This window comes from Biomphalaria glabrata, chromosome 5 (assembly GCF_947242115.1).
Source record: "Biomphalaria glabrata chromosome 5, xgBioGlab47.1, whole genome shotgun sequence".
NCBI lineage: Eukaryota > Metazoa > Mollusca > Gastropoda > Planorbidae > Biomphalaria > Biomphalaria glabrata.
Window position 1 is genome coordinate 31,250,154 of NC_074715.1, and position 129,932 is coordinate 31,380,085.

A 129,932-nucleotide genomic window follows, 5' to 3' on the forward strand; every position below is an offset into this window, starting at 1 on the left:
TCAGCCCGCTTTCAATGTGGGATATAGATATCTTAGGAATGTATGTTCATTACCACACTGTTCAGCCCGCTTTCAATGTGGAATATAGATATCTTAGGAATGTATGTTCATTACCACACTGTTCACTGTTCAGCCCGCTTTCAATGTGGGATATAGATATCTTAGGAATGTATGTTCATTACCACACTGTTCAGCCCGCTTTCAATGTGGGATATAGATATCTTAGGAATGTATGTTCATTACCACACTGTTCAGCCCGCTTTCAATGTGGGATATAGATATCTTAGGAATGTATGTTCATTACCACACTGTTCAGCCCGCTTTCAATGTGGGATATAGATATCTTAGGAATGTATGTTCATTACCACACTGTTCAGCCCGCTTTCAATGTGGGATATAGATATCTTAGGAATGTATGTTCATTACCACACTGTTTAGCCCTCTTTCAATGTGGGATATAGATATCTTAGGAATGTATGTTCATTACCACACTGTTCACTGTTCAGCCCTCTTTCAATGTGGGATATAGATATCTTAGGAATGTATGTTCATTACCACACTGTTCACTGTTCAGCCCGCTTTCAATGTGGGATATAGATATCTTAGGAATGTATGTTCATTACCACACTGTTCAGCCCGCTTTCAATGTGGGATATAGATATCTTAGGAATGTATGTTCATTACCACACTGTTCAGCCCGCTTTCAATGTGGGATATAGATATCTTAGGAATGTATGTTCATTACCACACTGTTCACTGTTCAGCCCGCTTTCAATGTGGGATATAGATATCTTAGGAATGTATGTTCATTACCACACTGTTCAGCCCGCTTTCAATGTGGGATATAGATATCTTAGGAATGTATGTTCATTACCACACTGTTCAGCCCGCTTTCAATGTGGGATATAGATATCTTAGGAATGTATGTTCATTACCACACTGTTCAGCCCGCTTTCAATGTGGGATATAGATATCTTAGGAATGTATGTTCATTACCACACTGTTCACTGTTCAGCCCGCTTTCAATGTGGGATATAGATATCTTAGGAATGTATGTTCATTACCACACTGTTCAGCCCGCTTTCAATGTGGGATATAGATATCTTAGGAATGTATGTTCATTACCACACTGTTCACTGTTCAGCCCGCTTTCAATGTGGGATATAGATATCTTAGGAATGTATGTTCATTACCACACTGTTCACTGTTCAGCCCGCTTTCAATGTGGGATATAGATATCTTAGGAATGTATGTTCATTACCACACTGTTCAGCCCGCTTTCAATGTGGGATATAGATATCTTAGGAATGTATGTTCATTACCACACTGTTCACTGTTCAGCCCGCTTTCAATGTGGGATATAGATATCTTAGGAATGTATGTTCATTACCACACTGTTCAGCCCGCTTTCAATGTGGGATATAGATATCTTAGGAATGTATGTTCATTACCACACTGTTCACTGTTCAGCCCGCTTTCAATGTGGGATATAGATATCTTAGGAATGTATGTTCATTACCACACTGTTCACTGTTCAGCCCGCTTTCAATGTGGGATATAGATATCTTAGGAATGTATGTTCATTACCACACTGTTCACTGTTCAGCCCGCTTTCAATGTGGGATATAGATATCTTAGGAATGTATGTTCATTACCACACTGTTCAGCCCGCTTTCAATGTGGGATATAGATATCTTAGGAATGTATGTTCATTACCACACTGTTCACTGTTCAGCCCGCTTTCAATGTGGGATATAGATATCTTAGGAATGTATGTTCATTACCACACTGTTCAGCCCGCTTTCAATGTGGGATATAGATATCTTAGGAATGTATGTTCATTACCACACTGTTCAGCCCGCTTTCAATGTGGGATATAGATATCTTAGGAATGTATGTTCATTACCACACTGTTCAGCCCGCTTTCAATGTGGGATATAGATATCTTAGGAATGTATGTTCATTACCACACTGTTCAGCCCGCTTTCAATGTGGGATATAGATATCTTAGGAATGTATGTTCATTACCACACTGTTCAGCCCGCTTTCAATGTGGGATATAGATATCTTAGGAATGTATGTTCATTACCACACTGTTCACTGTTCAGCCCTCTTTCAATGTGGGATATAGATATCTTAGGAATGTATGTTCATTACCACACTGTTCACTGTTCAGCCCGCTTTCAATGTGGGATATAGATATCTTAGGAATGTATGTTCATTACCACACTGTTCAGCCCGCTTTCAATGTGGGATATAGATATCTTAGGAATGTATGTTCATTACCACACTGTTCAGCCCGCTTTCAATGTGGGATATAGATATCTTAGGAATGTATGTTCATTACCACACTGTTCACTGTTCAGCCCGCTTTCAATGTGGGATATAGATATCTTAGGAATGTATGTTCATTACCACACTGTTCAGCCCGCTTTCAATGTGGGATATAGATATCTTAGGAATGTATGTTCATTACCACACTGTTCAGCCCGCTTTCAATGTGGGATATAGATATCTTAGGAATGTATGTTCATTACCACACTGTTCAGCCCGCTTTCAATGTGGGATATAGATATCTTAGGAATGTATGTTCATTACCACACTGTTCACTGTTCAGCCCGCTTTCAATGTGGGATATAGATATCTTAGGAATGTATGTTCATTACCACACTGTTCAGCCCGCTTTCAATGTGGGATATAGATATCTTAGGAATGTATGTTCATTACCACACTGTTCACTGTTCAGCCCGCTTTCAATGTGGGATATAGATATCTTAGGAATGTATGTTCATTACCACACTGTTCACTGTTCAGCCCGCTTTCAATGTGGGATATAGATATCTTAGGAATGTATGTTCATTACCACACTGTTCAGCCCGCTTTCAATGTGGGATATAGATATCTTAGGAATGTATGTTCATTACCACACTGTTCACTGTTCAGCCCTCTTTCAATGTGGGATATAGATATCTTAGGAATGTATGTTCATTACCACACTGTTCACTGTTCAGCCCGCTTTCAATGTGGGATATAGATATCTTAGGAATGTATGTTCATTACCACACTGTTCACTGTTCAGCCCGCTTTCAATGTGGGATATAGATATCTTAGGAATGTATGTTCATTACCACACTGTTCAGCCCGCTTTCAATGTGGGATATAGATATCTTAGGAATGTATGTTCATTACCACACTGTTCACTGTTCAGCCCGCTTTCAATGTGGGATATAGATATCTTAGGAATGTATGTTCATTACCACACTGTTCAGCCCGCTTTCAATGTGGGATATAGATATCTTAGGAATGTATGTTCATTACCACACTGTTCACTGTTCAGCCCGCTTTCAATGTGGGATATAGATATCTTAGGAATGTATGTTCATTACCACACTGTTCACTGTTCAGCCCGCTTTCAATGTGGGATATAGATATCTTAGGAATGTATGTTCATTACCACACTGTTCACTGTTCAGCCCGCTTTCAATGTGGGATATAGATATCTTAGGAATGTATGTTCATTACCACACTGTTCAGCCCGCTTTCAATGTGGAATATAGATATCTTAGGAATGTATGTTCATTACCACACTGTTCACTGTTCAGCCCGCTTTCAATGTGGGATATAGATATCTTAGGAATGTATGTTCATTACCACACTGTTCAGCCCGCTTTCAATGTGGGATATAGATATCTTAGGAATGTATGTTCATTACCACACTGTTCAGCCCGCTTTCAATGTGGGATATAGATATCTTAGGAATGTATGTTCATTACCACACTGTTCAGCCCGCTTTCAATGTGGGATATAGATATCTTAGGAATGTATGTTCATTACCACACTGTTCAGCCCGCTTTCAATGTGGGATATAGATATCTTAGGAATGTATGTTCATTACCACACTGTTTAGCCCTCTTTCAATGTGGGATATAGATATCTTAGGAATGTATGTTCATTACCACACTGTTCACTGTTCAGCCCTCTTTCAATGTGGGATATAGATATCTTAGGAATGTATGTTCATTACCACACTGTTCACTGTTCAGCCCGCTTTCAATGTGGGATATAGATATCTTAGGAATGTATGTTCATTACCACACTGTTCAGCCCGCTTTCAATGTGGGATATAGATATCTTAGGAATGTATGTTCATTACCACACTGTTCAGCCCGCTTTCAATGTGGGATATAGATATCTTAGGAATGTATGTTCATTACCACACTGTTCACTGTTCAGCCCGCTTTCAATGTGGGATATAGATATCTTAGGAATGTATGTTCATTACCACACTGTTCAGCCCGCTTTCAATGTGGGATATAGATATCTTAGGAATGTATGTTCATTACCACACTGTTCAGCCCGCTTTCAATGTGGGATATAGATATCTTAGGAATGTATGTTCATTACCACACTGTTCAGCCCGCTTTCAATGTGGGATATAGATATCTTAGGAATGTATGTTCATTACCACACTGTTCACTGTTCAGCCCGCTTTCAATGTGGGATATAGATATCTTAGGAATGTATGTTCATTACCACACTGTTCAGCCCGCTTTCAATGTGGGATATAGATATCTTAGGAATGTATGTTCATTACCACACTGTTCACTGTTCAGCCCGCTTTCAATGTGGGATATAGATATCTTAGGAATGTATGTTCATTACCACACTGTTCACTGTTCAGCCCGCTTTCAATGTGGGATATAGATATCTTAGGAATGTATGTTCATTACCACACTGTTCAGCCCGCTTTCAATGTGGGATATAGATATCTTAGGAATGTATGTTCATTACCACACTGTTCACTGTTCAGCCCGCTTTCAATGTGGGATATAGATATCTTAGGAATGTATGTTCATTACCACACTGTTCAGCCCGCTTTCAATGTGGGATATAGATATCTTAGGAATGTATGTTCATTACCACACTGTTCACTGTTCAGCCCGCTTTCAATGTGGGATATAGATATCTTAGGAATGTATGTTCATTACCACACTGTTCACTGTTCAGCCCGCTTTCAATGTGGGATATAGATATCTTAGGAATGTATGTTCATTACCACACTGTTCACTGTTCAGCCCGCTTTCAATGTGGGATATAGATATCTTAGGAATGTATGTTCATTACCACACTGTTCAGCCCGCTTTCAATGTGGGATATAGATATCTTAGGAATGTATGTTCATTACCACACTGTTCACTGTTCAGCCCGCTTTCAATGTGGGATATAGATATCTTAGGAATGTATGTTCATTACCACACTGTTCAGCCCGCTTTCAATGTGGGATATAGATATCTTAGGAATGTATGTTCATTACCACACTGTTCAGCCCGCTTTCAATGTGGGATATAGATATCTTAGGAATGTATGTTCATTACCACACTGTTCAGCCCGCTTTCAATGTGGGATATAGATATCTTAGGAATGTATGTTCATTACCACACTGTTCAGCCCGCTTTCAATGTGGGATATAGATATCTTAGGAATGTATGTTCATTACCACACTGTTCAGCCCGCTTTCAATGTGGGATATAGATATCTTAGGAATGTATGTTCATTACCACACTGTTCACTTTTCAGCCCTCTTTCAATGTGGGATATAGATATCTTAGGAATGTATGTTCATTACCACACTGTTCACTGTTCAGCCCGCTTTCAATGTGGGATATAGATATCTTAGGAATGTATGTTCATTACCACACTGTTCAGCCCGCTTTCAATGTGGGATATAGATATCTTAGGAATGTATGTTCATTACCACACTGTTCAGCCCGCTTTCAATGTGGGATATAGATATCTTAGGAATGTATGTTCATTACCACACTGTTCACTGTTCAGCCCGCTTTCAATGTGGGATATAGATATCTTAGGAATGTATGTTCATTACCACACTGTTCAGCCCGCTTTCAATGTGGGATATAGATATCTTAGGAATGTATGTTCATTACCACACTGTTCAGCCCGCTTTCAATGTGGGATATAGATATCTTAGGAATGTATGTTCATTACCACACTGTTCAGCCCGCTTTCAATGTGGGATATAGATATCTTAGGAATGTATGTTCATTACCACACTGTTCACTGTTCAGCCCGCTTTCAATGTGGGATATAGATATCTTAGGAATGTATGTTCATTACCACACTGTTCAGCCCGCTTTCAATGTGGGATATAGATATCTTAGGAATGTATGTTCATTACCACACTGTTCACTGTTCAGCCCGCTTTCAATGTGGGATATAGATATCTTAGGAATGTATGTTCATTACCACACTGTTCACTGTTCAGCCCGCTTTCAATGTGGGATATAGATATCTTAGGAATGTATGTTCATTACCACACTGTTCAGCCCGCTTTCAATGTGGGATATAGATATCTTAGGAATGTATGTTCATTACCACACTGTTCACTGTTCAGCCCGCTTTCAATGTGGGATATAGATATCTTAGGAATGTATGTTCATTACCACACTGTTCAGCCCGCTTTCAATGTGGGATATAGATATCTTAGGAATGTATGTTCATTACCACACTGTTCACTGTTCAGCCCGCTTTCAATGTGGGCTTTCTTTTGTACGTTTCTGATTCAAAGTCACGGTCTCTTCAATAGGAATAGAAAGATATGAATCAAAAAATGAATCGGAGTAGGTGTGCCTCTATGAATAGGTACTTCTACATGTGGCAGATAATATCAGTGTATATACTACATAGTGGAGAGCCGATACAATATAATGTGAGAAATAATAGGCCACATAGACATTATGTAATCATAAGCATTAGTTTCTAGAACACAACTCATGACATAAGCGTCTGATCATCTAAGCCAAAGCTCTCAATTTATAGATTATTGCACTTGCATACACAGCACACGTTTAGCTCTCGCACACTCACCAACCCTCTGGTTGTTATGAAAAAAAAAAGAGTTGGTGGCTTATAAAAGCTGTCTAATTATGCAGTCACCTTGTTAGCTCTAAAGCAGTGGTTTCCAAACTTTTTTGTCCCGTAGACCCATTGCCATGTTTTCTGGTTTTCGGTAGACCCCCCTGCTCAACTTGCACATTTTTGCAAATTCATTAACATTTTTTTTTAAACAAATTTCTAACTGTAGGGAGTTGAAGAGTGAAATGGTAATTTAAAACTACACAACTACGGATATTATGTTTCATATACGAATTAGTCGTTCTATGAAGTAGTCTTTCCTAACATTAAATATTAATTAATTAATTAATTAATATGCCTAAAGTATCATTGTAAAAGGTTTCGCAAAGAGCAGTTGTTCGTGTAGGCCTATTTCTTGATCTTTCACGTGTGGCTCAAATAATGAATCTGCGGAACTGTTTTCATGAACAGGAGAAGGGTCGAAGGCGAGTAACTGGAGCCTAAACCAGTAAGCGTTGAGCAGGAAGGGCTCATTAACCTTGTCTTGCTACCCACCGAACAGAAGGAAAACTTAACTCAAACCTCTGCTGCCTTGCTACTATACCCAAACATGGGAAAGGTCTCGTTGGTTAACCCAAGAAAATATTAGGAGACGGTGACTATTAGCGCCATGTATTCCTGGGCCGTCCCCTCTTTCTCTTTCCTTGGGGGTTTCAGGTTAGGGCTTGCCTTGTTATCTTGGATGCAGACTATCGAAGTGTGTGACCTATCCATCTCCAGCGTCTCTGAAAGATATCTACTTCAATGGGCTGCTGCTTTGTTCTTTGCCACAATTCCTCATTCGAGATCTTGTCTGGCCATCGGATTATAAGAATCTTTCTCAGGCAGATATTGATGAATACTTGGATTTTTTTTCATGGTGGTGATGATGGTTCTCCAGGTCTCCGCGATTTGGAAGCAGATGCAAACCAGATGGGCAAGACGTGCGGACATTTGGAGAGATTCGCCCAGAACCGAGATGCCTGGAGGAAGCTGGTTGGTGGCCTATGCCCAGAAGGGACCACAGGCATAGATGAGATGGTGACTATTAGACAGTTTGTAGCACACAGCGCTACACCTTGTCAGACCAAACTGTATTTATGTCTTTTGCAATGATTTACATAAGAAGCTTTTAATTTTATAACTCATGCCACCGAAGCGACCTTGAACTGTATTGTATTCTTTTAATAATAACAGATGTAGGTTTATGTAAAACGGCTGGTAAAATCAATGTTGGACCTTTGCTGTTTTCCGTATTTTGCTTTAAGTAATGAAATCTTGTAAGACTCTCACAACCCATCATCTTCTCTACATGATGTCGAACAGAGATTTTGTGGGTCTATTTTGAACTTTGAGTGTTCAAAAGTTTTTCACATCTTAATTTTTGTCAGGGTGGCATTGTCTCAAATGATCCTCCAGCGTAACTGGTTCATATCGTCATAAAAAAGTCACTTAGGCAACTGCTTGTTTGACAAGGAAGGAAGGAATCCCAATTTTAAATAATTAATGCTGTACTGTTTACATTTCTTTTCTTTTTTTTTTCTAAATATTAGTTACATGTAGACAAAATTAAGCTATTTAAATAAGTATTGAAATTGATTACAACAATTTTTCGTTTGAATAGCAAGATAAATATTTAAAGGATTAACTCGGGTACACATCATATATTAGTGTATGCAATAATTACATTAATGGAATGTGAACATTAAGTAACTCGACCTGCTTAAATCTATTATCGTAGACCCCCATGGACATCTCATAGACCCCCAATTTATTTTTGTACTTTCGTAGACCCCTTGGAGGTCTTCGTAGACCCCTGGGGGTCTATATAGACCACTTTGGGAATCACTGCTCTAAAGGTAGGGGTGCCACACTGAGCATGTTCAACAATGCGTGAACCAACGGGAATCGACCAATGATAGCACAGAGAACATTCAGGGGAAAGAACTGTTGTATTTCACACCGGGGCAGACGACGTGCCAGACGACGAGGACATTTATTGAATATGAAAGGCGTAGAAAATTGATGTCCTGCCCGGTTTCAAGTGGTCTGCATAATGTATCGCTAGGTCAGAGGTGAAACTGGACATCATATTAACACCAAGACATTAAGGGGGATGATGTTTAAAAAAAATTGTTACAACGAGAGTTGTAAGACAAATTAGATACGCTAGCAGAGGACGTGTTTTAAACTCGTTACGTAGTTACGTTGCACTGTTGCCTGTCTAAAACACACAAATGCTTGAATGACTTTCTGTATTGTATCACTCTTTGTATGTCTGTGGTTTTCTTTCTATGTGTAACTCGCAGTTGCTTCCCTGTCTGAAAAGTGACACTCAAAAATTATTCTTTCTAAATCAATGTACTTCATAAAACTTATTGTCTTGTTAAATTATGCGGATCTTCAATAAAAACAAGAGTACAAAGAGTGTTTGTGTTTTCACATATACTCATAGGCTGCCACTATGGATCCAAATGTTTGATACATAAAAAAAGCAAGCTTCCATATTTTCATTCCTAACTTAAGCTACAAACAAGAAAATATTAAAATATCTGCAATTTTATCCTCTTCAAAATGTACAGGATTACCAGCAATCCCTCAGACACACGAGGTCCTGTTTGTCGCTTGTCTAAATACAACCAGTGCGAACATTGTAAGGTATTCTCCATGTAGACACAAAGATGAACAGATTGACGCCAATGTTTGGTGAATGTTATCTTTTCCTTGCACCCTCGTAGAAATGTTCATAGCCATAAATGGAAATGGACATACTTAGAGAAAAAAAAAAGGAATTGAACCACTCTTGAGCTTCCAAAATACCGAATACATTGCAGGAGCTAAGTGAGACAACCAGACTCGCTGATGGTGATGTGAAGGACAAAGGCGGTACATGAGGATATGACCACTGCTTTCATTATCGTTGGTAAGCTTCCAAAAGAGCAAGGTGAACATTATAGCGTAATTGTTCATTATTCCTGGTAATTTAGATTGCCCATTGTTCCAAAAAAATAGACTTTTTGACTAGTTCAATGTCATTAGACATTCCCAGAAAGCAACGCAAATCCAAGAATTGCCCATCGATACACCCAAGGAACGAAGTCATTCTGGATCAGTGAAAAGACAAAGTCACTGGGTACACAAGGAAGCTTCTAAAGGTTCTGCCTTACACTGCACGTACTTGTTTGAAGTTTTCTTTCAATACTGTATACAGGCCGAAAGGTCCAAAGGAACTTTATTATCATGACTGTTCTTTTACTTCATAGATCTAGGAACTTGTGTAAGTGGACTGACTGGACCACATGTTTATTATAGGAACTTGTGTAAGTGGACTGACTGGACCACATGTTTATTATAGGAACTTGTGTAAGTGGACTGACTGGACCACATGTTCATTATAGGAACTTGTGTAAGTGGACTGTCTGGACCACATGTTCATTATAGGCACTTGTGTAAGTGGACTGACTGGACCACATGTTCATTATAGAAACTGGTGTAAGTGGACTGACTGGACCACATGTTCATTATAGGAACTTGTGTAAGTGGACTGACTGGACCACATGTTTATTATAGGAACTTGTGTAAGTGGACTGACTGGACCACATGTTCATTATAGGAACTTGTGTAAGTGGATGTCTGGACCACATGTTCATTATAGGCACTTGTGTAAGTGGACTGACTGGACCACATGTTTATTATAGGAACTTGTGTAAGTGGACTGACTGGACCACATGTTCATTATAGGAACTTGTGTAAGTGGACTGACTGGACCACATGTTTATTATAGGAACTTGTGTAAGTGGACTGATGGACCACATGTTTATAATAGGAACTTGTGTAAGTGGACTGACTGGACCACATGTTTATAATAGGAACTTGTGTAAGTGGACTGACTGGACCACATGTTCATTACTGTCATCTTGTTCAACTGTGATTGAGGCTATCTAACGTTGTTGTTGAGCTCATTCGGATTAGTGATGAATGAATCAGTCAGTCATTCAGTCAGATTACTTTTAACACAAATTTTATTGATTGTAAAGAATACAAATAAGTTTTATTTTTTATTTTCAAGGAGGAACCTTGTTTAATACCAAAAGTGTGTTTTATTAACATTTCAAGCAGAATAAAGAAATAAATAGTTCACATATCGGGACAAACGGAGAATTTAAAACGCTTTATCGATCACACGGACAGAAAATTATACAGACAGACAAACTACACAAGACCAATATCGACGTTTCGTCTTTCGGGTGCTGAAAAAAGAATACGATTCACAATTTATAGCGAAAATTATTTTATCACGGAAAAAAGAAAGTTAGTTAATAACCAATATCTACATTCATGTAATGATTCCAAGAAAAGCGTAGAATGTGCAAGTTCGACAGTCCCCCACTAGCTGTTGATTTGGAGCACAAGCCACTTGCACAGACAGGAAGTGAAATGTTCCCATCGAGTGAAAGTGTCAGAGGAGTCCATAAAGACATTGAGCGTTCACTGATATAAGGTAACATTGAACTAGATCGATACCTTCAGCTGCTTTCAACAGCAGCCCCAAATCTGTTGTTGATTGGATTCGGTCTACACGCCCCACCCACCCACAAACACACACACAAACACACACACACACACACCACTCTCAACTCGCCTCTCGCACCGCCATATTTACGACTACTTGTTATGTTCTTCGCTATTCCCACCTCCTCCTCCAGATCATCAGCCTCAGCCTCATCATCAGCCTCAGGTCCAGTCCAACACCTCCCCTCCTTGTAAAGACTTCCAGCATCTGGTATGTTTACTTTTTACTTAAAGTTTCCCAACAAGACGTGATTGCAATCAAAAGTGGAGAATACGACCGAGGTCAAATTTAGATCGAAACGAATGACTGGACTAGCTGATTGAGATTCACATTTTCTTCTCTTGCAACTCATGACATGCTTGACATCTGATCAATGAAAATAGGTACAAATAATGCACTCGTAATTTCTACACATAGTTACTTCATTTAAATTGAGATATAGAACAGATTTTAAATTTACAAAAACCGCTCTTTAATTAATAAAGAACTACATTTAATTATATATTAAAAAAAGCTTTTTATTGTATAAATAGCTGCTGTTTAGTAAAGACACCGCTTCTCATTCTCAGAATAGAAGAACGGCTGAAATCTAAAAAAAGTTGTATTATTATCTTATTAAACTCTTAAATGTAATTAAAGTGTTGAATTATAACATTGTTTATATTTGGTTTCTACAAACTCAAACTTATTCTTTAAAATTATGTATATAATTGTTGCATCAGTTTATTACAGAGACAATATATATGTATATATACAAAATATCCTTTTGAATATGCTATCCCACCACCTCATGGGCAGAGCTAAATCGTCGGTTCTGGACTTCAATTAACTATGTGATCATATTACATCAAATATTTATGCGAGCTTTTGACCTAAAGAAATTCTTTATTCTTTATACAATCAAAACAATGAAAACAAAAAAAAGCGTTTCTACCTAGAACTCTTTAGAATTGTGATAAGCTTCATTTTGGCTACATCTGTAATAATAATAATAATAATAATAATGTTAATAATAATCTTTATTATCCATATGTAAATTTGTGAATTACATCAGGCTCACTCTGTATTAAATATGAAACAGAAAGCATTGAGATTTGCAGACATTGACAAGTGGACACCAAGTTGTCTCCACAGAGGACCACAACAAATACAAAACTGTCCCACAGAAACGCCTCACAGAAAACGGCCCAACAGAAAAGGGCCCAACAGAAAACGCCTCACAGAAAACGCCTCACAGAAAACGCCTCACAGAAAACGCCTCACAGAAAACGGCCCAACAGAAAAGGGCCCAACAGAAAACGCCTCACAGAAAACGCCTCACAGAAAACGGCCCAACAGAAAAGGGCCCAACAGAAAACGCCTCACAGAAAACGCCTCACAGAAACGCCTCACAGAAAACGCCTCACAGAAAACGCCTCACAGAAAACGGCCCAACAGAAAAGGGCCCAACAGAAAACGCCTCACAGAAAACGCCTCACAGAAAACGCCTCACAGAAAACGCCTCACAGAAAACGCCTCACAGAAAACGGCCCAACAGAAAACGGATTTACAAAAGCAGCTCTGACATAAAACTGAGTACTTATTAATGGTCACGGAACAATGTTGTGTGTAATTTGAACCAAACGTCCCAAACGTAGAGGAAGGTTCAAAGTTTAGTAAGACAGCGGGAAACAAAGAGTATGTAGGGTCCATTTCTTCTTAGACTTTCACTTTTGCCTGTTTCAAGACACTTTGACCTGATGCACATAATTCCTGGATTGAATATAACACCGAGTTCGATCGATAATCTAAGCATTTGTAGGGGCAGTTAAATTAGGCATAATAAACATTTCAATTTTATTGATCCGTCACAAGACGTGTCTATTATCTAGAATCTATATTTCCCGTGAGGCTGGGGATTTCGACTTTAACAGCTCTTCTCTCTCTCTCGGTGTATGTTCTCTGTGCATCCTGCTGCCCAGCCTTGCTGTTTGTGAGAGTTTGATCTCATTCTAGGGGGCTTCATCTTGAATCTAGTATTAGACTTCTAGCATATTTGTAACATGGAGTCTAACATTTTGTTCTCTGTGATGAAAACATCAAATACACAACACTTTTATTGCCCAAACACTGACCTGCATATTTGTGCAGTAAAGTCTGGAATGACATGTAATTCTTGACGAATGGTTACTGCTACTTAATGACATCCAATGTATTCCATTTAGGTACTAGCACTTCATAATCAGAATAAACAAAAAATTTATAATCCACATATTTAGAGATCACTTCATTTTCTACCTATGTTACCGTCAATTAGAAATTTTAGTAGCAGGCACCTGTAGGTAATTGTCAAGTGAAGCCTGGCATAAAGAACTCTGGTTTAGAGAAGCTTGGTCAACTTTGAAGTGACTTTCTGTAAACGTTTAACCCACATTACTGTAGACTTTTCTATGACTCAAACTTGAATACTTTGAAAGGACTAGACTGGCACTCCAATGTGAACCAGTTTTGTCAGTATTTAACTGATTAGCTAACACCCTTCAGATGGCCTGGGTATCTCAAGTGCCTTTTTTTTTCTACTGCTCAGTTTGGTCACTGTATTAGGTCATCGCATTTGGTCATTGTATCTCATAAATATTAACAATGACTTGTTGAGATGAGGTATTGGTTTTGCAATTTAAAAAAACTGATATAATTTTGTTCATCAATTGATATTTTAAGACTAAGACTAAGACTAAGACTGCTTTTTTGATCCTTACGGAAATTTGTTGTGATTACAAGGACTCGTTTCTCATATAAAGACAACACAACAGAAAAATACACATAAATACAACAGACAACATAAAGAGTTCATTCAGCGACTACACACAGGTATCTTGGTGCATTTCATGTTCCCTGATCAATGAGTGGCGGTGATAGACTCTGACCGAGTGAGGTACGAACGAGTTTTTGTACCGCTCCGTTCTTGTTTTGATTGACAGCAGTCGCCCACTTCTCTGTTGTATTTATTGTAACGAAAAACAAACCTATATGTGGATTCTACACACAAATAATTCCTTGAAACTCAAGTGAACAGTAAATAAATGTATCACTACAGAGAATGCTAGTCCCACTATCTATCTTAAGGTTTAGTATACAGGGCCATCAACTCCTTGGCTTAGTTTCATAAGGGTCTCACATCACATTCTGCAAACTCTGACCTATGGCTACAATCTAGTAATTTGAAGGGGAATTAGATCTAATTTAAAAAATCGTATGTATCTATACTTAAGTACTTTTACAAACAATGTGTCACTGACCTATTGCAAACTGATGATTGCTCCTCACATGTCACGTGGTGACTTCATGTAAACATCTCGCGGGCTAATATGGACATAATGTATGGTATCGTACTTCTAACACGCCAGCAAAGATGAAACCAAAAAAAAAACAAACTTCTGAGTTAATGAGACCGTTGTATTCAAGTCACGTGACTGATGTTTACACTGCGAGGTAGCACCGGACAACAATATTGTAAAGAAGTTCCAGAGGAACTAACAGAATAATGGAAGTTACCACGTGACATTCTCTCCAAAAGCTCTTCTGTCAGCCTGCCACTGTAATAAAAGGTCGTTTGTAGGTCTTGTGTGGACAGGGAGATAAGTCACGATGGTGTAGTCAATGTAGTCACTGGCACTAAATATTGTTACGTTCAATAACAAGTGAACTTACTTGGGGAAGGGGGGGGGGGGAGAGGATATGGCTGTGTATGATTGATTTGATCTGGAAGTATTGAAAGATATCCAGAGAGACAATATTCATTTTTCGAAGCATTAAATGTCTAGTTAACATTTTATTTCAGTGTTGTTGTTGTTTTTTCAAATGAATTGTTCATTGCTTTTAGAAATCAGATATACATTTAGCCTACTTATTTCATAGGTTGACCTGAGAGTTTCATTATATCCATAGATAGGATTATATCCAATATATCATTGTCATGCTCAAACTATTTATAACTTTTGTAGATAATAAAACTCATTGTTTTAAAAATAAATAGGGAATCCCTTGCACGCTATGTGACATTACATTGAACATGCTTCACGTACAAACGGACAGCGGAGTAGTTCTACCATTCTACTAGACAGAGTTACAATTTAGATGTAGACCTTTATATCTGGTTATAAACCCAACAGTTTTATTAACACTGTAGTCAGTGCTTTGATCAGAATCTATATAAATAACTGCATATAGATTCTATTCATTTTTGGCGTACTTTAAGGTAAATCTAATATAGAACTAGATAGATGTAGAGCTAGACTCTACTTAGTCTACTACTACTAGAGTAGAGTAGATCTATCTAGATCTAGATTTACTTTGACTAAGTCTAGTTTTAGATCTAGACTTACACATTAGAGCTACTCTAAATCCAGATGGATCTATAAATAGAATGTTAGATGTAAACACTTTAAATTGTTTGCATTGGATTTGTTTTTTTTTTTTTGGATAATCTCGAGACTCATCATAAGGTATGATAAAGACTAGATTTTATATTTTATATAGATTGGCGTTTAATTTGTTAAAAGATCTCTTGTAAGATTATTATAAACTGTGCATTTTTATTCCAAAAGTTTTTTTGCAAAATAAGTTATTATTATGGTATTTCTTTGTTATCATTTCCCCCCAGTACCTGTAAGCCCAGCACTAGAAAGCATTGCCAGTAGTAGTTACTGATTAGTTAGTCTATTTGGAACCGAGTTTTCATTCTACATTTGTGGGGAAAACAAGTGTATTATACCGAAAATTTGTTTTATGAATTTTAGCAAGAATATTCAATTAAGAAATAAAAATAAATATAAAAAAAACACAAACAACATGAAATACAAACACACGAAATACAAGCATTTGAAATAGAAAGTAAAACATTCAACAATCACATTGAAATGTTGAACCACAGTGGTATGTATCTACATGAACATTTTATTCAGCAAAGAAATGAAACCTAGTAGGCCTTTCTAGCTCTTACTTCGCTGGTCATTCTATTTGTTATAGTCCGTGATACCGATAAGTACCCAGTTGACTCTGCTGATTGAAAGATACGTTATTATGTATGTAGCACTGCATGACTGTCTTTCTTTAGCTGGTCAGTGAAGATTCTACCACAAAGAAATGACCACCTCGCAGACTGCCACTGTCACCAGTACACGTCGCACCAGTAAGAGCGTCCCGAACCTTTCGACAGATATCTCCAACTTGTTCGAGGCTATAGGCGAGGGCAAGATAGAGACAGTCAAAGTGATTCTCGAAATGGCCAAAGACCCGGCAGAACTATTGCGTATGAAGGACTTAGTGAGTTACATTCTTAATTATACCTTTCTCTTTCTCTTATTTAAATTCTTTCTCTCTCCCCTTCTTTCTCTTATTTAAATTCTCTCTCTCCTCTTCTCTCTCTTGTTGAGATATTTTCTAATTATGTCTCTTTTACTCTCTTATAGAGTGAAAGTCTAATTATAGATCTATTTCTCTTACCATTCCCACACACCTTGTGTCACAAATTAGTCTTATGTCTTAGTGTCACTAATTAGTCTTATGACCATGTGTCACAAATTAGTCTTATGACCTTGTGTCACAAATTAGTCTTATGACCATGTGTCACAAATTAGTCTTATGACCTTGTGTCACAAATTAGTCTTATGACCATGTATCACAAATTAGTCTTATGACCTTGTGTCACAAATTAGTCTTGTGTCATTGTGTCACAAATTAGTCTTATGACCTTGTGCAGGGCCGGTCTTAGGCCACAGCAACCTATGCGGCCGCAGTGGACCCAGCACTTTAATAGGCCCTGTGCGAATTCTAGGTGTAAATTATTAAAATAGACCATTTTAACTTATTATTAAAGGGTTTCTGAAATTCTCCTGAAATTGTAAAATATACTAAAAAGTAGTAAAAAGTCATGAAAATCTCTTGAAATTATTAAAATCTTCTGAAAACTGATGCAAATTGTCATTTCTGGGTGTCATTCAATATGGAAAACGCCAAAAAAAAAAAAAAAAAAAAACATCATTGTAAGCTTTCATTTAATAAAAATGTAATAGGCTAAGACGAATTTTAACCAAAACAGGAAGTTCAAATTCTTAATGTACTCATGTTCCTTGGTTTACTTTAATAATCACATGGTATACAAATATAGATCTAAATCTATCTCGACCTCTTAAAAAAAAAACAAAAGCAATATTTTGTTAGTCGATAGTATATTAAATCTAAAAGGCTGATCTGAATGTTTATCAGCTTTTTGTTGAAAAACTACTATCTACTGTAGATGGCTCGCAAAGCTAATTTGACAGTGATTTTGTACTTAGTAAAGTTTGAATAAAATGCAAAGACAAATTTATTTTCTAATACAAAATCATAATTTTCACTTATTATCCTTATCAAAACCCAGAACTGGCTCCGCGCAATCCGTTTCGCATAGTGCCCCGCCATCTGTAGGACCGGCCCTGACCTTGTGTCACAAATTAGTCTTGTGTCTTTGTGTCACAAATTAGTCTTATGTCCTTAGTACATCAGAAGCAATCATGGGCTAACATTTCCCACTTCATGGGTGCAAATTCCACATTTTTTGAAGGTGAACTTAAATCTTTGAATCTTTTGTGTTGACACATTTGAGAGCGTTTCCTATCCCACAGCTTCCCATGAAAATGGGAGTCGATCATCAGACATGCTGACTACATTTCTAGCAAGGCGGCAAATAGTCTATTCATAAGGAAGTAAATAAGAACAAGGAAGGCGAAACAACGTAAAGATTAAAGTAAATCAACCTAGAGATTAAAATAAAATCACATAGAGACTAAAGCAAAACAACGTAGAGATTAAGGTAAATCAACATAGAGCTTAAAGCAAAATAACGTAGAGATTAAGGTAAATCAACATAGAGCTTAAAGCAAAACAACGTAGAGATTAAAGTAAAATAAAAATTAGACACCAAAGCAAAATATTTAGAGAACAAAGCAAAACAATTTAGTTTGAATATTACTAGTTCCCAAGGCTAGGTTCTAGTTCCATGATATTAGGCATTACTTAAAATGTGTTTTTTGTTTGTGACTCCAGCAAGGACTCACTCCCTTGAGAAAGGCTGTAGCATTGAATAAAGCTGAAATAGCTCGTATCTTGGTGGCTTATGGAGCCGAGCCAAGTGTCAGAGATCCTGTAAGTAAGACTAGTTTAAAGAGAGTATGAATTTAATAGCATCAATGTGCCTTGTTGATTGCATTGCATTGGACATGTGTTCACATCTTTTACTTAGGACTAACGCTTTAAACGTAAGAAATCAATTGTGATCGTCTGCAATTATCAAATGGACTATTTTGAAGCCAAAAATTAAATACAAAGAGTTTATTAGAAAGCTTGCGATTATTCGCAGACAGCGGCATTGAGGCTGTGAATGTAAACCGTTTCTTTGCGAGCATCCAAAGAAAAAAAAAAAGAACGTGTGTACGAAATTATATGTAGATCCGTTTGGTAATGGCTGAGATCTCTTTAGACATAAATTAGCCATATATGACCCGCAGTCTGCGGGCCTTACTTTTTGTATTAGTAATCTACTGGATTGAATTTAGATCTATGTCAAACATGGAGAATGTTCTCTTCACATTTTAAAAAATGTTGCCACGAAAATCAAAGTCAAGTGTGAGAATGGGTTGACCCGTTCAGCCCGCATGTTTATATTTAATATATAAAGCACAAAGTAAGGCGTATGTTTGTATGTATGTATGTCATGGGCGTAGACATGATTTTTTTTCGGGGGGGGGGAATTTTTCTCCCGGCCAATATATATAATCGCCTTACCAAGCGACTTCTGTACGGGGAGTTGTGTGCAGGAAAGCGCTCACAGGGAGGCAAATACAAGCGCTATAAAGACACTCCCAAGAGCTTCAAGGAATGCGATATCGACATTCACGGCTGGGAAGCACTAGCTCTCGATCGCTCTTTATGGCGTGAGTCTCGGAGTCTCAAGATTTGAAGCACGAAGAGTGGCCAGGGCGCCGAACTAATAAAAAGTTGAAAGAAGAAGCAGGCCTATCTGCAACTGACCTAACCTACCCATGCCACGTAGGCGGCCGGCTTTTTAAAGCAAGGATTGGATTTACAGCCACTATTTCCGGTATTGAAAGCCAACAAAATGCATATTCTGAGGTATCTGCAGTGCATTATCCTGCTATTAAAAAGTTTTATTACAAATAAATAATGTGCTATTCTACTGACGTAGAGCCTCCCTCGCCCTTCCACGCATTGTCGGCAAGCTGCTTCCACAAAAATCTGTCACTTGTAATGTCTGAAGCCTCTTCCCACCTGCTCTGAGGACTTCCCTGAAAGTGTGAAGTCAAGTTGTACTAGGATGTTCCTGTGTGCGCTTTCCTCGTAATCCTTTTTTATATGCGTAATTCATTTTTTCGGAGACATGTCCTGCAAACCTCATTCGACGCTCTGTCACAGCCTTAGCTTTGGTGACTGTAGTTTGCTTTAGAATAATATTGAAGAGAGAGGTTTTCAACCTCAAAACTCTATGTAGGGGGATTTTAAACTCGAAACCATCTGGAGGGCTTTTAAACTTTAAGAAAAGCCCTCTGGAGGATCAAAACCCTCCTTGGCTACGCTCATAGAATTTTCAGTGTGTAATTTGCTTTTTTTTTTAGATTGAAGAGGTATTTTTTGGCTTCAAACCCCTCTAAAGGGGGTTTAAACTCAAAGCCCCATTGGCTACGCTCATAGAATTTTGAGTGTGTTATTTACCTTTTTTTTATATATTGAAGAGGTGGTTCTTAGCTGTAAACCCCTCTGGAGAGGGATTTTAACCACAAAACCCATCTTGACATAGAATCTGGTGACTGAAGAAAGGATAGTCATATATTGAAGAGGGGGTGTTATCGTTAATTTTGGAGGAGGTTTTAAAATCCAAATCTTCCTTAGCTATGCTCTTGGAATTTGGGGATTGTCGTTTGTTTTATAGAAGAAGGGGATTTAACTGCAAACCCCTTGGTATGGGGTTTTAAGCTCAAAACACCCTTGGTTGCGCTGGGGCAAGTGATGGTTTAGTATTAAAATCTCACTTGAAATAAACAAAATCAAAGCAAAAAATTAGTCACCCCCCGGCTACGCCCATGATGTATGTAAGTCCCGAATGAAAAATCAACGGGCGTAGCAGGTGTTTAAATGTTATTATAGAGGGAATAACTCAAGGAATACACTTCTTCAAATAACAATCATCAGTTAATGCCCTTGATTAGTCATTTTCGTACGTGGCCGTACAATATGTATGTATAAAAAGCTGAAAATATAATGATGTTATGACGTCATAGTTTACAGAAGGGGGGTAGTGGCTGCCTGGTACATGGCTTGGTCTCCGAACCGCGGGGTCCCGGATTTGAATCTCGTTGAAGACTGATGTCTGTATTCTTAGGACCTACTCTGATGGGTACCTGATATTAGTTTGTAAAATTAATTTAAAATCATGCTGGCGACATTATACCCTCTTTAACGGTCGGCGATAGAAACTGGTGTGGACTTTATTACCTCATTAGATCGCAAGGTCTGAATAGGCTCTACTTTTCTTGTATAATTGTGGTGAATAAATGAATGAATGAGCACAGAGAAAGTCCAGATGGACCAAAATTTGAATAATTAAAACTGTTTATTAATTTAATTGTAATAAGTAATGCGTGGATTGTTTCAACTAATACAAATTAGAGATAGGTCAACACACATTGGCAGGTGATTAGAAGGCACTTTGTTGTTGACAGGCAGGTCGAACTGTTCTTCACATAGCGGTGATGCAAGGCAGACGTGAACTCATTGCCCCCCTCTTGGTGTCTAAAGATAGCTGTGTTAATGTACAAGACTCGGTAGGATGTCTGTCAATCAACTGGTAGAAATGTCTATCATCCTGTGTAACTGTCTCTCTGTCATCCTGCAGAAAGTTATGTCAACCTGTAGAGGTTTATGTCAACCTGTAGAGGTTTATGTCAAGCTGTAGAGGTTTATATGTATATCAACCTGTACAAGTATCCGTCAATATTCATTAGTGTCAAATTGTATTCAATGTTATTCATTTACAGACAGCTTGAAACAAGAGAATCCAAGTCTAAGAGATTATGTGTTTTAATATAAGAAATAATTTAAGGAAAATGTGGTAATTTAGAAATCAATTTTAGGAATATGTGGTAATTGAGAAAACAATTTTAGGAATATGTGGTAATTTAGAAAACAATTTTAGGAATATGTGGTAATTTAGAAAACAATTTTAGGAATATTCGGTAATCTAGATAACAATTTTAGAAATATTCGGAAATTTAGAAAACAATTTTAGGACTATGTGGTAATTTAGAGAACAATTTCAGGAATATGTGGTAATTTAGAAAACAGTTGCAACTTGCAAGAATAAGTGAGATAATCTGTGATAATTTAACAGATACTTTGAGCAATACTATTGGGCAATCTCAGGCTATCAGTATCAAAAAAGTCTTCAAAATAAATCGTATCTTTTTATCTCTCGTTATCTTTCAATTTGTCTATCTATCTATCTATCTATCTATCTATCTATCTATCTATCTATCTATCTATCTATCTATCTATCTATCTATCTATCTATCTATCTATCTAATGTCATCATTGTTTGGTCTTGTCTGTCCCTCTCGTAGCATGGTTGGTCACCACTACACTTCGCTGTCCGAGGGAAACATATCCACGCAATCAACTGGTTACTCTACGCTGGGGCAGACATAAGCTTGAAGAACAAGGTAAAACAGATTCACTAGTTTATCGCGGACTTTTTACTTGGTCGCCTACAAATTAGGCTTTTGTTCGCTAAATATTATGTTATTAATTTACTCTAACTATATCTACTGTGTTTTCAACCTACAGGAAGACAAGACTGCTATGGACCTCTGTGACGAGGACAGTCCTATCAGAGCCATGTTGGCCAAGTATGAGCGAGCACTGGACGATGGCCCGTGAGTAGCAGAATGGAATTTCTATGTTAACTAGTTCCTTTAATTTAGATTTAGTTCCTTTGATCTAGTCTTAGTTCATCTGATCCTGACTTAGTTCTTTTGATCTAGTCTTAGTTCATCTGATCCTGACTTAGTTCTTTTGATCTAGTCTTAGTTCATTTGATCCTGACTTAGTTCATTTGTTCCTGACTTAGTATTTTTGATCTAGTCTTAGTTCATCTGATCCTGACTTAGTTCTTTTGATCTAGTCTTAGTTCATCTGATCCTGACTTAGTTCTTTTGATCTAGATTTAGTTCCTTTGATCTAGCTCTGCTGGGTCTAAATGAAGTATCAGGTTTCTAACAATCTCGTTGGAGGGACAGATAGGGCATCTTGTAAAAACAAAAAAAGGAAAGAAATATATCGGGAACTAGGGCCGTTCCTCCGACATTACAATGACACCCTATAAAACACTCCAGTCAGGCCGGTGCAATAAAATCGCCAATGGCGTCTTATAAGTCAGAAGATTCTAGATGACTGCTAAATCTTGTACTTTACAGAAGTCAGTTATTAAAAAAAATTATTCCAACAAATAACTTCTCTCAAAGAATCAATCCTTAAAATTGCGATTTTGAATCCTTTTGAAACAAGAAAAAACATGTATATGTCCTTCACTCTTCACATATTCTTCTATAATTAAGACTCCACAAACATGGTTTGATTGCGACGAATCATAAATTTTAACCATAGATTTGTAATCTTCCTTTACCTGTATTGGTCAGGTTAGACCTATGTAGTTCATTCATCGGACGTAAACAGCTGAACCAGATTGGGCCCGATGGACTTCTGATGTTTGTAACGTCCAGTATATGGTCAGAGAGAATGCAGTTTATTTTTTGTATACGGATACGACCGTACAGGGCAATGCCCCCGATTCCGTTGAGACTAGACGAACAGTATTACAGTGATGTCTGGCACTACAGGTAAGGATCTGGTTCCACACTTTGTGTTGTCAGATGATACATGCACACTGTCCAGCTATTAAGAGTAATCCTACATTTACACTGACACAATACAGACTGGTCATTTTAAATGATACTCATTTGTCACAGCAGCTTCTAGGGGACTAACCGAATGCTATATTTATGTTCTAAACAGTTTCCACACGCCCTGCAATGTTGTTTGCCCAAATCCTAAACTTTTTAAAATCTAGTGCCAGTTTTAACTTTGTGGCTAGCTAATGTCATTAAGAACTAGGTGATCCTATGAGACAAAAAAATCAAGTCAAATTAGAATGACAAGAAGAGAGTTTGTTTAAACAACAACACATTTTCTTTCATTGTACAGCATGAGCTGGAACATTAAAGTCCATTGATTGAACCGGTGTGGTATATATGGTTAGTAGATCTGTGTGGTAGACTTGTGTGGTATATATGTTTAGTAGATCTGTGTTGAAGACTTTTGTGGTATATGTTTAGTAGATCTGTGTGGTATATATGTTTAATAGATCTGTGTGGAAGACTTGTGTGGTATATATGTTTAGTAGATCTGTGTGGTAGACTTGTGTGGTATATATGTTTAGTAGATCTGTGTTGAAGACTTTTGTGGTATATGGTTAGTAGATCTGTGTGGTAGACTTGTGTGGTATATGGTTAGTAGATCTGTGTTGTAGATTTGTGTGGTATTTATGGTTAGTAGATCTGTTTCGTAGACTTGTGTGGTATATATATGGTTAGTATATCTGTGTGGAAGACTTGTGTGGTATATATGGTTAGTAGATCTGTGTGGAAGACTTGTGTGGTAATTATGGTTAGTAGATCTGTGTTGAAGACTTGTGTGATATATGGTTAGTAGATCTGTGTGGTAGACTTGTGTGGTATATGGTTAGTAGATCTGTGTGGAAGACTTGTGTGGTATTTATGGTTAGTAGATCTGTGTGGAAGACTTGTGTGGTATTTATGGTTAGTAGATCTGTGTGATAGAGTTGTGTGGTATTTATGGTTAGTAGATCTGTGTGGTAGACTTGTGTGGTATATATGGTTAGTAGATCTGTGTGGAAGACTTGTGTGGTATTTATGGTTAGTAGATCTGTGTGATAGAGTTGTGTGGTATTTATGGTTAGTAGATCTGTGTGGTAGTCTTGTGTGGTATATATGGTTAGTAGATCTGTGTGGAAGACTTGTGTGGTATTTATGGTTAGTAGATCTGTGTGGTAGACTTGTGTGGTATATATGGTTAGTAGATCTGTGTGGAAGACTTGTGTGGTATTTATGGTTAGTAGATCTGTGTGATAGAGTTGTGTGGTATTTATGGTTAGTAGATCTGTGTGGAAGACTTGTGTGGTATTTATGGTTAGTAGATCTGTGTGGAAGACTTGTGTGGTATTTATGGTTAGTAGATCTGTGTGGTAGACTTGTGTGGTATATTGTTAGTAGATCTGTGTGGTAGACTTGTGTGGTATATATGGTTAGTAGATCTGTGTGGAAGACTTGTGTGGTATATATGGTTAGTAGATCTGTGTGGTAGACTTGTGTGGTATATATGGTTAGTAGATCTGTGTGGTAGACTTGTGTGGTATTTATGGTTAGTAGATCTGTGTGGTAGAGTTGTGTGGCATCGACAATTCAAACAGTTGAATGCTAAATACTTTCTAATTGCTTTCTCCTAGAATGATGCGTCGTTTGTCGCCCAAAGAGACAAGAGTCAAGGCATATTTTAGACTTTTTGAAGAGTTGATTGACACGGAAATTGTTCTGAAGATTACATCCAAAAGAAAGTTTCTTGGAGAGATTCCATTTACATTGTCCAAATATACACAGTTTGTAAGAGACACATTCAGTAGAACGTTGAATAATTATGTTGGCCGTTATAACAACTTAATGGTTTCATGGTGTTGACGGTCGATGACTTATAACACCAGACTGCTGCTAGACAATTTGACCGCTATAGACGTATTATCTGTTCACTTATAAAAGTTGAAATAACTTGAGTAACTTCTTTGTGAACACTATTATACATAACTTTTATTACAGACAGATTTAACTTGAAATAAATGTAGTAGACTTTAGTCATAATATAAGATGGCATGTTGAACAAATTCTAACTCACTACAAATACACGTCTTTTTACTTTGGTATTCTGGAGTAGTCTGTGGCCTACCCGAAACAGCTGACGACAATGCCGCTGATCTTGCATCACTCACATTGCTTTGTCACCAACCAATCACCTCTTACCATCGTCACCATAGAATTTTAGAAACACACATACACTCCATAACATTCTTCTCATAGAGATAAACAGTCTGGGCATGAGGTATGGTTGGGATATTATCGCCCACACTGCAGTTTCCTTCACGCCTTATCTACACATCTTAACGCTCGAATTGATGACAAGAATTAATTGAACTGATAAAACTGTAGAACTGATTTAAACTGTGCTACGTCGCAATCATAGACTAGAGTTTAACAAAATGATTTCCTGCTTTTCGTTTTCAATTTTAAAAAATGTGTATACAGTTGTCGTTCTTGGACTCAGGAGCGGATTTAAAGGAGGGCAGGAGGGCCCAGGGGAGAGCACCCACAACAGATATACAAAATAAAATAAAAATTTCAAAGGGTCATAAACTATTACGGTATTGTTTTTACTTCTTCAAACCTCTAGATCATTATATACATTATATATATATATATATATACATATATATATATATATTATAGATAGATAGATAGATCATTGAACAGTGCAGTATTTAACGTGGCTACCCAATCCCAACTGCGACCCACATATTTTGCCACATACACCGAAGACATAATTGTTGTCTCACGGTTGTCGATTTAAGTTCTCTTTTCGCCAAAAACGTCTGTCATCACCAGTGGATTTTCTTTTTATCTTAAATGTGTAAGAAACCTCGAGATAACGTAATATAAACATATATATTGCCTGTCTGTCTGTTTGCTAAAAGAATAAACAATAAACTAATTTTTTTTGACCCACCAAAGAACTACACAAGCTTTCTTGCTGGGGCCGAGATGGACTTGAAGGACGAAGGTCAGTTTGTAATGGTGAAGCGACCGATTTCCTACATGCTGCTCAAAGACCAGGACGGCATCTATTCCAATCGCCATTGTGGCATGTTTAAATTCAATCTACCTGACGTAAGCCAACAAACAACTCTAAAGTTTCGAATTAAATTATATTCAGCCTTGAGCAACTTCAAGCAAGTAGCCATGTGTGTGTAGCCTAGTGTGTAGCCATGTGTATGTAGCCTGTGTGTAGGTGTATGTATAGGAATGCATATTTTAATTATTTTTTTTAGTCTACCGCTTCTTTTATGTCGCAACGTGCTTTGTGTGCACTTTTCCAATCACTTTTCTTGACTCGCGTTTGGTATCTAGGAGAAGGTTTCTGTACTGCCCTTAATCACTTCACTAACGCATCTCAGCTTAGTTCAGGATTCGAACTCAAACCTCCTTGATATGTAACCATGCGGCTTATAAACATTTTTTAAATATTTTTAAAGAGATTGCAGTCAAACAGTTTAAACCCTGTCCATGTATAAGCACCATGCCCATTCACTACAGCTACAGGAACACTTCCTGACATTCACTACAGCTACAGGAACACTTCCTGACATTCACTACAGCTACAGGAACACTTCCTGACATTCACTACAGCTACAGGAACACTTCCTGACATTCACTACAGCTACAGGAACACTTCCTGACATTCACTACAGCTGCAGGAACACTTCCTGACATTTCTTATGGCCTACAACAGAGGCAGCTCTAAAGTGCTCCTGGCCTGACATTGAACATTAAATGTTGGAGGGGTCTCTATTGCTAGTATTGTGTCTACAAAGGACAAGTTGATATCACTACATTTACCTCTATTGGATGCTATTCCTCATTTTAGCCGGTGTTCATATTATACATTTTGATATTTTTGGTTAACTACACTAAATGAAATGCATTGTCAAAGAGATTCCTTATATATCAGCGTTTCTAACTCTAAACTCAATCATTCTCTGAAACTCTTGAACAAGTGAATTTTATATTGAAGTCTTGGGTCGTGAGTTGTTCACTGTGTGTTACTTCTCCCAGGGCGTCCTGCCCAACCCTCCACCCGAATGGAACAATACAAGATATGACAGAGAGTGGGAAGAAGCCGAAGCCATGATGAAAAAACTTTTACCGGAAACTGAATCAGGTACTGAACTCAGACTTAGGCAGATGTTTTAACCGTTTCATACTTTTTTTGTTCAATATCTTAAGACCGGCAAAGATATTAAATATAAAATAAATAAATACCATTTCCAGTCGCTGATAACAGCCAATGTTTCCATTCAGGTAAAAAGATACGACCTAGTCTACGTTAAAATAAACAACAACAACAAGTAAAATAAATACACCTGCTAATTCTATCGTGTGCAATGTACTAATGACAGAAACTTGTCAATACTGTTGGTCTTAATAGAAGACTTTGAAGACAAAGACAGAAACTTGTCAATACTGTTGGTCTTAATAGAAGACTTTGAAGACAAAGACAGAAACTTGTCAATACTGTTGGTCTTAATAGAAGACTTTGAAGACAAGGACAGAAACTTGTCAGTACTGTTGGTCTTAATAGAAGACTTTGAAGACAAAGACAGAAACTTGTCAATACTGTTGGTCTTAATAGAAGACTTTGAAGACAAGGACAGAAACTTGTCAATACTGTTGGTCTTAATAGAAGACTTTGAAGACAAGGACAGAAACTTGTCAATACTGTTGGTCTTAATAGAAGACTTTGAAGACAAAGACAGAAACTTGTCAATACTGTTGGTCTTAATAGAAGACTTTGAAGACAAAGACAGAAACTTGTCAATACTGTTGGTCTTAATAGAAGACTTTGAAGACAAAGACAGAAATAGAATAACTTACTGGCAGCCTTGCAGCATTGCAGACAGTAATAATTACATTTTTTACCAAAAGATGGAGATCAGTCGTTGTTAGCACTAATTGAATGAATGATTAACTGACTTATATCTATATCTATAAATGTGGCTCTGCCGATAGTACACTGCAAATATCTACTTCACTATTGAAAGCCGTAGACCTACTATTTACATATTTCTTAATAAACACGTGACGAAGTTCAACGAACTAACGGACATTGTTTTCTAACCATATGACCATTGTCCACCCAGAGACCAACGAGGCAACGGTCACAGAGAAGCAAGTAGTGTGGGGAGACAGAAACATGAATGCCGATGCTGCCCCGGATGTAGAAGCGACGCCGGAAGGTGGCAAGGGTGCAGGTAGGGGTCTCAATCGTCTCCCGAACTGCCACAGATTTCATGTATAAAAAGACTATCAGTACTCATCGGCTACGCCCGTTGATTTGTTCCCTGGCTTTATATTGTTTATTACGTCTTTTTTATTTTTGAGCTGCCAATAATCGGGACACATTGTAAGTAACGATTCCTCTAACAGACTTAGTGGCGGCCCTTGAAGTCTTGTATCTGTTCGAATGAAATGAAACGGCCCGCTCTCATTACTTCACTGTCTGGACTCCCCCCCCCCCCTCAACAACCCCATTCCATATAAATAGAACAGACCCAACATACAGGGAAGTTCATGGAGTGACTACGCTAAGATGTCTTGATCTTTTTCACGTTCCCTACTTGACAAGACTGTTCTTATAGGATCTGTTTACAAAGCTTTAATCAACTCACTCTGATAAATTGTTTGTATACGTTATTTCTCCCACACCCAAACTCGGGTAAAGTTTTTTTTTTATTTGCAAAAATTATTTCTCTTACATAACAACATAAAAACCAATTAGTTAATTAACGTTTGGTAATAAACTATTATGTTTGGTATCTCGAACAATGGAAAGAGATTGTACTCGACTGAAGTGGTGATATCAACTGAATATTACCCTTTTTAAAGTCACTTCTCTAAATTGATACAAATGTACCAACTAGATTGACCAACTGAAAAGTAAAATTAGGCTCTAAACAATTAGCGCGAGCTGATACAAATGTACCAACTAGATTGACCAACTGAAAAGAAAACAAAAAAAAGGAACTATTATTAAATCGTTTTTCGTTCCATATGCTAGGACAAATTAGTACAAATGCTCTTTCTTCCCTAGCGCTATTAGAGCATGGAATGGGTTGCCTGAGCTAGCCAGGAAAACCAGTGACTTGGCAGAATTGAAGTCACTGGTTAATATGCATGACTAAATGCATGACGCGTAGGACGTAATCATCTTTTTTTTTGAAGTAACGTCTGTATCATATAAGATAAGATAAGATTTTGCTTGTTTTCCTTTGTCCCTACCAGAAGATGGGAAGGATGGAGCAGGGGGAGAAGAAAAAGAGCCAGGGGAGAATGAGGAAGAGGAAGAAGAGGAGGAGGACTGGCCAGGTGGCATACGCCCTGGCACAATCTTAGAAGGAGACGAGCCTGACGAGTGTGCAGATTTCTACTTTATCAGTAAAGGATGGGCTCTGTACCTTCAAGTAGGTAGAAATAAAATGTCTCTAAAGTCAATCGAAAATGTCATAGGGCAGCACATTATCTATCTTTTAAACTTGTACGTACGATCTTCTTTAAAGTTGTATGCAACTAGTCTTCCTCTCTTGGTTGTCCCATAAATGAACTGAGGCATTAAGATCTCTCAGCATTTGTTACAAGACTATACACTCTACTACATGTCCCACACAGCCCAGTTAGGTCTTTCAACAATCTACATGTTCCATCCACGTCTTTCAACATGTGTTAACCAACTCAACACTCTACATGCCCCATACAGGCTAGCCATGTCTTTCAACACTCTACATGGCCCATACAGGCTAGCCAGGTCTTTCAACACTCTACCTGGCCCATACAGGCTAGCCATGTCTTTCAACACTCTACATGCCCCATACAGGCTAGCCATGTCTTTCAACACTCTACATGCCCCATACAGGCTAGCCATGTCTTTCAACACTCTACATGCCCCATACAGGCTAGCCATGTCTTTCAACACTCTACATGGCCCATACAGGCTAGCCATGTCTTTCAACACTCTACATGTCTCCCATACAGGCTAGCCATGTCTTTCAACACTCTACATGTCTCCCATACAGGCTAGCCAGGTCTTTCAACACTCTACATGTCTCCCATACAGGCTAGCCAGGTCTTTCAACACTCTACCTGGCCCATACAGGCTAGCCATGTCTTTCAACACTCTACCTGGCCCATACAGGCTAGCCAGGTCTTTCAACACTCTACATATCTCCCATACAGGCTAGCCATGTCTTTCAACACTCTACCTGGCCCATACAGGCTAGCCATGTCTTTCAACACCACTCTACATGGCCCATACAGGCTAGCCAGGTCTTTCAACACTCTACATGGCCCATACAGGCTAGCCATGTCTTTCAACACTCTACCTGGCCCATACAGGCTAGCCAGGTCTTTCAACACTCTACCTGGCCCATACAGGCTAGCCAGGTCTTTCAACACTCTACATGGCCCATACAGGCTAGCCAGGTCTTTCAACACTCTACATGTCTCCCATACAGGCTAGCCATGTCTTTCAACACTACTCTACATGGCCCATACAGGCTAGCCAGGTCTTTCAACACTCTACATGGCCCATACAGGCTAGCCAGGTCTTTCAACACTCTACCTGGCCCATACAGGCTAGCCAGGTCTTTCAACACTCTACATGGACCATACAGGCTAGCCATGTCTTTCAACACTCTACCTGGCCCATACAGGCTAGCCATGTCTTTCAACACCACTCTACATGGCCCATACAGGCTAGCCATGTCTTTCAACACCACTCTACCTGGCCCATACAGGCTAGCCAGGTCTTTCAACACTCTACATGGACCATACAGGCTAGCCATGTCTTTCAACACTCTACATGGCCCATACAATCTAGCCAGGTCTTTCAACACTCTACATGGCCCATACAGGCTAGCCATGTCTTTCAACACTCTACATGGCCCATACAGGCTAGCCAGGTCTTTCAACACTCTACATGGACCATACAGGCTAGCCATGTCTTTCAACACTCTACATGGACCATACAGGCTAGCCATGTCTTTCAACACTCTACATGGCCCATACAGGCTAGCCAGGTCTTTCAACACTCTACATGGCCCATACAGGCTAGCCAGGTCTTTCAACACTCTACATGGCCCATACAGGCTAGCCAGGTCTTTCAACACTCTACATGGACCATACAGGCTAGCCATGTCTTTCAACACTCTACATGGCCCATACAGGCTAGCCAGGTCTTTCAACACTCTACATGGCCCATACAGTCTAGCCATGTCTTTCAACACTCTACATGGCCCATACAGGCTAGCCAGGTCTTTCAACACTCTACATGGCCCATACAGGCTAGCCAGGTCTTTCAACACTCTACATGGCCCATACAGGCTAGCCAGGTCTTTCAACACTCTACATGGCCCATACAGGCTAGCCATGTCTTTCAACACTCTACATGGCCCATACAGGCTAGCCATGTCTTTCAACACCACTCTACATGGCCCATACAGGCTAGCCATGTCTTTCAACACTCTACATGTCTCCCATACAGGCTAGCCATGTCTTTCAACACTCTACCTGGCCCATACAGGCTAGCCAGGTCTTTCAACACTCTACATGCCCCATACAGGCTAGCCATGTCTTTCAACACTCTACATGTCTCCCATACAGGCTAGCCATGTCTTTCAACACTCTACCTGGCCCATACAGGCTAGCCATGTCTTTCAACACTCTACCTGGCCCATACAGGCTAGCCATGTCTTTCAACACTCTACATGGCCCATACAGGCTAGCCATGTCTTTCAACACTCTACCTGGCCCATACAGGCTAGCCAGGTCTTTCAACACTCTACATGCCCCATACAGGCTAGCCATGTCTTTCAACACTCTACCTGGCCCATACAGGCTAGCCAGGTCTTTCAACACTCTACCTGGCCCATACAGGCTAGCCATGTCTTTCAACACTCTACATGCCCCATACAGGCTAGCCAGGTATTTCAACACTCTACCTGGCCCATACAGGCTAGCCAGGTCTTTAAACACTCTACATGCCCCATACAGGCTAGCCATGTCTTTCAACACTCTACATGGCCCATACAGGCTAGCCAGGTCTTTCAACACTCTACCTGGCCCATACAGGCTAGCCATGTCTTTCAACACTCTACCTGGCCCATACAGGCTAGACAGGTCTTTCAACACTCTACCTGGCCCATACAGGCTAGCCATGTCTTTCAACACTCTACATGGCCCATACAGGCTAGCCAGGTCTTTCAACACTCTACCTGGCCCATACAGGCTAGCCATGTCTTTCAACACTCTACATGGACCATACAGGCTAGCCAGGTCTTTCAACACTCTACATGGACCATACAGGCTAGCCATGTCTTTCAACACTCTACATGGCCCATACAGGCTAGCCATGTCTTTCAACACTCTACATGGCCCATACAGGCTAGCCATGTCTTTCAACACTCTACATTGCCCATACAGGCTAGCCAGGTCTTTCAACACTCTACCTGGACCATACAGGCTAGCCATGTCTTTCAACACTCTACATGGCCCATACAGGCTAGCCAGGTCTTTCAACACTCTACCTGGCCCATACAGGCTAGCCATGTCTTTCAACACTCTACCTGGCCCATACAGGCTAGACAGGTCTTTCAACACTCTACCTGGCCCATACAGGCTAGCCATGTCTTTCAACACTCTACATGGCCCATACAGGCTAGCCAGGTCTTTCAACACTCTACCTGGCCCATACAGGCTAGCCATGTCTTTCAACACTCTACATGGACCATACAGGCTAGCCAGGTCTTTCAACACTCTACATGGACCATACAGGCTAGCCATGTCTTTCAACACTCTACATGGCCCATACAGGCTAGCCATGTCTTTCAACACTCTACATGGCCCATACAGGCTAGCCATGTCTTTCAACACTCTACATTGCCCATACAGGCTAGCCAGGTCTTTCAACACTCTACCTGGACCATACAGGCTAGCCAGGTCTTTCAACACTCTACATGGACCATACAGGCTAGCCAGGTCTTTCAACACTCTACCTGGACCATACAGGCTAGCCAGGTCTTTCAACACTCTACATGGACCATACAGGCTAGCCAGGTCTTTCAACACTCTACCTGGACCATACAGGCTAGCCAGGTCTTTCAACACTCTACATGGACCATACAGGCTAGCCAGGTCTTTCAACACTCTACATGCCCCATACAGACTAGCCATGTCTTTCAACACTCTACATGGACCATACAGGCTAGCCAGGTCTTTCAACACTCTACATGGACCATACAGGCTAGCCATGTCTTTCAACACTCTACATGGCCCATACAGGCTAGCCATGTCTTTCAACACTCTACATGGCCCATACAGGCTAGCCATGTCTTTCAACACTCTACATGGCCCATACAGGCTAGCCAGGTCTTTCAACACTCTACATGGCCCATACAGGCTAGCCAGGTCTTTCAACACTCTACATGGCCCATACAGGCTAGCCAGGTCTTTCAACACTCTACATGTCTCCCATACAGGCTAGCCATGTCTTTCAACACTCTACATGGACCATACAGGCTAGCCAGGTCTTTCAACACTCTACATGGACCATACAGGCTAGCCATGTCTTTCAACACTCTACATGGCCCATACAGGCTAGCCATGTCTTTCAACACTCTACATGGCCCATACAGGCTAGCCATGTCTTTCAACACTCTACATGGCCCATACAGGCTAGCCAGGTCTTTCAACACTCTACATGGCCCATACAGGCTAGCCAGGTCTTTCAACACTCTACATGTCTCCCATACAGGCTAGCCATGTCTTTCAACACTCTACATGGACTATACAGGCTAGCCAGGTCTTTCAACACTCTACATGGACCATACAGGCTAGCCATGTCTTTCAACACTCTACATGGCCCATACAGGCTAGCCATGTCTTTCAACACTCTACATGGCCCATACAGGCTAGCCAGGTCTTTCAACACTCTACATGGACCATACAGGCTAGCCAGGTCTTTCAACACTCTACATGGACCATACAGGCTAGCCAGGTCTTTCAACACTCTGCTTGTCTCTCATACTGCCCAGCCAGGTCTTTCAACACTCTACATGGACCATACAGGCTAGCCAGGTCTTTCAACACTCTACATGGCCCATACAGGCTAGCCATGTCTTTCAACACTCTACATGGCCCATACAGGCTAGCCAGGTCTTTCAACACTCTACATGGCCCATACAGGCTAGCCAGGTCTTTCAACACTCTACCTGGCCCATACAGGCTAGCCAGGTCTTTCAACACTCTACATGGCCCATACAGGCTAGCCAGGTCTTTCAACACTCTACCTGTCCCATACAGGCTAGCCAGGTCTTTCAACACTCTACCTGTCCCATACAGGCTAGCCAGGTCTTTCAACACTCTACCTGGCCCATACAGGCTAGCCAGGTCTTTCAACACTCTACCTGTCCTATACAGGCTAGCCAGGTCTTTCAACACTCTACATGGACCATACAGGCTAGCCAGGTCTTTCAACACTCTGCTTGTCTCTCATACTGCCCAGCCAGGTCTTTCAACACTCTACATGGACCATACAGGCTAGCCAGGCCTTTCAACACTCTACATGGCCCATACAGGCTAGCCATGTCTTTCAACACTCTACATGGACCATACAGGCTAGCCAGGTCTTTCAACACTCTGCTTGTCTCTCATACTGCCCAGCCAGGTCTTTCAACACTCTACATGGACCATACAGGCTAGCCAGGTCTTTCAACACTCTACATGGCCCACACAGGCTAGCCATGTCTTTCAACACTCTACATGGCCCATACAGGCTAGCCAGGTCTTTCAACACTCTACATGGCCCATACAGGCTAGCCAGGTCTTTCAACACTCTACCTGGCCCATACAGGCTAGCCAGGTCTTTCAACACTCTACATGGCCCATACAGGCTAGCCAGGTCTTTCAACACTCTTCCTGTCCCATACAGGCTAGCCAGGTCTTTCAACACTCTACCTGTCCCATACAGGCTAGCCAGGTCTTTCAACACTCTACCTGGCCCATACAGGCTAGCCATGTCTTTCAACATTCTACATGGACCATACAGGCTAGCCAGGTCTTTCAACACTCTACATGGACCATACAGGCTAGCCATGTCTTTCAACACTCTACATGGCCCATACAGGCTAGCCATGTCTTTCAACACTCTACATGGCCCATACAGGCTAGCCATGTCTTTCAACACTCTACATTGCCCATACAGGCTAGCCAGGTCTTTCAACACTCTACGTGGACCATACAGGCTAGCCAGGTCTTTCAACACTCTACATGGACCATACAGGCTAGCCAGGTCTTTCAACACTCTACCTGGACCATACAGGCTAGCCAGGTCTTTCAACACTCTACATGGACCATACAGGCTAGCCAGGTCTTTCAACACTCTACCTGGACCATACAGGCTAGCCAGGTCTTTCAACACTCTACATGGACCATACAGGCTAGCCAGGTCTTTCAACACTCTACATGCCCCATACAGGCTAGCCATGTCTTTCAACACTCTACATGGACCATACAGGCTAGCCAGGTCTTTCAACACTCTACATGGACCATACAGGCTAGCCATGTCTTTCAACACTCTACATGGCACATACAGGCTAGCCATGTCTTTCAACACTCTACATGGCCCATACAGGCTAGCCATGTCTTTCAACACTCTACATGGCCCATACAGGCTAGCCAGGTCTTTCAACACTCTACATGGCCCATACAGGCTAGCCAGGTCTTTCAACACTCTACATGGCCCATACAGGCTAGCCAGGTCTTTCAACACTCTACATGTCTCCCATACAGGCTAGCCATGTCTTTCAACACTCTACATGGACCATACAGGCTAGCCAGGTCTTTCAACACTCTACATGGACCATACAGGCTAGCCATGTCTTTCAACACTCTACATGGCCCATACAGACTAGCCATGTCTTTCAACACTCTACATGGCCCATACAGGCTAGCCATGTCTTTCAACACTCTACATGGCCCATACAGGCTAGCCAGGTCTTTCAACACTCTACATGGACCATACAGGCTAGCCAGGTCTTTCAACACTCTACATGGCCCATACAGGCTAGCTAGGTCTTTCAACACTCTACCTGGCCCATACAGGCTAGCCAGGTCTTTCAACACTCTACCTGTCCCATACAGGCTAGCCAGGTCTTTCAACACTCTACATGGACCATACAGGCTAGCCAGGTCTTTCAACACTCTGCTTGTCTCTCATACTGCCCAGCCAGGTCTTTCAACACTCTACATGGACCATACAGGCTAGCCAGGTCTTTCAACACTCTACATGGCCCATACAGGCTAGCCATGTCTTTCAACACTCTACATGGCCCATACAGGCTAGCCAGGTCTTTCAACACTCTACATGGACCATACAGGCTAGCCATGTCTTTCAACACTCTACATGGCCCATACAGGCTAGCCATGTCTTTCAACACTCTACATGGCCCATACAGGCTAGCCAGGTCTTTCAACACTCTACATGGCCCATACAGGCTAGCCATGTCTTTCAACACTCTACCTGGCCCATACAGGCTAGCCAGGTCTTTCAACACTCTGCTTGTCTCTCATACTGCCCAGCCAGGTCTTTCAACACTCTACATGGACCATACAGGCTAGCCAGGTCTTTCAACACTCTACATGGCCCATACAGGCTAGCCATGTCTTTCAACACTCTACATGGCCCATACAGGCTAGCCAGGTCTTTCAACACTCTACATGGCCCATACAGGCTAGCCAGGTCTTTCAACACTCTACCTGGCCCATACAGGCTAGCCAGGTCTTTCAACACTCTACATGGCCCATACAGGCTAGCCAGGTCTTTCAACACTCTACCTGTCCCATACAGGCTAGCCAGGTCTTTCAACACTCTACCTGTCCCATACAGGCTAGCCAGGTCTTTCAACACTCTACCTGGCCCATACAGGCTAGCCAGGTCTTTCAACACTCTACCTGTCCCATACAGGCTAGCCAGGTCTTTCAACACTCTACATGGACCATACAGGCTAGCCAGGTCTTTCAACACTCTGCTTGTCTCTCATACTGCCCAGCCAGGTCTTTCAACACTCTACATGGACCATACAGGCTAGCCAGGTCTTTCAACACTCTACATGGCCCATACAGGCTAGCCATGTCTTTCAACACTCTACATGGCCCATACAGGCTAGCCAGGTCTTTCAACACTCTACATGGACCATACAGGCTAGCCATGTCTTTCAACACTCTACATGGCCCATACAGGCTAGCCATGTCTTTCAACACTCTACATGGCCCATACAGGCTAGCCAGGTCTTTCAACACTCTACATGGCCCATACAGGCTAGCCATGTCTTTCAACACTCTACCTGGCCCATACAGGCTAGCCAGGTCTTTCAACACTCTGCTTGTCTCTCATACTGCCCAGCCAGGTCTTTCAACACTCTACATGGACCATACAGGCTAGCCAGGTCTTTCAACACTCTACATTGCCCATACAGGCTAGCCATGTCTTTCAACACTCTACATGGACCATACAGGCTAGCCAGGTCTTTCAACACTCTGCTTGTCTCTCATACTGCCCAGCCAGGTCTTTCAACACTCTACATGGACCATACAGGCTAGCCAGGTCTTTCAACACTCTACATGGACCATACAGGCTAGCCAGGTCTTTCAACACTCTGCTTGTCTCTCATACTGCCCAGCTAGGTCTATCATTACTCTACATCAAAATAAAAAGCCCCAACTGGCTGTTACATTATCTACCATTGTGAGTCCCATTTAGGTCTAATATCATTTGCCACTGAAGTAAATCTTAAAGCGTGTAACGTCCCATTTAGGTCTTGTATCGTCTGCGACTGAGTTATAACCAAAAGTGTATTCTGTCCCTCCAGCTCCTACACCCTTTGCCGCTACACATGTTGATTGATAAAAGCATTTTTGAACGTAATGCCATTCGCTGTATAACTGACTTCTACAAAGTGTTTCACACGTCCAACAAGCAACCAACAGAGAAATGTATGATGCAAATTCCCAAGACACCTGAGTTTGTCAGAGTTGGAACTATCCTAGTGTTTGCCAGGTGAGTGTCAACGCTAGTTGACATATAGAATGTCACTTTCATGAAACTGTTTAGCACGCGCCTTATTTCTATTATAGAGGTCTGCTTCCATCAGATCTCAAATATCTCTTTACTTAGTGAAGTGGGTCAGATTTAGAGCTATACTTCGCTATGGAAGACATAATGGATCAATACCTACTAAGTCTCAGTTACACTCCGAACTATTTTATTTTATATTGATATCAGTTACATTTGAACTGGTCGTTTGATTTCAATCTGCTCCAGCTTGTTTAGTTTGATAATTAAATGTGAAGATAAGAAGGTATAGGAGCAGAGTGCTAGTGACGCGCTTGACTTCTGAATCACGAGAAATCACGAGGGTTGGAATACATTGAAAGTTGCCATTTGTAAGTAGTTTCTGTAAATCTATTAATACATTTTCGATTTGCAGGCGTGAACTTTTTCCCGATGAAGTTGAGTTTCCAGACCCTGATGATACACCGGAAGAATATTTCCTGTCCAGCGATGGTAAAAATACTTGGTGAGAGAGCACGTCACTAAACATTTAGATGTACTTAAGATGTACTTAAGATGTACTTTAGATGTACTTTAGATGCTCTTAAAAGTTGGATAAAAACATATTTTGGTGCACTTAAGGCTAAGGAAATTTGTTATGATTACAAGGACTCTTTTCTCATATAAAGACAACACAACAGAAACATACACATAAATAGAATAGATACACACAAAAAAAAGAGTTCATTCAGCAACTACACACAGGCATCTTGGTCTTTATCATGTTTCCTGATGAACGAGGGGCGTTGATATAGTCTGACCGAATAAGGTACGAACGAGGTTTTGTACCGCTCTGTTCTTGTCTTGATTGACAGAAGTCGCCCACTTCGTGACGACTTGAAGTAGTTATGATGGAGCGGGTGGCTGTTGTCTTTATTTATGTATTTTGGATATAAGACAGCAAAGGAATATTAAACAAAACCTATGAATGAAGTATAGATTGTGTATCGGAGGCTAAACATTGTATTTGTATACACAGGCTTTAGAGTTTAATTATAGGATGGAATCAGTACTGTCTCATGTTTTTATCCGATGCATAACAAATTTAAAGCTGGCAAAGTTACACTTCTTCTGATAGAAGCTAAATGCAGCTTAAACTGATGTCACTTGCCGCTTTAACTAACAGCATGCCTCTTCCATTGTTTCACTGCTAGCAACAAGGTAAATAGTAAGTTCACTATTGTTCTATTCAGGGGAGCTTACTGGATCTTGAAAGAGAAAGAAAGGTGGAGTGTGATACCTTCAGGCCTAGTGAACAAACAAAGTCGACTTATCTTTGAGACCAAGACCCTCACAACGTAAGAACCCTCATTTTATTTTGTTGAGATAGCATGAGTCCTAGAGACATGGAACTAAGCACAATTCCTCCAGTAAAAAAAAAACAACGTATGATTGAGAATTGGAAAATGACTAACGATCATGTTGACATTTGTTATGGATCTTCTTGATCTCTAGTACTGTTCCATCTCTCGTACTGTTCCATCAAAGTTAACGAGCGTATTCTTCTTCCATTCTTCAATCCAAGTTTGAGAGTACTTATAACAAGTTGGAGTATTTCGACAAGGTGACTGCTGTGAGCAGTTTTCAGATCAGGCAGCTCGCCATACAGTGTCCTGGTGCTAGCATCTCGTGAGGACTTCTTGACAGAGTTTGTCATTTGTTACCAATTCATAACGTTTGATATTTTAAAATTCTGTAAGATCTCCTAACTTTTGTCTGCTTATATTGTTTTCACGATTAGAGTTTATTGAACAAACATTTGTTTTTGTCGTCTGAATATGTACGTGTGTATTATTTCCCCCTCTACATTTCATTACTTGAATGTCTGTGCAGTCTATTTATAGTATTTCATGGTCAGTACTATTCCCATACAAGTCAGTTGTATTCAATAATATACCTAGCTGTTACAGTGGGTGAATATACTACTACAGTGAAAATGAGGGAAGGGGGGAGTTCACAATATACCATGCACTTGAATTATCTCGTGTGACTAGAAAGTCAAATATGTTTATTTCAGGTCTATCTACTAGGGCAGTGTTTCCCAATCAATGTTCCACGAAACCGTAGTGCTCCGCGAGGCTTGACTAAAAGTTGTTTCACAAAACTACTGGAGTAACTCATTAGTAGTTCACCACCTGAATTAAGTTCTCTAAAAATAAAAAAAAAAGTGTTACGCTAAATGTGTGAAGTGTTCCGTTAGAGAACAAGTTTGGGAAACACTGGACTAGGGGAACTAGGCCAAAAATTCACTTTAATTCTGGCTTGTGAGACTATATGAAAACGGGAGACTGTTTTGTAGAAGTACTAGAGTGAGATTGTCTAAGTTATTTAGATAGATAAAATTAACTACCATTTTTGTAATCATTCATTGTCATCTGGACTTTTGAAGTTATTGGATGTAATCAAGTGTTCTGAAGTTCTATTTCTGGATTGGTTAGTTCTTTATTTATTAGAAGTCAATTTTATATTCGATGTGTAATTGGAACCGTTGCAAAAGTCTTACAACTAAATATCCACTCCATTAACGTACATAACCAGCTCGACCTTCCAACTTGGCAATACAATCATTTGTGGACAGTATAGGTTTTGACTTCTCAATGCAGCCTTTATTTTTTGTACATGCCAGATTTATAGCGATGCAGCTCACTCACGGGTCTCAGAAATGGGAGTCGGAGTTGCCCGGTGACAGTAGCTCGGAGGAAGAAGAGGAGGAGGAAGCAGTAGAGGTTAAGGAAGGAGAGGGTGAGGAGGAGCCTAAAGAGGAAGTCGTCGAGGAGGAGGGAGAAGAAAGCGCAGAGAAGAAGAAGAAGAAGAAAAAGAAGAAACCCATGTCTGAAATCAAAGTGCAGGAGAGTGCCGACGATTCGAGTAATGATGAGATTGAAGGGAGGTTAGTTTAATCGAAATTGAAATGTGAGAGAGAGAGAGAGAGAGAGAGAGAGAGAGTTTGAATGAGGAAGAGAGAGTGATATTATTTATAACTTTTTTGTATACTTATTAATTGATAATATTATGTAGCATAGCACAATGAGTACATCACTGTTTTAAAAGACAATTCCTACTTTACGAAGCTGAAGATATTTGTTTCAGAACGAGTATTATGGTCTCAAGAACTAACGAATGAAAGATTGAAAAACAAGGGACATTATCCTCCTGCCCCCCCCCCCCCCATTTACACTCGCCACGAAACAATTCCTGGTTCGAATGCATAAATCTACTTAGAATATATACAACATAATAATAACCTTATAGATCCAGTAATGTTCCTGGACGCTTATTCTTTATTTATTGAACTCTTTCATGAATAAGGGGGGACTACCCGCTGACGTATGTCGGTTCAAGCTATAGATTATCTAGTCCAAATTAAATGTTAGTTTTGCGGCCAATAAGCTAGTCATTCTTTCCCCAAAGATATACATCCACTGCTAGAACCGGTTCCAGTTACCTCGAGTTGCAAGCCGAGAAGTTGTAAAAACAGTTTCAGAGAGTTCTAAATCAACTATCAAGTATGTTGATCAACTCACACCAACAAAGTGTTCGCCAACAAAGTGTTCACACTCTCTTTTGTTTGACACAGTGTTACGGAGTTTACCTTCAATCCTGTAGACGGCTCCAATGGCTCCAGAAGGGAGACGGCAGGAGGCTCAATGATAATGGAGGCTCCACCAGAATCTTCTTCACCACAGCTCCAGGGCTCACCCTCAGGTTCACCCCAAATGACACCTCAGGTTTCGTTTGACGCATTTAATTTTTTATATATTTAATTCACACACAGAATAAAAGGTAAGAAAGTGGACAGCACTAGGGCATGTGGAACCACTATAACATGTGGTCACTAGGACATGTGGTCACTAGGGTAGTGTATAGACTGTGCAGCCAATGACTATATAGACAATGACTGCGTCCAAAAACTTGTATCTTAATACTGTGGAGCCAAAAACAATGTAGCCAATGACTGTTTAACCAATAACAGGATGGCTGCCTGGTCGTGCGGTTTGCGCGCTGGACTGTCGTTTGCATTTATCGATGGTACCGGGTTCAAACCCTGCCCGCTCCCATCCCCCGTCATCCTGCGGGAGGTTTGGACTAGGAAGTAGACTATCTTCAACTCTAAAGGAACATCCGAAACATGTAAAACATTTTACAAACATTTTACAAACATTTTACAAACTTTTTACAAACTAGGTAGCAAAGGACTGTAGTTTATGAGCCAATGACAAAGACTATTCGACAATGACTGTGGCGCCCAATGACAATGTTTCCAATGACCATGTAACCAATAACTGTGTAGCCGATGACTGTTGCGCCAATGATTGAGCAGCAATTGACTTTGGCACCAATAACTGTGGCGCCAATGATGGTGTACCCAAAATGCCAATGGCTTAACCATTTTGGTTGTGTTAATAAATATCCATACTGAATACTTAAAATTGTTAATCTACGTTCAAAGCTGTATTCAATCTTTACACAGATGAAGCCGTCCAAACAAGCTACTGATCATGACAAGAAAGATATATCTCCAAACAAAACCAGAAGGTTGGTGGTACACAAGAACAGTTACACTTTTTTAAAATTATTTTTTGTTGTTGTTTTGTGGGGCGGATTTGGTTGAGAAGAAAATACTTCCCCTTTTATATCTTAGAATTTTTAAATAAACCACAAGCTACTTTGTGTAAAACAAACCAGAAAATTTCTTGACAACCAGACATTCACCAAATGTCTTCACTTTGTTCTACAATGAATGTGTTTAAATCACACCATCCCACAGAAACAATACACTTAAAAAAAACGTATCAGAGATTATTATTTCTATGTTAGATATATGGTGTCGCAGCTGGGACTATCTGGTCACGTGAAATACTGTACTACTCATTAAACTTCGGACTGAAATAAAAAAAACTTATTTTATATATATATATATACTAGCCATATATTACCCGCTGTCCGCGGGTCTTAATTTGCGTATCACTGCTATAGTTACTGATATAGGGTATTTGAAACATTAAAACTAAATAATATTGTTCTAAGGATAAAGCAAATGTGAACGTAAAAATAGTACGAAAGGAGCTATTCAAATAGCTCCTCAACCTAAATCCATTTTTTTTAAATAAAAATATTTGCTGGTTAGCCTATATATAGGCTATTGAAATCTAGATCTAGAGTCTAGATACTATTATAACTGATGTAGATTTATAAATTATAAGAGTGATCAATAAGCTTATTAATATTTAATATCCCCCAAATAGTTTTATACTTTAACACATGAACATACTAATTATAAGCTTATTAATATTTAATATCCCCCAAATAGTTTTATACTTTAACATATGAACATACTAATTATAAGCTCATTAATTTTTTATATCCCCCATATAGGGGGATCATCTTACCTGTCCAATCATAGTGTGTTTACAAAGCGCTGGTTAGATGTAGGCGACTCATGAATGGAACTATTAAAATAGATCTAGAGCTATATGTCAGCACGGCTTCGCCGCTATAGAGAACGAATTTTTTTTTATTTCTATGCGCGACATACATACATACATACGCCTCACTTTCTACTTTATAGTATAGTTATTGTATATAAGTATTATAGTCGAATTTCTTAGGATGAAATCTTCTGTCATTTGGGGGCTGCATTGCTGTGCCTGATCGCGTGGTCAGTGGGACTTGAGCTCGATATGCATACTGTTAGGTGGAGCCTGACTGGTTTGCTGTCACTTTCTGTACTGTGCAGAAGAGTATAATTGGAATAGGAATATATCTGAAATAATCATATCATTAACATTTTAGTTTTATTGCATTGAGTTGAGCTTTTTAAATAACCAGACATAACAGTTTAAAAAACCTTTCATAAACCCGGAATACAGAGACAAGGCGGTATCTTTAGGAAATATTGAAGTAGAGAGAATAACCAGAACTTAACACTGTGTTTGTGTTAGTGACTGTGTACATTGTACATTTGCCTCTTGAACAGAACTAAATGGTCACGTAAGCTATAATCGGAAACATTGCGACAGGTTTTTATCTGCCTATTATTTAAAATGTATTGTATTGTACAAGTTTAACTCATTCTGAAACAGAACAAAAGCTCATTATAAAGCTAAAAAGTTCATAATACTGGCTCATGAAAGTGGTTCATTACACTTGTTCATTGCACAGATTCGCTAATTACACTTTTCATTACACTGGCTCATTACACTGGTTCACAACAATGGCTCATTACAGTGGTTCACAACAATGGCTCATTACACTGGTTCACAAAAATGGCTCATTACACTGGATCACAACAATGGCTCATTACACTGGTTCACAACAATGGCTCATTACACTGGTTCACAGCAATGGCTCATTACACTGGTTCACAACAATGGCTCATTACACTGGTTCACAACAATGGCCCATTACACTGGTTCACAACAATGGCTCATTACACTGGTTCACAAAAATGGCTCATTACACTGGCTCACAACAATGGCCCATTACACTGGTTCACAACAATGGCTCATTACACTGGTTCACAAAAATGGCTCATTACACTGGTTCATTACACTTGTCTAGCTCATTATATTATTTCATTACAAATGTCCATTACAGTGGCTCATCTTTATTTGTGTTTGTTTGTTTTGGTCTTCAGTTCCTTGCGACGCAAATCTTCAAAGGTTGCCGATGGCCAACAATCTGGTCGAGGTAGTTCAGTCCGCATTAAAGACGATGCCAAAAGTGAAAATGACGCTAGCAACAACCGCACCGACATGAACAACAGCCAAGCCCCCGTCTCCCTTAATACCTCCCTTCAAAACGCTCAAAGACCGTCAACCGCTTACTCTGTAGTATCCTTTGATGATGAGGAGGAAATCTTAGCTCCCGAGCAGAGAACGGTCGTTAGTGTGAGTCACCTATCAAATCATCTATGTCACTATATTCGTCCATTTAGACATATCCCTTATATATCTATGGCCTGGTCTTTCCAATTCCTGTTAACCTTTTTTTTCGCTGTACTTAATTATTGCAATGCCTGGCCAGGTTATCTTTTGCCTTAAAATTTTATTTGATATTAAATTAAGGAATTTATCCTATTAGGCCTATTATATTTATTTTATTTTAGGATTTATATAGTGGGGCCTAAAAATTGGCATGCATCTCAGTGTAGTAGATTTAAGAACATCTCATACTCTTCACGGTGTAAATCAGTTCGTACACAGCTTACCATCAGTTCGTACACATTATACCATCAGTTCGTACACAGTTTACCATCAGTTCGTACACAGTTTACCATCAGTTCGTACACAGTTTACCATCAGTTCGTACACAGTTTACCATCAGTTCGTACACAGTTTACCATCAGTTCGTACACAGTTTACCATCAGTTCGTACACAGTTTACCATCAGTTCGTACACAGTTTACCATCAGTTCGTACACAGTTTACCATCAGTTCGTACACAGTTTACCATCAGTTCGTACACAGTTTACCATCAGTTCGTACACAGTTTACCATCAGTTCGTACACAGCTTACCATCAGTTCGTACACAGTTTACCATCAGTTCGTACACAGTTTACCATCAGTTCGTACACAGTTTACCATCAGTTCGTACACAGTTTACCATCAGTTCGTACACATTATACCATCAGTTCGTACACAGCTTACCATCAGTTCGTACACAGCTTACCATCAGTTCGTACACAGCTTACCATCAGTTCGTATACAGCTTACCATCAGTTCGTACACAGCTTACCATCAGTTCGTACACAGCTTATCATCAGTTCGTACACAGCTTACCATCAGTTCGTACACAGCTTACCATCAGTTCGTATACAGCTTACCATCAGTTCGTACACAGCTTACTATGATCGCCTTACTTATTGCTGGAAGTAACCACGTTAAAGTCTTCGTTACTGAACTAAAGTCTGATACTAAACCACGTGAAGTCTTTTTGTTAGTAGGTCTTTACACATGGCATTTGAAATTAGCGTTTAATTTTTTAAAATTGTAATTAGTAATGTAATTAGTAATTAGACTAATAAGTGTATTGTATACAAGATTCGGAATGTCAGATACATGATACAAGACTGGGAATGTCAGATACATGATACAAGACTGGGAATGTCAGATACATGATACAAGACTGGGAATATCAGATACATGATACAAGACTGGGAATGTCAGATACATGATACAAGACTGGGAATGTCAGATACATGATACAAGACTGGGAATGTCAGATACATGATACAAGACTGGGAATGTCAGATACATGATACAAGACTGGGAATGTCAGATACATGATACAAGACTGGGAATGTCAGATACATGATACAAGACTGGGAATGTCAGATACATGATACAAGACTGGGAATGTCAGATACATGATACAAGACTGGGAATGTCAGATACATGATACAAGACTGGGAATGTCAGATACATGATACAAGACTGGGAATATCAGATACATGATACAAGACTGGGAATGTCAGATACATGATACAAGACTGGGAATGTCAGATACATGATACAAGACTGGGAATGTCAGATACATGATACAAGACTGGGAATGTCAGATACATGATACAAGACTGGGAATGTCAGATACATGATACAAGACTGGGAATATCAGATACATGATACAAGACTGGGAATGTCAGATACATGATACAAGACTGGGAATGTCAGATACATGATACAAGACTGGGAATGTCAGATACATGATACAAGACTGGGAATGTCAGATACATGATACAAGACTGGGAATGTCAGATACATGATACAAGACTGGGAATGTCAGATACATGATACAAGACTGGGAATGTCAGATACATGATACAAGACTGGGAATGTCAGATACATGATACAAGACCAATAAACATAAAGCCATTGAGAATAATATACTCTAGACATTACGACGGCAGTGTTCGAGAGAAACTATAGAACACTGAAGTTTCCAGGGAGCAAAGTTATAATGTCTGTCAGAGAAAAGAAAGATTTCAGAACTTTGCTGTGTTTTTCCCAGGGTCTCCCACCGCTAGAGAGCAGTTATTATTCCCTGTCTGGCATGAAGGAACTCAGACGACCACATCCCAAACCGCGGCCTGTAGTTGAAGCCCAAAAGACAGATTTGGAAGAGATTCCAGAAGAAGCGATGGAAGAGCCTGCAGCAGAGAAACCGGAGGAGGCTGGCGAAGGAGAAGAGACTGTTGAAGTGGAGGAGGTAGAGAGTGATGAGGGCATTGTCCTCAAGAGAGAGAGGATGTACTCAATCGTGCAGATTAAAGATGATGGTACGTCATCAGGATTTCCTCTAGACAGTGTCGGACTAAGTCTTTAAAAACATTTTCCCATAAGGGTTAGGAGATAATTCTCTTCCAATCTGATGGAACATGTCAAACACAAACCACATTAGCTGTAAAAATACATTTTGAGATTAGAGCTTCGAGATTTTCTTAGTTATAATTAAAAAAAAAATACAACTGGATAGTTATACAGATCGTATTGGTTCCAAATAAAAAATGATAGTACAATGTATTATTAACAGTGTGGATTGCTGTTATTTGTTTTGCGAATACATTTAAGACATCCACGGAGATTTTTTCTTAATGGAACAAATATATATTTGTTTTCCATGTTTCGTTTGTTTCTTCAGAACTGAAGATTATTATGTCCTAATCCCAACCTCCAGCAGGACGCCTGGATTGGTAGAGGTCTGGGTTTGAACCTGGAACACATACCAGACGACTAGGACGCCATCCTATATATTAATTCCACTGTTATATATTTCACTTATGTGTATTTCTAGTTTTAAAAATATGACAGCATAATTTATAATTTAATGAACTTAAACTACTTAAACACTATAGCGTGAGAGGTTGTCCGCATGAAGAACAAAACGTCATGACCTGTATAATGTGACTTACATCCTCACGCTCCGTTCGGCGCATTGGGCAGCAATCTATCTCCACAAAGATCTGTCACTGGCAATGTGTGCAGGCCCATGCGACCCTCTGTCACAACCACATAGAGTGGTAGAGTTAGAGACCATTCTTCTCCCTTATTTTTAATGACCTAACTGCTTTCTAGTGGAACTATTTCTAAGGCAAAGTGACCCTTCTCTCAGGCCTACTTAATATCAAACTTACTAAGATACACCTATCATACAGATTTGCTAGTTCAAATAAACAATTTCTATCTCAAGCCGACTCAAACTGATCCCCCAAAAAGTTAAGAAGTAAAGATTTAAAAGACTTTTTCTTTTTAACGAGTTATTAAAACCAGTGCATCCTTTTGTTTCTACTCTACTCTCAACATTTTGTTTCGTTTCAGGTTCTATAATGCTTGAAGATTTTAAATTTGGGCCGCCTTTAACCGAACTGAGTATTAGTGACGCAGACATGAGCCTTTTATTAACTGAAGTTGCTTACCTTTGGCGCTATAGGTTTAGTTCGTAACCAATTCTTGTCATATCTTAAAACCTCGGCATATTATTTTGATTTATCGTGCTATCCTAACTTGTAAACCTAAACGGGTGATGCATTATATATCTATTGCTATGTAATGTTCTGGTCATAAGTATTATTCAAATATTATTCAAATATTCAAAATATATCTCGAATTACAAATATCATAATCATTCTGCAATGTTTATGATACTAGTAACATCCTCTTGTAATGGCCTTTACACTAGTAACATCCTTTTGTAATGGCCTTTACACTAGTAACATCCTTTTGTAATGGCCTTTACACTAGTAACATCCTTTTGTAATGGCCTTTACACTAGTAACATCCTTTTGTAATGGCCTTTACACTAGTAACATCCTTTTGTAATGGCCTTTACACTAGTAACATCCTTTTGTAATGGCCTTTACACTAGTAACATCCTTTTGTAATGGCCTTTACACTAGTGACATCCTTTTGTAATGGCCTTTACACTAGTGACATCCTTCTGCTACAGCAATGAAAATAGGAGCATCTTTCTTTAAAGGCCCTGACACTAGGAACATCTTTCTGCAAAGGCCCTGACACTAGGAACATCTCGTCTGCAAAGGCCCTGACACTAGGAACATCTTTCTGCAAAGGCCCTGACACTAGGAACATGTTTCTGCAAAGGCCCTGACACTAGAAACATCTTTCTGCAACGGCCCTGACACTAGGAACATCTTTCTGCAAAGGCCCTAACACTAGGAACATCTTTCTGCAAAGGCCCTGACACTAGGAACATCTTTCTGCAAAGGCCCTGACACTAGGAACATCTTTCTGCAAAGGCCCTGACACTAGGAACATCTTTCTGCAAAGGCCCTGACACTAGGAACATCTTTCTGCAAAGGCCCTGATACTAGCAATATCTTACTGTAATGCCATGGCACTAATGACATCTTTCTGTAATGCTCATGACACTTATGACACTCTTCTGAAATGTCCAAGTGTTTATGAGATGCATTACTGACATTATTATTATTATTAGTGATTATGACACTAGCGACATCATTCTATAATGTCTATTACACTAGCAACATCATTTTGTAATGTCTATGATACTAGTGACATCTTTCTGTAATGCCCTTGGCACTTATGACACTCCTCTGCAATGTCCAAGTGTTTATGAAATGCATTACTGACATAATTATTATTATTAGTGATTATGACACTAGCGACATCATTCTGTAATGTCTATGACACTAGCGACATCATTCTGTAATGTCTATTACACTAGCGACATCATATGTAATGTCTATTACACTAGCGACATCATTCTGTAATGTCTATTACACTAGCGACATCATATGTAATGTCTATTACACTAGCGACATCATATGTAATGTCTATTACACTAGCGACATCATTCTGTAATGTCTATGACACTAGTGACATCATTCTGTAATGTCTGCCACTAGCGACATCATTCTGTAATGCCTGTGGCACTAGCGACATCATTCTGTAATGTCTGCCACTAGCGACATCATTCTGTAATGTCTATGACACTAGTGACATCATTCTGTAATGTCTGCCACTAGCGACATCATTCTGTAATGTCTATGACACTAGTGACATCATTCTGTAATGTCTGCCACTAGCGACATCATTCTGTAATGTCTATGACACTAGTGACATCATTCTGTAATGTCTGCCACTAGCGACATCATTCTGTAATGTCTATGACACTAGTGACATCATTCTGTAATGTCTGCCACTAGCGACATCATTCTGTAATGTCTATGACACTAGTGACATCATTCTGTAATGTCTGCCACTAGCGAAATCATTCTGTAATGTCTGCCACTAGCGACATCATTCTGTAATGTCTATGACACTAGTGACATCATTCTGTAATGTCTGCCACTAGCGACATCATTCTGTAATGTCTGTGCCACTAGCGACATCATTCTGTAATGTCTGTGGCACTATCTTTACGTATTTTCTTTTCTTTGTAGAAATCACTGCGAGTGTGTTGCAAGTATTTTCTCACGCTTCAGAGATGGTGTCTATGACCTGGCCATTGAACTTGTTAAGGTGACCGGTCATTTCATCCTTGGTAACTTCTTCATCTCTGATCATTTCATCTTTGGTCACTTCATCCCCAGTCACTTCATCCCCGGTCATTTCATCCCCAATTAAATATTTTTTCTTTGTTATTGTGTAATTGTGTTGTTAAGGCTTTGTCTTTAAGCACTCATTATATCTAATATATAAATATGTTAATTTAGAATACTTTTTGATATGTTTGACATGTTATTATAGTGTTCGCTTCCTCTCTTCTCGTTGAGAAATGAAAGAATATAATGTCAATAAGTAGATCTATAGCGGGGTGTGTAGTTAGTTATATTGATCTAGCTAAGTCAATATTTTCGTGCGCATATTGCATGCTGTACGGAACCAAAGGCCAAGGTGTTGTGCAGGTAGTGGAAACTCTTTTGAGAGATAGAAGTACGATTAGAATAATTATGAAATTATGCCGCTCTATGCTGATCACTTATCATCAAAGGCCAATGTGTGGTGAAAGTAGTGGAAACACTTTTAAGAGAAGAGAACGATTAGAATACTTCTGATCTTGCCGCTGATGCTTTCTTATCTTATATAATAATTTACTTTTGAGCCTTCTGTCCTGAAGGCTTTCTAAATTTAGTGATTTTACTAAAGGTGTTACTCTAGTCAAATGTGAATATTCGTTTGTTATGAATCTCACTGTTCTATTTTGTGTCTGTTCCAGTTTCTTAATGTTTTCTTGAGTTGAGGGGTCCCAAACGGAGGATGCATATTCTATTATTGGCCTAACCAAGGTTAAATTTTAGTTTTATGTTCTTATTTGATTTATAGAAATTTCTTTTAATAAATCCTAATGCTCTGTTTGATTTTTTTGTAGTTTCATCAATATGTGGATTCCATGATAGTTTTTCATTTATTATAACACCTAGGTATTTTGCGTTTTTAGTCTGTGTTACTGGTTTGCCATGAATAAGATAAGTGGAATTAATTTGTTTTAGTTTTTTTGTTACTCTTAACAACTGACATTTTTCTGGGTGGAAAGACATGCTCCAATTTGATTCCCATTTCTGTAATTCATCTACTTCTCTTTGTAAAATATCTGTGTCTTGTGTTATATTGTTCTATATATTATGCAATCGTCTGCACTTTCACTTTATCTTCAAGTGTCAATCGTTCTTTCTTGAATATGAGCATGACATTTCAAACCCTTTCAAAACGTTTTAATTATTCTAATAAACGCTGACTGCAAGAAATATGCAACACTGGCCAAGAAATTACGAATGATGTACAATGTACCGCAATAAGAATCAATGGACCGTCTTCTGATTTCAATTAACACGCAAAAACAATTTTTACGTTAGCTCTATATCTATAAATGTTGAATTTTTTATATTTTTGATAACATTCTATTCTGTTCTTAATGAATGTGTCACACTTTTTGTCTTGTAAAGGAAAAAAAAAGATATATTGTTAATTTCATACCATTTTTTACAATTATTATTTGATGGATTAGAGGATGAAATGACCAGCGGAAAAAATGACCAGGGGGATGAAATGAGCAAGAGATAAAATGACCAGGGGATGAAGTGACCGGGGATGAAATGACCTGGAACTGACTAGATGTAGTTAGATATTTATACCGCTTATTTCCACACAGGCATCTGAACTGTATGTAAGGGCGGAGAACTGGTGGGGTGAAGGATACCGTATGATTGCCCAAACGCCCACTTTTCCAGCCAAATCTGGACGTCTATTTAATTTTTTATTAGATGGTCCTATGGTAGTGGAGAGTCCAGTGACGCATGTAACAGGTAGGCAAACCAAAACGAATGGATACTTTATAGTACAGCAGTAAAAACTAATGAATGCTAAAAATAGATCTCAGCTTCAAAGGACTAAACTAATTGATGACGACTCACAAGCGATAACTTTTTGTTGCTAACAAGAGAAACATAGAAACAAAGGTTAGATTAAGTGTAATTGTATCAATATAGGTTTGGACCTGTCATGTGATTAAATGTTTAATAGATCTTATAACCCGTGTTGTTTTAGCCGCTTTGCAGCAGCACCAGAGTTTCCTCTCCGGGGCGCTTTCCTGGGCCTTGGATAAAGGGGTCATGGGTGGCCCATGCGTCATGATCCCTCTCTCGACCTTGCTGATGTGATCCAAAGGAACGCATCGCATTACATTTGGCACCAACTCAGTTGTAGAAGCTGCCGGAGGGAATTTCGCTGCTGATACTCCCAACGCCTAGATCTAGACTAACAAGAATACATCTGTGTGATTAGAAATATTTTTTATTAACAAAGCTTAGCCTATATCAACTCACTCTGTCTGGTAAAAAGATTGTACACGTTATTTCTCCGACACCCTATCTCGGATCAAGCTGAAATTTGCATAATTATTTCTTTTATCTGACAACACAAGAATCAATTGACCAATTAGTTAACTATTTGTAATTAATTATTTTATTTGGTATCTTGAACAAGGGAAAAAAATGTAATTGACTGCAGTGGTGTTATAAGCTAAATTATCGGTCGCTGATTTACAGTTAGCTTGAAACAAAGAATAGATAACTATAAAATGTTCTCTTTTCATAAGCACCTCACTAGCAGAGTGGTTAGTATGTCATCTTGAGAAGGCTTGATCCATGAGTTCGAATTGTATAAGTTACCTAATACCTATCAATGAATAATTTGCTTGGGGTTGGACGCACGAAGTTTATAATCAGTATAGATAGTCCAATAATATAGCTGGAAATAATAATCTGAATAGAGAACCTCTTTGTAGTGTATCTCTATAAGCAATACAATACTTTGGCTGAACAGCTTTTGTTGTTACCGAAGTAAAGTAGCTGGGTTCTCTTAGATTTGATTGGCAGGCTTTGAATAAAAAAAATTGCTTGTGAGCTCAAATGGAGCTAAAATAGAATATGTGAACTCATGACTTAAAAATCAATGTATACATAACTTGTCTCTCTATCATGTCCAGGTTCTGTGTCGCAGAGGTCAATGTTCTATTATCTCAGTACAGTCAGTTGCTTGGAGTATGTGGTCAAGAAAGCAACCAAAGATGAAGACGTATGTTCTCATTCTAGTCTCCAACACATTTAGGACTCAAACATTTAGGACTCAAACAATGCTCCTCCTGACTTGACCCCAAACAGTGGCGTAGTTAAGAATTTGCCATCATTTGGGGTCTTGGGGGTCTTGACCTCTTTGGCGGTCCCTGCATTTTGCATAATATTTAATATTTAATGTAAAAAACATTCATTCGGGGGGGGGGATTTTCTAATTCTCCCCCTCCCTCCCCCACCCTAGCCATTTGGTCTAGTGGATCAAGTACTGATCCAGCATTTCATTCTTTGAAGGCTTCACAACACTGTCTACATTTGGTCTAGTGGATCAAGTACTGATCCAGCATTTCATTCTTTGAAGGCTTCACAACACTGTCTACATTTGGTCTAGTGGATCAAGTACTGATCCAGCATTTCATTCTTTGAAGGCTTCACAACACTGTCTACATTTGGTCTAGTGGATCAAGTACTGATCCAGCATTTCATTCTTTGAAGGCTTCACAACACTGTCTACATTTGGTCTAGTGGATCAAGTACTGATCCAGCATTTCATTCTTTGAAGGCTTCACAACACTGTCTACATTTGGTCTAGTGGATCAAGTACTGATCCAGCATTTCATTCTTTGAAGGCTTCACAACACTGTCTACATTTGGTCTAGTGGATCAAGTACTGATCCAGCATTTCATTCTTTGAAGGCTTCACAACACTGTCTACATTTTGTCTAGTGGATCAAGTACTGATCCAGCATTTCATTTTTTGCTTATATGCCAAGACATGAACTCATAGTAGTAGGCAAATAGAAAAGTAATATACACAATTTAAAAACAACATTATTCCACCTTATGAACTTGATATATGGTCTATGCTTTCTAATTCGATCCATGCAATGAATCATGATTGCAAGGAGTCTTTCCATTCCAATGACTTCGCACAATCATAAATCTAGATCTAGTCTAGGATTTTCCTTTGTATATTTTAAGACATTCTTGGAGCTGACACTTTCATGCACATCTACTTATATCTTCAATTCCTTATTGAATACATAGAGACATTTGAGTTGAGTGCGGGGATTCCTGCTGTGACAATGTAGACACAAAATATCTTTTTTCTTTCTCATCATTCTGAACTATGTCATTTATTAATAGAAGGCCAATGTAGTTTTAAGTTGATTAAATTATTTAGAAAATGTATAACGGTCAAACCAGAGTTTCTACTGAGTGACCGATTAACTAGTGATTTTTTCCCCCAAAATCTTTAGAACCATTTTCGAAATACGAGAACTTATTCCTTCCACCCACTTCTAACTTATAAAAAGAGTTGGGGGGGGGGGGCTGCCTGGTTGTGACCTATGCGCTCTGGACGGTCGTTCGGTCGTCTCGATTTCTGACTGTTTGAGAAAAAAAAAATTATCCACAACCAAAACAATTGCATTTCACTTCATTCATTTTCCCCAATGCGCTTCCTCCATGGGAACTCCTCCTCTCTATTTATTTTGGTTTTACCAAAGTTTGTTCCATAGTTTTGGCATTTTAAAAAATCTAATCACCTCACCATGCAGCCATTCTTGTACATAATTAGATATAGTATCAACTTTGTTCCGCTGGTAAGAAACCAACTGCTCAGCTAATCGTATGGACTTTACTTTAGGAAGACAAAGAAGGCTAGAGTTACCCAATGATGGATCATGGAAACAGTTTGATGATGTTAGTAAAATCATAGATAGAGAAATATATGATTAAAAATATAAATATTATAAGTATGAAAACATCTTCATGACCCCTTTGAAAGTTAAAAAAACAATTCTGCCAATGTGTCTAGGTCAAACCAGGCGGTGCTAAGAAAGGACCAAGAAAGAAAGACGATAAAGCCGACCAGGAGCCAGATTGTCGTCTGGACATTATGCAGTACTCACCTGGAAGTAGAACTAACGGCCTGGACATCGCGTCGTTAAACATTTTCTTGAATGCAGCTGATTTGTGGCACCAGAGACATGTGGAACTGCGCAGCTCCGACAGTAAGTCATTCTAGAATACAGATTTGAGTCTCTTACTTAGTCATTGTAATCACTGTCTAGTTCTCTGTTTATTCAGTCTCAGTGATTGCCTCAACTGTCTAGTAAAACTAGTTCTATGTTTACACATTGATTCAGTAACAGTCTTTATGTTTTGTGGGTTCAATGCAATTTTTTTTTATAAATCTACAGACTGAAGTCTGTATCGAAGTTACTTCAGTATTTTTTTGAAACATTTTGTTAGGCTTTTTCATCTGTTACATTTTTTTTTGTAACATTTGGAAAAACATAGTCCTTAAAACATTGAATTTGTGGAGTGAAAATGTTGACATGATTGTGAGGGTTGCAACAAGAAAAAAAAACACGTTGTATTCCTCTCTGTCTCTCTCAAATATATTCATGATTAAACACACCTAGATAATATACATTTCTTTTTAGATTAGGCCTGTTTTTCGTCTTCACGCTCTGCTATCTGCAGTAACATACAAGATAGAAAATGGAATTATGTTCAAAGACTTCAAGAGACTAGATGTTAAGACTAATAGGTTGAAACCTTATATGTTGGATTAATATATTGAAACAATATGTTTTAGACTGTTTAGACTTATTTGTTGGGACCAATATGATGAGACAAATATCTTGGGACTATAATATTTTAAGACTAATATGTTGAGACTATTGAGACTAATATGTTGGGACTAATATGTTAAGACTGTTGAGACTACTGTGTTGTCGAAAAATCTACACCAGCACTAAGTTTTATAAACTTGTCATCTGCGCAGATGTGCTCTTAAATTCGCTCATTAAGATCTTAAAGAAGGAGAAGGCTTTCAAACACAAATGGTGGCGTATCGTTCTATTGCTTGGCTACCCAGAGAAGGAAATAGAGACAGAGAAAGGGAAAACCAAGTGGTCAGTTATCATAGCAAACGTAAGTAACATATTTACATGTACGCTATTTACATTGGACACTATTTTCATTTAAGGCTATTTATGTTACACCGTTGACACTTAACACTTTAAATTTGACACTGTTTAAAATGTAACTTTTATTTATGTTTCAGCTGCTGACAAAATGGTTCGAAGATAATCTGAATGCGCCAGATCGAGGTATTTTAAAACTGATATCAGTCCTGAGCATCATGGAACTACACAACACAATTGAATCCTTGCTCTCTGGAATACGAGATTAGTAAGTTGGAACTTGTATACACTTTGTAGCTCCCTTAGGTTTTTAAGAAAAAAACGACCAGACTTGTCCTGTGATATGCGCCTTATGACTGTCATCACTGTAGTCTCCAGTTAGAATTCTACCATTCCCTACTTAGTAGACATCGCACTAGACCGCACTATAAGACCATAGAAGCTTGGACAGTGATTGGGCTCAGCGTGCCAAAAGAAAAATGTCTGGTTCCTCTACCACCAAATCAACACGTTCTACAATTAAAGGAGGCCAACAACTATTTCAACAAGAGATTTGGTCAGTGGTGTAGTAATTTCATTTTCCTGAATGAACATATAAAACTATAAAATAACATTCCTGCATCTTCATTTGGTAGAGTGTTACTTCCTTTGAAGGGCGTTGATTTGAGTTAGGTCAAGGTCATTCTTCATTCTCATATAGTTGAGAGTGAACTGAAATTGTTGCATACATCCACCATAGACATGGTGATTGAAAACGAGGCTATACGTCACAGCAGCAAACAAGAAAGTAGAACTAGCCAAAGTTGTTTTCTTATCATGGGGTTGTTTGTTCTCTTCGTGGGATTTCACAAATAACAAACTCAATGGTTTCGCTTGAGAACATGTAAATACTACCAACTTGTTTACAATGACTAACACTTACACCTGCATTTCCTTCATGCCACCAGAGAGACCCAACTCTAACTCTGTAGCTCTTTCTAGTGAGTCTCAATCATTCTAGAACACCTGGGTCCACTTTGGTTTGGTTTTCTATTTTACATTCTACACAATGCGAGAACATAAGGGACTGTGTTTTGATGTCAGTATGTCCCTATGTTTACAAAGCTCACTCTGTACTTCTGATACAAATCTTGTACACTGTATTTCTTCAACTCCCTTTCTCGGATCAAGTTGAAACTTCACACATTTTTGTATAATACATGAGTCATTATGAGTGTGAATGTACACTTTGGTTTCTTATAGTTATGTTTTTTGTTTGGTGTAATGCACAAATTGTAAGACAAATTTCCATACGGATAATAAAGATTATTATTATTATTATTATTATTCAAAAAATTATTAAATGGGAAATTTATTCTTAATTTTTATAAATAAGGGGAGATAAATATTATAGTATTGGGAGACATGGAGGTAATTGTGCAGTTATTTCCCTTTCTATAAGCTTTGTTGTATTTTTAAATATTCTTTTTATTATTATTAATGTAATCACGTCAAGCTACAGTCAGGGCCCACTTAAAGTTGTGTCACGAGCCTACATTGATAAGATACCAAACTACATTTATAATTTGTGTAAAATAACAATTTTTGAAAATGTTTAAAAGGTGTTTAAAATGTTCAATTCCTTCTATTTACTTTATGGTCAGTAAAGGAACATTGTTGACTTCTAAGAAAGAACCCAGATATTTGAAATTACTCTTCCATTGGGTATTGAATACCAAGATAACACGAAACAACATCATGCGGCTGATAGGTAGGTAGACTCACTGCCGTACAGTAGAGTGCTAAGAAGGCATGTTTTGTAGAATTCCATTTTGGTCGCTGTAGTCTAGCAAAAGTCGATACAGCCTTTCCTACGCGTTTTTTATATCCTGTTCTAGAGACAGGTCATCTTGAATTGTAGATCCAAGGTAGCAGAATTCATTTACGGCATCTAGCTTGTTATCGTCAATGAGGATGGAGGGTGGTGCTGTAGCAGGTGGTCCTATAACATTAGTTTTCTTTGTGCTAATGGTTAGGCCATACTCTTTTCATCGTCATAGCAATAATATAGAGTCACATTCATAGATTCATTTTAATAGAATCATAGTCATAGAATCATAATGCCACAGAATAATAGTATAATGTCATTGAATCATAAAGTCACAGAATCATAGAGTCGCAGAATATAGTCAAAAATATTGGACTCAAAGTCATAAAATCATAGTGTCATAGACTTATAGTGACAGAGAATCATAGTGTCATAGAATTGTATGTTTATAAGATTAGAATCAGAACATGCATTCATACACTCCACTAATGTTTAGAATACTAGAACTAAGGACTTTTAGTTTCTGACTTTTAACAAAATTGCTATGACACTTTCAGAAAATAACTAATTTTACTGGTCTCAAAGTAATGACATTTTAAAGAATACTAAACATTTCATCCACTTAAAGCAGGGCAATTAATAATTTAGAAATGTGTCAGAGAATGGACTATAAATAGAGTGTCAATGTGTCAGAGAATGGACTATAAATAGAGTGTCAATGTGTCAGAGAATGGACTATAAATAGAGTGTCAATGTGGCAGAGAATGAACTATAAATAGAGTGTCAATGTGGCAGAGAATGGACTATAAATAGAGTGTCAATGTGGCAGAGAATGGACTATAAATAGAGTGTCAATGTGGCAGAGAATGAACTATAAATAGAGTGTCAATGTGGCAGAGAATGGACTATAAATAGAGTGTCAAAGTGGCAGAAAATGGACTATAAATAGAGTGTCAATGCGGCAGAGAATGGACTATAAATAGAGTGTCAATGTGGCAGAGAATGGACTGTAAATAGAGTGTCAATGTGGCAGAGAATGGACTATAAATAGAGTGTCAATGTGGCAGAAAATGGACTATAAATAGAGTGTCAATGTGGCAGAGAATGGACTATAAATAGAGTGTCAATGTGGCAGAAAATGGACTATAAATAGAGCGTCAATGTGGCAGAAAATGGACTATAAATAGAGCGTCAATGCGGCAGAGAATGGACTATAAATAGAGTGTCAATGTGGCAGAAAATGGACTATAAATAGAGTGTCAATGTGTCAGAGAATGGACTATAAATAGAGTGTCAATGTGTCAGAGAATGGACTATAAATAGAGTGTCAATGTGGCAGAGAATGGACTGTAAATAGAGTGTCAATGTGGCAGAGAATGAACTATAAATAGAGTGTCAATGTGGCAGAGAATGAACTATAAATAGAGTGTCAATGTGGCAGAGAATGGACTACAAATAGAGTGTCAATGTGGCAGAGAATGAACTATAAATAGAGTGTCAATGTCGCAGAGAATGGACTATAAATAGAGTGTCAATAAACGATTCAACGCAAGTTGTTAACTTTTTAGATCCCCAGATTTTGAAGCCAGTGTCAGACATTTTCTTGTTACGCATGTCATTGCTGTTGGATCCAGGTCAGATCTATAAGATTGGTGCCGCCATGGATGTTGAAGACAACGTCATTCACGCTGTACAAGATGAAGAGAGTATCAAGGATTCGGTCTACTTTCCATTTAGGGTAAACGTCAACTACATAATCCATAATAGTAGATTATGAAATTGAACAATGCAAGCGTCATTTACTGCTGCTTCTGACTCTTATAGTCTGTAGTTCCCAGCATTTCAGAATTCTTCATTTCTTCTCTTTGTAACTCTGGTAAAATTTACAAAATAGCTGATACCCTTGCTACGCCATGATTGAAATAGTTTGTATATATGTTTACTTGTACTGAAACAATCTAATTACTCTCGAACGCTGAAAAAAAAAAGGACGCGCATTAAAACACAATTTTCACTCCTCAAATTATTTGTCCTTTTTTGTATCTTTGTTATCCTACAAACGAAGGACTCATTTCTTAGGCCCATCAGTTGTAGCCTTCCATCTTCCTTCAGTATAATGCCCCCCCCCCCCAAACATATACACACAATATTTTGAAATAAAACGCTCCTTCCAGCGGGACAGTTTGAAAGAAAAGACATTAGTGTTCGCAACGTATTTAAATACACACACACGCTTTCATACAGATGTAAACACACATTTGATAGTCGCAATGATCAAAGAATAATCCCGCACATTAACTATGACATGTAGAGAAGAATTACATTGAAATCTAGATACTAGCAAAACTGAGTGAGTTGATTTAAACTTTGTAATAATAATCAGAGAAACACGATTTAAAAAAAAACAAAAACGGACTAGCATTAACGTAAATTTTGATTCTAAATATTTTCTAAAAATCAGAAAAAAATATTTAGTTCTGTCGGTTTTTTTTTCACTATAACATTTTAAACCCCTCCTGGACCACTCTGTGGAATTAGCATAGAGCCTCCTCCAGGTCCCTAGCTAGTCAAAGGGGGGGGGGGGTTAGAGCGCGAAAGGTTTGAGAAACACAGCTATAACCCTTTGATCTGAGCTGCTTGTGTATTTACGATGCTTCCACGCGACTGTTTCAGGTATTGATCAAAAGTCGTCAGAAGAAAGATGAGATCATCCACTACACCTTGCTTCTGCTAGAGATGACCAAACAGTGCAACTTTCAAGAGGCTCAACAGTTTCTCATCACAGAGACCAAAAAATGGTAGGTAACTCAAGCAAGAGAAACTAATGTGTACATTATACAAGAGAAAGTTGTCTCTTTAAAGTTCTATATTGAAATATATTACAACTAATATTTTTTGAGTTGCAAATCTTCGGCCAAAAAGCTTAATGGAAGTTGTAAGAAACTGAGAGTTTCAACCAAAAAAATGGACATCTTTACCGTAAATATTACATAAGCTGCATGATGAATTAGTTCCCTTGGATCTAAACTTGTTTGGTTTGTCATAAACCTTTTAAAATGTTTTTATGCTGTGCCTGCCAAGTTGTTTTACATGTTTAATGATAGCAGTTTTAGCAATGCAAACTGACACATATGTTGGGGTGATTGAAAAATATAATTTTTAGTAAAAATAATCATTTATACTCGAGTCTCTAATTTCAATAACAATGTAAAAGCCTACCAGAGGAAAAAGGCATACAAGAGTCAATGAGTGCGGAATTGTATGCCTTGATGTCCTAGATATTGAGTCACTGTTCAAGACTTTTATTTTGTTATAGTTTTATTATTACATGATTAATAATTCACATCCTTGTCAAATATACACACTTTTATAAGGCACTGACCATGCAGTGCAATGACCATGAAGCGCAGAATGGATAATTAGGTCAAAGTCTAGTAAATGATTTCTTATTTCATTCTAATGACACTAAAAGTAATTAAAGGAATATAATTTCCAATGTTTATGCTTTGATTGTCATTGAATCTTTACTTCTTCCACAGGATGATCACAGTGGCAGAAACAGAGCCAGACATTTGTGCCAAACTAGACAATGTTTTCTCTTAACAATGTTTGCTCTTTATTTGAAGAAGTTCTAGAACTTATGTTGTATCAAGTGTTAAGAGTATAGTAAAGTTCATTGAATTCAGAAGTGTCTGCTGTAGTGAACATATTTTTACATTTATTTTTCATTGTCTTAAATATCATATCAATTATCATTGAACTAACATATAAATAGCTAACATATACAAATTCATTTTTAACATACTAGACCAAAGCAAATATTCTTAGACCATGACATCTCAATCTAGAAGTAGACGTACTTTGCTTTAAGGATTGTTTTCCCCCCTTCCCCCTTTTTAAAAAAAATGTCTCAGTGACTCAGTGTAATTAACAAAAAATGTTGAAATTAAAAAAATTACATTATAAATTAACTTTTTTTTTTAGATACAGTTATCCTATTATGACATTGACTGTATTTTTTGTTTACAAGTGATAATGGTGTGATAATGATAAATTTCGATGAGACACCCTAGAGCACTTATTTCTTTAAAAAAATGGCATTTCTGACTCAATAAACATTTATTCAATTTATTCCATAAATATTTAAATTTCTGTATTATTAGGTCAATAGAATGTTCTTATCATAAATATAATTTAATATAAGTTAATGCCTATACAAAATGGCTATTAATTGGCCTGGTCATGTGCCATGCACTCTGGACTGTGGAATCGATAGTCCTGGGTTTGAATCCTGTCAACCACCATCACCTACTGTTATGTAGGAGGTTTGGGGTGTGATTTAATAATCTTCAATAATGAAGGAATATCCTAAGCATATAAAATAAATAAAAAAAAATAGCAGTGGAATGCAGGAATGTGGTAGGCATGATATGAGGAAAGTCTCAAATATATTTTTCCTGTCCAAAGACCTCTTAATCCTGTTGACCTCTCCTGTAGCCTCATAGATAAGAACAACGACACTAGCTTCAGCTGGAATAACCTGCCCAGTTTGCAGCCAAACATATCCAGGCTCACATAGGTCTCACCAGCCACATGAGGAGGCACAAAACCCCAGTGCGAAGTCCTTATCCCCCTGGATGACAAAAGTAGTCATCATTAAAAACAATAATGGACGAACTATATAAATTTAGATTTGTGTGTACTAGAGAGAAGAAGAGAGTATCAAAGCTGATATCTGTTTCAGTTCTCTGATGATTTTTAGGATCTCTGAAGAATACATCAGTACAGTCCTGGATTCCATTCCTCCACTTAATTTTTAAATCCTTTTCCACTTTTCCTGAACTCTTAAGTTGAACTAATCATTTTACTTCTATATAGATATATGATAAGTGCTAAGTTTTAATTCTATTTAGACGCACACAAGTCTTGTTTGTATACTGCTGGAAGGTTTTAATTACACAGGTTCAGTATATATAGCAAAAGTAAATACATTGTGTCCATCTCAGGCACCACATTTTCTTACATTGTCCTGTGCTAAGAAGTCTTAGACAAAAGTAAGTGTCATCTTACTTAGATCATAAAATCTTTAGAAATGAAGGGTTCCAATTCATAACACAATTCAATATTTTTTTAAGAAAGTCTCTTAGAAAAAAATGTTGTTCTAGATTGAAAATATTAGCATCAATCAATTGAAAATCTTTGTCCAAAGCTTAACTGAACATCAGTCCATGGTAACATAATACTGTTGTAATAGGTGTCAACTTGGTGTTACACTGGATTCTCACTTTGTTGATCCTCGCCTAGTAACCAAAATGTTTCCATTAAGCCTTTACCCTGAAAAACAATACAATAGAAAGAACAACAAATGTTTGAAATTGATATGAAATTTTAGTGGCTTGAATTAGTTTATGTTTGTGTACATTATACAAGGTGAATACTAAATTGTAGATCTCTAAGCATGCAATTAAAACCCATAAAAAACTTTTTTTTTAAACCTGAGAGATAGAAATAATTAATTACTATTTTGTGTTATTCCAATGGAAAATAAACTAATAGGCCTATATACAATAAATCATTATAAAATTTCTGATTTTAACTTTATATTGGTAAAGGTACAAATTATTTTCTCTTTATTAGCCTAGGCTGGATAAATAAACCTGTCAAAAGAATTGTGATCTCCTTGCCTTGTGACTAAACTTACAAAATATTAATGCCCTGATTTTATATGGAAAAAGATTATTTTAGCACTTACATAATTCAAATTGCTCTGAGATTTAATAAGATAATTAAATAATTACACTTTTTAACTTAAATACCAATTGAAACTAAAAGTTAGATGTACCTAACGAGATATATATAAAAAAAAATTAACTTTATAAAGAAATTCTTGTAGGCATAACTCACACCCACACTGATCTATATAAAATTTGTTTTCAATTAGATTTTATTAGATCTTCACATTCTGTTCTGGTATGTTCGATCATAATTAGAACATTTCTTACTAAAACTAACTACCAGTGTAACAAAATGTATCTGTCTGTACAGATGTATTAAGTTAGGTCTGATCTTAAATCAAAAACTATACAACTGTATTGAGACGCACCTTAATGTCAACTACTCCACGACTTTCAATCACAAACTTGTAGAATTTTGTCAGAATGCTGGTTGTGCTGCTACTCATGTGAATCTTGAATTCTTGACAAATAGACAAAATATACTGCTGCGTTTTCATGAACAAACAAATTTCTCCACCCCCACCTCCCCAAAAAAAATTACAAAGATTTTGATAATTAAAGATAAATGCTTTACTTTTTGGGAAATAGAAATTAGTTTCTATCCAGATGTGTTTTTTTTTCTCAGGATAATTATCTCTCAGTTATTAGAAAATAGAAAATTCTATATTTTTTTAGTAGCATAGTGAAAAAATGCATATAATGTTACTGCAAATACTGATTATATCAGCAAAAAAGGGCAGCAAAGATTACGACTACTAAGAAAACTGTCCTCGTTTAATGTTAGCGAAAAGGCCTTGGCTATGTTTTATCACGCTCACATCTGCAATATTTTAAGTTTCAATATCACTGCCTGGTATGGCAATCTGAGCATTAAAAATAAAAATAAACTTAATAGAATCCTAAATGCTGCTGGCAAAATCATTGGCAAAAAACAAACCCCATTTGGGCAGTTGTTTGAGACAAACATCTATGAAAAAGCTAACAAGATCCTCGAAATAAAGAATCACCCTTTGTGTCAGGATTTTGTGATTTTACCATCACAAAAGAGATACAAGACACCGATAGCAAAGACAAACAGACACAAACACTCTTTTGTTCCCCTGGCAATCAAATCATTAAATAAGAACAATCTGGTATAAACTTTGTCACATGTAAATTATGAGTGAGTCTGGTGTGAATGTACACTTTGGTTTCTTATAGTTATAATGTTTTTTGTTTGGTGTAATGCACAAATTGTAAGACAAATTTCCTTACGGATAATAAAGATTATTATTATTATTATTATTATCTTAGTCAACTTTTTATTTGCAAATTTTACCAACTCCATTGGACTCCATTCTAGACGCTGTGTTCACTGCATCACCAAACAGACAATATCTTGGCATTTTGAGACCAACAACACCTGCACATACTGGGCCTACAGTTGTAAAAAAAACATTTTTAAATAATTTTACCTTTTAAGTCTTTGGTAATATAAATGTCAGAAAATGTAAAATGTAAACTAAATAATATTGATCTAGCAGTGACTTGTAGATTTGGGCTCTTTAAATTTCATGGTTTTAAGACTTGAAACAAGCCATACTGAAGTCACTTCTGGTAGTTTGATGTTGTAATTATATCATTAAAATAATTGTTTTAGCTAATTTTAAAAAAATATGACTAACTTTAGCATGTCATTTGGACATTCAAAATAAGTTAAGCTTTTTTATGTAGCTTCATTTATTAATTAATGTTTCCTCAATAAAAATGATAAGTAAATTTATAGTGTAAAATACCTAAAACATAAAAATAAACAGCCTTCTCAATAGAATGCTATGTTGAAATATGTTCTATAGTATGCCCAATGTCTGACAATTATCATTAATCATCATTTAGAATAGATTTTGCCTTCACAAAGGCATTATCAAATTTACCTGTTTTGTATAACCTAGAGGTTAAAATAATATATTTTACTGATATACTGAGATCCATTACCTGAGTTGAGCCCAATCCTGAGTTTTAGCTTCTCTTTTGACAACTCTCGGATGGTAAAATTAGAAACACTTCTAAGTAATGCTAGAGACATTTTTGCAATCTGACTAGCATGCTCATTGCCGTTTCTGGTTGGGAGACCTGAAACCACCATGTAGGCATCTCCTATTGTTTCCACCTTTAATATCATGTAAAATGCTTAATATAATAACATGTTTCCAATAACAAAAAAATCAATATATTATTATTACTCTATAATTGCTCATTCAAATAACCAACACAGTTATATAAAAGAGACATTTTAAGTAATTAAAGAAAAAAAAGCAAGTAAATTTCCCCTTTCAGACTATAAGGCAGATGATGTAAGGATCATATATTTCTGTGGCCCATGGTTAATGAAGTGTCATGTGGCCAGCACAATGATCAACCGCCTTTACTTTTCTCCAACTATTGTCATATACCCATTAGCGCCGGGTGGACTCATGGGTGCCCTAAAGATCTCAAAATAAAAAATCCCTGTCTACACCAAGATTCAAACTCAGGACCCTATGGTTTAAAAGACAAGCACTTTACCACTCAGCCATCATGCCTCCTATAAAGTAGGCCTAATTAAACAATCAAAAAACAAAATTCAAATTAATTTATGAAAATAAGATACATTTCTTAAAGCTACAAGTGTCTGCTTAATGTTTGAGACCACTAGTTTAGTTTGAAATGAAAGTGTTACCTTGTACACATCATAGTTTCCTATAATCTCATCAAAACAAGAATACAAATCATTCAATAGATTTATGATCTGGACAGGAGTTAGCTGTGAACAGATGACTGTGAAGCCTACAATGTCACTGAAGTAGATGGTCACACAGTCATAAAATTCTGGCTCAACTGTCAGTCCAGCTTTTAATCTGTCAGCAACAGATCTGTTCAATAGAAGTATTAATACTATAGTCAAGTAATGAGTCAATTAAATATCAGTCTGATGATAGCTTGTTCTGAATGAACATTATAAAGTATTAATGTAATAATACCATTAGAAATATTTCAATTAAAAAAAAGGTATCAAATAATTCAGTCCAAATGAAGCAGTCATCAATTAAATCAAACCAAAAACATAAATCTGATGGAATACAGAAAAAAAGAACTCAGTTAATAAAATTTTGACATAAGAGTTCTACTTCGTATTTAAACTGTTGGCCTCATGCAGACTATGGTTCATCTCGCACACTTTTCATGTGGGTGAGGAGCCCTATTTTGGAGAGATATTCTCGTGCACAAATATTGCAGGTTAAGGTGGCTTTCGCTTCTGTCGTAGAGGAGCTGGCCATTTTTTGCGGTCTAGAGCTATGTCTTCCCAATGGTCAGTATTGATGTTCACTGATTTGAGGTCCTGTTTTATTACATCTATGTAATGGAGGTGGGGGCAACTAGTTTTTCTTGAGCCAGTCATGCATTGTCCATAGAGGATGACTTTCAGGATGCAATTGTCCTCCATCTGGCAATCCTGTTCAAGCCAGCATAAGCGGCATTGGGTATATCTGTTAGCGTAAGGATCTCAGTATTGCACACTTTTTCTTTCCATGTGATTTTCAAGATTCTACAGAGACATTGCTAATGGAATGAGTTTAGTTTTCTCTCTTGCTTTGTGTAGGTGGTCCATGATTCACTGCCATACAGTAGTGTACTAATAATGCATGCCTTGTAGACTTCCATTTGGTCACTGTAGTGAGCTTCTGGTCTAACAAAGGTCTATGCGGCCTTCCCTATGCATTTTTTTTATGTCCTCTTCTAGAGATAGGTCATCTTGAAGTGTGGATCCCAGATAGCAGAATTCATTTATGGCATCTAGCTTGTTATCGTCTATGAGGATGGAGGGTGGTGCTGTAGCAGGACATTAGTGACTGTGTGCCACTACCGCTGCATCATCCGTGAATAGCATATCTCTTATGTCGGTGGTTCTGATTTTAGTTTTAGCTCTCAGTCTGGCAATATTTAGGAGTTTGTCATCAAAACTGGAATGTAGATAGATGCCTTCAGTGGATTTGTCAAATGCATTGTGGATTAGCAGTGAAAATAGTATCCCAAAGAGGGTTGGGGCCAGGACACATCCTTGGTTAACTCCGCAGTTTATACTAAAACTTTCAGAGCAGGCACTGTTGAATTGCACTGTACCCATCATATTTTGGTGGAAAGAGACAATTACATTAAGTAGCTTGGGTGGACAGCCTATTATCTGTAAAATTTTAAAGAGGCATTTTAAACTGTAATTAGCTCTTATTATACAGTTATCAGTTATACAGTTATTTTATAAATTACACATTTATGCATATCTATGTACTAATTGATAAACTAGACATTATTTAGGAATTAGAAAATTTCATTCTTATGGCGATGATGGCATTTTTTTTTTACAAATAAAAGTCTTTGAATTAACAAATACATAATTAATTATCTTGGTATCTATGTGGTTATAACTATTTGATTTTATTTTTTACTTGTAAGGTTTTGATTTAGTATTTTATTCTTTGCTTCCTTCTTTTAAGTCTGAATTCTCTTGACATTTATTGATTTAACAAATAAAAACCTACTAAATATTTTTGTTGTTGTTTTTTTGAGGTGAATGACTACCTTTTTTTTTTTTCAAAATCCATACTAATGTCCATGAATCTTGGAAATGTAAATGATTTTAGGACCACATAGTTCCTTGTTATTCATCAACTTACGCAGGTAACATTTGTTTAAGTAACTCTTCTGACTTTTGTTTCTCTTGTCTCAGTTCATCCACTTTCTCATCCACAATTTTCTCTAGATTACTGCTGTACTTCTCTAGCCTCTGCAGTAAGTTGTCAACCAAACCTCCAGATTTGTTGACATTTCTAGGATTAAATAAAAGTCATGTGACTTCTCTAAAATTGTTGGTCTGCTTAGGAATTCTAAAAAAAATTCTTTTTAAGAATAAAAATGCAAGTAAAAACAGTGTCTGCACCTTTTTTTTTATATATATATGTCTGAGTCTAAATTGTTTTATTAGTAAAACATTTGTAGATGTTTTATTTTTGTTAAATAAATCTCTAGTATATAATGTCATATATACCAAGGTACAAGTATTTAATATAAGTAATTCTACATAAATTACAAATATCCCCTACATTGTAGAGTACCTGAACTGAATACTTACACCATCAGTTTGTTGATGATAGAATGTATTGAGTGTAGTGAAGGTCTTTTCTCTGGGTCTTCATCCCAACATTTTCTCATTAGTGACTCCATGGTCATTAGTTCTGGTGTGGTAGAAACTGTAGGCCTGTAAGGTGGATCTTGATAGGACTTGATTTTTTCAACCAGTTCTACAAATTCCAAAAGATTGCCTGATAGTGAACTTCAGATTCAAACAAAAAGCAATCAGGAAGCAACAATACATCAGAAAAAATGTATTAGTGCAGAATGATATAGACAGAAACTGTATTATGTCCCCTTATTTTTTGTATTATCTGTATGTTCACTTTATCCAGACATTTGTTTGATTAGACTTTCAACTCGGTGTCTCTTTATTTTTAGACTAATTTTTGTTTATTTGTGGAATATCTACATTTTTGTATTACAAAAAAACTTCATTATGGTGTAAACAATAACCTAATTGTGTACGCAATAAAATTACGGTGTATGCAATAACCTTATGGTGTAGGCAATAACCTTATGTTGTAGGCAATAACCTTGACTTAGAAACAAAATAGAAATTAAAATAAACATTTGCTATATTTCATTTTTCATTTCAAATTATGTTCATTTTGGTTTAACTATAACTCAAGCTAATTGATAATATAATTAGACAAACCCTTTAATGTCAGGGATTCCTTATCATTACTGTAGGGTTCATCTCTGGTCAGCATTTCTGACATAATAATGGCAAGACTGTAAACATCTCCTTGTGGTGTAGGATTACCTCCATGTCTTAACAGCTCAGGGGCTACCCATAGAAGATCTGTGTAAGAAGCAAACATTAGCAATCAAGCAGATAACACTAGTAAGATTGTAGTACGATCTATCCATTGGTTTTACTGTGGAGGTTATAAGATATGCTAGATAGGATAAACCAATGGTCACAGAGTGTTGAATTTTCTTCTGCTTCTATAAAATGTCAAATAAAATGATTGTATATAGTGCCCATTGCTGCAGGTCATGAGGGTTCAAATGACATAAAAAAAATTTAAAATCTAAAAATAGTTTTAACAGATGAGCATAATTAAAGATTGAAACAAAAAGACAAAGATACATTTTGTTGACCCTCAAGAGGTTTTTGATTGATAAGAAGTTTTATGGGCTTGTAAAAGATGCACTCACTAAAGAGTCTCCTGTTCTTGAAAGTAAAGTATCCTAGAAAGCTAAGAGTGAAATTTTACTCTTGCAAGCCGTGTAAGGGCTTGTCTAATGTAAATGATTCTAAGTTATCTGGATTTTAGCATACAACAAACATGTTCAGTCAATAGGTCTATATTTAGTTCTATATGTTTTCTGATGGACCTAAAATTTGTAGCTTTGTGTATATTTTTACATTAATAACATAATCAAATACTTGAAGTAGAGAAAGAATTATGCCAACAATTAAATTGAAAATGTTACCTTTTTCTAACGACTGGTTTTTGTTTTGCAACTTGATGTGATCATAAATAGTTGGTAAACCATAGCAAGCAATTTTGACTGAGAACCTGGAGTCAATCATGCAGACATCACTAGTCAGTCGACCATGGACTCGAAGAGGGTGTTTGTTTAGGAAAGTTAGGGCCTGTGAAGCAGATTATGTTTTCAGATAGAAATATAAGCTTAACAAAAATATTGGTAAATAGCAATAATTTTTTTTACCAGTATTATTTTGGTGACCGCTCATTTCATCCCCTGTCACTTCATCCCAGTCATTTCATCCTTGGTCACTTCATCCCCGGTCATTTCATCCCCAATTAAATATTTTTTCTTATTCATTGTTTAATTGTGCTGTTAAGGCTCTGATTTTAAGCCCTCATTTTATCTCATATATAAATAGGATTATGTCGAATGCTATTTGATATTTTTTGATGTTATTAATGCGTTTATAGTGTTTCCCCTTCCACTGATCTAAATTTCCTCACCCCACTCTGTCTTATTGATGTAGATGAACACAACAACACTTTTATACATGACCTCTTGACCTATATTTATACATGTTACATTTGATAGTTTTTAATGGCATTTCATTTAATTCTTATCAAATGCATTACACTTTAAGGCATTTCAATAAAAATAAAATGAATAAATTAAATATATTGCTTATTCATGATTTTCACAATTACTATTTGTTAGATAAAATGATCAGATGATAAAATGACCAGGGGATGAAATGACCAGGGGATGAAATGACCGGGGATAAAGTGACCAGGGATGGAGTGACCGGGGGTGAAGTGACCGGGAACCATTATTTTGAATGGTAAAGGTTTAATTGAAAACTACAACATTTAAATAAGTGCATTAATCATAACTTAATGAGCCCTAAACTATCAGTACCTTGACAATGTCACTTAGTATTGAGAAAATGAAGACACTGTCCAGTGTGTACTTGGTATCCATTAGAATTTCCTAAAGAATAAATGGCTTGTAGAAAAATCATGAATTGAAAATACAGATGATAAATAATACATAACGCTGTGACCCATTTGATATGCTTAAGTAAAAATTTTTTAATTTTTATTTTCTGTTGCTAAAAAACTAATATCCTACTTAATTAATAAATGACATTTCATTTAATATTCAGATGTAATCAACCTAGAAGTTCATAATAATAAATCAAATAAACATTCAATGAATTTTCAAAGTAAATGTCACTGGCATTATGGCAATAAAAAATAAATTTGGATAAAGTGTAAAAATGAATGAATTCAACAAAAACATGTATACCATAAAGCCTGCCTTTGAAAATAATCTCATTCATTGCAACCAAAATAAAAGTCAAAAGACAAACTAAAACTACATATTTCCTTTCTCATTCTTATACAAGAAATTAATGGTCCAATAATTCTCCATCTCTTGAACAAACAGTAAATTTCTCTCACTCTCTTGCTATTAACAGATGGTCAAACTCTTTTTCTTCCTAGTCACAGATGGTAACTTCTTATTCCTGCAATAAACTAATAGTCAAGGTGCATCACCCTCCCCGGGACGTAAGGGTTGTGCAATAGGCTAACAACATGTCCATGGAAAAAAATACTTTAACAGAAACCATAGCAAAAACATAAAAACATAGTCCCAGCCAAAAGAAGTAATTTCTAAATGTTATAAATAAAAAAAAAATTCATTCAAATCCATTACATTTTCTTTTCTTGTCAACACTGCTTCCTAGTATAAATACTGCTACTTCTTGCTTTTAGATTTCGATTTTTTAACACTTAGTTTCTGTCACACAATAGCCATTGTCTATTGTTATTTGTTTTAGTAAGTCTTTGTATGGACAAAAGAGAGAGAGAGAGAGTGAGGCAGGCAGGAAGACAAAGATAAATAGATGACTTCATATTATTTTATTTTCAAGTTGCAACAATCTTATAATCAAAGCTGCCTTTTTAGGATGACAAAAATAAAAATTTACATCTGAAAAGTACAAAGGTGAATATTTTTTAAATTTTCTTCTTAAAACCTATTGCATTTTCATCTGTATCTCTGGCTGACTCTCAAAGTGGGTGTATTTTTTTCTTTTGTTAGTCACCAGACTGATTTATTATTGTACTCTTTCAAAAATTAATTGGGACAGATAGTCCTAAAAAAACAAACAAGCAAAAGTCTGTTTCTGTACCTATAACAGTATTTGCATTATCATAGATTAGCAATTCATTGTTCTCATAACTTCTTACTAGTCCACTCACTATATGCATGAGGATACACTATCTAAGGATTAGATACACTATCTAAGGATTAGATACACTATCTAAGGATTAGATACACTATCTAAGGATTAGATACACTATCTAAGGATTAGATACACTATCTAAGGATTAGATACACTATCTAAGGATTAGATACACTATCTAAGGATTAGATACACTATCTAAGGATTAGATACACTATCTAAGGATTAGATACACTATCTAAGGATTAGATACACTATCTAAGGATTAGATACACTAACTAAGGATTAGATACACTATCTAAGGATTAGATACACTATCTAAGGATTAGATACACTATCTAAGGATTAGATACACTATCTAAGGATTAGATACACTAACTAAGGATTAGATACACTATCTAAGGATTAGATACACTATCTAAGGATTAGATACACTATCTAAGGATTAGATACACTATCTAAGGATTAGATACACTAACTAAGGATTAGATACACTATCTAAGGATTAGATACACTATCTAAGGATTAGATACACTATCTAAGGATTAGATACACTATCTAAGGATTAGATACACTAAGGATTAGATACACTATCTAAGGATTAGATACACTATCTAAGGATTAGATACACTATCTAAGGATTAGATACACTATCTAAGGATTAGATACACTATCTAAGGATTAGATATACTATCTAAGGATTAGATACACTAGCTAAGGATTAGATACACTAGCTAAGGATTAGATACACTATCTAAGGATTAGATACACTATCTAAGGATTAGATACACTAAGGATTAGATACACTAAGGATTAGATACACTAAGGATTAGATAGTCCTCCTTTATCTATCCCCCAACTGCTACTTTGTTTGATACTAAATGTTCGACTCCTACTTTATAAGAAATTAAATACAATCAACAGCATGAATGTTTGTAGTAGACATTATTTTAAGAACATGGACATCAAGAAATGAAAAAAAAATATTTTTAAAAACTTTATTTTTTTTCTTTTGTGGTTTTTCATACCTGAAGAGTTCCTTTGTGACAATATTCTGTGACAATCATTTTTCTGTCACCTTCCAACATGGCTCCGAGAACTCGTTGTAAGTTAGAATGATTGATATCTCTTATCTGACAGAAAGTGACAAACTTTTGATATATCGTTATAGTGTCATGTTTGTAAATTATAGATTATGGCCAACGCTACTTCTAAAGTTTCTATTAGTATCGAAGTTCACCTGGTCAAACTCTGTGAGCAAACTTTGAGTCACATGAATATTTGTATCGCATAAAGGATTCAGTCTCACCATATTGCCCTAGCACAAATGTAACAAGAATTCCTGGTCAATATGTATATTATATATGTACATTGTAAAGTGTTAACTGTAAGCATAGATGATAGAGAACAATGCCACGATGCAACACTTTTTAAAGAAACTATTCAAATGTTTAATCACATTACAGATAAAACAATTTTAATGCTGTAATCGATTGTAAGGTAAAATATGTTTTTACAAGCTGAAAAAAAAATCAATATTACACAAATAGACACACAAACAATGAAACATGGGCATCCCAGACAAAGGGCAATAAATAAGTGCACCATATTTTTTTTCTTTTTTTTTTTCTTCGGAATTGTTTTGTTTTGTTTTGAAACTCTTTTCAGTTAAAGCCATTAACTAAGCTCTTGTTTTACTTGTGTATTGATTTTCTTTTAAAAAAAGGAACAATACAACTTGTATTCGAGTGATTTAACATTCATGTGATCTTAACATTGGATTGGTCACAACATTGGGGTGGTACTAACATTGGTAGGGTCATGTCACTGCTGTGGTCTTAACATTAGTGTGGTCATAACATTCATGTGATCATTACATTGGATTGGTCACAACATTAGGATGCTCATAACATTAGGGTGGTCATAACATTCGTGTGGTCACAACATTGTTCGGGTCACAATATTGGTGTGCCTATGTACTTTAGGTTGTTATAACATTGAGGGGATCATATGTTGTTATACCATTGAGGGGATCATATGTTGTTATAACATTGAGGGGATCATATGCTTGATTTGTGTGATCCTAAAACTGGTGTGGCCAGATATGAAATGAAACTATTGTTCGAAGAAAATATTTCGTGGAGACTTATGGCAATCTATTACGACACATATAAAACACTATAGTTACAAAGGTGCAATGAAAAGAAGCTAGATGTTTAGAAAAAAACATTGTGCTTTTAAAAAGAACAAAAGAACAACGGTACTTTATGCAATATCCTAAAAACAATATTATGTTGTTGTCTGATCCAGATTGTTTCTACACTTGGTTGTCAGCCTCACGTTACACATAAATGTGTGTCTATGGTTACACACTATTGTAGCTGTAATCAGTATGGAGAGTAGTAAGACCATAGACTTATATACGATATAAGTCTATGAGTAAGACAATAAGAAAATAGTAACACAATACTAGCAGCTGGAAATACTTACTTTATACAGGTAGATCCCATTGCTAGCTACACTTGATTCTGTGGCATTGGTGGCACTCTGGTTGTAAGCAAACAGTTTACTCATCTACACACATGGTTTAGAGAACACAGTTTAGACATCTACACACATGGTTTAGAGAACACAGTTTAGACATCTACACACATGGTTTAGAGAACACAGTTTAGACATCTACACACATGGTTTAGAGAACACAGTTTAGACATCTACACACATGGTTTAGAGAACACAGTTTAGACATCTACACACATGGTTTAGAGAACACAGTTTAGACATCTACACACATGGTTTAGAGAACACAGTTTAGACATCTACACACATGGTTTAGAGAACACAGTTTAGACATCTACACACATGGTTTAGAGAACACAGTTTAGACTACACATGGTTTAGAGAACACAGTTTAGACATCTACACACATGGTTTAGAGAACACAGTTTAGACATCTACACACATGGTTTAGAGAACACAGTTTAGACTACACATGGTTTAGAGAACACAGTTTAGACATCTACACACATGGTTTAGAGAACACGGTTTAGACATCTACACACATGGTTTAGAGAACACAGTTTAGACATCTACACACGTTTTTCAGAACACAGATATCTACACACTTATTTTAGATTAGGTGTATTCTTATTAAAAAATTAATCAAATTTTAAAGATTTTTGTGTATCTGGGAAGATCGGGTATTAAATGACCATCGGTTTCGAGATTATCCAACATCCGCCTGGCTAGAGCTAGCAGCGCATTTTGTAGTCTTCAAACGAGAAATTTGACGGAATAAATCATTCCGTTACCAAAAACAAAAAACTGCCTACCAAGTAAGGGTTTTCTCAGCCCACTTTTTAGCTCTGAATCCTGTTCAATGTATAGAAAACTATTAAGGTGCCAGTGTTTCAAGGCATACGATTGTAAAAAAAAAAAGCTACAAAAAAAAAGGATACGCTTACAACTATACTTGTGGAAAGTGTAGAGACACTGCTTACTGTTCAACAGCTTCGCGAGGTAGTGCACCTATCCCGTGTGAGGAGACACTGCTTACTGTTCAACAGCTTCGCGAGGTAGTGCACCTATCCCGTGTGAGGAGACACTGCTTACTGTTCAACAGCTTCGCGAGGTAGTGCACCTATCCCGTGTGAGGAGCGATTACATGACAAAGCAATTTCATATGATGACCTTTGAAATGTAAGTGCCTAACAAAGATGCATTCTTTCCAGGAAAAAGCTTTAAATAGCTATTCCGACGCCAGTCTAGAAATGAACACCTATCAGTACAAGTCTTCCGAAAGAGAAAGCTGGCAATCTCTTACAGGCGCCAGTCTACAGATGAACACCTATCAGTAAAAGTCTTCCCAAAGTGAAAGCTGGCAATCTCTTACAAAGGCAGCGGGATACAGATTGCAGAACAAAATGAATGTTTTTGAGCAGTTGTAGAAAAGAGAACCAAAACTTGTCTACAGGCAGACAACGATTTTATCTGCCTTGAATGTAGCAATTCTGTAGCTCACATCTGCCTTGAATGTAGCAATTCTGTAGCTCACATCTGCCTTGAATGTAGCAATTCTGTAGCTCACATCTGCCTTGAATGTAGCAATTCTGTAGCTCACATCTGCCTTGAATGTAGCAATTCTGTAGCTCACATCTGCCTTGAATGTAGCAATTCTGTAGCTCACATCTGCCTTGAATGTAGCAATTCTGTAGCTCACATCTGCCTTGAATGTAGCAATTCTGTAGCTCACATCTGCCTTGAATGTAGCAATTCTGTAGCTCACATCTGCCTTGAATGTAGCAATTCTGTAGCTCACATCTGCCTTGAATGTAGCAATTCTGTAGCTCACATCTGCCTTGAATGTAGCAATTCTGTAGCTCACATCTGCCTTGAATGTAGCAATTCTGTAGCTCACATCTGCCTTGAATGTAGCAATTCTGTAGCTCACATCTGCCTTGAATGTAGCAATTCTGTAGCTCACATCTGCCTTGAATGTAGCAATTCTGTAGCTCACATCTGCCTTGAATGTAGCAATTCTGTAGCTCACATCTGCCTTGAATGTAGCAATTCTGTAGCTCACATCTGCCTTGAATGTAGCAATTCTGTAGCTCACATCTGCCAAACCCAGGTGAAATACTGCACCTACTTTGTGAACGTAGGACAATACAATAAACACAAAGTTCTGTCGAACAAAAAATTATTGTGACCGTAGGACAATACAATAAACACAAAGTTCTGTCGAACAAAAAATTATTGTGACCGTAGGACAATACAATAAACACAAAGTTCTGTCGAACAAAAAATTATTGTGACCGTAGGACAATACAATAAACACAAAGTTCTGTCGAACAAAAAATTATTGTGACCGTAGGACAATACAATAAACACAAAGTTCTGTCGAACAAAAAATTATTGTGACCGTAGGACAATACAATAAACACAAAGTTCTGTCGAACAAAAAATTATTGTGACCGTAGGACAATACAATAAACACAAAGTTCTGTCGAACAAAAAATTATTGTGACCGTAGGACAATACAATAAACACAAAGTTCTGTCGAACAAAAAATTATTGTGACCGTAGGACAATACAATAAACACAAAGTTCTGTCGAACAAAAAATTATTGTGACCGTAGGACAATACAATAAACACAAAGTTCTGTCGAACAAAAAATTATTGTGACCGTAGGACAATACAATAAACACAAAGTTCTGTCGAACAAAAAATTATTGTGACCGTAGGACAATACAATAAACACAAAGTTCTGTCGAACAAAAAATTATTGTGAACGTAGGACAATACAATAAACACAAAGTTCTGTCGAACAAAAAATTATTGTGAACGTAGGACAATACAATAAACACAAAGTTCTGTCGAACAAAAAATTATTGTGAACGTAGGACAATACAATAAACACAAAGTTCTGTCGAACAAAAAATTATTGTGACCGTAGGACAATACAATAAACACAAAGTTCTGTCGAACAAAAAATTATTGTGACCGTAGGACAATACAATAAACACAAAGTTCTGTCGAACAAAAAATTATTGTGACCGTAGGACAATACAATAAACACAAAGTTCTGTCGAACAAAAAATTATTGTGACCGTAGGACAATACAATAAACACAAAGTTCTGTCGAACAAAAAATTATTGTGACCGTAGGACAATACAATAAACACAAAGTTCTGTCGAACAAAAAATTATTGTGACCGTAGGACAATACAATAAACACAAAGTTCTGTCGAACAAAAAATTATTGTGAACGTAGGACAATACAATAAACACAAAGTTCTGTCGAACAAAAAATTATTGTGAACGTAGGACAATACAATAAACACAAAGTTCTGTCGAACAAAAAATTATTGTGACCGTAGGACAATACAATAAACACAAAGTTCTGTCGAACAAAAAATTATTGTGAACGTAGGACAATACAATAAACACAAAGTTCTGTCGAACAAAAAATTATTGTGAACGTAGGACAATACAATAAACACAAAGTTCTGTCGAACAAAAAATTATTGTGAACGTAGGACAATACAATAAACACAAAGTTCTGTCGAACAAAAAATTATTGTGAACGTAGGACAATACAATAAACACAAAGTTCTGTCGAACAAAAAATTATTGTGAACGTAGGACAATACAATAAACACAAAGTTCTGTCGAACAAAAAATTATTGTGAACGTAGGACAATACAATAAACACAAAGTTCTGTCGAACAAAAAATTATTGTGAACGTAGGACAATACAATAAACACAAAGTTCTGTCGAACAAAAAATTATTGTGAACGTAGGACAATACAATAAACACAAAGTTCTGTCGAACAAAAAATTATTGTGAACGTAGGACAATACAATAAACACAAAGTTCTGTCGAACAAAAAATTATTGTGACCGTAGGACAATACAATAAACACAAAGTTCTGTCGAACAAAAAATTATGTTGCCAAGATTCACGTAATATGTTCAATCTAATCCTTTGAAGTCTCGAAACAAACAATTGCATTGATTTAGTGCTTGGTTTGTAGGAAGTCTTCTCTGCCTTACTGCCGGCTGTTTCTTTTTGTTTGACATTAAACCACTCCCATAGTGGCTACTTACATAGAGTATTAAGTCTGAACTATTGGGTTTAGATTATTTGTAAAATAAAAAAAAGGCATCACATGTAATATTCAGATGTAATTTACCAAGAAGTTCATCATAATAAATCAAATCAACATTCAATGAACGGGTGTAGCCGGTGAGTAATGCTGAACAATAATGCTAAATAATATTTGTCCACTTCACACCACTGTCGAATCAAATGTCTCAGCTCCATCGCTTGTAGCACAAAGTCATTTGCATCAATTATTTGCCAACAGTGATCTTTTAATAAAGCGTCCTTGACCTTGTTGTGTCTAAATCTCTCTCCTCGATTCCTTTGCTTCAGTTGTTCTTTCAATTCTATTATATCGGCACTACATTTGTTCATATTGCTTTCTTTTCTTTTTCTTTCTTAATGAAACTTATTGGTTAAATATCGTCTGCTGGTCTTGAAAATCAAAGTGTAAACAAAGAGCAGATTACTGTGATTAACTTTTAGCGGGAATATCTCGAACAGAATGAAGCCTGCCTGGCCGTGAGGTATGCGCGCTGGACTGTCGTTCGATTGTCTCAATGGTCCAGGGTTCATACCCTGTCCCCGTCGTCCTGCTGGAGGTTTGGAGTAGGAAGTAAATTATCTTTAACACTGAAGGAGCATCCGAAACATGTCAAACAAACAAATAAACAAACATGGGAAACAACTCACGTGATAGAATCCCGAAGAAAAAGTTGATTTTGTTAAGTTGTTTTTGATTGGCTGCATTTCGTCTAAATTGATCTTCCACCAATACAAATCTCTCTTTAAAGTGTTGTAACGAATCCTGAAGACATGAAAGACAAAAGCGAGACCAATCGTCATAGAAGACCTGAACACTGACCTGCGACGTCACAACCTTTGAGCAATAGAGACCACGTGGTACAGACCTAAGATCTACTATTGGTCTCCACTTCCCACAGGTTGCGACGTTGCAGGTCAGTGTTCTGGCCTTCTATTGCCATTGGTCTCGGACAAATGTCGACAGGAAAAAAACCTAATAGTTAGATAACAAGAAATCTAAAAATGTATTTTTAAAAAATTGGGATGATGAAATTTTTTCATAATAAATTATTCAGTTTTTGTTTACTATGACCAAAGTGTTATTTAATAGAATGAATTGAAACATCAATTAGTCTCAATCATTGTCTACTACCTATGAAAATGTCGTGCAAAAAAGATTTCCATTTTAGCTATATCTATAGATCTTTCATAAGATTAGTTGTTTTTTTTTGAGATTTGGAATGTAAGAAATTATTCTAGTCAAGTAACACCCTTGACAACTTTTAACAAATTAAAGTCTATTGATTAAACATTAACTGTATAATTGGAATTCGGTTCTATAAAAAGAATGGAATGTTTATTTAGCTTCTAAATGTCTGCATTTGATGCTTTAAAAATATAATTGTGCAGCCATTAGTTTTGTTTTAGAATGTGTACAATAATTTACCTTAGAACAACTGTTATTCCAATAGACATTGCAAGGATACAGGCAACAATACCGCAAGACACAGCTACTGTGGTGTCTGAAAGAAACACATCCAATATACACGTTAATTGTTTTCCATACGGACAACCTGTTATACTACTATTGCTCAATCTATCTATCTATCTATCTATCTATCTATCTATCTATCTATCTATCTATCTATTATCTATCTATCTATCTATCTATCTATCTATCTAGAGAGAGAGAGAGAGAGAGAGAGAGAAAGAGAGAGAGAGTCCATCTTTTGTTCTGCAGTAGTGTGCTGGCTCATGTAACTTGTAGGCCTGTGTTGGCAAGGGCGTTAGGTGCTAGTGCATACAATTTTGAAGACTCTGCATGAGTTACAGGCAGGTTCATAAAGCTGATTCTATGTCTACAAAGGCCAATAATGGTATCAAGCAAGTGATATGGCTTCGAATGTATCTGATAGCACAGCACAAAAAGCCTGAAGGAGCAAGTATTTTAACTTTAGCGGACCTCATTCACACAAAGAATGTATCTGATAGCACAGCACAAAAAGCCTGAAGGAGCAAGTATTTTAACTTTAGTGGAGCTCATTCACACAAAGAATGTATCTAATAGCACAGCACAAAAAGCCTGAAGGAGCAAGTATTTTAACTTTAGCGGACCTCATTCACACAAAGAATGTATCTGATAGCACAGCACAAAAAGCCTGAAGGAGCAAGTATTTTAACTTTAGCGGACCTCATTCACACAAAGAATGTATCTGATAGCACAGCACAAAAAGCCTAAAGGAGCAAGTATTTTAACTTTAGCGGACCTCATTCACACAAAGAATGTATCTGATAGCACAGCACAAAAAGCCTGAAGGAGCAAGTATTTTAACTTTAGCGGACCTCATTCACACATAGAATGTATCTGATAGCACAGCACAAAAAGCCTGAAGGAGCAAGTATTTTAACTTTAGCGGACCTCATTCACACAAAGAATGTATCTGTAGCACAGCACAAAAAGCCTGAAGGAGCAAGTATTTTAACTTTAGCGGACCTCATTCACACAAGGAATGTATCTGATAGCACAGCACAAAAAGCCTGAAGGAGCAAGTATTTTAACTTTAGCGGACCTCATTCACACAAAGAATGTATCTGATAGCACAGCACAAAAAGCCTGAAGGAGCAAGTATTTTAACTTTAGCGGACCTCATTCACACAAAGAATGTATCTGATAGCACAGCACAAAAAGCCTGAAGGAGCAAGTATTTTAACTTTAGCGGACCTCATTCACACAAAGAATGTATCTGTAGCACAGCACAAAAAGCCTGAAGGAGCAAGTATTTTAACTTTAGCGGACCTCATTCACACATAGAATGTATCTGATAGCACAGCACAAAAAGCCTGAAGGAGCAAGTATTTTAACTTTAGCGGACCTCATTCACACAAAGAATGTATCTGATAGCACAGCACAAAAAGCCTGAAGGAGCAAGTATTTTAACTTTAGCGGACCTCATTCACACAAAGAATGTATCTGATAGCACAACACAAAAAGCCTGAAGGAGCAAGTATTTTAACTTTAGCGGACCTCATTCACACAAAGAATGTATCTGTAGCACAGCACAAAAAGCCTGAAGGAGCAAGTATTTTAACTTTAGCGGACCTCATTCACACAAAGAATGTATCTGATAGCACAGCACAAAAAGCCTGAAGGAGCAAGTATTTTAACTTTAGCGGACCTCATTCACACAAAGAATGTATCTGATAGCACAGCACAAAAAGCCTGAAGGAGCAAGTATTTTAACTTTAGCGGACCTCATTCACACAAAGAATGTATCTGTAGCACAGCACAAAAAGCCTGAAGGAGCAAGTATTTTAACTTTAGCGGACCTCATTCACACATAGAATGTATCTGATAGCACAGCACAAAAAGCCTGAAGGAGCAAGTATTTTAACTTTAGCGGACCTCATTCACACAAAGAATGTATCTGTAGCACAGCACAAAAAGCCTGAAGGAGCAAGTATTTTAACTTTAGCGGACCTCATTCACACAAAGAATGTATCTGATAGCACAGCACAAAAAGCCTGAAGGAGCAAGTATTTTAACTTTAGCGGACCTCATTCACACAAAGAATGTATCTGATAGCACAGCACAAAAAGCCTGAAGGAGCAAGTATTTTAACTTTAGCGGACCTCATTCACACAAAGAATGTATCTGATAGCACAGCACAAAAAGCCTGAAGGAGCAAGTATTTTAACTTTAGCGGACCTCATTCACACAAAGAATGTATCTGATAGCACAGCACAAAAAGCCTGAAGGAGCAAATATTTTAACTTTAGTGGACCTCATTCACACAAAGAATGTATCTGATAGCACAGCACAAAAAGCCTGAAGGAGCAAGTATTTTAACTTTAGTGGACCTCATTCACCAAAATGAACGGTCACGCTTAGACGTGATAAAACAGTGAAAAAACATGTCACGTGATAACCATTGTTGATTAAAGTTAGAATCGTAATTTGCATAGAAGAGATATAGGGAAGCACGTGGCTCAGTGTTGTTTATTTACGATTGGTGAATGAAGTCCAACATCGCCCACTAACATTCCAGCTTGGTTGGGGTGGGGGGGGGAAAGCGAAAAGGTGACTCATATTAGAAAGGAATTGAAACCATAGTCGTCTTTTCTCTTCTTAAACAATAATTACATAATCAAAGTAGTTACAGAAATAAGCAAAGGTTCAATCTTTACTACAATAACACAGAGGGAGGGGGGTGAACATATTATTTTCTGAAATGACGAACTAATATTGATGTGTATTGGAGGGGCTGTATGTACTATTTTAAGAAATAATAAGTTTCTCAACGCTAGGTATGGGGCTTGAATACAAGAAGTGTGTTGAAAGTAGCAGCTACAAACTTGCATTATTTTTTGTTTGAAATTGTATTTTCAATTATTTCATATGACTATGAAAGCTGTGCACATTTGCCTTGTTTTCAAAACTTTTGTTTATCTTGGTTAACAAAGTATTTCATGTTTCAAGTCACTCCTTTCTGTATGTCTCTATAACTACACGGAGTGTTGGCTAACAATCTGAAGTTAACTTCATTCTTAACCTGTACTTACACCTGACCAATGCTTTCTGAACGACGTTTGCGACAGACAAAAAAAAAACGAACTATAGATTATAATAAAATAGTTGAAATGAACAACTACTTAGAGTTTGTACACTGTTTAAGTAAGACACTCACCAGAAGTATCGGATGTACACTGTTTAAGTAAGACACTCACCAGAAGTATCGGATGTACACTGTTTAAGTAAGACACTCACCGGAAGTATCGGATGTACACTGTTTCAGTAAGACACTCACCGGAAGTATCGGATGTACACTGTTTAAGTAAGACACTCACCGGAAGTATCGGATGTACACTGTTTAAGTAAGACACTCACCAGAAGTATCGGATGTACACTGTTTCAGTAAGACACTCACCGGAAGTATCGGATGTACACTGTTTAAGTAAGACACTCACCAGAAGTATCGGATGTACACTGTTTCAGTAAGACACTCACCAGAAGTATCGGATGTACACTGTTTAAGTAAGACACTCACCAGAAGTATCGGATGTACACTGTTTAAGTAAGACACTCACCAGAAGTATCGGATGTACACTGTTTAAGTAAGACACTCACCAGAAGTATCGGATGTACACTGTTTAAGTAAGACACTCACCAGAAGTATCGGATCAACACTGTTTAAGTAAGACACTCACCAGAAGTATCGGATCAACACTGTTTAAGTAAGACACTCACCAGAAGTATCGGATGTACACTGTTTAAGTAAGACACTCACCAGAAGTATCGGATGTACACTGTTTAAGTAAGACACTCACCAGAAGTATCGGATGTACACTGTTTCAGTAAGACACTCACCAGAAGTATCGGATGTACACTGTTTCAGTAAGACACTCACCAGAAGTATCGGATGTACACTGTTTCAGTAAGACACTCACCAGAAGTATCGGATGTACACTGTTTAAGTAAGACACTCACCAGAAGTATCGGATGTACACTGTTTAAGTAAGACACTCACCAGAAGTATCGGATGTACACTGTTTAAGTAAGACACTCACCAGAAGTATCGGATGTACACTGTTTCAGTAAGACACTCACCGGAAGTATCGGATGTACACTGTTTAAGTAAGACACTCACCAGAAGTATCGGATGTACACTGTTTCAGTAAGACACTCACCAGAAGTATCGGATGTACACTGTTTAAGTAAGACACTCACCAGAAGTATCGGATGTACACTGTTTAAGTAAGACACTCACCAGAAGTATCGGATGTACACTGTTTAAGTAAGACACTCACCAGAAGTATCGGATGTACACTGTTTAAGTAAGACACTCACCAGAAGTATCGGATCAACACTGTTTAAGTAAGACACTCACCAGAAGTATCGGATCAACACTGTTTAAGTAAGACACTCACCAGAAGTATCGGATGTACACTGTTTAAGTAAGACACTCACCAGAAGTATCGGATGTACACTGTTTAAGTAAGACACTCACCAGAAGTATCGGATGTACACTGTTTCAGTAAGACACTCACCAGAAGTATCGGATGTACACTGTTTCAGTAAGACACTCACCAGAAGTATCGGATGTACACTGTTTCAGTAAGACACTCACCAGAAGTATCGGATGTACACTGTTTAAGTAAGACACTCACCAGAAGTATCGGATGTACACTGTTTAAGTAAGACACTCACCAGAAGTATCGGATGTACACTGTTTAAGTAAGACACTCACCAGAAGTATCGGATGTACACTGTTTAAGTAAGACACTCACCAGAAGTATCGGATGTACACTGTCGGTGCGTAGATTATGGCATTCTAGCACCAATGTGTATTAAGTGCACTATTTTTGAACGCACTTTCTTTTTGTTGCCTTGCTTGTAAGTTAATGTATTGTTTTATTTCGATGACATTTGTATTTTCAGTGAGGACTGGGACAGACACATTGAAAGTGTTCGTAATGTATTTAGTGCTTTAAGAAAGAATGGATTTACATTAAAACCCGCCAAATTGGAGGTGGGCTTTACTAATGTAAAATTTCTAGGTCATAGTGTCGGACAGGGAGTTGTCAAACCTGATCATAGTAATGTGAAAAAGATTTTGGAATTTAAGACTCCAAGTACAAAAAAGGAACTTCGTGGTTTGATTGGGTTAATTAACTACTACAGTAGGTTTATACCAAAACACGCGGATTTAGTTTTTCCTTTTACGGAATTATTACGTCGTGGAAAATCCATGAGAGTCGACTGGAGCTGTGAGTGTGCGGAGGCATTGAAGAGAGTACAGGCCTGTCTATGTAAGTATCCTATTCTTCGTTTGCCTGATTTTTCTCTACCGTTTTATCTCCAGACTGATGCCTCAGACAAAGGGATCTCTGGCATTCTTAGCCAGTGTGTGAATGGTAGGTTGCATCCTATAAAATTTGTGAGCCGTAAGTTGTTGCCTCGGGAGCAGAAGTATTCTATCATTGAACGGGAAGGATTGGCCATTGTATATGCAATAAAAAAATTGGACAGGTATCTGGCCGGAAAAAAATTTCATCTCCAGACTGACCACAAGGCTTTATCTTACCTTAGGAGCACTAACTTTACCAATGCACGTATTACAAGATGGGCGCTGATGTTGCAGGATTATTCCTTTGATGTTGTTCATGTCAAAGGGGAGGACAATCTGCTTGCTGATCTGTGTTCAAGATTGCTATAGACTTTCAAATACGCAGCTACATGAGCTACATACTTATGTATTGTTTTTATACATGTCTTATGCATTTTATGGTTCCAATGTATACATTGTTGTTTGAAAATGTTTGCACTTTATGTTAGATGATATTATGTTGCATTTAGTATTATTGACATTAATTTGCTGATTATGCATTTTAAATTTGATTGTTTGGTAGATTGTGATTTTGTGAATGGTTCATAGTGTAATGTGGATACTTTGGTAAAAAGTGTTATTGGTAATTTTTCTTCTAAGTTGTTATGTTTGGAAGAGTGATGTTAATGCGGATGAATTTTCCTAGATGGATGTGCTTACCTTGTAGCTGCAATGATATCTTCTTACTTTTCTTTCAGTTTGAGGTACGGAAACTGGTCCATACTTTGTAAGAACCAGTTTGGGGGGAGAGGGGGAATGTCGGTGCGTAGATTATGGCATTCTAGCACCAATGTGTATTAAGTGCACTATTTTTGAACGCACTTTCTTTTTGTTGCCTTGCTTGTAAGTTAATGGAGTGTTTTTGTTCTGCTGGTGTAACGTTTGTTGAGATTTTTCTGTGTTCCCCTGTTTAGGGTGAGTATCTAAGGCATAACTGCGTTTCGCAGTTGTTTCGATGCCATAGTGATAGTCTACTAGACCTTTCTAGTTTGTCTTTACTTTGTCTTTACAGGGAGTTAGCTTGGGATTGGTGACTAAAGACAGCAGTGTCAGAGTGTGTTGTGTTTTCGAACATTAATGTGTACGTTGTGGGACAGCAAGGGGTAGAATTATTATTTAATTAATAAATTCACAGTATTAAAATGTTCAATGTCATTACTCCATTAGTTTGTCATCATACTTATATTTATATCATTAAATATTTACATTGTTACCAGTGAGTCATTTATTTATTGTAAGCACGAAGGTGCCTGGTTAAATGTCAGGGGCCCGGGCAAACGAGCTAAGGCCTTAACATAACCCTGACATACACTGTTTAAGTAAGACACTCACCGGAAGTATCGGATGTACACTGTTTCAGTAAGACACTCACCAGAAGTATCGGATGTACACTGTTTAAGTAAGACACTCACCGGAAGTATCGGATGTACACTGTTTAAGTAAGACACTCACCAGAAGTATCGGATGTACACTGTTTAAGTAAGACACTCACCAGAAGTATCGGATCAACACTGTTTCAGTAAGACACTCACCGGAAGTATCGGATCAACACTGTTTAAGTAAGACACTCACCAGAAGTATCGGATGTACACTGTTTAAGTAAGACACTCACCAGAAGTATCGGATGTACACTGTTTAAGTAAGACACTCACCAGAAGTATCGGATCAACACTGTTTCAGTAAGACACTCACCGGAAGTATCGGATCAACACTGTTTAAGTAAGACACTCACCAGAAGTATCGGATCAACACTGTTTAAGTAAGACACTCACCAGAAGTATCGGATCAACACTGTTTAAGTAAGACACTCACCAGAAGTATCGGATCAACACTGTTTCAGTAAGACACTCACCGGAAGTATCGGATCAACACTGTTTAAGTAAGACACTCACCAGAAGTATCGGATGTACACTGTTTAAGTAAGACACTCACCGGAAGTATCGGATCAACACTGTTTAAGTAAGACACTCACCAGAAGTATCGGATGTACACTGTTTAAGTAAGACACTCACCAGAAGTATCGGATCAACACTGTTTCAGTAAGACACTCACCGGAAGTATCGGATCAACACTGTTTAAGTAAGACACTCACCAGAAGTATCGGATGTACACTGTTTAAGTAAGACACTCACCAGAAGTATCGGATGTACACTGTTTAAGTAAGACACTCACCAGAAGTATCGGATGTACACTGTTTAAGTAAGACACTCACCGGAAGTATCGGATGTACACTGTTTCAGTAAGACACTCACCAGAAGTATCGGATGTACACTGTTTAAGTAAGACACTCACCGGAAGTATCGGATGTACACTGTTTAAGTAAGACACTCACCAGAAGTATCGGATGTACACTGTTTAAGTAAGACACTCACCAGAAGTATCGGATGTACACTGTTTAAGTAAGACACTCACCAGAAGTATCGGATGTACACTGTTTAAGTAAGACACTCACCAGAAGTATCGGATGTACACTGTTTAAGTAAGACACTCACCGGAAGTATCGGATGTACACTGTTTCAGTAAGACACTCACCGGAAGTATCGGATGTACACTGTTTCAGTAAGACACTCACCGGAAGTATCGGATGTACACTGTTTAAGTAAGACACTCACCGGAAGTATCGGATGTACACTGTTTAAGTAAGACACTCACCAGAAGTATCGGATGTACACTGTTTAAGTAAGACACTCACCGGAAGTATCGGATGTACACTGTTTCAGTAAGACACTCACCGGAAGTATCGGATGTACACTGTTTAAGTAAGACACTCACCGGAAGTATCGGATGTACACTGTTTCAGTAAGACACTCACCGGAAGTATCGGATGTACACTGTTTCAGTAAGACACTCACCGGAAGTATCGGATGTACACTGTTTAAGTAAGACACTCACCAGAAGTATCGGATGTACACTGTTTAAGTAAGACACTCACCAGAAGTATCGGATGTACACTGTTTCAGTAAGACACTCACCGGAAGTATCGGATGTACACTGTTTCAGTAAGACACTCACCGGAAGTATCGGATGTACACTGTTTAAGTAAGACACTCACCAGAAGTATCGGATGTACACTGTTTAAGTAAGACACTCACCGGAAGTATCGGATGTACACTGTTTAAGTAAGACACTCACCAGAAGTATCGGATGTACACTGTTTAAGTAAGACACTCACCGGAAGTATCGGATGTACACTGTTTAAGTAAGACACTCACCAGAAGTATCGGATGTACACTGTTTCAGTAAGACACTCACCGGAAGTATCGGATGTACACTGTTTAAGTAAGACACTCACCAGAAGTATCGGATGTACACTGTTTAAGTAAGACACTCACCAGAAGTATCGGATGTACACTGTTTAAGTAAGACACTCACCAGAAGTATCGGATGTACACTGTTTAAGTAAGACACTCACCGGAAGTATCGGATGTACACTGTTTAAGTAAGACACTCACCGGAAGTATCGGATGTACACTGTTTAAGTAAGACACTCACCGGAAGTATCGGATGTACACTGTTTAAGTAAGACACTCACCGGAAGTATCGGATGTACACTGTTTCAGTAAGACACTCACCGGAAGTATCGGATGTACACTGTTTAAGTAAGACACTCACCAGAAGTATCGGATGTACACTGTTTCAGTAAGACACTCACCGGAAGTATCGGATGTACACTGTTTCAGTAAGACACTCACCGGAAGTATCGGATGTACACTGTTTAAGTAAGACACTCACCGGAAGTATCGGACTGACAAAGTTCGTGGAGGTAGCCACAATCTGGTATGTCCTTAACGTAACCTTCTCCTGCTGGCCAGAACTGGCTATAACCAAGTTTAGTGTTGATTTGTCCAGTTAAATCTATGTACCAAACAACATCCTGAAATCAAGGAGATTAGGAATTACAGAGATATGGATGTAGGTGTCTACACTGTGGTCAAGTTTCCATCATAGAGAAAGTTACAGAATAAATTGTTACATCCGTTCCCTAGTATATGTTCCTTAGTATACGTTCCCTACTAAGTTACGTTCAACAAAAATTCCAATAAGTTAGGACAACTTTATAAGTAATCTAGTCCAGAAGAAACTGTTGACTATTTTTAATGTGATCTATTTTTTGTTTTTGCCTTAAAAAATGTTAGTAAACAAATATGAATTAAATTAGTAACTCTAAAGGTAAATCAAACTTATTAAAAAAAATATTGCCTCAACACGTTGACATTCTAGATCGTGTTTGTAATGGGATTGATTTCGAACCAACACCTTTTGGAGTTTATTCTGACTGTAGGCTGTGATTGAAACTCCAGAAGGATTTACTCCTACTTTGACTATAAACGGGCGACCTATTTTCCAATCTCACGTTTTCAGATGATATAGACCTCATCGGAGAAGATGCAGACCAGGTACCCGTATCTTACTTCAAAACTGGATGCTGCAGCTAGAGTAGGTGGCATGGAAATCAGCGCTTGTGGTGGAGATAGTAGGAGATGTTGAATACCGTTAAATGGCTAAGCATTAGAAGACGTTGACTCCTGTAAATACCTAGAGGGTCAAACATAACAAGAGATGGAGGATCATGAGCAAACTGTGGACAATCTGAGAGAGTAGAATCAGCTTCCAGTACAATTAAAACTGTATTCTTCGCTAGTGCTCTCTGTTCTCCTATAGGGTTGTGAAAGCTGGACACTGAAAGAAGAATTCAAGCCTTTGAGCGTACACGCTACAGAAATAGCTGGCAAAAAGAAGGAAATCCTCAATACTGTGAAGGGACGGTAGCTGAAAGGGTTTAGTTATATTGTAAGTCATGAATTACTATCAACAGTCAATCTTTAAGGTACTGTGGAAGGAGCACGCGGAGGTCCAAAGAAAAGCTGGCTGGACAAAGATCCTCTCTCTTGATATCCTGCTAAGAACAATGGAGGGATTTGGTGACTCGGACTGTCACAGCAGCTCTAAGGCTGAAGTCAAGGGACTGATGCTGATGACTATTGAAAGTCAGCCTGTTTTAAGATTCCCTCCCATCCTAGCTTTAAAATGGACTATTCTAAACATACTCCGTCAGTCCTACTCAGTACAAGCTGACGTCCCTCTCACATAGTGCAGAACTTTCATTACACTTTTTGTTTGGGTAAAAAGATTTATAAAAATACAAGTCCATTACTGGCCATTTGCTACACTTCTGCTAGTTGAATGGAAACACTTGTTACGTGTGTACGTGACCCGTCAACAAACAATCCATTCCAATAATTGAGTTCAGTGTAACTTTTCTCTGCTCACACTTTCACTCAATCATTTGATTGGTGAATCGTTTCCGGTTGTAAATTTGTAAAACGAAAAGGTTTTCAACATAAACATTTGGCGCTAATGGTATCCCCACCCCTTTTCCTCAATGTATGGGACAGTTGAATACCTGAACTTCGAAAAACAACATTTTGTTTCAATAATAATCCGAATGGAACTAGTCAATATTTTGTCCCCGTAATAAATCGAAATGAAATACATGGACATTAAAAACTTTGCAGCTAATGAAAGCTTTTCTAAGGCAATTCTAAGAAGACTGGATTCGGAACATAACTCCAGAGCTGGTCAGACGTAGGTCTACAATAACTCCAAAGCTGGTCAGACGCAGGTCTACAATAACTCCAAAGTTGGTCAGACGTAGGTCTACAATAACTCCAAAGCTGGTCAGACGCAGGTCTACAATAACTCCAAAGCTGGTCAGACGCAGGTCTACAATAACTCCAAAGCTGGTCAGACGTAGGTCTACAATAACTTCAGAGCTGGTCAGACGCAGGTCTACAATAACTCCAAAGCTGGTCAGACGTAGGTCTACAATAACTCCAGAGCTGGTCAGACGCAGGTCTACAATAACTCCAAAGCTGGTCAGACGCAGGTCTACAATAACTCCAATACATTGCTTCCATACATGTACTCATGTGCATTGAACCGATTATAAAGTACTCACATTAGTAAGGCCTAGGATATAAACTTGGCATTTGTGTCTAGTGAAAGTTCAGATTGATCTTTCCATCGATGTCTTTGGAGAAACTTATAAATAAACTATAGTGAAGGCATGACACACATTTTTTCATCTGCTTGAAACACAAGTTAAAAATAGGTTTACACTACAAAAGTAATAACAAGTAAACCAAAGTAAAATCAAAGTTTATAGCAAGTAAGCCAAAGTATAGTCACCTTTAAAATAAAGTATAGAGAACGTTTTGTCCAATGGTCATTTAGCTAGGTCAAACAACTTTTTTTTGCGTTTATTTACAAAAATATTTTTGACTCTCTTTAAACTGAAAACCTTTCAAGTGTGAAACATAACGTGTAGACATTGAGGCCGCGAACATTACCTCAAACGTTCCATTCTCCTCGTCAATCATGTCTGAGAAACTAAAGTTGATGACTCTGTTGCCTTCATAGTCTATTTGAATGACGCCTGTTTTACCTATAAAATACATGAGAGCACTTAAACAGAAACCGTTTGTTGTATTAGAGTCACAATAAGTGTATATAGATACATATCTCTATATGTTATAACAATCTACTGTACACAGACGTTGGGCCAAGTTGATTCGCATGTGAGCTGACTGCTTTTCCTTTATTTCGATGCTGAATTTGCTGTGATTAAAAAGTCCGTTGAGTGACCACAGTTTGTGTACTGGAGTAAGTGTGCCCATGGGCTGTCCAAAAAGGGCAGTTTTTCCTTTGGGCTGTCTAATAAGCTAGCTTTCTTCTTTGAATTGTAAATAGGTCAGGTCTTTATGTTTACTCTTCAACACACTAAGAATGCTGACTGTAAAAAAAAAATTAATCCTTTTTTTTCTCTATTAAAACCCAGACACAGAAGCTCACCAACATAGGTCCTGTTTCCAATTCAACTCACCAACATAGGTCCTGTTTCCCATTCAACTCACCAACATAGGTCCTGTTTCCCATTCAACTCACCAACATAGGTCCTGTTTCCCATTCTGTCAACCAAACGAATACCGTCACTGATGTTCTTGCCTTCTGCCAGTGTTTCATTGACTGCCGTCAAGTAAATCATGAAAGCATTGTAATATCCAGAAAGTATATGCTGCTGGGCCATTATACTCGACTGGTTCACATTTTCTTCCTGGCCAAGCAAACAAAAAATAAAATGAATATTTTTTTAAAGGTTTAATACTTAACATCACTATTCATTTCAACCGTTTCTTTAAGAACATTAGTTTTAACACACAAAAGTTCATGGCGAATGTGACAAAGAAAGCACCATCATGAAAGTCCTTAAGTTAAAACATTAGACTTTTACTTCATCACTGTAGGTCGATGTGACATATTTCGAGACATCTGATCCATACATCTGTTGATTCAAACGTTTCAAGAGGTCGCTAAAGTCTGAGCTCACAGGTCTTTGAATATTGATGAACATAACCGTCTGAAAAGCTTTCTTGGCAGCCTGGAAATACAAGGTGGACTTTATAGGAATAGATACAAGAGAATACTTCCAGGTCAGTCATAGGAACACGCGGGAAGACACTCTGACCAGTTAGAGATGCACTTTAACATTAGGTCAGTTTGTTAGTCCAGTTACTCTTATTCTCTTTGTTCAAGCTTTTAAGATGGGTAGAGTTGTTTATCATGTTGACGGCCCTTTCAATTGTTAAATTAGTTTATTATTTGGTTATCTATCATGCAACCAAATGTCATTCAACAAGCGCTAGGAATTCATAACAACGTTTTAAGTGGGAATGCTACTTCTATGTTCAACTCAGTGCTTTTTTGTGTGACGGTACGCCGTACCGGCACCTTTTCCAATGTGGGGAAAATATTATGACTTTTCTTGTACTTTAACGTTTGTTATGAACTCATTAGTAGTTAAAAGTGAGGCGATCCATCACTGAGTACTGGTACCTATTGTTTTACAAAAAAAAAGCACTGGTTCAACTATTCCTGGTTCAGAATGTCTGCATGAAGCATGAAGTAGATCTAGGTCTTTTTGACCATCAGACTTTTTGTTGTTGTTTGTTTTGTATGTGTGTGTGTTTGCGAGAGTGTGAGTGTGGGCTAAAGGAGCTGAGAAGTAAAAAAAGCAAAAAAAAAAGTTTGTCATTCATCTCGATTCAGGCGTCTAGTTTCAAGTTTCTCTTGTGAAGATATTTTAAAAAAAAAAATAGGACTTTCCAGTGCAGTGGCTATTGAGACGACGTGTGTCAGAACATTGATTTAACTAGCACTTTGAAGATCGAAACAAAAATATTCTTTTTTTTTTGTTTGTTTTTATGTGTGTATTGAACTGTCTCATAAATGATGGTGTCCTTTATATTTTTTTTTTATAAATTAGCTACTTGTCTAAGATACAATACACAGCTAGCAGATTAATAGTAGGATTTGATATTGTATAAAACAAAAGATATTTGTACTCTACTGTGTGAAAAGAAAATCTTCCTTACACCAATGTTCTACTGAGGTCATGTGACTACTCAACTCGCTACTCTCTCATTTACACAGGAATTGTGTTTTATTTGCTCCAGTCGTATATATAGAGGAATGCATGTTTAATACTGAAGAGATTAGTTTCTTAATTCTATATTAGTTGATGTGTCCCACAAAACTCTTCTGAATGTCAGATCTTGACATTATGTTTTAAACACATACAAACTAAGACAAGAGTAGCCTAATACAATAATATTTTTTTATGTTGACCCGATTTCCTTCCATACAGGATACCATCAAATACTGTATGTCAATCTATATTGTACTTGTAGTATAACTGAATGATTGATTAAGTATGTATCAACAGATCTCATTAACTGTCAAACGGATTCGCAAGAGATGTCGTACTCAGGTTCCTTTACCTCTTTAGTGTTTGCTAAGAAACGGTTTTGACAGATTTGAAACTTGACCACAGCAATTTGGGGAAAACCGTAAGCTTTCTATCAAACCTTTGTATTTTGTTTCGGTATTACCCAAAAGGCCGCAGTCTATATATAAAGTTTAAGAAGAAATAGCACACAAATTCCGTATTTTTGAATCAAATTTTTTTTAGCCTAAGTCAACTTATTTTTTAATATACATTACGTCGTTTTCGGGGCGCTGTGCTCGAGTGGTTAAGCGTTTGGCTTCTGAACCTGGGTTCGAATCTCGGTGGGATTTTATGGCGCCCCTGAGTCCACCCAACTCTAATGGGTACCTGACTTAAGTTGGGGAAAGTTATGCTGGCCACATGACACCCTGCTCGCAAATCGTTGACCAAAGAAACAGATGACCTTAACATCTGCCCTGTGCTTTTAGACGCGGCGTAAATAAAACAAACACGAATTATAAAATAGCATGAAAACGAGAGTTCTTTTTTTTTTTCGAGTAGGAAAAAGAGAGATAGCATGGGATGATACTTCGTATCACTGTCCCTTCTCTAAATTTAAAAGGGGTCAAACTAATGATTACATTTGAGAGAACCAAATTGATATTTCCTTTTATTTAAGGATTCTGTCTGTGGCATTTTACGTCTCGAGAGACGATCTTTTCCCTTTGCAACTTCTTGTGTGACTAAAGAGGCCAATCCTTGATACACAGCTGCGATCGCAGGTTGGGCATATATAATCACCAGGCGCCGTTGCATTTTCACCCTTCTTTCTGCTTCTGTTGTGTATGACATCTGCAATCTGTGACCCTTCCTTTATGCTCTCTCTCCATGTGGATCTGTCCAGTGCCACCTCTTCCCAGTTGCCAGTGTCGATTTTGAAGAGCTTCATGTCGCGTTTGCATACATCCGTATAACGTAAAAGTGGGCGACCAGCGGCTCTCCTGCCTTCTATTAGATCGCCATACAGGATGTCCTGTGGAAGGATTCAACGAAAAAATAAATATTGTTGGGAACGCGAATGTAGCATTGAATTGAGGCCTTTAGAAAATGCATTTGATTCACTCTAGGACTGATAACCTAAGAAATGTTGCAGTGTCTAATACAGTACAGAATTTCAAAGCTGATGTGTGTAGGATATATGAAATATCACAAAGGCAAATGAAGGATATCAGAGAAGGAAGAAACGAACTTTTGGACAAACCAACGATTGAAAGAATCTCAACATCTAAGTCAGGCCCAAACTACAGAAAGGAATATCAACAGAGTGACAAGGGGCCAAGACAAAGTAAATTTGGCAAGGGCGCCCATGAAGACATAAAGGTTAAATGTCCGGCCTGGAGAAACTCGTGTCACATTTGCGAAGCAGGAATCATTTTGCCTCAGTCTGCAAAAGGAAAATATACAGCATTACTCAAGCAAAGACACGGAGCAACATAGACTCAGACACAGAAGAAGATGACGTTACACTCCAAACTGAATGGGTAATGGCAATGAATGGCCCCAAAAAGCATAGGATGACGGCCGTTATGATGATCAACAACCAAAGAGTCAGATTTCAAGTGACAGTGCCGCCGACATCAATACCATAAACGAAAAATGTGTGTGCCCAGACCAGATAGTACCGACGTCCAAGAGATTAACTATGTGGAATAAGAAGGTAATGGAGCCAAAAGGAAAAGCAACGTTGGTAACCACCAATCTAAAGACCAATGAAAAATTCAATGTAGAGTATGTGGTAGTACCAAATGATTTAACATGCCTGCTAGGATTATCAACAATGTGGAAGATGGAAATGGAACCAGTGGCGTAGCTAGAGTATATGATGCCTGGTGCGGTACCTCATCTTGATGCCCCCCCCCCCCAAAAAAAAAAACAAAAAAAAAAACAACTAACTAATTAATAACGTTGCAAAACCTTACTTTTTTGTTCAAAATGATATGTATTCATTAATCAAATATTGTTAATTCTTTCATGACCTTAATGACCTTTCATGACCGCAGCATTATCATAGCCTTGACCCCTGCAGTCCATTATGTCTAGGCCATCCGAACGCAATTTCTCTAGAATCATCTCAGTGATTCCAGCAGCATGCTGGTTGTCCTTTGTGTCGATGAAGTCAACAAAAGACTCACGAACCTGCAGCCCGTCATTATCCATGACAACATACCGTAAAATTTGGGAAATTTGATCCAGCTTTGAAATGTCAGGTGTACTGTCAAAAATAACTGAGAAATATTTGGCTTGTTTTACTTGCTGTATGATTTGTTTTTTTGCGTGATCTCCCAATTTTGTAATAAATTCATTTTGTATTTGTGGAGTCTCGAACAAAGCTTAGTGCGAAGCACATGCTCCCTCAAGAGTGGGTCGTACTTTGATAGTAATTTTACTAACTCTCCAGGTTTTCGTCTCTTGTATAATCAAATCTTGGGCCTTGTTGTCAATATTGTTCCCTACTCTCAGGCAAACTTCAAGTTCCCTCCAAGCAAGCGATGACTGGATGTGAGCTCTGCTGGTCTCATGTTTTTCTATTTTCGGGGATAACCTCCACCACTCATTGAATCCATCTTTGGATTTAAATGAAGATTTGGTACTTGATCTTGTCGAGAAGAGTATGCAGGGGAAGCAAAATAAGGATTCTTTTTTTTTTTTGGCGAATAACACATCCACTTTCTAAGAACTTTCTCGCCGTTTGACATTTGCCGGAAAAACCAAGCCTTTGAAAGCTTTCTAGCCTTTCCTTTTGCTGATTTTTGATGTCTATACGCCTCTCTGAATTGACTGTCCATACGCTGAACTGTTTCATATCCTTGAGTGAGAAGGTGTATGCAAATATTATCTGTGACATGAGGCCAATCTCCAATGTCGTTCAGTCTAGAGTTTATTATCCTGCTTTCTGTATTGTTTACACTGTCTGAAGGTTCAGCTTCTTCAGTATGAATTTTTGAGGAGTGTACTAAAGACATGCTTGTGTGCTGCCCTTTAGTCTCTAGAACCTGCGGTATTGAAGTATTTTCTTCTTTTTCATCATTCAGGATGTCGGCCTCATCATTTTTTTCTGGATTCAATGATAACCGTCTCATCTTGTTTTGTTGCTTTTAATTGTTCAGTTAATTCATACCCAATAACAGCTCGCCTATAGTCGGTGGACTCTGGCAATGATGTGACTTGAAATTGTCTCGATGCTTCTTTAGACTTAAGAAATTTAAGAAACGCACCTCACTGCGGTCAAAGAAACTGCTTTATGCGGATGACATTGTCCTCTGGTCAGGGAAAGAAAGTCGACCAAATACAGGCGGCATTACAAGCAAACCTCCAAACCATCTCCTTGTATTGCGACAAATGGCAGATTCAGATAAACGTTGCCAAAACGACCTGGTCCCTGTTCAGCCTGGGGATCGACATTCTTAAGGCTCCATTCGAGCTTCAACTCGGTGGGCTGCGATTCCAACGTGAAAACACGCCAAAATATCTAGGGGTGACCCTGGATAGAAAACTGTCAATGCTCCAGCACGTCCAGCACGTTGAAAGAAAAGTCTCGGAGAAGTTGGCGTTACTAAGAAAGCTGGCCAGCACAAAGTGGGGTGCCAAAGCTGACATGCTACGCACATTGTACTTAGGGGCAGTCAGATCACAAATTGAGTACAGCTATACAGTTCAAGCCTATGAGCGCTATAAAAGGGGCGACTCTAGGCTACCCACCTCAATATTAGTGCGACAGTGGAGAGAGAGGAACCGCATAAAAATGCGATCGTTCATCCACATTGCGGCCAATTTGTCAAAATCAGCTGGAATCTCCACTGACAGAATCCCAATTAGAAATATTAGTACTTGCCCTCCAAGGAGGAGAAGCCGGCCCCACAAATAAGCATGTCCCTTATAGGGCAAGAGGGAGCCACCAAGAGGCGATTAACACCTGCCATACTCCAAAACTTGGCATCAGCTACACTAAAGTCTTACCCATCAGATGCCATTTTCTGTTATGCCGATGGGCCGGTAATGAGGGACCCCGATAGATCTGGGTATGGGGCCCTTATAGTCTACCCAGACTGGACAGAACCAGAGATGCCGATTTCTCCGTCTGAGCTTAAAAGGGTTTTGAGGCGTCAGCCCGACTAGTCAGTTTTGAGCACTGTTCATCATTTTCTTTACGTTACAGTATTAAAATTAACTAGCTAGTTAAAAAAAAACTCGTAGAAAACAAAGGTTAGCTTATTTAAAAATATTGACATTACAATAGAATTATTTCGAAATTAAACTATAAAGAATCATAAAGAAATGAATAAACTAAGACAATTGTTTAGAGCTAGAGTTTGGAAATATATTTGTAAACTCAATATCTAGATGAAACCAAGGGAGTAAACAGTGAAGTAAAAAAGGGTTGGCCTGTCTTCTTCTTCTTCTTTATATTACAGAGCATTGATCAGTGTAGTAACAACATGTACCGTGTGTCCGAAATAAATCTAGTAAATTAGATTCAAACTGTTCTACAGCTTACATTGTATGGAAGAAATAGTCAAGGAGATGAAACAAAATAGCGACATGACTAGTTTATAAATCGTTAGTTCATGTTTAAAATACAATAGTTTATGTTTGTTCGTGTCCATACAATTAGTCGTTTTTACTGAAAAGCTCAGGGAAATAGGAAATTAATACACGCTGGGGGAATTTTGGTGCCCCTCTCCACTTGTTGCCCTGTGCGGCCCGCACCACCCGCACATTGGTAGCTACGCCACTGAATGGAACTCATTCACATAAATGAAGACCGATTTATTGCCAAAGTGGAAGCCACAGGAAACAAACATCAAAACCTTCACGCACTTAGTGACTTGGGCGTGGCTACATTGAAAATAGAAAAATAAGGGAGGCCCAAAGTCCTACCATGTAGAAGAATTCCGATAGCATTAAAAGAGATAGTATGAGCTGAATTAAACTCATAAGTTCAACGAGGAATTCTGGAAAGAATAACTGAGCCCACGGAGTTGGTTAGCCAAATGGCATTGGTAGAGAAATCAGATGGCACTACTGAGGGAGCACTACAACCTAACAACACTAGATGACATTTTGGCTGAAATGGGTAACGCTAAGATATTTAGCAAAGACGACATTCAGGAAGCTTTTTGGCATATCAAACTAGACCCGGACTCATCAGGTCTCACTGCAATGGCTACTCCATTCGGTAGGTACAAATGGAATAGGCTTCCTTTTGATCTCAAAGTAAGCTCGGAAGTTTTTCAAAGACATTTGAATGATGCGTTGGAGGGACTAACAGGATGTTTTAACATGGTGGATGATATAATGGTAATTGGCAAGGGAAACACAGTAGAAGAGGTTCGCACAAATCATGAGGAAAACCTGTCAGAATTACTCAATAGGCTAAAGGAAAAGAACATCAGACTAAGTGATAAGAAATCAGTATTCCGAAAATCAGAAATAGTGTTCTTGGGGCACATTATTTCTCAGTCAGGAGTAAAACCAGACCCAAACAAGGTGAGAGCCATAACAAATCTAAAAACCCCTGAAGACATTACATAGGTTAGGAGATTTTGTGGAATGATACAACATCTGTCAAGATTCATCCCAAGTCTTTCAGCAGACCTACAGGCAATAACAGAACTGACTAAGAAACACAAGCTATTCGTGTGGTCGAATGACTGTGAGAAAGCATTTAATAGTGTCAAACAGAAGATATATAATCATGGAACCCTAAGTTATTGTGACCCGGAGAAGAAAGTAACTATTCAGTCGGACAGCAGCCAAAATGGCAAAGACATGTACTACTACAAGATGACAAACCCATAGCATACACATTAAGGTGACTCACAGAGCCTCAGAAAAAGTAGGCTCAAATCGAAAAGGAACTGTTGGCTGTAGTAGTAGCTCTAGAAAAATTTGACCAGTACATGTACGGCAGAACAATAATAATACAGAATGATCATAAACCTTTGGAAAATATACTCAATAAACGTCTCAGCTGTGCACCTAAAAGGCTTCAAATACGATGTTCAGTACCAGTATACCAAAGGAAACAGTTCAAACAGATTACAGATTGCCGACAAGCTAAGCAGAGACTCTTTGGCAGAGCAGGAAGATTTTTCTAACACCTCTATCAACACTGTAGGACTGGCCCTCCCAGATATAATGTTAGATAAAGTTAAAGATGCAGTAAAAGTGGATTATGAGATGCAGATGTTGAAACAGTACATACGGAACGGTTGACAAGACAAGCATCATATTGTACCAGAACTGGTCACTTGCAGATGTACTGACCTATGAGGATGGCCTTCTAATGAAAGGGGCGAGAATAATTATCCCAAGAGCATTAAGAAAAGAAGTTGAGACCAAACTACGTGCAGTATGATGCCATGGTGAGAAAGTCAAGGGACGCCATTTTCTGGCCGGGAATAGCGGCAAGAATAAAAGAAATAGCTAATGCATGCCAACCTTGTCAGCAAAGTAAACCGGCAAACCAGAAAGAAAGTTCAATACAGCATAATGAGGGTTCAAATCCCTGGGATAAAGTTGAAATAGATTTGTATCAAATATTCGACCAACAATACCTTGCCATATATGACTTCTATACAAATTTTATTGAAGTAGAACATTTTCACACGACAACAAGTCAAGTTGCTTTAGGAAAACTAAAAAAATGTATTTGCCAGATATGGGGTCACCAAAGTTTGCATCAGTGATTTTGGACCTCAGTTTTCATCCGTTGAATTTACGACATTTATGAAAACATGGGGTGTCCATCATTTGAAATCCACACAAGAACATCATCAGTAAAACGGCAAGGCAGAGGCAGCAGTGAAAATATTAAATTTGATGAAAACATCTAAAGAAATCTAGATCCAACATCGGTTTGGAAAGGATTATCGCGTTCATGAAAGGATTATCGCTGTTACGATAGATACTGGGTGGACAAGCAAATAATTAATAAAGTTAAAATAAAGGTTTCTCACGTTTTGCTGGGAAAACTCAAATGAACGTTTGTATGCAAGTTTCCTATCGTCACACTGTTGCATCAGAACTTTGAAAGGTCTAAAATATAATGATGTCGTATTTTCAATATATTTTCTAGTTTACGAGATCTAAACGGTACGGACGGACAGACAGACATTCCACACAAAACTAATAGCGTCTTTTCCCCTTTCGAGAGCCGCTAAAAATCCATAAATTAAAATTGAGATAAAATTTTTCGTACAATTTTTCTTGTTATACAACACTTCACATGCTAAAATAAAATTCGTCCGTTTTTTTTTTTTACATTTGATACAATACGCCACATCCGTATTTGTAAATTAAAAACTTACATTAATATTTGACAAACTATTCACTTTCATGCTTGAAAATAACTTAGATCTATACAAACAACACTCTACATTAATATAAATAAAAATACAACCGTGAAGATGTGTGTGTTAAAGGTTCTTTAGCTTTGTTTTTATACATTAATTTTTCATTTCAAAGTAAGAACTTGAAAGCAGACAGAAAATATTGCAATAAAAAGTTCTTCTAATGAGATTGAGAAAAAAGAATAGCAATGTATTTGAAATGAGCCAGAAATAAGTTTTTAATAAGGAAGCAGACGTGAGAAGGTCTGAACAACGTTTTGTTTCAGTCAGACTTCAGTCTTCGTCTGGTATTCAAGTGGACATCAGTGGGAGATAGAAGCCGTACTTTGAAGAAATATGGCAATCAATAACCGGCTACCTCCCTTAACTCAATCTCTTCTATTCACTTTAAAACGCACTTTTTTTTTAGTGTGTAATTGATTTAAATTTAACTTCAAAAATTTATCAAAAAAAAAATTGTATAAAGACATATTTGAAGAAAATAAAATTAAGTAAAATAAAGATTTGTCAAAAAAAAAAAAAAAAAACTTTTTAATTCCGTATTAAATGTCTTTGTATTTTTATTAGTGATTACTTTGTAGACAAATCAATTGTCATTGCGTTTTCAAAGTACTCGGATAGAACTGACATTAATTACGATATAAAAAGCAATTTTTTTTTTTTTAACGTAAACTCGAAGTATTCAAGAGGCGAAACTTTTTGGAGGGAATTAGAACTTCTGAAACACTTGGAAATCATGTACAGAGGTGTGTTTTTTTATGATTCAACGTAAGTGTTACAATTGTTATGACTATAAACAAAAGATTTAAAGATCTTAGAGATTCTGAAATTAGTATTCTCAATATTTGATGACAAGAAAATAACCTAAGTGACTGTTGAATATGGCATGAGCTGCTAGAGTCTAGTCTAGAGGTATCGGGTTCTTTGTGTGTTGTAAGCTACCGGTGTTATTTTTACTTGTGATACTTTGTGTTTGTGTTATTTATACTTTTTAACGGCCCCTGAAGGGGAGAAGACGCTATTAATTTTGTGTGAAATGTCTGTCCGTCTGTTCGTCCGTCCCGTTTAGATCTCGTAAACTAGAAAAGATAGTGAAAAGTCGACATCGTAATATTTTAGTCCATTCAAAGTTCTGGTGCAACGGCTACTTTTTTCTTTTCTAAAAGCGAAAAATCTCATTTTTTTAATCACTTATGCAAGCAGTTGTTTTTTTTAAATACACCACTTTTACAACTATTCACTATTAATAGTAACAAACACTGGAGGCTCTTTAGTAGAGGGGAAGACCTTCTGCCATATTTTAAACACATTTATGCAAATGGTTTTAGAATTATTTTTTTAAAAATTGTTTTTACATAAGTTCTACCCTACTAACTACTACATTTTCTCAAAAATAATATTTACTTTTTTTAAAGGAGAGAAAATATATTTAATATACATATAAGTTGGACATAATTTAAAACAACAATTAATAAGTAGTTTTTCTTATGTCACATCGTAACCATAGTACCCACACTGTCATTTTTTTTAATGAAAAAAAGAATTTTTTCAAAAGACAAAATATTTATTTATTCATATATAAGTAGTGTTTTCACAGCAAAGGTAGCATATATATATATGGCATTATTAGATAATTGTTTTGTTTATGTTGGTAGCAAATAAAGCAGTTAAACATTTATTTGCAACACTAACTTGTACTTCAATAACAAGCTATTAAACAAACAAAGTTAATGGGAGCGATGGCTTTGGTTTTAGAAAGTTTGGATACATTTGGCTCATAACTTGTTGTTTTTAGTTTTAAACACGACTCTAAATTTTCATTTGTTTGTTGACTTCTTACTTTTAATAATATCATGCAGGAGAACGCTTGCTCGGACGAATATGTAGATCCGAATATAGCACTCGAAATGCCAACTTCTTCACCTCAATGTTTCAAACTGGAAGATTATTCCTTGCGCCGAATCAACTCGCGGCTTTTTTTTTTTTTAAAGATGTCCACTTGTTGCGTTAGCAGCGTTACGTACATGCATTTCTAAACTTTCAACTCTTCCAACTTGCTTTTCAACTCTTTAAATTTTCAACTCCACAAAGTTTTACTTTCAATCAATGGCATTTCTAGAAATCCAGTATCAATTTCAATTGGATCAATGTAGATTGCTTTACTATATGTGTTGATTTACTAATAATGCTAGAAGGATTTTGTTAGTTTGTAATTCTTTATAACTGTCATAGAAAACTGTCAACAAATTCATCTTTGAATTATTTTTTTTTTGTAACTGTGCTGAAGTTATTCGTGTCAACAGTTGCACCGATTTTATCGCGATATTTCTTTAGACATTGAAAAAAAAGTAACTTACCGCTCTTCTGCAATAATTTTTTTTTTCAAAAGAAGCCTAATCTTCTACCCAAACATCGGCTGGGTTTCCATTTCCTTGTAGTTTAACATTCAGCTCATTTAATTTCGCTGTTAATTCATTCAAGCACAAGCCAAAACGTTTCAACACCTTACCTTTGGAAAGCCATCACGCTTTATTGTGAAGGAGTTCGGAATACGGAGTTTTCATTTCGCTTAAGAATTCTTTAAACTGACGATGGTTAAGTGCTTTTGACAAGATGCTAATAACTATCTTACCGAATTTATGACCTCAACTATTTTGGCCTGAATCGTTTGGTCTAAAAGCTCTTCTTGGTGTATTATTCAGTAAAACGTAAGAATTTCGCTATTTATTTTTGTTTCGAAGAATCGTAGTTGCTCCTTGTTATTTAAACGATTTTAATGTCTTCAAGATATTTTTGCTCGGCATACGCTCTATCATCCCCTCTAGTTTGTCTCCAGAGCGGTAGCAATCCAAGTTCTTCTTTTGGAACTTGGGAAAACATACATGACAAAAGGGTCAACTTATCCGTGTCTTTTATGTTGCAAAAGACAGAACAATATTGAATATATTACACCTGCAAATATGTTATATTTGAAGACATTTTAGCTATTCTATCTTGTACTGTTTTAGCTTTGATTTTTTTCACTTTTTTTTTCGAAATCATGAAAATGTTTTCCACATGCACGTATAAAACAATCTTTGACATACCATATGTAAATGGTTTGCCTTTTTGTGCAATTTCTAGTGGTACGTACTGGTACCCCAACGTTTGCCAGATCAGCATTACTTGGAGATTGCTTCTAACTTTGAGAAGATAATTCGCTTCTAACTCATTTACCTGAAACAATAAACTATACGTCACAGCCGAAAGCGAATTAAAGCGTACATAGAAGCATCAGACGACGGCGTCATTCAAGAGCTTCCGACGGACCGATTACAGTGACGACGCGTGTAATGGGGGAGGGGTGTGGTGAAAAGCGAGTACAAGTGGCTGAAGATAGAATCAGTGCCTAATCCTCGTTAAACGATATAGAACTTTTTGAAAAAAAAATTTCGATAAAATAAATAATATTTGCGTATGAACGAAAGAGCAGCAGCTTCACATCCAAAGAGCCGCATGTGGCTCGCGAGCCGCAGGTTGCCGACCCCGGAACTATAGGACACTTATCTAAAATCTAAAGGAAATTTTTTTTGTGTGGATTTGAATAAGAGATTGACCGTTTACAAAACAATTTGATCAATTAGATATTCATTATAAGACATCAGTTAGGCCAGGTTCACATATAACTTAACATTCACTTTCACCTATCCTTTGGTCAGCTGGACCGCTGGGGCATTGCACAAGATCTGTCAACCTTCTTTCTCCAGTCTTCTCTGTCATTCGTCATTGATAGAATTTCATTCTGATCCCCTTTCTGAAAATATTGATACCTGCCTTTTAAACTGCCTTCAGGAGCTTATTTTGAGTTTGTGTTTCTCACAAACTGTCTTTGTAACCTTTTTATTTTGTACTTTTTGCCATTACTTTCAGAATTACAAGTCCATATAATAAGGAATAGCAAAAAATATAGACCTAAGTCAGTAAATATGAATTTGTTACGGAAAGAATTGAGCGTTAATGTGTTCCTTGTGCAAAAATATGTCTACAATAGAGCCTGTTGCTAACTACTTCCTATCAGTGTAGGCCATGAAATCCTTGCCTATATTCTGTATGTCATTAGTTTCAACGTCACGTCACATTAAGTTAGGTAAATGTGCATGCTTTATTTATACGGTTAAATTTTGAACACACTACTCTAATCGAGGCTAACTGCTTATCGACACCACATCTCGCTCTAAGTTCTAGGTAGGATGTAATACCCTGGAACGTATGTTGCTAAAGAAAGTCACTTAACAGTAACTGAAGCCTGTTGCCACATAACAAACTCTTCATCTCTCGGTCACACGTAGACGCTACTACACTAGCTCTAGAGACTATGAAAAACATAATTAGCTATCGAACTAAAAGATAAAACTAGTTCAAGATTTTATGCACTACTCTGAGCTGGTTCAAAAGACTTATTACCGACAAGTGCTGGCCATAAACAATGCTTTATTTTTATGTTTTAAATTGTATAATCCTAAACACGATTAAAGAAATGACCAGTTATTGACTTTCTTTTTTGTTGTTGTTGTTGTTGGCTGTTCTCCGCGTTGCACATTACTTTTTGATAGGTTCTGAGCAGATCCACGTTGACTGCTAGTCCAGGTATGAGGTAGAAAGAGGTTTACGGAGACTATCAATGAGTTGAGAGTTGAGAAGTTGGGTGTTCAAAATGTTTCAAATTACTGTTACTAATAATCAATTCTGAAAGATGAGTTAAGAATTTTAAAAAATCTATATAACAATTTAGAATAATAAAGAATTTCATGGTGGTCACAATAGAGGAGTCTTAGAATAATGAAGAATTCATATGGAGTCAAGACTGATAAAAATTCCTATAGATGAGTCACGGGTGATAAAGTATCGTATAGATGCGTCAAGACTGATAGAGAATCGTATAGATGAGTCAAGACTGCTAAAGTATCGTATAAATGAGTGATAAAGAATCGTATAGATGAGTCACGAGTGATAAAATATCGTATAGATGAGTCTTGTTAAGAATTCCCAGACGATCTGTTGTTCGTTTCTCACCTGGCTAACCTTACCATGTCATCGGTCTCATTGAACTGCCAAGGAGATCGATTAGTGCTGACACTTCCTTCGATGTCTGGTACAATGTACAAGTACTCCCGACTGGTCATTCCCAGACGTGCGGCCAGCAGAAGACAGCGCCGAACATCTGGCAGGCTCATTAGTAAGACATAAACTGTAGAAAATACAAAGTTAGCCGCTTGATGTCCGCTGCACGTATTTGTTTCTAGAGAACAATTTCAAAAGGTTTTCTTGTTCTTGATGAATAAGGCACTGACCCATCATTTACAAATAGAAAAACAAAACCTAATGAAATACTCAGAAAGACTCAAAGATAGAGGCACATTTCTTATTCCGTACACTAGAACAAATGTGTACAAGTGCTCCTTCTTCCCTAGTGTTATTAAAGAATGGAATGGGTAGTCTTAATCAGCCAGGAAAACCAACGACAGCAGAATTTAAGTCATTGATTAACTTGCATGCCTAGATTGACACATGAAATGCGTAGGATGGAATTTATCTTCTTTTTTGAAACAACGTTTGTAATATATAAGATAATATTTAAGATAAGAAGTCTTCAACAAAAGACTAATTGCAATGTTAAGTTTATATATAAAGCTATTTGATTAGGTCTAAATTAATGCTTTTAAAATTACGTTTTTGAATAATAAAAAAAAGATTTTCAAGTATTGATTTTAACTCTTTCTCATCTAATATCAAATGTGTAGAGATGAGGTGAGTGCTGAGATGTGGTACAAGGATCCCTTCCCTAATGATAATCATGTGTCATGTTACACAAGGATATCTCTATCTGTTTGTCATTTGACGTTCAAGCGATGACTCCAGAGCACTAAAGAATTTCTTGTGTAATATGTGACACGTGACTTGATTAGGAGTCGAAAATAATTGTGTTCCATTTCATTTTAATGATAGTATTGATTAGGGAGTTTTTTCTTTAATATATTATTGCACAATCAGAAGTTTTAAAATCATAAAGATTATTGCAATAATGGAGATTCTCATATTTGTACACTTGTAAACAATGTCAAGGACGCTATATTCCACAGTTACAAACTAAATAATAACAATTATTTGTGCTACAAATGTCAGGGCATTTTGACTTTGCCATATGTTTCAATACTTATACTGTTATAGTGTATATCTTCAATACTTCTAGTCTATGTATAAAAATCTATATTGAGAAAATATAACAATGTATATTTAAATTATAACAACGTAATATTCTTAAATTTGCAGGCTCTCATCGTGACTAATTGAATGTTAGAGAACATACAAAAATAAAATCTAAGACCTGATATAATGCATAGTTTTAATGTGTATGAATAAATAGAAGAGAACAAAATTAAATAAAAGTAGAAAAAAATAGTCAATCTCTCTCTCTCTCTCTCTCTCTCTCTCTGTGTCTCTGTCTCTCTCTCTGATTAAACATACGCTATAATGTCCTAGAAAGAATTTGTTAGTAAGCACCATCTATTACAACAAAAAATCAACTCAATTTAAACTAATTCTCAATATAAAAGGGAGAGAGCGCGAGCCACTATGGTGCCAGGTCAATATTAAAGAAAGAATAACGACCTCATCACGTGGTACACATTCATTTTGTTATTGCGTTATTCAACGAACAGGTACAAGATCCAGTGCCATGGTACAAAACATTCAAGATGTATTTAAGATGTATTCCAAAACATTCAAGATGTATTCCAAAACATTCAAGATATATTCCAAAACATTCAAGATGTATTCCAAAACATTCAAGATGTATTCCAAAACATTCAAGATATATTCCAAAACATTTAAGATGTATTCCAAAACGTTTAAGATATATTCCAAAACATTCAAGATATATTCCAAAACATTCAAGATATATTCCAAAACATTTAAGATATATTCCAAAACATTTAAGATGTATTCCAAAACGTTTAAGATATATTCCAAAACATTCAAGATATATTCCAAAACATTCAAGATGTATTCCAAAACATTCAAGATATATTCCAAAACATTTAAGATGTATTCCAAAACGTTTAAGATATATTCCAAAACATTCAAGATATATTCCAAAACATTCAAGATATATTCCAAAACATTTAAGATGTATTCCAAAACGTTTAAGATATATTCCAAAACATTTAAGATGTATTCCAAAACATTCAAGATATATTCCAAAACATTCAAGATATATTCCAAAACATTCAAGATATATTCCAAAACATTTAAGATATATTCCAAAACATTCAAGATGTATTCCAAAACATTTAAGATGTATTCCAAAACATTCAAGATGTATTCCAAAACATTCAAGATATATTCCAAAACATTCAAGATATATTCCAAAACATTTAAGATATATTCCAAAACATTTAAGATGTATTCCAAAACATTTAAGATATATTCCAAAACATTTAAGATATATTCCAAAACATTCAAGATGTATTCCAAAACATTTAAGATGTATTCCAAAACATTTAAGATATATTCCAAAACATTTAAGATGTATTCCAAAACATTTAAGATGTATTCCAAAACATTTAAGATGTATTCCAAAACATTCAAGATGTATTCCAAAACATTCAAGATGTATTCCAAAACATTCAAGATATATTCCAAAACATTCAAGATATATTCCAAAACATTCAAGATATATTCCAAAACATTCAAGATATATTCCAAAACATTCAAGATATATTCCAAAACATTCAAGATATATTCCAAAACATTCAAGATATATTCCAAAACATTCAAGATGTATTCCAAAACACCGAAGATGTATTCCAAAACACCGAAGATGTATTCCAGAACATCTAAGATGTATTCCAAAACATTCAAGATGTATTCCAGAACATCTAAGATGTATTCCAGAACATCTAAGATGTATTCCAAAACATTCAAGATATATTCCAAAACATCTAAGATGTATTCCAAAACATTCAAGATGTATTCCAGAACATCTAAGATGTATTCCAGAACATCTAAGATGTATTCCAAAACATTCAAGATATATTCCAAAACATTTAAGATGTATTCCAAAACATTCAAGATATATTCCAAAACATTTAAGATGTATTCCAAAACATTCAAGATATATTCCAAAACATTTAAGATGTATTCCAAAACATTTAAGATGTATTCCAAAACATTTAAGATGTATTCCAAAACGTTCAAGATGTATTCCAAAACATTCAAGATATATTCCAAAACATTCAAGATATATTCCAAAACATCTAAGATGTATTCCAAAACATTCAAGATATATTCCAAAACATTCAAGATATATTCCAAAACATTTAAGATGTATTCCAAAACACCGAAGATGTATTCCAGAACATCTAAGATGTATTCCAAAACATTCAAGATGTATTCCAGAACATCTAAGATGTATTCCAAAACATTCAAGATATATTCCAAAACATCTAAGATGTATTCCAAAACATTCAAGATGTATTCCAGAACATCTAAGATGTATTCCAAAACATTTAAGATGTATTCCAAAACATTCAAGATATATTCCAAAACATTTAAGATATATTCCAAAACATTTAAGATATATTCCAAAACATTCAAGATATATTCCAGAACATTCAAGATGTATTCCAAAACATTCAAGATATATTCCAAAACATTCAAGATATATTCCAAAACATTTAAGATGTATTCCAAAACATTTAAGATGTATTCCAAAACATTCAAGATATATTCCAAAACATTTAAGATGTATTCCAAAACGTTCAAGATATATTCCAAAACATTCAAGATATATTCCAAAACATTTAAGATGTATTCCAAAACATTTAAGATGTATTCCAAAACATTCAAGATATATTCCAAAACATTTAAGATGTATTCCAAAACATTCAAGATATATTCCAAAACATTCAAGATATATTCCAAAACATTCAAGATATATTCCAGAACATTTAAGATGTATTCCAAAACATTCAAGATATATTCCAGAACATTTAAGATATATTCCAAAACATTCAAGATATATTCCAAAACATTCAAGATATATTCCAAAACATTCAAGATATATTCCAAAACATTCAAGATATATTCCAAAACATTCAAGATATATTCCAAAACATTTAAGATGTATTCCAAAACATTCAAGATATATTCCAAAACATTCAAGATGTATTCCAAAACGTTCAAGATATATTCCAGAACATCTAAGATGTATTCCAAAACATTCAAGATATATTCCAAAACATTCAAGATGTATTCCAAAACATCTAAGATGTAATCCAAAACATTCAAGATATATTCCAAAACATTCAAGATATATTCCAAAACATTTAAGATGTATTCCAAAACATTTAAGATATATTCCAAAACATTTAAGATGTATTCCAAAACATTCAAGATATATTCCAAAACATTCAAGATATATTCCAAAACATTTAAGATATATTCCAAAACATTCAAGATATATTCCAAAACATTTAAGATGTATTCCAAAACATTCAAGATGTATTCCAAAACATTTAAGATGTATTCCAAAACATTCAAGATGTATTCCAAAACATTTAAGATATATTCCAAAACATTTAAGATATATTCCAAAACATTCAAGATATATTCCAAAACATTTAAGATGTATTCCAAAACATTTAAGATGTATTCCAAAACATTTAAGATGTATTCAATACCAATCAGCACGCAGTCAATACCATTGGAGATGCATTCAGTAACAAAAACAATGCGTTCAATATTAGTTGCATCAAGCAAAACCAAGATTAGAAACAAGAAAAACATTTTTTTAAATATTAAAAAAAAAACGAAGCTTATATGAAGTGTAATTTTGTCAATTAGTTTGGATCAGTCACGTAATTATATGTAAGATTGACTTAGACAATAAATCTACCTGCGATTAGAAATATTTTTACCTGTTGTTATTATATAGCTTTTAGCTTTCTTAGTGCGCTATGATCGTATCACTTGTCTAGACCAATGAAATGGTGTAGGGGAAGAAGACGTATCTTAGTGAATGATTACATGATCGTTTTTTAAATGCATAAAAAAAATTCACTTTGGGCTCAAGAGTCCTCAAGGGACTAATTCAACTTATACCATTTCATCTGTCAAGTACAATTTCTTTCCTTTATTCAGGATACCAAACAAAATAATTAAGTAGCAATAGTAAATTAACTAACTGATTTTATAAAATTGATTCTTGTGTTGTCAGGTGAAAGAAAAAAATTGTGCAAAATTTCAACTTGATCCGAGATTGGGTGTGGGAGAAAAAACGAGTACAAACTTTTTACCAGACAGTCAGACAGAGTGAGTGGGGAAAAGCTTTGTAAAACATACCTCTAGAATTAGAACTTGACTCTATCAGTTTCTTGAGCAGCTCGTCATCATTTTTATTTAAATTAAATAGGTCATAGGTCACCATCTCAACTTGGGCGCTGGCATAGCTACAGACAAAAGAAATGAAATGGTTAAACAAACTAAAATTTATAAAATATGTTAAGTCTGAACTGCTTTAAAAAAATTAGAACTGAATTGTTTTATAAAAGCTAACCTGCCCTATAGAAAAAAACATAAACAGCATAATTTTAAAGAGAAATACCCTAAATACTGAGAAGTAAATAGTATCCATAGAAAAGAATCCATAAATGGTGGTTGTACAAAGGTGCTATCACCAACAATCAACAATAAGTGTATTGGCAACAGTGCCGTATCTTTTTCTAAAGCAATTTTTTCAGTTTTATTCCAGACGAACTATCGAGTACTATTTGGAGCATCACGTGAGAGATGTGTGGAGATGTGTGGAGATGTGTGGAGATGTGTGCAGAGATCGAAGAGAAGATTATGTAGAGAAACAGAAATCAATGTCAAGAAAACAACAACTAGAATTGTGGTTTACCTTTTTTCTTTATTCTTTATCTAAAGTATTCTAATGGATTATGTGCAATGTTCCATAACATGCCCCCCACTTGGATCCGCCAGTGATCTAAAGTATTCTAATGGATTATGTGCAATGTTCCATAACATGCCCCCCACTTGGATCCGCCAGTGATCTAAAGTATTCTAATGGATTATGTGCAATGTTCCATAACATGCCCCCCACTTGGATCCGCCAGTTATCTAAAGTATTCTAATGGATTATGTGCAATGTTCCATAACATGCCCCCCCCTGGATCCGCCAGTTATCTAAAGTATTCTAATGGATTATGTGCAATGTTCCATAACATGCCCCCCCCCCCAAAAAAAATAATTTTAAAATCATTGTTTCTTTGTTTTACGCTGCATCTAATTTTATTTGAATGTTTTCACCCAAGGTAAACAACTCTGAATATTCTTAAATTATGTTCTTTGTCTTAGAGTTAAGAGGATGTTGAACTGGCCAGGTTGGTCCACAACATTGACTGCTGTTGGGCTTGCTCTAAAACATACACATTTTGTATACACCATTATATCTAGGGCGTATCCGAACTTTTTGATCTTTTGCTTGGCGCCGTAGAGCCCTACAGTAAATAATAGAGTATTCGACCAGTGGCTACTCTTTCCACATGTGATGATGTCAGGCACTCTGGATGTTTGTACAGAACGTTGGCCAGGATGCTCGGAATGTCCTATTGTCCTGTCGTATGATTGAAGATGAGTTGACGGAAACATTTATATACCGTAGTATTTTTTTAGCTTTCAACTTTCAACTTTCAACTGGGGTTTATTGCAACGGAAAATAGTAGCATAGTTCTATCTATCACATTTCGTTTGTTCTTTGAGTTCTGCCTTAAAGATCCAATATATTTCGTTTGAATGCTATGTGTTACGTTAAACTCAGTGTCTGGTTTTCAACTCTTGTACTGTTAGCTCACACTTTCATGTTTACAGTCAGAAACTTTAATAATTTATTTTGACAATTTTCCATCACCTATTGAGCTCAAATAAGCTCATGTTGCCTGACAGCACATTTTATTAAAATTTCAGAAAGATCACTTCATTAATGTTTTAATTCATTAAACCTTTCTTCTACGTTAAGTGGAAAGGAAGTTTGTTTCTGTTTAGTGCATTTCATGCTTTTAGCTTTCTCAATACGCTCGCTTTGATCTTATCCCTTGTCTGGACCAGTTGGGGGAAGGGGAATGAAAGGGCTATCTGATGAATGTTACCGTGGTCGTCTTTTTCAACGTATTTATAGTTTTAAAAAGACGAAAGACCTGAATTCATGCTCGAGGGCCCAAGCATTCTAAAGCTTTCTCCAACCAACACAATAACCACTGCGCCAGTGAATCGCTTGTGAAAATAGAAGGTTTGATAGTTATCTATTGTTTTCTTCAAACTTTAAAGCAGCGACCTACAAAGTATAAAGGTCGCTAATTCAAATTATACCACCACATCAGTTAAGTAAAAAATTGTTTCTCTTGTTCGATACGAAAAAAAACAACAACAATAGTATAGTTAATTAACTAACTGTTTTTTTAAATTGATGTTTGTGTTTTCAGGTACAAGAAATAATTTTGCCGAATTTCAGCTTGATCCGACATTGGATGTGGGAGAAATAACGTGTACAAACTTTTTACCAGACAGACACAGTTGATTATAAATAATATATGTGTTAAAAAATATTCTTTATACTAAATGCTAGAAATGTTTCCAGAAGTCTGTAACACTAAGAACACATCCTGTTTCTAATACACTCAACGTGCGCGTGCAACTACCACTACAGACTAGAGGTCGCTAAGGATCTCCTCAATAAGAGGGCCAGAAAGTAAGACGGTTAGGGAACATGTGAGGTTAGAACAAAATAAAGAAAGAGAAAAACAGTTTCTCTTTGTTTTCATCTCTTTGTTTTCTTTCACGGTGCAGTCTAGGAAATGTTTCTCGGACTCCCTCCTTTCCCCCTAGGATTTTAATGCGCAGATCCATAAATATTTATGAAAAATAATTGCACCTAATTGATAATTGCAGCGCCGATTTAAGTCCTTATAATTTATACAGTAGTGAGATCTCAAATGACAGCAATTATATGATTCAGTTGCATTGTGTCTTGAGAGAACATTTCTTTCATATAAAGTGTAATTACTTTGAATAAGAGTACATGAATAAAGTAGTTTTAAAACAGATTCGCAACTACTTATGCTCAACCTTATTCGGCGGGCGGGCTATTTTAATTTCCGAGCCTGGTGTCACGGGCCACATCAACAAAAGGTAAAAAAAGGAAATAGACAATGAACCATTCGCATTAGAAACCCGTGAATCTAGTAGTTACATTAATTCACGAGAGATTTATCCTAAATCAACTATTAAATATCCGGCTGCACGAAATGAGCACTGACTCTGGAATTCTAGAGACAATTACATTGGATGGGTTTTGGAAGATTCATCACTAAAAAAGGTTTGTCCTGACAAATAGATCATCATTAACGCTTGTTTTCAGAAATGTAGAAAAGTTTCTGCAAGCAACGCGGAGTAGAAATCAATTGTTTGCATCACTTGAAATTTGACAAACAGGAATGTTTAGCTTCGTAAGTCAATCAGTTCCAGTTGCAGCTTTGTCTGTTTCATAAAGCTTTTTGATAGAATGTTCTTTAAAAAGAGACACTCTTTATACTATCGGCGCCAATCTATTTACACTAAAGTAGGGAAGATTTTTTCAATTTTTTTATTTTTTTTGGAAAGGGGATTTTCTACACTTTTTGACAATGCTTCAGCGGGAAGGATCGAATCACATTTGCGCGCCGGACGTGGCCCGCGGACCGTATTTTGGGCATCACTGACGTAGGCTAACTCGCTTTGTTCAGGTGGGGAAGAAACTCTGTAATTAATGTGCAACGTAAGGGGAGATAATGTGATTACGCATACTAGGGTTAAAGACAAAACGCTTATCAGAATAGCGGAGATATCGTAATAGTCCAAGATTAAAACAAATATATTTGCCTGGTCTAACTTATAGCCAGCTTATCGGTAAATGTTTTCTTTAGTAAGATTGTGCTACTAGTAATAATCAGTAAAGAGGGTACACACCACCATCTCTACACGTATGAAGGAACACAGTTCAAAGATGGAGACATTTACCAAATTGACCCACTGTTCACTCATAACAGTCACCAATGACATAGAAGTAATGAGAGTAATCAAAGGCATATTACCGCTGTGCAATAACTTAGCAATCATTGCGCAAAGGAGTCTAACACCAAGATTCTTGGGGACCACCGGTGACCATTGCAACAAAAATAAAATGTCAGATTTAAAGAAAATATCAAATGTATTGATTAATTACATCATTTTTTAACTTTGCATCCATTATGTATTTACCGGTAATAGATAATATTTCTGACATCAAAGAAAATACCTGCAAAGAAAAGCCTTTTTGTAAATGTAATGATACATACTGGTCGACTCAATTTGACTTTGTCACACACAGGAGAGGTAAGAGCCCTTGATCCTATCTTTGAACCCGGTCCCACTGGGACTACCTCTGCTAACATCTTACCACGTGGTCCAACAAATTTTGGAAAATGTAAAGACGAAAGGCTGGTTGAGGATTTTGAGAAGGCAGGAATAGGAAATTGAATTTCATCTCTTTGTTTTCTCTCACGGTGCAGTCTGGGAAATGTTGGACTCTTAAGTGTTTTTTTATACCTGACGTAAATCTAAGGTTGTTGTTTACCTATTTTTATCTCCACACATGGTTCGTACAGATTTGATGACCAGCAATCTCAGTCATATTAATTAGAACGCCGATGGCCTATGGTAAAGTTATAGAGAATTAAGTTCAATGAATTATTGATTTACCCTAGTTATCTTAGTTTAGAAGAAAAGTGCATTATTTAGATACCAGAAGGAGTGTTTGGGGGGGGGGGTAGGATTTGGCTGTTCCACTGATAAATAAAAAAAAAGTATTAGGTATTAGCTGGTATTTGTTTGTGTTTTACTCTCTCTATAATAGTTATGATTTTACAGCAGACAGCTGCCAGTGTTTCAAATGGGAATGCGGATAAAACAACTCATATCTTAGATATATGTAAAAAAAAAATCTCTGTTTGATCAGTCTTTCTCTCTTGCAATCGCTCTAATAGGTGAATAAAAAAGGGTTACATGTATTAATTTATAGTGCATAGATGCTTTAAGTTCATTTAAAATTAAAATTGATAATTTAATTACAGAGATAAATGGCGAAACTCTACAATGAATAGAAATGCACTTAGTAATTATTTGGATTACGTTTTTTTAAGTGCTACGTAATCGCTGGTTAACTCCCCTTGCCTTCAACTTGACAAGAAGAGATTTGATGATCATTTGTAGAAAGTAGAAAGAATTTTTAGTGGCGTACAGTCTCTGTTGACAGAAGAGCTAGTTGTTAGTGGGGAGTGTAGTGTGTCAGGGGCGAAAAGTGTTTGAGGTTAGAGGCAGAGAGTGTTTGAGGTTAGAGACAGAGAGTGTTTGAGGTTAGAGGCAGAGAGTGTTTGATGTTAGAGGCAGAGAGTGTTTGAGGTTAGAGGCAGAGAGTGTTTGAGGTTAGAGGCAGAGAGTGTTTGAGGTTAGAGACAGAGAGTGTTTGATGTTAGAGGCAGAGAGTGTTTGAGGTTAGAGGCAGAGAGTGTTTGAGCTTAGAGGCAGAGAGTGTTTGAGGTTAGAGGCAGAGAGTGTTTGAGGTTAGAGGCAGAGAGTGTTTGAGGTTAGAGGCAGAGAGTGTTTGAGGTTAGAGGCAGAGAGTGTTTGATGTTAGAGGCAGAGAGTGTTTGAGGTTAGAGGCAGAGAGTGTTTGAGGTTAGAGGCAGAGAGTGTTTGAGGTTAGAGGCAGAGAGTGTTTGAGGTTAGAGGCAGAGAGTGTTTGAGGTTAGAGGCAGAGAGTGTTTGAGGTTAGAGGCAGAGAGTGTTTGAGGTTAGAGGCAGAGAGTGTTTGAGGTTAGAGGCAGAGAGTGTTTGAGGTTAGAGGCAGAGAGTGTTTGAGGTTAGAGGCAGAGAGTGTTTGAGGTTAGAGACAGAGAGTGTTTGAGTTTAGAGGCAGAGATTGTTTGAGGTTAGAGGCAGAGAGTGTTTGAGGTTAGAGGCAGAGAGTGTTTGAGGTTAGAGGCAGAGAGTGTTTGAGGTTAGAGGCAGAGAGTGTTTGAGGTTAGAGGCAGAGAGTGTTTGATGTTAGAGGCAGAGAGTGTTTGAGGTTAGAGGCAGAGAGTGTTTGAGGTTAGAGGCAGAGAGTGTTTGAGGTTAGAGGCAGAGAGTGTTTGAGGTTAGAGGCAGAGAGTGTTTGAGGTTAGAGGCAGAGAGTGTTTGAGGTTAGAGGCAGAGAGTGTTTGAGGTTAGAGGCAGAGAGTGTTTGAGGTTAGAGGCAGAGAGTGTTTGAGGTTAGAGACAGAGAGTGTTTGAGGTTAGAGGCAGAGAGTGTTTGAGGTTAGAGGCAGAGAGTGTTTGAGGTTAGAGGCAGAGAGTGTTTGAGGTTAGAGGCAGAGAGTGTTTGAGGTTAGAGGCAGAGAGTGTTTGAGGTTAGAGACAGAGAGTGTTTGAGTTTAGAGGCAGAGAGTGTTTGAGGTTAGAGGCAGAGACATTCATACCGAAATGACGAAAAAGAAACACTTGATTGCAACTTTAGAAAGACAAAAGACCAATACGACTTAAAAGATTGTGCAAGAACTTGCTCCAATCATTGAGTTAATTTGATCTTTCATCTCCCTAATATGACTGCTTTTCAATCCTATGCCTACTGACAGGGCTTTTGTTTTTTAATCGTAAATAAATATCAATACTGATAAAGCTTTTGGTTTTAGTTGTAAATATATATCATTACTAATAAGGCTTTTGTCACTTAATCCTTTATTAATATCACTATTGATTAGGTGTTTTTAACAATACCTCTATTCAAGTCAGAACTTAATCTTAATCTTATATAATACAGACGTTACTTCAAAAAAGAACTTGATGGAATCTGGAACAAGGAACCTGGAACCTGGAACCTGCATGGGCACTTATCTCAAAAATGGCTGTGAATATTTTTCTGGAAATTAAACAGTTGATGTATATCGCTGACAAAAGAATTACTAGCTCGTTGTCCACACGTTGACCGTTATAACTTTTTAAATAAAAAATGAAATAAATTCTAATTGGGCTATAAATTGGAGTAACAAAAAAATAACATGTCCAGCCACAGTGTACCGATTACTGAGTTGTTTATTAAATTTAAGTTTCTAAAAGTTTATTGATATATTATCTAAGCTTTGCTTATATTTGTACATAAATCTTATAGAGATTACGTCTAGATTCCAGCTCAAGAAGTAGGCTATTTATCCAGATCTATATATAGATTAGATTACTTCTAGATTCTTGTTCGTTCTAGAAGTCTAGATCTAGATATTTATAAGATCATAAGAGCTCTAAATCACAAGTCTAGATATCGATATATATATTAGATCATAAGAGCTCTAAATCACAAGTCTAGATCTAGATATCTATTAGATCATAAGAGCTCTAAATCACAAGTCTAGATTTAGATATCCATTAATCCATATAATGACAGTAAAAATAATTAATTGCACAATTATGCATTGCCCGCTGGCTTATTGGTAGCATCGTTCGTACGGAGTCACGTGTTCGATACCAGTTCATTTTTTCATTAATTTTTTTAAAGATTTTATTTCATTAAAAGTTATATAAAAAGAGGTATTTTTTTACAAAAAATTTTTTTTACACGTTTTTCTTATTTAATCGTAAATTAATATCAGTACTGATAAGACTTTTGTTATCACTATAACTTTGAAGTCTTCAATATTAATAAACAAACTTAAAATTGTAAAAATATTATTTTAAAATTTTACTTCAAGAAGACGAAATCACAGAGAAAAGAGGCAGACATTTCAATTAAAGGGCTGGGCGTTTTATTTCAGAATTGATCTACTAAAGTCGTAAAGAGATTGGACATAGTCTTTCTCCCCTTCATTGTGCACTATATAAGACTAGTACAAGATGTGTCAAGATATTTGTTGAGCAGAAATGTCACGCAATTGATGTATTTATTTTGTTGTATTAAAAGTCTTGATCGTTACGTTATAATATAATTATTCTGATTAGACAATGCAGGCGTTATTTAATTCATATTAGGAGAAATAGAATATTATTATTATGTACAATACTTATAGAAACACGTTCTGTCTGTTGATTTGTCTGTCTGGTAAAAAGTTTACAAGTTTGTTCAGGCTATTTCTCCAGGACCAATTTTCAGATCAAGTTGAAACTTTACACAATTATTCAAATGCGTAGACAATACATGAATCAATTTTTTTTTTAAACAATAAGTCAATTAATAACTGGTAATTAATTATTTTGTTTGATACCAACTAGGGAAATTAATCCTTCAGTATTCACATCTATGGCTAATTATGTTGGGTTTTGCACCCCTAGATACTCGTTCACGTTATTTCTCCCACACCCATTATCGGATCAAGTTGAAGCTTTAAACACTTATTTACTGTACCTAACAAAACATGAATCAACAAAAAATAACCAATTAGTCAAATAATTACGGTAGTTAATTATTTAGTTTGATATCGAATAAGGGAAACAACGTCTACATTATAGAGATATACAGTTTTAAGTGCTGAGTTCTTCCCCTTAGATAAGCTTTGATGTTTTAGAAACAGTTTTTTTTTGTTCAAATTTTCTAATACATTTTACAAAATCTTTTGGATCTCAATCAAATAATAACAATAGTTATAACTAGAAAGACATTAGAATGCACTGACTTTTTGAACACATCCCCAGTTGTCTTCATGACTTCTTTGTTGAAGTCAGTGAAAAGGGAGAGATGTTTCCAGTCGTACTTCTGACAGATCTGCATGGTGACTTTGAACATGTCATACTTGTCATAGGGATGCATGCAGATGATGTTTGGGAAGATGGAATTGTTACGGGACACCGGGTCGTTGCCTCGGGGGGTGATGACAGGCAAGTTCCATTGGAGTGCCATGTAGGATAAAGTGATTACACCCTCGTTGGACACTGTGGAGTAGAAGAACACCAATGAGAGATCGTGACTCTCAAACCAACGAAAAGATCATGTCTCTGAAACACAACAACAAAATACAAGATCATGTCTCTGAAACACAACAACAAAATACAAGATCATGTCTCTGAAACATAACAACAAAATACAAGATCATGTCTCTGAAACACAACAACAAAATACAAGATCATGTCTCTGAAACACAACAACAAAATACAAGATCATGTCTCTGAAACACAACAACAAAATACAAGATTATGTCTCTGAAACACAACAACAAAATACAAGATCATGTCTCTGAAACACAACAACAAAATACAAGATCATGTCTCTGAAACACAACAACAAAATACAAGATCATGTCTCTGAAACATAACAACAAAATATGGAAAAGGTATCAATAGCTTATTAAGACATACACTTTCCATTTATAAACTACTAGACATATGTTACCCGCGACCCGCGGGTCTTTATTTGCGCATTACTGTCGATATAGTCACTGAGAGTGTTTTGTAAACAATTAAACGAAATAATAATGTAATAAGTAAAGCGAATGTGTCAATGTAAAAATAGTGTGCATGAAGCTATCAAATCAGAATATCTAATAGGCTTAAATCCATTTGTTCAAATTAAAACATTTGCTTGTAGGCCTACATATATTTGATTAAAATTTGAGACGATTAGAATTAATTTTGTATGTTCATGTGTTACAGTACAAAGTAGATCTTTAGGTAGACATAGATCTAAATCTACACTAATCTAGAGGCTAGTATAGAGTTCATTCTGTGTTGCGCATGCGTGACCTTTTTTCATGAATGAATATAGGCCTATCTCAACACGGCTACGCAACTTTATTTAGCGAACAGCGAACGAATGTATTAAAAATGCTTTAGAAAAACAAATTTTAATGCTGATTTGATTAAAATATGAAATGAATGGACAATAATTAGTATGTTTATGTGTTAAAGCATAAAACTATCTTTGTGAAAAGAAGTTTTATCATCTTAGAGTTCAATAAGAGTTTTAGATCTAGGCCTAGGAATAGACTCAGTAGAGAGATGTTTTAATCACTGTTAATGTGTAACCATTTGGTAATGTCTAATGAAAGGATGTTCGCCAGACATTACCCGCGGCCTGCGGGCCTAAGTTTGTGTTTACTAATCTAGTGGATTGGATTTAGATGTATGTTAAACTTAACTAATGATCCTTTCAAGTTTTTTCTCTTTCGCTACGAAAATAAAATTAGGTTTGCGAAAATGGGATTACCCGAAGCCGATACATTCATATCTATTAAAAACGAAAAGAGCGATAGCTTTGTTAAATGAATGGGATTATAAAGTGAACAATTAAACGAAATAATGTTTAGTACGCGATTCATGAATGAATATAGATCTTGGCCTTTAACTCGGCTTCGCAGCTTTCGTAGACGTATGTAGCTTTAGAAAACCAAATTTGAATGTTTATTTAATCAAAATATGAAATGAATGGACTTTAATTAATATATTTATGTGTTTAAGTATAAAACTATCTGTGCGAAGAGAAGTTTTAGCATCTTAGAGTTGAATTAGAGTTTTAGATCTAGGGATGGGATTATAAAGTAAACAATTAAACGAATTAATTTTTAGTACGCGATTCATTACGGTATTGACTAATGAAAGAATGTTCGTCAGGAAATCTGTAGTCACAGATCTAATTTATGTAAAAAATGCTTTTGAAACACAAAATTGAAGGTTAATTTAATTATATAATGAAATCAATGGATCTTCTTTTGTATTTTCATGTGTCAAAGTAAAAAACTATGTGCGTAAAGTGTATTTCTTAAAATTAGATCTAGGTCTAAATCCTTTCTATCTTTTCTCATGTCAACATTGAAGACATGACCTAGATCCATAAAATACTATAGCTGTAATAGAGTCGGACAACTTTATTTTTTTTGAGTGTCTTAAGTTTGTTTTAGGGCTACAATACATACACTAAGGTTTAAGTTGGTACCCAAGGAACATTCCTGCCTAGTTTTATCAAGATTGGTCAAGCGGTTTTGATGTCTATAAGTAACATACATCCATCCATACATACATACATACACCTCACATTCTACTTTATAATATAGATTAAAAATAAATAATGATTCACTTCTAATGATAGAAACTTAGTCTACGTCTTTTGTGGCGGCTAAAAAAAAATAATTTTGTGAATAAAACTACAAAATGTAAAGCAGAAGAAATATCATTACATTTATCATGAATCATTTTGTTATGGTAGTGTTATGATGTAGTGTAGTGTACTGAGTTCATTGACTTTATTGTTTGTTTTTTTTTCTCTTTTCAATTCATTATGTTTTTTTGTACCAGCTACGCACAAATGTAGCTCAAATGTTAACACTGGAAAAACAAGTTGACCTCTAGAGTTTGTAGCTCTATATTTGACTAATGCTAATTCAGTTTTCAAGCTTTCTTTTGGTTGTCAATTGATTTTCTAGCCGCATTAATTGCCACCCCGATGTCAACTGCTCGTTCACTAGTTGTTATCAGGGCATCTTCAGCGCTGATTCTTACATTTGATATGTTGTTGATTCTATCTTGTGATTCCAATGAAACACGAGATGAAAGGGAAGTGTGCGGAGAAAGACACACACAAGAACTCAGCACTTCTTCACCTGTCGGATACAAGAAATACATTTCAGTTTGTCACCTGTTAGCTTTGTTACACCTGGATAATGAACAGTCGATGTACCGGAAACCAGTAAAAATAATTTTATCGTTCTATACGATTGGTTCAATCTTGCATGAATTATATCATGTCAGGTTTTCACAGCCTCAACTGGCGCGCCGATGAAAATGGTCATTAAAAGAGACGATTAGACCTATAAGGAAGCAAAACAAAACCCCCGTTAGAGAGCCTTATGGCCGAGTCATTGCACTGGTGAAGAGAGTTCCAAGGACCATATTATTATACATAAACTCTTCCTCAAGAGGCCGTTGGCGGAACCCGCAAGGCTGATGTGGTACAGGAAGGAATATGGGTGATTTTCCACTGTGTGCTCGGCCTTCGGCCTCGCCTATAACCCGTCCGTCTTGAGATACGAGCCATCGATGATAGATATGTATAAATAACATCTGTTGGAACCCTCCCAGACAAAACAGTAGTTACAACAGGCCGATAACAGGGTGTTTGTAAAGGCCTATAGTTCTAACTCGTAGGACAATTACATAGACAGGAGACTAACTGGCCAGAAAAACTTTGAATTTGGAGCCTTTGATGATTTTGATTTTTTTTAGCCATCTTGATCCGTAGCTTGTTTGATAACTATGTCAGATTTTTACAGGTGTTGAGACTGAAAATGTCTTTTTACAATACCTCTATTCAATTCGTATCTCAAAAGGAAACTTTAAAAATCTCAAAAAAAGTCTCCTAGAAATTTAACACTTGATGTATATCGCTGATAAAAGAATTACTAGATCGTTGCTCACACTTGGAAAACTCTACTTTGAGCTTTATAATTTTTCAAAGTAAAAAAAAGAAATAAATTTAAATTTGGCTACAGAACGAGAACATATTTATTTTGAAGGAAACTATAAGGCCGGCTTTTGAGAGTCAAAAACCTAGTGTAGGTCTACTCCAATAACAACACAGCTATTTCTTCTCTAAAAAATGTAAGAGTCCCGTGTTAGGCCCCTACCAATTGGAGGCCCTAGGCGGCTGCCTAGCTTGACATTGCTTAAGGCCAATTTGGATGTCTCCTGGTATTTCCGCATTGCTTGAAGAGTTTAATAAATTAATGTTGAGGAACATTTGCCGCATCGTTTTCTGAGTCGAGATCAGTGACGGGCAAACATTGCAGGGGCGAGCCAAAAACCTAGATGAAAAAATTTGGCGGGCCATAGTATAAAAAATACAAAATAGTGAAATTTGTATGAATTCAAACTGCGAATATTTTACAGCAGTTCCAATTGTGAAGCAGTTATTCTTAGTGTCAAATGAGTTTTTCATAGTTAATCTATTTCTGCTACATAGTTTTCTAGACTGCGCATAATCCTATACTCTTAAGCGAGCAATTCTTGTATGTATGTATGTATATATATTTATATTTATATATATATATAAATTTTATTTCGAAAACGGCTCTAACGATTTTCTTTAAAAGTTCACGGTATGTGCATAATAGTGAGAAAAAAATTCTCAACTCATTGGCCACATCGGGAAAACTCGAGGTCGACCGTTATATCGGTTTGAAAATGGCTCATTATCGAAACATTTATTTTGGCTAGAATGTTTTATGAATGAAATTTTCTATATGACGTCAATAGGAAAAAAAACTTGACACCGCTTACGTCACTAGGCTCAGATCAGTACACTAAGACATTTCTTCGCAAACAAGAAAAAGTTTTAATGATTCAATTGGCGTAATTAAACATTTGCGCACCATCTTAATTTACATTGATCCATTATGAAACTATGGAAGAAAAATAATGAAATATCTTTATGTATAATTAGTTATTGTGTTTTAAAGGCTTTATAAATTGTTTACACTTGAATTGCGTACACCCGTAGGTAGCTTTTACTTTGTTATTATTTTGCTGGTGAATTATTGCAATGTGTTTAAGCTTCGAAGTCTGCTGTCCAATACCAAAACGTAGGAAATGGTCATAACACAGCTTATCTATGCCTTACTTGCACAATCAGGGCCGGCACTAACATTTGCGGGGCCCTATGTGAAAAAAATGAGGATTGCGCGTGGACCAGTAAGGGTATTGATAAGGATAATAAGTGAAAATAAAGATTTTGTATTAGAAAATAAATTCGTATTTGCATTACATTTTTATTAAATGAAAGCTGACGATGCCGTTTTTTTATATCACGCGTAGGACTGGCGTTTACCATATTGATTGACACCCCAAAATGACAATTTTGTCTTTTAAGGACATTTTTATGTGTTTCAGGAGGAGATTTCCAGGAGCTCCTTGAAAACAAGGAGACCACGGGAACCCTATTATAAATTATAATGGTTTAATTTAATAATTTACACCTAGAATTAGCGCGGAGCTTTTGAACCTTCGGGGTCCACCACTGTGACAACATAGGACTAGGGCTGGCCCTGATGATATCCAGCTCGCGGTCAACGAATTTTCATCACGCTGCTGCCCTTTTTTTTTATTTGTTAACCTATAAACCTCGGTAAAACAGAAGTCATGTTCCAAAAGTCACCCAATAAAACCTACTCAGCCCAAAGATCACTGCCCTAGACATCCCTTAAAGTGGTAGATAACTTCACATTATCTGGGAAGCATTGTATCAATTGACGCATTGTTTTAAAGAGAGTTTGATATGTGATTATGGATAGTCGTGCTTTTGGACGCCTTCAAGCGAGAGTGTGGCGAAATAAATCGCTCGCCTGTCTACAAAAATTAGTTTCAACCAGTATTCTCTCAACCCATCTATGTGGATCTGAGACATGAGTACTTTATAGAAAGCAACTAAGACTTCTTGAACGACTTCACTAAAGACCACAATACAAACAGCGATATTCTTGCAAAATGGTATGAAATTCGAGTCCGAAGATAAGTGAGGAATGCAGTATTTCCCTTTGCTGTGCAGCCCCAACTGTGACCTACATATTTTGCCACATCCAGAGCAAGCATAACCATTGTCCGCAGGTGGCCGATTTAGATTTTCTTTTCGCCGTCTGCGTTTGTTCTCGGCTGCAGATTTTCTTTTTGTCTCAAATGTGTATCCCGCGGCCTTCGTGAGAGACCTCCAGCTGTCTCGTTCGGAGGCCGCATGCAACCAGGTGCTCTCTTCTATGTTAGCCAAGGAAAGTTGACGACTAAGCTGGTCTTTGAAGAATTTCCGTGGAGCGCTTCTGTCACGTCGACCACCTTTTAGCTCACAAAAAAAGACTGCCTTGGCATTCGTTCGTCTCCCATACGGGATACGTGCCCTACCCAGTGCAACTGTTGGACCATAAGAAGTCCCTCTATACTGTCCATACCGGCGTTGGCAAGGACATCGCTGTTTGTAGTGCGGTCCTGCCACCGTATGTCCATGATGGAGCGCAAGCATCTTTGGTGAAAGCACTCAAGAAGTCTTAGTTTTTTCTGTAAAGTGTCCATGTCTCAGAGCCATAATGAATATATTAATTGCAATATTAAATGTCAGAAAGTAACAATTTTAGAAGTTACACTGCAAAGACTTTCTTACAAGCCTATAATAGCCCAATAGCTCTACATGAAAGAAGCAATGTAAAACGTTAAGACGTGAGCTGTGGTTTTCTATAGGCCTACTGTAGGGGTGACTTTCTATTCTAATCGCCATGTACACATACATTGAGAACTGAAAGAACTAAAAAGCAACTCTTCGGATTGATAGTCTTTACCCGATAGTTCATTTTCGTAATTACAACAATATTCCCAAAATAACTTCGGGTAAATATCCTTCCTTAACAAATTATTCATCCGAGCGAGGCTCGGTCACCTGATATTATATATTAAGTTGCAAACAATGCACACATTCTTTGAACGAGATTTACAATTGGAAAAGTGGATTTTTGACAAAGCACTTCTAGAACCTAATATTGAAATATTTAAAAATATTTGTTTGAGATGATTACTAGATTGGAGCTCAATCAATGTAAGCTGCTGCAGATTTGGCTTCACTACTTTACCGCACATTAAAAGGCATTTTGAAAATAGCACATCAAGTTTTAAAATCTTTAGAATACGTAATACTGTCTTTCTTCACAGCAGTCAGTCGCCAACTGTGGCATTTTAATTCACTGATTTGTAAATTGAAAAACAAAAGTTTTTAATCGAAACCTTTAAGGTGGCCCCCAAGAGATAGTTGATCAATTGATTTGTGGCCCCCAAGAGATCGTTGATCAATTGATTTGTGGCCCCCAAGAGATCGTTGATCAATTAATTTGTGGCCCCCAAAAGATCGTTGATCAATTGATTTGTGGCCCCCAAGAAAAAGCTCCAACAGTCAACTGTCAGATCTTTGACACTCCCTTCACTCTACATGAGCTCAATACTGCCCTAAAAAGCCTCAAGTCAAGAAAATCCCCTGGACCCGATAAAATAACAAATGAAATGATTCGGGAACTAGGACCACAGGCCCAAAACTGTATACTTAACTTTATCAACCATACATGGAAAACTGGAGACATACCACAGGAATGGAGAACCGCAAACATAATACCCATTTTAAAGAAAAATAAACCACCTGGAGAACCAAAAAGTTATAGACCAATATCTCTAACATCCAACATTGGCAAAATGGCAGAAAAAATGATCGATAACCGACTTTATTGGTGGCTAGAAAGTACTCGCTCACTCCACAATGCACAAGCTGGCTTCAGGAAAGCAAGTAGAACAGAAGACCACCTCTTTCGTTTTATCCAGGACACAGTAGAAGGGTTTCATGAAAACAAGCACACTACAGCAGTATTTATAGATTTGCAGCAAGCCTATGACAGAGTGTGGAGAAAAGGTCTATTTTTGAAGATGAAAAAAATGGGCATCCATGGAAAAATGTACAGCTGGATCAGAGCATTCTTAAAAAACAGAACCATCCAAACCCGATTCGAAGGTGCCATCTCTAGTAAAAAAAAGTTTGGAAGAAGGACTACCACCCTTAGCTGCACTCTCTTTCTAATCTTCATGAATGACCTCCCGGACCTCATTTCGGTCAATAAGGCACTACAGAGAAATATCCAG

At 37.0% G+C, this 129,932-nt stretch overlaps 2 protein-coding genes across 5 annotated transcripts; one reads left to right on the plus strand and one right to left on the minus strand.

Annotated features, from left to right (window-relative positions):
- Positions 1 to 15,549: 15,549 nt before the first annotated feature.
- On the plus strand, positions 15,550 to 63,057 carry LOC106065782 (uncharacterized). Of its 3 annotated transcripts, XM_056028321.1 has the most exons (31): positions 15,550 to 15,722; positions 16,581 to 16,789; positions 18,551 to 18,649; positions 21,241 to 21,342; positions 22,138 to 22,236; positions 22,361 to 22,449; positions 23,212 to 23,412; positions 25,098 to 25,251; positions 26,428 to 26,583; positions 27,529 to 27,634; positions 28,614 to 28,724; positions 29,755 to 29,933; positions 38,391 to 38,578; positions 39,009 to 39,098; positions 39,826 to 39,930; positions 41,259 to 41,522; positions 42,210 to 42,360; positions 43,104 to 43,168; positions 45,270 to 45,522; positions 47,643 to 47,910; positions 48,950 to 49,061; positions 51,055 to 51,133; positions 52,764 to 52,917; positions 54,099 to 54,187; positions 56,003 to 56,198; positions 56,978 to 57,126; positions 57,260 to 57,387; positions 58,763 to 58,869; positions 60,495 to 60,664; positions 61,600 to 61,724; positions 62,466 to 63,057. In XM_056028321.1, exons 2-31 carry the CDS (start codon positions 16,610 to 16,612, stop codon positions 62,527 to 62,529), a joined length of 4,233 nt encoding a protein of 1,410 aa, XP_055884296.1. In that variant the 5' UTR covers positions 15,550 to 15,722; positions 16,581 to 16,609; the 3' UTR covers positions 62,530 to 63,057. The 3 variants fall into 3 exon arrangements, with proteins under 3 accessions (XP_055884296.1, XP_055884297.1, XP_055884298.1); XM_056028322.1 differs by lacking the exons at positions 47,643 to 47,910; positions 48,950 to 49,061; positions 51,055 to 51,133; XM_056028323.1 differs by lacking the exons at positions 45,270 to 45,522; positions 47,643 to 47,910; positions 48,950 to 49,061.
- An 88-nt stretch (positions 63,058 to 63,145) lies between these two features.
- On the minus strand, positions 63,146 to 120,781 carry LOC106065812 (atrial natriuretic peptide receptor 1-like). Of its 2 annotated transcripts, none has more exons than XM_056028327.1 (22): positions 120,476 to 120,781; positions 113,589 to 113,695; positions 108,275 to 108,435; positions 94,303 to 94,449; positions 93,957 to 94,125; positions 93,362 to 93,456; positions 90,744 to 90,885; positions 81,575 to 81,650; positions 80,797 to 80,911; positions 75,988 to 76,071; positions 74,738 to 74,815; positions 74,526 to 74,630; positions 72,165 to 72,236; positions 71,250 to 71,412; positions 70,465 to 70,611; positions 69,808 to 69,976; positions 69,353 to 69,505; positions 67,360 to 67,552; positions 66,636 to 66,810; positions 65,980 to 66,078; positions 65,030 to 65,121; positions 63,146 to 64,260 (listed from the first exon to the last, which is right to left on the minus strand). In XM_056028327.1, the coding sequence occupies exons 2-22, from the start codon at positions 113,671 to 113,673 to the stop codon at positions 64,195 to 64,197; spliced, it is 2,586 nt and encodes an 861-aa protein (XP_055884302.1). In that variant the 5' UTR covers positions 113,674 to 113,695; positions 120,476 to 120,781; the 3' UTR covers positions 63,146 to 64,194. The 2 variants fall into 2 exon arrangements, with proteins under 2 accessions (XP_055884302.1, XP_055884300.1); XM_056028325.1 differs by lacking the exon at positions 120,476 to 120,781 and adding an exon at positions 117,898 to 117,975.
- Between the last annotated feature and the right edge of the window lie 9,151 nt (positions 120,782 to 129,932).

Coding starts and splice junctions, on each gene's coding strand:
- LOC106065782 (XM_056028321.1), top strand. CDS start 16,610: ATGACCACCTCGCAGACTGCCACTGTCACCAGTACACGTCGCACCAGT. Junction 28,725..29,754: donor GGAAGGTGGCAAGGGTGCAG/GTAGGGGTCTCA, acceptor TGTCCCTACCAG/AAGATGGGAAGGATGGAGCA. Junction 41,523..42,209: donor AATGATGAGATTGAAGGGAG/GTTAGTTTAATC, acceptor TGTTTGACACAG/TGTTACGGAGTTTACCTTCA.
- LOC106065812 (XM_056028325.1), bottom strand. CDS start 117,917: ATGTGTGGAGATAAAAATAG. Junction 71,413..72,164: donor TACTAAGTGACATTGTCAAG/GTACTGATAGTT, acceptor TCTGCTTCACAG/GCCCTAACTTTCCTAAACAA. Junction 69,977..70,464: donor GGAATCCCTGACATTAAAGG/GTTTGTCTAATT, acceptor TGGAATTTGTAG/AACTGGTTGAAAAAATCAAG.